The sequence below is a fragment of the Phyllopteryx taeniolatus genome, chromosome 9, assembly GCF_024500385.1.
Source record: "Phyllopteryx taeniolatus isolate TA_2022b chromosome 9, UOR_Ptae_1.2, whole genome shotgun sequence".
In the NCBI taxonomy this organism is placed as follows: Eukaryota; Metazoa; Chordata; class Actinopteri; order Syngnathiformes; family Syngnathidae; genus Phyllopteryx; species Phyllopteryx taeniolatus.
In genome coordinates this window covers 5,133,630-5,271,326 of record NC_084510.1, presented here as the reverse complement: position 1 = coordinate 5,271,326, position 137,697 = coordinate 5,133,630, and the positions used below count along the sequence as shown (strand labels likewise).

The 137,697-nt window shown below is 43.3% G+C and overlaps 5 protein-coding genes across 12 annotated transcripts; 2 read left to right on the top strand and 3 right to left on the bottom strand.

Moving 5' to 3' along the window:
- Window positions 1-3,446: 3,446 nt before the first annotated feature.
- Window positions 3,447-5,952, bottom strand: ppp1r3db (protein phosphatase 1, regulatory subunit 3Db). The gene is made up of 2 exons (XM_061786354.1): window positions 5,585-5,952; window positions 3,447-5,468 (listed from the first exon to the last, which is right to left on the bottom strand). The coding sequence occupies exon 2, from the start codon at window positions 5,448-5,450 to the stop codon at window positions 4,551-4,553; it is 900 nt and encodes a 299-aa protein (XP_061642338.1). The 5' UTR covers window positions 5,451-5,468; window positions 5,585-5,952; the 3' UTR covers window positions 3,447-4,550.
- Window positions 5,953-18,724: 12,772 nt separating this feature from the next.
- On the top strand, window positions 18,725-33,462 carry LOC133483585 (solute carrier family 41 member 1-like). Its single transcript, XM_061784994.1, is given in 11 exon segments — window positions 18,725-19,655; window positions 19,657-19,747; window positions 21,296-21,403; window positions 22,294-22,365; window positions 22,795-22,939; window positions 23,036-23,182; window positions 24,035-24,179; window positions 24,251-24,330; window positions 28,835-28,969; window positions 29,155-29,303; window positions 30,798-33,462. Coding segments are annotated over 11 exon segments (1,338 nt in total). The 5' UTR covers window positions 18,725-19,554; the 3' UTR covers window positions 30,963-33,462.
- Window positions 33,336-81,323, bottom strand: si:ch211-236h17.3 (carbohydrate sulfotransferase 11). 5 transcript variants are annotated; one of them, XM_061784998.1, is made up of 6 exons: window positions 80,867-80,883; window positions 56,241-56,320; window positions 51,289-51,475; window positions 51,064-51,194; window positions 50,815-50,960; window positions 33,336-35,152 (listed from the first exon to the last, which is right to left on the bottom strand). In XM_061784998.1, the coding sequence occupies exons 4-6, from the start codon at window positions 51,104-51,106 to the stop codon at window positions 34,310-34,312; spliced, it is 1,032 nt and encodes a 343-aa protein (XP_061640982.1). In that variant the 5' UTR covers window positions 51,107-51,194; window positions 51,289-51,475; window positions 56,241-56,320; window positions 80,867-80,883; the 3' UTR covers window positions 33,336-34,309. The 5 variants fall into 5 exon arrangements, with proteins under 5 accessions (XP_061640982.1, XP_061640981.1, XP_061640983.1 ...); XM_061784997.1 differs by lacking the exon at window positions 80,867-80,883 and adding an exon at window positions 66,198-66,313 and having other exon boundaries at window positions 51,064-51,213; XM_061784999.1 differs by lacking the exon at window positions 80,867-80,883 and adding an exon at window positions 66,198-66,313 and having other exon boundaries at window positions 51,064-51,210.
- Window positions 81,324-85,402: 4,079 nt separating this feature from the next.
- Window positions 85,403-112,221, bottom strand: txnrd3 (thioredoxin reductase 3). Its single transcript, XM_061783663.1, has 16 exons — window positions 111,926-112,221; window positions 111,703-111,763; window positions 111,027-111,136; window positions 106,120-106,227; window positions 105,908-105,980; window positions 102,192-102,311; window positions 101,906-102,048; window positions 101,412-101,527; window positions 97,838-98,063; window positions 97,614-97,706; window positions 94,009-94,085; window positions 91,939-92,095; window positions 90,931-91,038; window positions 90,730-90,825; window positions 87,066-87,200; window positions 85,403-86,624 (listed from the first exon to the last, which is right to left on the bottom strand). The coding sequence occupies exons 1-16, from the start codon at window positions 112,040-112,042 to the stop codon at window positions 86,562-86,564; spliced, it is 1,803 nt and encodes a 600-aa protein (XP_061639647.1). The 5' UTR covers window positions 112,043-112,221; the 3' UTR covers window positions 85,403-86,561.
- A 1,680-nt stretch (window positions 112,222-113,901) lies between these two features.
- bin2b (bridging integrator 2b) lies at window positions 113,902-127,007 on the top strand. Of its 4 annotated transcripts, none has more exons than XM_061783665.1 (13): window positions 113,902-114,017; window positions 114,273-114,442; window positions 115,340-115,420; window positions 121,519-121,573; window positions 121,974-122,068; window positions 122,493-122,588; window positions 122,754-122,861; window positions 122,929-123,014; window positions 123,825-123,900; window positions 123,994-124,076; window positions 124,154-124,808; window positions 126,258-126,347; window positions 126,575-127,007. In XM_061783665.1, the coding sequence occupies exons 2-13, from the start codon at window positions 114,350-114,352 to the stop codon at window positions 126,683-126,685; spliced, it is 1,629 nt and encodes a 542-aa protein (XP_061639649.1). In that variant the 5' UTR covers window positions 113,902-114,017; window positions 114,273-114,349; the 3' UTR covers window positions 126,686-127,007. The 4 variants fall into 4 exon arrangements, with proteins under 4 accessions (XP_061639649.1, XP_061639652.1, XP_061639648.1 ...); XM_061783668.1 differs by having other exon boundaries at window positions 113,916-114,017; window positions 114,297-114,442; XM_061783664.1 differs by having other exon boundaries at window positions 113,933-114,017; window positions 114,277-114,442.
- The last annotated feature ends 10,690 nt before the right edge of the window (window positions 127,008-137,697 follow it).

The window sequence follows — 137,697 nt, the reverse complement described above, 5'->3', positions numbered from 1 at the left end:
GCACTACTCGTCACTTTGAACTGCATACACTCCTTGAAGTCTCTGCGCCCTTTGCACAATGGTCATTGCATCAGACTATTGCTATATTAGTCATTCAAACTGCTTTAAGTGCTAGAGGACTCTGCATCTTTTTGCACAATTGTCAAAAAAAAATAAAATAAAATAAAAAAAAATTGTACAAGCATTACCAGATAACTAGCAACCCTTTATTGCTGAGTGACTGTCTGTTGTCGTACTAGAGCAGCTCCAACTACAGGAGACAAATTCCTTGCGTGTTTTTTGGACATACTTGGCAAATAAAGATGATTCTGATTCTGATTTCAAAATACAAACGGCTCCTTTTGACGAGACGTGATATGTCAATCATCAGGGGGGCATCTGGGGGTCCAATCAGAAATACAGGGGGGTCCAATGCTACCCCGGCCTCCCCTCTGGCTCCGACCCTGGTTGTGGTGGTTGGCCTGTCGGACCCAGAATGCCATTTTGTGCGGTATCACGCTTCGCACATACCAATTTTTGCCACTGCTCTTGGCTTATTTAAAAACTTCCTAACCGTTTTATAACATATCTTGCAGGATGCTACAAGATCATAATGAATGCTTCAACAAATTAAGTACATGCAGTAAAGCAGCATGAGAGAAGAGGGAAACATTTGGTTGATTCAGTCACGATGACTTCATTGTGCCTGTCAGGCAAAGCCAAGGACAATTCCCTCGAAGGATGTGTTGTCACCTCCTGGTTGTGGAAAGAAGATACACCGGAAAACAAAGGCAACCAGCTGTTAGGAGGGGATAATGTTGGGACTGGCAGGGGTGTAGCCATCATTTCAGAGGAGGGGGTGGGGGACACAATGTTCAGAAGTAAGCCACCTTTTATGTTCAAATTATCATCCTCTTGCATTCAACTGCTCCTCTCTAATATGCAAAACAAAATAACTCAACTGCTCAACCTTTGGTTGCGTTAAAATGCATATAGCCACATAATTAAATGTCAAATGGCAACACTACACCAAAAGGTATGTGTAACATTGTTTATGCCTAAGCATAATGCTTATAATTAGCTTAATGCATAAAAAATGAATGGAAGTAAAAAAGGTTTTGAGCAATTTTTATATTTAAAAGTACAAATCATCCTATTTCAGCCTCTCAATGCAGCCCTATGGGGGGCACAAGCCAGTGCAAACTGTAGGCCGGTCCCAAGCCCGGATAAATGCAGAGGGTTGCGTCAGGAAGGGCATCCGGCTTAAAACTTTGCCAAACAAATATGAGCGTTCCATACCGGATCGGTCGTGGCCCGGGTTAACAATGTCCGCCACCGGCAGCGTCAAGTCGTTGGAATTTCAGCTACTGTGGGTTGAAGTCGAAGAAGAAGAGGTGGAAAGCAGGTTCTTCGGCAGAAAGAGAAGAGGAAAGCACAGAGTCTAGAACTGAATGTGGGGACTTTGAATGTTGGGACTATGACAGGAAAATCTCGGGAGTTGGTTGACATGATGATTAGAAGAAAGGTTAATATATTGTGTGTCCAGGAGACCAGGTGGAAAGGCAGTAAGGCTAGAAGTTTAGGGGCAGGGTTTAAATTATTTTACCATGGTGTAGATGGGAAGAGAAATGGAGTCAGGGTTATTTTAAAAGAAGAGTTGGCTAAGAATGTCTTGGAGGTGAAAAAAATATCAGATCGAGTGATGAGGCTGAAACTTGATGTTATGTATAATGTGATTAGTGGCTAGTAGGATGTGACCTAGAGGTGAAAGAGAAATTCTGGAAGGAGCGAGACGAAGTAGTTCTGAGCATCCCAGACAGAGAGAGAGTCGTGATTGGTGCAGATTGTAATGGACATGTTGGTGAAGGAAAAATGGGTGATGAAGAAGTGATGGGTAAGTAGGGCATCCAGGAAAGGAACTTGTTGGGACAGAGGGTGGTAGACTTTGCAAAAAGGATGCAAATGGCTGAAGTGAACACTTTTTTCCAGAAGAGGCAGCAACATAGGGTGATCAGAGAGGCAGGCAGGAGTACTTGGTGTATCTTCTGGCAGGAAAAGAGACTTGGTGGTGGAACCTCACAGCACAGAAAATCATACAACGAAAAAGGTTAGCTAAGAAGAAGCGGGACACTGAGAGGACCGAGGAGAGGCGAAAGGAATACATTGAGATGCGACAAAGTGCAAAGGTAGAGGTGGGAAAGGCCAAACAAGAGGCATATGATGACATGTATGGCAAGTTGGACACTAAAGAAGGAGAAAAGGATCTATACAGGTTGGCCAGACAGAGGGATAGAGATGGGAAGGATGTGCAGCAGGTTAGGGTTATTAAGGATAGAGATGGAAATAAATTGACTGGTGCCAGTAGTGTGCTAGATAGATGGAAAGAATACTTCGATGAGTTGATGAATGAGGAAAATGAGAGAGAAGGGAGAGTAGAAGAGGCAAGTGTGGTGGACCAGGAAGTGGCAATGATTAGTAAGGGGGAAGTTAGAAAGGCATTAAAGATGAAGTGAGTATTTGCGAGCAACAGTATGGTTTCATGCCTCAAACGAGTACCACAGATGCATTATTTGCCTTGAGGATGTTGATGGAATAGTACAGAGAAGCTCAGAAGGAGCTCCATTGTGTCTTTGTAGATCTAGAGAAAGCCTATGACAGAGTACCCAAAGAGGAACTGTGGTACTGCATGCGGAAGTCTGGAGTGGCAGAGAAGTATGTTAGAATAATACAGCACATGTATGAGGACAGCAGGACAGTGGTGAGGTGTGCTGTAGGTGTGACAGATGAATTTAAGGTGGAGGTGGGACTGCATCAGGGATCAGCCCTGAGCCCCTTCCTGTTTGCAGTGGTGATTGATAGGCTGACAGATGAGGTTTGACTGGGATCCCCGTGGACCATGATGTTTGCAGATGACATTGTGATCTGCAGTGAAAGCAGGGAGAAGGTGGAGGAACAGTTAGAAAGACGGAGGCATGCACTGGAAAACAGAGGAATGAAGAAGTAAGACAGAATATATGTGCATGAATGAGAGGGGTGGTGGGGGAAGACTGATGCTACAGGGAGAAGAGGTAGCAAGGGTGGAGGACTTTAAATACTTGGGGTCAACTGTCCAGAGCAATGGTGAGTGTGGTCAGGAAGTGAAGAAACGGGTCCAAGCAAGTTGGAACGGGTGGAGGAAGGTGTCAGGTTAGAAGTGACAGAAGAGTCTCTGCTCAGATGAAGGGCAAAGTTTATAAGACAGTGGTGAGACCAGCCATGATGTACGGATTAGAGACAGTGGCACTGAAGAGACAACAGGAAGCAGAGCTGGAGGAGGCGGATATGAAGATGTTGAGGTTCGCTCTCGGAGTGACCAGGTTGGATAAAATTAGAAATGAGCTCATCAGAGGGACAGCCAAGGTTCGATGTTTTGGAGACAAAGTTAGAGAGAGCAGACTTCGATGGTTTGGACACGTCCTGAGAAGAAATAGTGAGTATATTGATAGAAGGATGATGAGTAGGAGGAGCCAAGCTTCAGTTATTCAAACTAATTAAACATGTGAAATGCAACTCCACCAGCAAATAACTTGAGTCTGGCAGATTCCTTAAAATCTGTATAGTATTTGAGCTGCATAACACATACTATGGCAAACAACAGGTTTGCTTCAAGTATACTTAGCCCAGGTGTTCCTGGATGCACTCCTTTCCATGTAGTGAAGTAACTAATATTTCGACTCTCTTGTGTAGGCAAACAATCATTAACACTCACATTCACACCTTTGGACAATTAGAGTCTTGAATTAAACAAGCTTGCATGTTCTTGGAATGTATGATGAAGCAGGAGAAATGAGAGAAAATCTACACAAGCACGGAGAGAACATTCACACTCCACGCAGGATTCAGACCCAGAATCTCTTGAGTTTAAGACAAATGTGCTCACCACATACATCCGGATGTCAGCCAAATAGCCATATTCAACAAATATTGACTCCGCATGTCTCAATAAGATCAATCAATGAAGCTCATTATATTGTGTAACTGGACACAAGTTTGATGTGATTTTTAATGCTTTTAATATCATCGTGTCACATTGTCGTACCAATCTAATTTAGTGATGAAGCGATGAGATCTCATGACAAATTTGTCTTGCATTTTCAATATTATATATATATATATATATATTTAAAAAAAAAGAATAAAATAGGCTTACCATCCACATGTAACACATTGTATCTGTTTCCCATCACATACATTATCTTTGTGATTACCTTCGTACTCAAATAGGGCATTTTTTTCCCTTTAGTTTAGAGCCACTAATTTATAGTTAGAATTAGCATTTAACAGTTAGCATTATTAATGATATGTCTGGTATAAAGCATGTCAGTTACAAATTCAGCCAAAGGCTGTAGCATGCCAGGCACTTCAGTGCAGTTAATCTAAGTGCTTTTTTACCACAGACGCTGTGTGTCAATAGTATTTGAGCAAATGCAATTGATTGTATCACAGCAGCGTTTGCAATATTGTCAATGAAAGAGTGGCAATAGCTGCTATACGATAGCTGCGCCAATGCAATAGCGCCTTTATGTGGTCACTTAGGTAAAATGCAGCATACTATCCTCACATTCCCTCGGAACAGTCACCTTGTAGCTGTGACAAGTCAGTTTGTAATTGCACCCACTGTTGTTGTCCCAATAATTAGAACCTTTGGCATGATAGCAGATGGCGAATTCCAATAAAGCTCCTGGCTGCAAAATGAAAGGCGGCACCGGCAGACGAAATCGGAAGACGTCTGTCCCCGGAGCGTCATATTCTCCCTGGGCCCCGCTTGACACCCAGGATGCCGTTGTATCCGTGGATGTTCTCCAGTTGGTAAAAGAGTAGTGCACTGTGACCTTTTTCTCATAGTCTAAATTAAGTACTTGTATGGTGCCTACTATCCCCAGCTCTGAGCACACAACCTGCTCCAGACACACGGCCTGTGCGCGCACACGCTTCAGGAAGTCGGGCTGAGCTCCCATATTCTCAGGGAAACAGGGTTTAAAGTGAGGCAGGGACAGCTCCAAAGATTTCCCGAAGGCTCTCTCAGAGCTCATCAGTAGTCTGAAAATAACATGTTGGGGTATCAGGGGCCGTTCTTTAACTTCAAACACTTTTACTTCCTCTAAATCAAGGCCCAGCGAGTCCACAAAGCGAACCTGCTGGCTCCTGAGCGCTCTCCTCCTCTCCGCAGGTGAAGAAAGCGACTGAGCTCGTCTCCTCATCATTGTTTTGGTTGGAGGATCGCCGGACAAGCTGAGTTTTGAGTCCTGTTTTACCGAGGGAGGTCTCGGGCCTGGAGGACGGATCAGAACCGGGACCTTGGGTGATTGAGGTTTGGGATCGTAAATGTACCGAAGACGAACGCCGGTGGTGGTTTGGGGGATGGCCGTCCGGCTCGGGGCAGCCATCGCAGCGGAGTTTTCACATCTCCATTTCTCACTTGCCTTGTCCATGTTTGTCACATTAATCAACTTTGTAAAATAAAACAAATGTAACATTTTAGTTGATCCTATTGCAAAAAAAGCAACATTCGAATAACATTCAAAACACGGCTGCAGAAAACAAATGTATGAAATAATGCTCGAACCTTTCCAGTTTGATCTCCCTCTGTTCAGAAGTTTTGTTCCTGGATGCAGTTAAACCAGCAATTGCCAGTGAAAATCAGCAGAAAACAAAAATGCAGCTAAATATAGAAAATACAAGTGGCAGTCGACAGATGATGAGCCAGTTCCACTGCAAACACAGGACAAACAACTGCAATATATTGCTACTTTCAGTTTAGCCCTTGACATATAACTTGAAACCTTTACTGGGGATGGGAGGTCTACTTAGAATATTTATAGCAGATAGTGGTGGGCTGTCCCTTCCTTCTCTAATAATACCTGCAGTGATTTCATGTCATTTCACTTAATAAGTAAATATTTTGTTTTCTCCGTATGTTGAGCTATTCTCACGTTTATCGCCAATATATGAGTGCAATACATTTTAAAATTGTAATCAAATCAATTTTTCAAGGTATTTCATTTCTTGTCTGCCAGAAATAAATTTAATTGACAAATTAAAAATATTGTGTTCTGGAAAGTCTAACGTTTAGAATGATTAAAGTAAATAGATTTATTTCACAATTTAAACAGTCCCCAGATGTTTTAATGGCCCCATTGCTTGAAAATGGCAGCTCTTCTGGTCGCCCAACTGCCAGGTCACAGGCCCGAAAAACTCTGTTTTGAGGTAACATTACGTACATTTGCCACAATATGGCAAAACTCAGAACGGCTCATTTCTTGACACATATTCTTAGTCAAGTTCTCATGTTGACTAAGAAAGCCGTCCAATTTATATTGTTGTATTGATTCAGTTTGACTCCATATATGTGAATCTGGTTCATGACTTTACAATTTATTTCTTTGCCAACTGTGCCCAGAATAGATCTTCTGGTTGAACTTTTACCAAGCACATACCTTTCATTAGTGTTGAAAAGACATAACTGTATTTTAAAATAGCAGCATTGCTCGGGTTGTAAGGGCGTGTGTGACAAAGGCAACTGGAGGACAACAAGCTCAACAACACTAATGTGGTACTTTCCCACAGAGAATACCCACATTCACAGATCTTTTTTTTTTCGAAACAGTTCGAAACACCTCAGTTACTTGCGCACAGTAGGCTAAAAAAAGAAATCCCCTTAAAATAGGCCTAATGACACCACTGGTGTAGGCTTGCTTCGTTGGAATCGATCACTGTAATGCCTCCTTGTAGAGAGCAGCCAGATCAGGAAGGTGATTCATTTCTGACGATGTTTAAGAGTTTTGTGAGGTGTTCCTTGGGTTAATTGCATCGCTCACCTTTGAACATTTTTTTGGGGAAGCTGACATAACACAGGCATTAGGATTTATGAAGTTTTTGTATGATTGGTATGTTTTGGCATATGTAACTGCAGACTTTGATGGGCACTTGCTGGCTGTCAACATGGCGAACCCTGGCTATCATGGCAGCGTGTGCCTATTTTATCAGGCTTGGACACTTGAAAAAAGGTTTTTGGACAATGACTTGCGTGAGGGTTTCAATTTTGTGACATATTAAAGGCTTTTTGGGGGGGGCTTGGCAGGTTTGGAACTTTTTTTTTGTCCTGTTCGGCTGTTAGGTCAAGCAGAATGGAAAATCTGTACCCCTTTTATGCCGGAACAGTTTTATTGTGTCACAGTGGAGTTTTTAAGCTTCCGCTGTGGTTTCTTAGTATTATAATTGAGGTTTATTGAGAATCAGAGTCCATCAGTCGAACAGAACAAAGTTTCTAGAGTGGAGAGAGAAACAAAGACATAAGACAAAGCATTAATTGTAAACAGGATGAGAGAAGTAAGTCATTACATTATCTACAACAATGAAACATTAAATATGAGTGTTGCATGGGGCTGTAGTGCTACACCCTGTGAGGGAATGACAGGACAAGATAGAACAGGACAAAGACAGGAGAAGCAGCATGCAGGACAAGGGTGGTGAACCCGGCTGTACAACTGAAGTGTGGTGGGATTAACTATGTAAATTATAAAAATCTACAGGACGAGAGTATAAGTGAGGGGATACACAAGCAATTCGCATATTCATGAGTTATTTGTCGCAATAAGTGAGTGGTCCCACACCCAGTGAACGAGTCCCAGGGGTGTGTCCCTGCGGACACATGCAAGTGAATTGACACCGTTTTACATGCACAAAGACTGACAGAAGTGTCCTGTAATTGCTGTGCCCGCAGCGCGGAGGCTGAGGACCTCGTGTATCAGTGTCCTCAACCCCCCACCCCCGCCACCCCACCCCGAGTGGTGTGGTGCATTAAAATCTGCAGAGATCCCTGAGCCGAGGGGGCGTGTGTGTGTGTGGGGGGGGGGAGGGGGGGGGGGGGAATCAAGGATGCCAGGCGCTGCTGCCTAAAAGCCAAAAACCCACGACCCACCGCCCCCCAGAGATGGGTGTATGTGGTGCATTAAAACATGGGAAGTGTGTGTGATGCATTTAAAATCCAGGGGGCAGGCAGGGCGGAGGGGCAGGGCGCACGGACCGGGAAACAGCACAGACGTGCTGAAACCCGGTCCGACACCCACACACTCCCGACCCCATACCAGTCCCCCAGGAACCCTTTGATATGTATATGTGCCCAGATGTGATTAGTGAAAAAAATATAGACAGTGAGTGGTGTGGGTGTGTGCTGAGTGAGTGATAAAGAGGCATGGCCCCTGCAGGTCGGGCCTATTAGGCCGGACAACCACCGACGAAGAGGGCTCCACAGCAGGCCCAACAACCCGCAGGGGAGTGCCCGGCTCCCCCACGGGAAGAGGAAGAGGCAGCGGGACGCAAGGAACGGAGAGAAGAGGATGTAGCAGGCCCGAGGAGCGATAGGGGGGCCCCACCGCCCCCACCAGTAGCCAGAGTGGGGGACCCAGGCGGGTGCCAGCCGGCACCGCCCCAGCACCTACGGAACATGGGCGAGTCACCATCACACCACCAATACTCCCCAGGAGGTCGCCCCAGTGGTTACCCCCCACCCCGAGATCAGGAAGGAGTGAAAAAAGTCCCGTCCCCACAGACGCCGGACAAGAGGGACAAGAGGAGAAGATCCCTGCTCCATGCATGTGTCCTCTCACCATGCAAACTGATCTAAAATGTGTGAAAAGTAAAATAAAAATAAATAAAAAAACGGAATAATAATAAAACAACAAAAACCTCGACGACAATGAATACAGAATTCCATTGTTTACTTTCACACTTATGAAAAGTCTTGCTATTGTCAAATGGCACCCTACCCAAGCAAAGGAATCAAGAGTCGAGATTAAACATGTTGAGGAAAGGTGACCAGCTCGTGGAAAGTCGAATCGTGCAGTTCAAAATATACAAGAGTTTTTGGATAACCGAAGACCAAAAGCATTGAATTGGTGTGCATTCCCATATAGCATGAAAATAGGTGTCTGGGTTTTTTTTTGGTGCATTGCGCGCATATATTAGATGGAGAGAAGCCCATTTTATGCATAGTGTACTTAGTAAAGTGTGTTCTATGGAGCACTTTATATTGTATAAGCTGTAGATTTGTGTTTTGAGTCATTCTAAACGTATTGTTACAAATCTGTATCCAGTAGCTACGGTCAGCAGATATGGAGAGGTCTTCTTCCCATTTGGTGATTGGTAAGTGCATTGATTTAGTACATGACATTAATTTATAAACTTTTGAGAGCTTTCTTTTACTTTGCGGGAGAAGCTTCATTATTTGCTTGACAAACTCCGAGGGTGCTCTGGAGTGATGCTATTCTTTTTTTTTTTTTTATTGCTGCTTTTAATATTTTGTATTGAAGAACATTTCCGGCTGTTATTTGGAATTCTTGGAACAGTTCATCACGTGTCCTAAAAACATTATTGTAGGTGGTTAATTCCATGTTGTTCCCATGTACTAAAATCAGACTCAGAATCATAATCATCTTTTTTTTGCCAAGTATGTCCAAAAAACACACAAGGAATTTGTCTCCGGTCGTTCGAGCCGCTCTAGTACGACAACAGACAGTCAATTGACAGAGAACACTTTTGAGACCTAAAGACATTTACCAAAAAAAAAAAAAAAAAAAAACAGTCACTCAGTAATAAAGGGTTGCTAGTTATCTGGTAATGCCGTTACAATTTGTTTTTATTTAATTTTTTTTACAATTGTGCAAAAAGATGCAGAGTCCACTAGCACTTAGAGCAGTTTGAATGACTATCCATCCATCCATCCATTTTCTGAGCCGCTTCTCCTCACTAGGGTCGCGGGCGTGCTGGAGCCTATCCCAGCTGTCATCGGGCAGGAGGCGGGGGACACCCTGAACTGGTTGCCAGCCAATTGCAGGGCACATAGGAACAAACAACCATTCGCACTCACAGTCATGCCTACGGGCAATTTAGAGTCTCCAATTCATGCATGTTTTTGGGATGTGGGAGGAAACCGGAGTGCCCGGAGAAAACCCACGCAGGCACGGGGAGGACATGCAAACTCCACACAGGCGGGCCGGGGATTGAACCCGGGTCCTCAGAACTGTGAGGCTGACGCTCTAACCAGTCGGCCACCGTGCCGCGTTAGAATGACTACTATAGCAATAGTCCGGTGCAATGCCATTGTGCAAAGGGCGCCGAGACTTCAAGGAGTGTATGCAGTTTAAAGTGACGAGTAGCGCGATTATCTGGGACAATGTCGATTGTGCAAATATTGCAGATACTCCTCGGTCAGTGTGCAAATGGGGCAGATGCTACTCTGGCATGAGTGGCCAGTATTGGTCAACAACAGTCTTAACTATTTATTGTAAAAAGTAGTCTTTTATGGACTAGTATTGAGACTCCTCTTTGTCTACAGTTATAAAAGGCCGATATAACCTGAGTGAAATTCGAGTCAAAGAGGCATTTTTCTTATGACTAAAGGCCTCTTTATACTCCCGCGGCCGCGTGACCGAGAGATATGCAAACAGTGCAGCATGGCGAGACTACTACATTGAGTGCACGAGTATGTATAATTGGCCCGACAGAAATGTGACAACAAACCCAAGATGAAAAAAATTGCCAGCATGTTGCAATGGAATTGTAGGTTAGCTGTTTAAGAAGTTGATGTCAAGAGGGAAGAAGCTGTTGGAATGCATCACGTAGTAGTTTGATGCGCACACGTCAAAAATTGTTGCTGCGCGTCGAACGCCGCGGAGATCATCTCTTGTGATTGGTCCGTTTTAGTCACATGCTGTGATGATGTAATCAGCGTTCCTCCCGGTTCCACGCAGCAAGTACGCCGAACGATTTTGCAGCATAATTAAACGTATCATCTGGTCATCTAGTTCCATCTAGTTCTAGCAGACACTGTTCCACGTTCGCCATTGTTATTGCTTTGTTCCTTGTTACTGAAAAGAAAGTAAAAAACGGCTACTGGAAAGGGCCAAAACAATGCAGAGGAAACTCCACCCTGTGTGATATCAGCTTGCTCAAAGACAGGAGTATCTCCCAGTGTCTTAAACCCATATCAAAATAAAACTTGATCAAACTAAATAAGCCAGTCATGTTGCTTACTACGGAGTCCGCAAAGAGTCACTTGCAGTTCGCATGTTCTCGCGTGAGTTCCATGTGTCCCGATAACTCAGAAAAAAATAGTCAGAAAAACAAGGGGAGAAATTAGACAGAAAAACTGAGAAAAATAATTTGTCAAAAAACAATACTCAGAAAAACAGAAAAAAATATAAAAAAAACAAAGACTTCAAAATAATTACTCAGAAAAACAGGATTTTTTTTTTAATCCAAGAACGCTTGGATTTAACCATTATATGTAAGTGTGACATATAATGGGTGTGTGTATCATAACTTTAAATAGATTTGGTAGTATGCATTCTTTGTTGTTGTTGTTTTGACAGTTTTCTGGAGATCTTTTGGTATTGTGTTGACGAATGTTATTTAGCGAGTTTTGAGCGATTTGTGTGTTTAGTGTGTGTGGAAACAAGCAGAGCAGGAAAACAGAGAGATAGGAGTGAGGATTCATGCTGGTGGCATGCGTGATTCCATTTTTGTTTATCTAAGCAAAAGTGGAACGAATGATACAAAATACAATACACTTGACAATTCATGTCAACAGATCAAAGGAAGTACTTATCTAGAAGTGCCAGGGCGTGACGTTGGCATCACGAAACAGTTGGCCGTTGACAACTAACCACACTCGTTTGCCTTTGTCGCGGTAATCCTTCATCAATGGGTACAACATTTTACGCCTTTCGTTAATTTCCTTGGGGAACTGGTCGTTCATTCCAAACAAAGTCAGTTTGAGCTCCTGACCTTTGGATTTTACAAATCCTTTTTGCTGAAAGTGTTCAAACTTTGCAATGATGGGACGTGTTCAGTTTCCTGGACGAGGGCCTCCCAATCGGTGGACACGGTGAAAAGTAATCCTGTCGACTGTATCTTGATGTATCATGAGCGCGGACATCATCCATCCATCCATCCATTTTCTGAGCCGCTATTCCTCACTAGGGTCGCGGGTGTGCTGGAGCCTATCCCAGCTGTCATCGGGCAGGAGGCGGGGTACACCCTGAACCGGTTGCCAGCCAATCGCAGGGCACATACAAACAAACAACCATTCGCACTCACATGCACACCTACGGGCAATTTAGAGTCTCCAATTCATGCATGTTTTTGGGAGGTGGGAGGAAACCGGAGTGCCCGGAGAAAACCCACCCAGGCACGGGGAGAACATGCAAACTCCACACAGGCGGGGCCGGGGATTGAACCCGTGTCCTCAGAACTGTGAGGCTGATGCTCTAACCAGTCATCCACCGTGCCCGCGGACATCATAAACTTTTTAATCTGCTCCTCGGGGTCTTCTGGAGCATTTTCTGGAATGCCCGAGAAAATGAGATTGTCGCGCATGCTGCTTGATTGAATGTCTAACGTAGTTTCTTTCATGAGTTTATATTTCAGTCTAAGAGTTTGTAGTTCTGCTGACGTTGACATCATGTTTGATCGAAGCGCAGTATTATCTAATCTTAGCTCGTTCACTTGTTGTTGCGTGAATTCCAAGCTCTTTCTGAGTTTGGCGATCTCCCGGCGAAGCAAATCAAGTGCAATTGACAATTTCTTGTCGATTGAAAGGAGGACACTCGTCTGTATCTCTGTCAAATCAAGCAAATCCTCCGTTGAAGTGGAATCATCAGCTTTTTTCCTCTTCAGCGGCAGCTCGACACGCTGGCTTGGATCCTTCATGACAGACGAGCGGCGTTGCCCTAGCTGCGTGGATAGCAAGTGGTTCTCTACAAGTTATCGCTGCTTGCAGAGCTGGCGACGGAAAAGAGAAAAGAACGAAGCGACCATCCGCCGTTGAAAAAGAAAAAGAGATTTTATCCTGTCGTGGCTGTTTTTTTTTCAAGACTGCGCAAGGGGCGCCGCCATGTTTTTGGTATTTGGAAATCACACAATCACACACAGCATGCTCCCTCCCTGGCCTTTCTTTTGAAGACTTGATGAAAAGACGCTTTTGGTTGGGAACTTTGATGGGCCCGGGTGACTGTCATAACAGCGAACACAAGACAAGGATCTCCCGGCCAAGAGCTTAACGTCGCTTATTGTCCCAAAACTGTAATCGATTGTCATCTAAATTTATACGGAGATCTCTATTTCTGCTCACTTTTACACCTCCGAAAATATCAGAACAATTGGTATTTTTTTATTTTATGGAGGCTAAGCATTTTCAGCTCCATTGACAATCGCTTGAGAAAACGGAACATGCGTAACGTCCATAAAATCCATAATATTTGGGCTATCGTTATGATATTTTCAGAGATGGAAGGGGGCATCAGTAGAGATTTCCATATAAACTTTAGGTGACATTGAGCAACGTTGAGCTTTTTTTGTATCGGGAGCCCATATATGGAGAGAAAAATGCTTAACAATCATAAAATCCCAAATATTGATCCGATCGTTGTAATATTTTCAGAGGTTGAGGCTGCCACGAGTAGATATGTCCACGTACATTTTGGTGATGATTGGTGACCGTTTTGGGACATTGGCACAGCCACATTTACGATTGCTCGGGTTCATGAGGCTTTCAAGGATGTGACCTGCCGTGTTTGTTAATTGATGACACCCTAATAAATTTGTAATTTTTCAGCAAATTAAATTAGCGATTAAACATAATTTTGGGGCGCTACTTGTTGTTGGTGTGAGACAGCTGTTCACATGAGAGTGCAACAATATGCAGTATGAGAGCTAAATAAGATATAATACCAAGTTGAACAAAGCGGTGTTTGGAAACTCAAGTAAGCTGTCATTTTAGAAAATATTCCCTAAAAAGTTGTCATTTTGGCAGTGAGGGCATTCCGTTCGACAGCTACGATATCTGAAATATGAGTTAATATTGCCACTTTACGTATAGTACATTCCTTTGTCCCTTCAGTGTCTTCAGCCATTTAAAAAAAAATCCTACAAATTTGCCATTTTGGAGGTGGGGGGATTCCACCCGACAACGACATTATATAAAATATGAATAAATACTGCCACTTTATAGTATTTTACATTCATTTTCCCACACCGGCTATGCAGTGAATTTGTTCTCTACTTCTGCCTCTGACGTGACAGCAAGACATTGATTGGGGGGACGGAGGTAAGTGTGTGTGTGTGTGTATGGGGGTGGGGGGTTGTCGATTTTGGCGAAGAAAAAGAGGCATTCCAAAGGCAATTACTTATTTATCAATTGTTCCAAAATGGATTGATGTTATTGGAAATGACTGCCAGTTTCATTTTCATGTGCAAAAAAAAATAAAAATACACAAAATCAACTTGTTCGTGAAATATGGACCATTAAGACCCCATACCTCCTTTACGACTTCAATTTATATACTGGGCTATTCACATTTAGCGCCCTTGGACAATGAACAAATGATTGGCTAATCTGCAGTGTCAAGGAAGGCCGGTGATTTCCAACAAACTGTTCATGTGTCTTTTTTTCCATGAAGTGGGAAGATTGCATTTAAAGAAACTTCTTTTAACAATTGAGATACCACATAGGCACAAGAATTTATAATCACACCTGATAAGCGCTAAACTTGTTACGAGATCATATGTCAAATAAAGAATGCTGTCGAAATGAAGTTTGTGCTAAAAGCTCATTTGACAAATTATGAGCCGACATAGTGTAATTGTTATGCTGCCAGAAATCCATTAATCTCTCCATTTTCAATACTACATATCCTGTTCAGGTTTATGGAGAGCTGGAGCCTTTCCCAGTGGACTTTGGGCAAAAGGTGGGCTACACCCAGGACTGGCCACGATAGGTGGAAATTGTCATACAACATCCTGCTCTTCAAACACTATTGGGATTTCAGTTGTTTGCATGTTAAAAGTTAGCGCACCGGTGAATGCCACACTGATGCTGACATAATGGTTGAGGAAAGGTTCCGCATCTCAGCACATAAAGAATCTTCCAGGGTGATCTGCCTCCAGGTGATGCCTTCATATATGCTGGCTGGGCTCGGCATGGTGACGGCCGGCATGCTGCTGGATCAAGTGCAGGTCAGTGACACTAGATATCTATAGCAGCCATTTGTTGGGCAAGGAACTACAATATGTTTCCTTTTGAAGGTCAATTTTACAGATGTACAGATTTGACTGATATGACTATTGGAATTATTGGCAGCTGTATATGCATCAAAAGGTCAAAATTGTTGAAAAAAAAATTCGAAAGTAATATTTTTTCAAACTTTTAATGCCAAAATGCCCTTAGCGTTTGGTGTCCGAAATAAAGTTTCATGATTTGCAACATGTTTTCTGAAGATGCTAATTACACTTTTGGATATGTAGCATTTTTTTCCTTTTGCTTAATATGCCTTTTCCATGAAAACTAACACAAATGCATCTTAGTGTCTTCAGAGTTGATTTTCTTTGAGGGGATTCTTTTACAAATGGTCCTTCTTTGTCACTCATCCTGTCTTGACCACTGGGAGAGAGCCTCATTATGTTGTTACAATACACCAGAGGGATTTGTGATTTTTGCATTCCCACAATAGCAGACAGCAAAATAAATGTTATTTCTGAGATATGAATGAATATTTATGAATTTGTGAAAGTGAAGGAACTATTGCATGTCTTAACCACTGTTAAGATAGTCGAAAGACAAGCGTGTAATTCGTTTAATTGAGTAGTTAGGATCATTTATGCACTTGTATCTGCAGAGTTTGAAGGGCAGCACGTAAATTGTGCAACTCATATGAGTTTTATTAAGCTGCTTGTCTTTACCATTATGCACTTTGTCTTTATCCATCCATCCATCCATCCATTTTCTGAGCCGCTTCTCCTCACTAGGGTCGCGGGCGTGCTGGAGCCTATCCCAGCTGTCATCGGGCAGGAGGCGGGGTACACCCTGAACTGGTTGCCAGCCAATCGCAGGGCACATACAAACAAACAACCATTCGCACTCACAGTCACACCTACGGGAAATTTAGAGTATCCAATTAATGCATGTTTTTGGGATGTGGGAGGAAACCGGAGTGCCCGGAGAAAACCCACGCAGGCACGGGGAGAACATGCAAACTCCACACAGGCGGGGCCGGGGATTGAACCCAGGTCCTCAGAACTGTGAGGCTGACGCTCTAACCAGTCGGCCGCCGTGCCGCCTCCCTTTGTCTTTACCGTTATAAAAAGAAGTATATTTTGGTGCGCCACCACCATTTGCTCTGTCAATAAGGATTGTCTTTCCTATGCGCGCCTAAAATTTTAAATCAACTTAGAAAATAAGACTTTAAACATGGCTGTTTCAGTATGGAAGACGTTTATCCATATAAAACCAAGGCAAAAATGCAAAATTTGATTTGGAAGTGCCTTTACCGTTATTGAACAAATTATATGAAAAGGACCCAGATTCTCACTTCATACTTTACTTTACTTTGTGCAAAACTAATATCTCTCAAGTACAACCCCAATTCCAATGAAGTTGGGACGCTGTGTTAAACATAAATAAAAACAAAATACAATGATTTGCAAATCATGTTCAACCTATATTTAATTGAATACACTACAAAAATATTTAATGTTCAAACTGGTAAACTTTATTGTTTTTAACAAATAATCATTAACTTAGTTCCAAAAAAGGTGGTAAAAAAGACTGAGAAAGTTGAGGAATGCTCATCAAACACCTGTTTGGAACATCCCACAGGTGAACAGCCTAATTGGGAACAGGTGGGTGCCATGATTGGGTATAAAAGGAGCTTCCCTGAATTGTTCAGTCATTCACAAGCAAAGATGGGGCGAGGTTCACCTCTTTGTGAATAAGTGCGTGAGAAAATAGTCAAACAGTTTAAGGACAATGTTCCTCAACGTACAATTGCAAGGAATTTAGGGATTTCATCATCAATGGTCCATAATATCATCAAAAAAATCAGAAAATCTGGAGAAATCACTGCACGTAAGCGACAAGGCCGAAAACCAACATTGAATGCCCGTGACCTTCGATCCCTCAGGTGGCACTGCATCAAAAACCGACATCAATGTGTAAAGGATATCACCACATGGGCTCAGGAACACTTCAGAAAACCAATGTCAGTAAATTCAGTTCGGCGCTACATCCGTAAGTGCAACTTGAAACTCTACTATGCATAGCAAAAGCCATTTATCAACAACACCCAGAAACGCCGCCGGCTTCTCTGGGCCCGAGCTCCTCTAAGATGGACTAATGAAAAGCCATCGGTGTTGGTATAGGGTTGTGTTAGTGCCAATGGCATGGGTAACTTACACATCTGTGAAGGCACCATTAATGCTGAAATGTACATACAGGTTTTGGAGAAACATATGCTGCCATCCAAGCAATGTCTTTTTCATGGACGCCCCTGCTTATTTCAGCAAGACAATGCCAAACCACATTCTGCACGTGTTACAACAGCATGGCTTCGTAGTAAAAGAGTGCGGGTACTAGACTGGCCTGCCTGCAGTCTAGACCTGTCTCCCATTGTGGCGCATTATGAAGCGTACAATACGACAACGGAGGCCCCGGACTGTTGAACAGCTGAAGCTGTACCTCAAGCAAGAATGGGAAAGAATCGCACCTACAAAGTTTCAACAATTAGTGTCCTCAGTTCCCAAACGTTTATTGAATGTTGTTAAAAGAAAAGGTGATGTAACACAGTGGTAAACAGCTTTTTTGGAACGTGTTGTAGCCATAAAATTCTAAGTTAATGATTATTTGCTAAAAACAATAACGTTTATCAGTTTGAACATTAAATATCTTGTCTTTGTAGTGTATATATTTAAATTCTGTTTTATCATCTGAAACAAAGTAAAATAAAAATCTTTGTCATGAAAAATACAAAAGTCATGAACGCTACTCGGGTCCAGCAAGCTGTTAACATCTGTCTATCTGTTCTTGTAGCTGACCGACTTGTCTCTTTGACGTGCCAAGATTTGATTTGTGAGCTTCAGCTGTTTGGCGGTCGCAGTGACCTTGCAGGTGACCATGCTCCATACAAACAGAATAACTACACAGCTACTCAGTCAAATATACACTTTGACACACTGATAGTCTACAATCTTATATAAATAGAGATTGCAACATTGATAAAGATAGACGAGCGAGGCAAATAAATATTTGAGGGATATTATCAACATACTAAATTATGTTTATCGTCTAATTACCAACCATCCATTTTCTATTCTGCTAACTCCTGTACTATAATGCCGTTAACAGTTTATGTAACTGTACTCTTCTTCTGCAGCCTCATTATTCAAAATACAGTCAGAAGTCAGAAGGGGAAGCTGCAGAAAACAAAGAACCACTCAAAGCAATTTCCCATCTCCCAAAGTCACATTTTAGCTGAGTCATTGTGTGTGTGTGTGTGTGTGTGTGTGTGTGAGGTCATTTTTGCAGTGTTTTTTTTTTTTTAAAAAGGCCAATCATTCTCATAAAAGGTCATTACACTTTAAACGGTTTTTAAATGCATATGCAAGATCATGTAGAATATCCACAGTATCCGTTAAGCTCTGCAAGCCAGATGGTTACTTCAACGGAGGGCAGCCTCCAGAACATGTGCTTCCCACGTCAAAGAGGATGCACAGGACCCTTTTCAGGCACCAGCAGCACGTGTCAGTGACAGGTACAGCACCTGATGCGTCACCCACCAAGGGCATCGAAGAGCAGAGGAGGGAGGAGCTATACAAAGAGTCGGGAAAGAACAGTACAGCACCACCTACTAAAAACAATCAAGAGGAAGAAGAATGCTGATGCCGGTCTGGTCATCGTCAGTGTACAATCTCCAGTCTTGCTCCTACTTGCGCTTGCACACACGGATACTGCCTGTATTTTTCCTGCATCACAAAGCACCGTTGTGACTTTCCTCTTCATCTGGAGTTAGACAGAAACTGGGAGACTGACACTGACAAGGCTCTGACTCTCACACCGCTCACCTCTGAGCATCCTTCACAGTGATTTGCTGCCTGGAACAGACATTGCCCTGATGAAACTGAAGAAGGTGCTTCAGCTAACCCAAGAGAGGGAGCTGCGGACAGAGATGGAGGGGAAGGAAGACATGAGGACTGAGAAGAAGCTGCTGGCCTTCTGGATGTTCTTGTCTGACCGGACCTGGACCCTTTTTAGGCCCCGTGAGAGACCTGGCTTCCAGCGCTCGGCCTCAGCCGCCCGCCTACTCAAAAGTGAGGCATAAGGAGTGTGTGTGCGGGTGTGTGTGCTTGTGTGTGTGTGTCAGGTTCAAGTGTTCAAAGAGGCCTCTCAGATCTGCTGTCATGATTTTGTGGACTGGGTGTGCAATTGTGTGCGTGTGTGTGTGAGTTGTTCAAAGCTTTCAGTACCGTTGCTCCACCATTTGACAGGAAGTTACAGGTGGAGCTGATTAGTGGCTATTTGACGAGAACTCTGACATCAACAAAGTTTTACATGGCGTGAAGGAAAAGTTGAGACAGTCCTAAAATTGGTACCTCAAAGTGGAAATGGATATTTGACTACAGCAACCATTTGGAAGCTAATTTTATATACCCCAACAGAAGATTTTCAGCAAAAAAAAAAAAAAAAGGGGTTAACAGGGACCAGGCATGGTGGTGAGCCATCTGGCACTGGAACTGTGTTTCCAGGGGAAGAAGTTGAGGGGCTTCACCTCCAAGCTGACCCGCTCAGCTCAAGGCTTCCTCCCAGACCTCTTGGATCGTCGCAGCCCAGGTGCTGGTGGCTTACGTGGTGTCCGGACGGGGCATGGTGGCGGCCAGGACAGTCATGGAAACAGTGCAAGTATGGAAAAGATGCTACAAGCTTGAGACAGTTTGTGTTAAACAATGTGATCGTCTAATTTTTTCCCACTCAACAACTGTTTTGTCATGTGTTCACTGTCATGTGGAATGTAGACAAAGAATTTTGTTGCAGTACTGAGTAAGTCAGAGAATGGTGACTGCTTTTTATGATTAGTTATTGATTGCAAATAGTTAGCAAACACAGAGAAGTTCTCATCTTCACCCTCCTTTCATCATTTAAATGACTATATCCAATAATAGTAATAGTAAACTTGTCTTGTACCAGCCTCAAAATGATAAGCTTCTGGTGTTAAAAAAACACATACGGGGAAAATAGGTTTTGTTTTGTTTTTCAGTAGTCACAATTAGCTTTAAACTTTATGTTATGCTTGCAAAATTAGCAAAACTATGTTAACACATGGCGGCACGGTGAAAGACTGGTTAGCACATCAGCCTCGCAGTTCTGAGGACCGGGGTTCAAATCCCAGCCCCGCCTGTGTGGAGTTTGCATGCTCCCCCGTGCTTGTGTGGGTTTTCTCCGGGTACTCCGGTTTCCTCCCAAAAACATGCAAGGTAGGTTCATTGAAGACTCTAAATTGCCCGTAGGTGTGAATGTGAGTGCGAATGGTTGTTTGTTTGTATGTGCCCTGCGATTGGCTGGCAACCAGTTCAGGGTGTACCCCGCCTCCTGCCCGATGATAGCTGGGATAGGCTCCAGCACACCCGCGACCCGTGTGAGGAGAAGCAGCTCAGAAAATGGATGGATTGATGTTAACACATAGCATAAAAGCCTAAGCCAACACTACGGAGCTTTTCTTTCTTCTCATTACAACCACTAATTATATAAAAGAGGGGAACTGTTTTGTCTTTTGTTGTTCTACCAAGATACCAAAATGGGTATTATAAATAAATGACAGTTAAACAATAAACATTTTACTTCTGTACTTAAGTATATTTAAGATTGTGCTTTTATACTTTTACTTTTCAACTTTTACAAGTTGAAACAGTATACTTTTACCAGATTTTTTAAAATATACATACTTTATTTTTAATTATTGTAAGTACATCATGTGAGTACTTTTGCTATCTCTTGAATATAATCAGAATTTAATAAATCTCCAAATGTTTTTTTGTTTAGTTTTGTCGCATTGAATGAAAGTAGAAATGTAAAAAAGTAAAAATTTAAAAAGGTTTTTAAAAAAAGGAAAAATCACCATCAAACATGTTTACTTGATGTTGTTTGCTGCCAGACTCTTTCACGAAACAAATTAATTTGCATTGTAATATAAAACTTGAAACAAACATTTTAGCATGCTTTTAAGTTTGTACAAAAAATGCACAGACTTGTCGTTCTGCTAATATTAATGTATAAAGGTTTCCAGGCTGGTCAACCAGTATTACAGATCACTAATGAAGATGATCCAAGGTCACCTTGGTAATGACAAAGTCACTAGTCTCCTTATTACCTGTATAATTTAACCATTACAATTCCAATCCAGTCATTATAAGGTGATGAAACAACACATGATTTAAATTTTTATTTTTCCAGCACTGGGAGGTGTTTCAAGAGATCTCTGAGGTTTTTATCTTGGTTCCAGCCCTGGTGGGACTCAAGGGGAATCTGGAGATGACATTGGCATCCAGACTGTCAACAGCAGTGAGTGGAAACACACTTCCAAACATACAGAGAGAATCCCACACTCAACAAAATACTTGTGACTATTCTTTTTTTGTTGTTGTTTTGTTTGACATTCAAGGTGCCTTGTTTGGTTAAACTGCAATAAAGTAAAATATTGTCTGAAATATTGTGTGAATGCATTCCACCGTGATTGTGTATCTTGGATTGAGGTACTGTACACAGAAATGTCAAAATTAGGATGCATTTCTAAAACATATGCTTATTGGGGGAACATAATTAAAACATTACATATATTAAAACAAAAAATATATACCTTCATATGCCGTACAATCAAGACAACAAAAGCATTCAAACATTCGTTTATACGGCATAAGCAATTGCACACCAGTGGACTGAAGAAGAAAAAAAGTTAAAAAATAGATAAATACATATTGGAACGTGTTGTCCAGTCATGTGAAATGATCAAATTGAAATATTATAGTACAGGAATATAAAAAGTGTCATGATCTCTGCCCTGCCGTGACAAAAAGATAATAATCAAACTGAAAACCTGTCAAATTCTGTATAGGCAAACAGTACTCTCCAGTACAAAGTAAAAGGAGGGCAGATGTCATCAGCAACAAATGAGACAATATTACTCCACAGTTGTTTTGAATGTGAACCAAAGACGAAATACAACAAGACAAAGATAAATAAGTCATAAAGGTTTCTTCATGTAATCCACAAAGTGGACAGCCAAAATTGTCTCTTCAAATAATTGTTATCAATCAAACTTGTGAACCATTTAAAAAGATATCTCTTTGACTTAGTTATGAAACACTTTCATATACAGTGCAGAGAGCAGGTGAAAATTCCAGTATTTCTATAGTGGCACTTTTGATGCGAGCCCCTCCCCCTTCCATCCACAGGCCAACACTGGGCAGCTGGAGGAGCCGCAACGGCAGTGGAGGACAGTTTGCTGTAATTTAGCTCTCATCCAGGTGATACCCACATCTCAGATCATCCATCCATTTTTAGATACCACTTGTCCTCAGTAGCATCGTATGTGATATTAGAGCCTATCACAGCTGACTTTGGGCAAGAGGTGGGGACACCACCCAGTCAATCACGGGTATGAAAGGAATGGGTAGAAAATTGTTCCCTTGCCTTTTTTTTATCGAATTAAAATTAGTACTGCAGTTGGATAGCCACTGTTGGTGTAGTGATACATTCGCCTGACTAGGGTGCGGGCAGCGTGGGTGCGGTTCTCTATCAGTGACGGCGTGAATGTGAGTGCGATGGGTTGTCCGTCTCTACACGTGCCTTGCAGCTGACAGGCGACCAGTCCAGTGTGCCGTCCGCCTTTCACCCAAAAGAATTTATAAGAATACTGATAACATGACATATATGTGAAATGTATTCCCATGAAGGTCCAGGCCACAGTTGTCGGCTTCCTGGCCGCGGTGGCAGCAGTGAGTCTCGGGGGTCTGACCAGAGGTAGAGTGGAACTTCTCCACGCTGCCATCCTGTGTGGCAGCAGTGTCACCACCGCCTTTATTGCTGCGCTGTCTCTAGGTCAGACAAAATACACAACATACAGAGGATGTAGACACATACAATAAGTCAAAATAAATAAATAACAGTGTGGTTATCATCTTGTAACACTGCCAGGCCTTGTGATGGTGGCAGTGATCATTGGCTCCAGGAGAGTGGGCATCAACCCAGATAACATAGCCACGCCCATCGCTGCCAGCCTGGGTGACATCGTCACGCTGTCTTTGCTTGCTGTGGTCAGCACCTTCTTTCTCTGCTACAGAGGTGAGAATCCAATCAGGGTTGCGGGAAATGTGAGGTATTGTTTTCCTAGAAACTTTCCAGGAAACATTTAGGGAAGGGAAAGTTGGGGGTATTTTTCCAAACTACAAAATTAGAACACCGTAATGATGAATACAGTGAACCCCCGCATATTTGTGGTTCGGCTTTCGTAAATTAACTTTTGTAGATTTTTGGGGAGAACCTATCCTCAGTTATTTGCAGAAAAACTCTCCTAGTCACTATTTCTGTGCTCAGGTCCGAGTAGGGCTACGCAATTAATCACATTTTAATCGTGATCGCGGATTTGGCTGCCACGATTAAATGAGCCTGAGAGGGAAGTGTGGGCCTCCCTGCTAAAGCTACTGCCCGCGCAAAGCGACATCGGATAAGCGAAAGTAAATGGATGGATGGATGAACTCTTAGTTTAAAGTCAAAATGTTTCAACTTTAAGAAAAGGAAAATGGGTAAATTCAAATTAATATAAACAATTAATTAAATAAGCCAAGACGATCCATGTGAAATAGTTTGAAATCAGAGTTAATGTCTGGAGCATTAAAGTCACACACCCAGCTACTGATGATAGCAACTCAGATGTAAGCAAACACCGCTAGCAGGTACAGAATGGGGTAAATAAGCTTCGTAAAGATACTTTTCCAAAGAAACACATTGTCCAGGACTGGATCATCCACACGAGCCCAAATGGTAAGGCTTTGTTTTTAGATCAAGAGACTCGTTAAGCTGTGTTCGCTGTGCTGGCTGAGTTGAATTAACTCTCAAGTGTCTGCATTGTTTGTAGTGGATTTCTAAATGTATCGTATTTTTAAAATAGTTATTTTTTGCTATAAACCTGTCCAGACATGTGGTACCTGCCTCTTGCGGTGTGTGCCTTTTTCCTGCTTCTTGTGCCAGTGTGGATTCTCATCGCCTACCAGTCTCCACCAATCAGAGAAGTCCTGAGGTCAGGCTGGCAGCCAGTTATTTTTGCCATGTCCATCAGCAGGTGAGTTGGTAGTTTACATTCTCTCTTCTCAAACAACATCAAGTATTTTGTTTGACCGGTGTTGTTTTCAGTATCGGTGGTCTGATTCTGGATAAGACAGTGAGCAATCCAAACTTTGAGGGTATGGCAGTGTTCACTCCAGTTATCAATGGTGAGTGGAATAAGATCATTACTGTTAACACACTGAACTCCATGGGTGTCTTATGAACCCTTTTCAAAAACATCCTAAAATATTACAATTCATATTGAAATAAGAATGAAAACAAGGAGGCATCACTTACTGTATGTCAAAAGACATACCATCTTTAAGAGAAGTTTGTAGGTACAACAAGAAAATGTTATTAAAATCCATAGGAAAACTTGAATACTGTATCTGTATCTTGTGTGCTTCCTTCTAAAGCCCTTGTCATCAGAACACTCTTCCCTAATAATGGATATAAAACTGCTTTTCTAATTAAATAAATAACAAAGCTGGTAAACTGGAGTCTATCCCAGCTCGGGAAGGGAATCAGAAACTCGTTTCTCTCGGTTTTCAGTAATTCCATTCCTAGGAATAATTTGTTTGCCTGACGATTCCACTTATCAATTACTCTTAAATCGCAAATGAGTGATGACATCACATGTAAGAAGTGTTTGTTGGTTCTGAACTTTTCCAACATGGTTTAAATATCATAGCGTGATATAAAAGATATACGTTAGCTATAAGCCTCTTTAATTTAAAGTGGACCGCTGCATACCTTTTCAATTACTTTTCAAATCTTTTTATTTTTGCTTTTTTCTTTTTATGGGGGAACCAACCCCCGAAAACATTCTTGGCAGTTTGTCCCACCTCATTCAACAATTCTTTGGGGCAAAAAAAAAGAAAAACATTTCAATGCAATTATAATGGCTGTCAATTATCCGTGGATTTTCACTATTCACTGTCCGTGAATATCAGGGGTCCACTGTATATTGTTATGTTGATGTGTGGGGTATTGTGTTAGCTCCATTGTTACATTGTTGTTGTGCCTGAGAGGGTAACAGAACAACAGTCGCTTTTCTATCACACATCACTCTTCAGACATGACCAATCAACCCACGCCTGGAGGTGAGAGATGATTAAACTCATGTAAACTGAGTTTAATAAACGGATTCTGTGCAGTGTGGTGTGTAATGAAGGCCATTTCGTGCTGTGCCAAAGTATGTTAAACCTCACTACTCGAGAGCCTTAAGAGTAGCGTTAGAGAGTGAGTTAGCAGCCCGAGCTTTCAACCTACTGGTTAACAAATTCAACTCTTAACCTGGGTCACTGTGGGTTTAAACCTTGGGCGGGATCATGCTAGAGGACCACCGCCACACATGCACTCCAAGAGAGTATGACCGAGTGAGTCTTTTTTTTTTTGTCTGTGTGACCAGGTTGATTTTAGGCGCCCTAGATCTCAGATGCTGCATAATGTATGAATTAAGTTTAATTTAGCTGCAGCAATGTTAGCACTTTGCGGTAGCATTTTTGCTTGATCAAATACTCATTTACAACACTGCTAGAGGAGCATGGAGATAAACAACATTGTACATTACATGTCATTAGAGTATACACAACAACAGGTACATTCCTTGAAAACTGGTGGTTTTACCAGAAAAATCACTAAATTCTTATGAATTTCCATCATTAATCCCAGTTGACATTAGGCGACGGGTGGGTTACACGCTGGACTGGCTGTCAGTCGCAGGGCAGGTTTAGAGATTATAATTTTATCCTGAGGTGCTAATAATATCAGATTACAGCATGAGATCTGAGACATAGTAGCTTTAGGGCAAAGGCTTTAATTTTGGGAATTCGGATTGCAAGATCATTTGATTGGAATGCCATTAAAATTGTGTCTTAGTGAAGTAACAGAGTAGTCTGACACCTTTGTTTAGATTTTAAGAATTTTAAAAAATATCCACAATTTAGTACTAAGAGACCTGGTTGGTATCAAAAGATCACTGGTTTGTTGTCAGTGGAGATTAATAGTATCTCATTTCCTTACACAACTGACATAATTGGACATTTTTTGGGATGTAATTGTTATAGTGAAAGCAGCTTGTTATACACAGTACATTACTATGTATCCATGCTGTTGCATTAAAGTCGTAAACGGATGATGCACACAAGGTGGACTGAAACAATGTGAATCACCTGAGCTGGCAGGATTATTACACTGAAAGACAAGCCTGACTAAAATGCCAACTGTGCATTGAGTCTTCTGTTTTTGCTGCATCTCTCCCATACAGGCTCAGCACCCACCAGAGGCACCGACTGCATGAATTGGCTTCCCTATACAGGAAGTGCTTTTGCATTCCAGTTAAGGACTTAACCGCAGCATTGACTACAATGCTGCTTCTGTTTGGTCCTACCCATGCATTTGCATGCAAGCTTTGCAAGGAGGGTGATGCCATGTTCAATTGGTTCGTTGTTATTGGTTAAGTCATTAGCATGTCTGCTTTAACAGTCAAAGGGATCACAGGTGTATGAACAGCTCGAGTGTGGAGTTTGGATTTTCTTCGGTGTGTGTTTTTTTCTTTTTGGTGGATACTCTTATCTTCCGCCCACATTCCTAAATTATGTATCATAGGTTAATTGAGGATTCTGTATTCCTCACAGGCGTGAATGTGAGTATGAATGGTTGTTTGCTTATACAGTATGCATCCAAAGTCCTTAACTTTAGTAGTTATCTTGAACTGACATACAATTAAATGAATTTAGTATTCAATGATTACACTACTATTACTACTAATAATAATACTAATAATCCATCCATTTTCCTCCGCTTATCCGAGGTGGGGTCGCGGGGGCAGCAGCCTCAGCAGAGAAGCACAGACTTCACTTCAGCTCACAATGCACCTGACACAATGCACCCGACCCCTATGGCCCCTCCCACAGGTGGTAGGCCCATGGAAAGGGGGACCCACGTTACCCTTTCGGGCTGTGCCCAGCCGGGCCCCATGTGTGCAGGCCACCAGGCACTCGCCTTCGAGTCCCACCTCCAGGCCTGGCTCCAGAAGGGGGACCCGGTGACCTGCATCCGGGCAAGGGAAAACACAATCAATTCATTTTTCTCGTCATAGGGGTCTTTGGAGCCGTGCTTTGAATGGTCCCTCACCTAGGACCTGTTTGTCATGGGTGACCCTGCCAGGGGCATAAAGCCCCAGACAACTTAGCTCCTAGGATCATTGGGACAAACAAACCCCTCCACGGCGATAAGGTGACGGCTCAAGGAGGGGAATACTACTAATACTACTACTACTAATAATAGTAATAGCAATAGCAGTAGTATATATCAATTAGATTGCATAAACAAATTAATTTCACCAAGCAGATGCTGATGTAAATAGTGTGTAAATAGTGAAATGACTAATCTGCATCAGCTCTTTCCATTCTGGGTTGGTTTCACCAAAAATGTTTTTTTTTGTTTTTTTTAGCAAAAAGAGGATAAAATAAAATAGGAACAAAGCTTTTTTTATGAATAGAAACATGTCAAGCAGAGCAATGACTTTGACGTGAATATTTTTTGCTTTTGTGACCCCTCAATCTATAAAACAACAAAAACAGGACTGAGAAAGGGCTTTTGATAGCAAAATAATACTTTATTTACAAATATACAACAAAGAAATGTGCCGTGAGCAAGGCTGACTCCCCCCATGGCTTGGGTTGTACTTCAGTGGCCTTTTTACATTCACTCACTTTCATTCACTTACGTTCATGCCATGAACTGAGTCATCTTTTCTCACGAGCGTGACAAACTTTGTATTGCCAACGCCACATACTGTGTTTGAGTGTCAGTTGCCTAAAATTGTCCCACCTCCAATGACTTGGCTCCCTCATAATTGACAAAACAAGCTTCTTTTTCTGGTGAAAGAAGGGGGTCTTTTCTCTTTCTTTTTGTAGGTTCAGTGTTTAAATTGTCCCAGAAAACAATACAGTACTCTTGGGTCTTGAAAGATCCGTTTAAATGTTCTTAAATTGCTGGCAATATGGGGAATGGCTGTCAGTCAATGAGTTAAGTAGTATCTCCCGAGTCAACAAAGCAACCACAATGCACATGTTGACAGGCCTGTCAACAGACAGACATACAAGTACTAAAGGGCTTTATTCCAAGAATTCCAGTAATACCTATAAAACACAATTTTACTGCAAATACCTTCCCATTCCCTGTCCATTAAGTGTCCATTTGAGTTCTTTGAAGCAGCTTTTCATTGCAAATGGCGTGGGTTTGCTTCCCAGCCAGTGCACCCATACCCAGCCACTGGTAGTCCCAAGCCAGGATAAATGGGATGGTTGCATCAGAAAGGGCATCCGCTGTTAAAAGTGTGCCAAAATAATCATGCAAGTAGTTACACTGTTTTCAAGTTTAAATGATATTCCTCAGATTTAATAATATTAGGGATTATTTCTCTCTGACATATCAAGAACCTTGTGGATTTGTGGTTATATCTGATTCCAATTGGCGTTAGTTAAACGTTAGATTGGTGCAACCATCTTGTCAGCACATTGCTGGTTGTTTTTAACAGAATTTTGTTGTTGTTCTGCACATCGTTGATTGCTTTGTGAAGATTCTGCACCTTTGTCTGCAACTGTGTAAAACAATGCACTAGATGGCTAAGACTGGTATCAGCACTTTTCCTTATCCATGTAGGTGTTGGAGGAAATCTGGTAGCCATCCAGGCCAGCAGGATGTCTACCTACCTTCACTATTGGAGCGTTCCTGGAGCTCTGCCATTCAAAATCACCATGGACTGTCCTGGACCCTATGCTACTTTCTGCTCTTCCGGTCAAAAAGACAAGAATTTTTTTTTTATACTCTTAACTGACAAAATTTTAATATATAACCTAAGAGGGTGGAAAAGTGGTAGAGTGTTGTATTTTTTTTCCATGCTGTATTGTAGAGTTATACACTATTAATCAAAAAGGACTCATCAAATATACTTACTTAATTTTCTTTCTGAATCTGTTCAGACCTGAATTCCAAATCAGCAAGAGTCCTGATCATCCTTGTAGTCCCAGGTCACCTTCTTTTCCTATACATGATCCATCTTCTGCAGGCAGGGCACACAACCATGACATCTGCCTTCATCATTTGTTACCTGTCTTCAGCACTGTTTCAGGTAAGATCATATTTGCTCATTCAACAGGATTCCCCAAGGGGAACCAATTAGCTTTTCTGTTGCTGTTAGCGAATAGGAGTGAAACTTTTACACTGCATTTCCTTATTATAATGTGACTTCTTGATCAGTCTGACACAATCTGGGTCATACCGATTGGGGAAAATTTTGAATAGTTATTTATGGATTTTTAAGCCACAAGTATTGTGGTCCGGCCCTCTTGAGATATAATTGGGGTAAATGTGGCCCGTGAACTAAAATGAGTTTGACACCCCTGGTGTAGAAAATCTTAATTGTAAAGTTTGACAAATACCTAAACTGAAAACATTCAGCCAAAGCCTAAACCTTCTGGAACCCCACATGAAAATAGAGAGCAGGGGAACTATTTGACAAATGGTCAGCAACACATCTATCTAGTTTATGGAATTACAGTATCAGGTATCAGACATCAATTAAAAAGTCATCAGGTGTCAGGAAAAAGGTTGTCATATTTATGGAATTGCACTAGAAGAAGAATCACCTTTATTGTCATGAACATGCATGCATGCACACGAAATTTGTTCTCTGCATTTTACCCATTACAGTGAACAGATACACATACACATGTTAGTGGAACACACTGGAGCAGGGGGCAGCTGAAGCGCCCGGGGAGCATTTCGAGGTATCAGTGTCTTGCTCAAGGACACCACAGCCGTGAGTCCGGGGGATGTTGGTGGATGGTCCAGTCGAGGTCTTGAACCTAGGTCCCCCACGGTGGCAGGCGATGATCTTAACCATTGGGCGGCTATAGATGGAAAAACATCTGTTGTCTATTGAATTACAGTGTCGACCATCAAACAACACGACAGACGAAACACCCTCAGACGAATGGCTTCGGACAAATCAGTGACAGCTGAACGGCTGTGGGCTAGCGGTTTAGCTTCTCAGCTAGTTTATCCTCTTTAACAACTTATGAATGCAAATGCAATGTAACTGTTATTGTTGGTCTCACACACACTGTTAACCATAACCTGATAAATTTATATAATAATTAAATTTGTGTTTAATAGATGTAAGAAACACACCTACAAACCAACACCTACTGTACATTGAGCTAGCCCGTGTCCTCACCGTGGTGTTCACCGAATGACTGAATGTTAGCACAATTGAATGACCTTTCGTCCGTGTAGTTGCCATTTCTTTGTGAGAAAGTTTCATCTGATGCCTTGTTCTCTTAGAACATCTTGCCTGATGAGCTGGTTTGGTTTCCTTAGACTTGACAGATGTTTTCTAGACAATGGTGCAATTCCATAAACATGAACTTTTTTTCCTGCCATCTGATGCCTTTTAAGATCATGTCTGATACCAGATGGCGTAATTCGATAAACCTGACAGATCTGTTGCTGAGACCTAATGCTTTTTTCCTTCACGTCTGACAGCGGACTCTGACGATTGAGGATGTCCTAAAACATACAACGCACTTGAGAGATTTCTCATCCCGCTGCTGTCATTGACCAGGTGGTGATTCTTCTGCATGTAGCCAACCTGATGGTGAAGTGGCTGTGGCAAAGGGGCTTGGACCCAGACAACTTCTCCATCCCCTACCTGACGGCACTGGGTGACCTGCTAGGAACGGGGTTTCTGGCCCTGAGCTTTAGACTGATTCAGAAGATCAGCTTCTGAGGAGTTGGGATTTGATCAACACCATCAAAGTACTGGGACCTGTACACTTATGCAGGACTTTGGAGTTAGTAAGGTACCTTATAGGTGAACACTGTGTCATGAAGTAATCCATCCTTCAAGCAGGATATGTTGCTGCTTGCTGTTCTGGAGCAAATATGAAATACGAAAGAAAAATACAAACTCCTGGGGACGGAAGTTCTATTTAAAAAAAAAAAAAGGGAACGTAAAACACACTAAGCACTTCCTACTGGCCAGTTTATTATCTTAGGCAACATTTTGGTTATCATTTAGGCTTTAGTAAAGAAATGTAATTGTCTGAATACAGACTAGTGACTTAAAGTACTAAAGCTATGTATTTGCTCACCTTAGATATGTAAGCTACCCTGCTTGTGGATAAATAAAATAATACTGTATAAGAGTAGATTAAAGGTCGATAGCAATTTCTGATGCAAACTAGAAACAAATATCCCATTGATAGCATTAATAGTCTACTTCAAAACAAGGTATATGGACAGAATGGATAAGAAAATTAAGCATTTTACAGTTAGGTCCATGTCAGTCAGTAGGTCAATCTCATAGAGTTCGTTTGGTTTTGCTCATCTCTGAGTTACCACGTCAACGTTTTACGAATCCAAATCTGGAAAACACTTGTTCATTGAAAATGCTTGTTGAAGGTGAAGGAGCAGTCACAAAATAAGTCAGTTCACGTTGAGTACTGGATGCATACTACTATTTAGATGATGCAACCTATATCAATGCTGCACTGTAATGGTGGGATTTTACACCTATTGTCAGATCTTGTCTTCAATAGCAAATAATTGTATAGTCGGAGCGTAACTATAATGTACAGTACTATATATGTGTGAGTTGCTGCAATGTCTGAATGAATGTTTGATTTTCTTGCGTTTTCTAAAATTATGCATATCCAGTAACTGGGATGAGTTCTTGGATTTATATGAAGGGTTGAGATGAATGTGCCTGTTGATATGAATCTGCTGTGTGTTAATATGTTGCATTACTTCTGTAGACTAAAAAAAATGGGTTTGACATCAGAAGAATATGAGAAAAGAGATCAACGTTTCTACTTTTAGTTGCAAGGTATTTACATTTGGATCTGATGTACACTTTATTGGATAGCATTATTAGTAACGTAATGCAAAATTATTGGTTGAGCAAAAGTACTGGAAAGATTAAGCCTGTGACAAACTGACATCAGCAAACCTCACCACTGCCCCTCTCAATTGTTCTGTTTTGAATGGTTACTCCCTTCAGTCTCGCGCTATATGATAAAGGTTCTCCCAATCAGTTTGGTTGCATTTTTCTTTAACTAGGCTGACAAAATATTTCTCCTAATTTACCTCCTGTGTCATGTTACATCAATGAAAACAGGTGAGCCCATTTTAAAGGAAGCCATGCAACACTGAGCCATGGCATTACCTCCATTGTGTTTTACAGATGAGCTTGAATATTTGTGATCATGAGTAGATTCGTTTTTTCCTCCTTTAGCCTTTCCATCACTTTGGTAAAGGTCAGAATTTGTCTCATCAATCAATAAGATGTCTTTTTAGCAGATTCCAGGCCGGTCTTCATATTTTCATCGTGAATGAGTGGCTTGCAGCTTCTGGTGTTTCCTCAAGACTTTAGTTCTAGAAGTCTTCTGTGAACAGTACATTTTGATACCTTCACTCCTACCCCCACCGTTATTGTGTGTGTGTGTTTTTTTTAACAGCTCCTCATGTTTTTGTAGTCAACTGCTGTTGTTTCCCTTTATCTATCAGATTGACGTCTGTAATTTAACATAGCAGGGGTTCCTTTCTTCGGGACATTGAAAGTGGTTATGTGGCCAACATTTGTCCAATGACTAACACATTTTCCTTCTTCTCTTGGCATCACAATTGCTTTTTTCACCCCACCCATAGTGTCGTGACCGAAAGAACAAGATCCCGGATTCAAGGGACCGCCGGACTGAGTTTCCTCCGCAGGATGTCCGGGCTCTCCCTTAGAGATGGGGTGAGAAGCTCGATCATCCGGGAGGATCTCAGAGTAGAGCCACTGCTCCTCCACATTGAGAGGAGCCAGATGAGGTGGCTGGAGCATCTGATTCGGATGCCTCCCGGACGCATCCCTGGTGAGGTGTTCCGGGCACGTCCCAACGGGAGGAGACTCCGGGGACGACCCAGGACATGCTGGAGAGACTACGTCTTTCGGCTGGCCTGGGAACACCTCGGGATGCCCCCGGAAGAGCTGGATGAAGTGGCTGGGGAGAGGGAAGTCTGGGCGTCCCTGCGAAAGCACCGCGACCCGACCTCGGATAAGCGGTAGAAAATGGATGGATGGATGTACCCCACCCATAGCTTTCTGAAACTAGACATAGACATTCTGCACTATTTATTTGAAAAATCAGTGTAATAGGCAACAACCCACTCCAGTCAGTCACGTTTCAAAACATTAGCTCACATGACAAAAATGGTGGGTTCAAACAAAAAGTGTTATCTTCTAAATTGTGCATCAGATCCAGTACCTGTAAAAAAAAAAAGCTAAACTGTCGATCTCATGTTCATCTTTTGAGGTCAAGCTCAAATGTTTTCACTGTTCCAGCACTTTTGGAGGAGAGTGTATACACACACACACGTTTCTTTGAACTGTTTGCACAAAGCTGATGTCATGCATCTTGCTGTATGTATGACATGTTGCCACTTCTGTATTATGTACATACCTTTTAGGTACGTGTAGACTGTCTAGAATAGTACCTAAGTGTCAGTTATGATTGTCATGCTTTAGTGTACGTTCATAGTTCCAATATTTAATCCAATACATTTTGTTGCTGGGTAACATTTATTTGAAAATTGTGACAAAAGTTTTTGGCCAGTCTGATGTAATGCAGATCAAAATAACAATAAATAAAAACATTTTTGTCCAACATTACAAAATGAAACGCGCACACATTCAGAAATGATTTTCTCTAGTGTCAAATTAAGGTTGACCATCAAAAGGCACGTATGAAACATTCTCTGTCCAAAAGCAATTTAAAACTTTCATTGTGCTATTATAACTTCGCCCCCAACAAAGAGATCACATTTAATGTGCAAATCCACCAGGAAAAACAAAGAAACATTTCAAGTTTAAAGTGAAATTGTTCACTCAATCACAGACTAGTACTCACTTGATCACTTTTTACAGTAAAATATCCATTATTACCAAGTTTCACCTCCTTTTGAACTACATTGTGTACAACGTGGTGGTTCACCTGTATTGTACTTGGTAATTAATATTCTGGTTTATTAGTGTTGTCAAAAAGGCATCTTCATACACCATCTATGGGTGTACAGTACAACACCTCTGCCTCATCAAAACTTGAGGTATGATGGCACAGAGTAGTTAAATAACAGGAAGTCCATGCGAAACAGGTTATACAGCTTCTTCTGATAGAAAGGACTGATGTTGTGGAAGAACTGTGCTGCCATGTCTCCTGTAGTCCTGGCGCTCTTGGACGAGGCAGGGAAATGGACTTGGTCCTCCACTCCAGCCAGCTGTAGCACATAGTTGGAGTCCTGCTCCAGTGTCTCATATTTACCCACCACGTCGTAGTGAATTAGGCAGGGGTGGCACAGTGAGTGCACCCGTTCCCAGTGCTCATTGAAGGGTTCCTCTATCTGGGTGGCTGGGTCTACAAGGTAATACACAAACTCCTCAAAGGAGACATTGTCGCCTTTCTCCAGAGCTTCTGGCTGTGGGTCGGGCCTGTGCCGGCGCACTATCTTGGTGCCATATCGTTTATGGAAAGCTGTGTTGTAGCTTCGTGTGAATTTGTTGCGGTATGCGGACACGAGCCGCTCAAATGGTTCACGTACAAACACAAACTTCAAGTAGGAGCGTAAGCGTTGGTTGATTTGGGAGGTGGAGTACTCAGACAAGGTGTGCAGGTTTCCTGACACATGGGCCTCATTTGCTGGTATCTCCAACGGGTCTCGGAGGGATCTGGCGGCGCCAGTCAGGACCATGAGTACTCGCTTCCAGTTGGTGCAGGCCACTTTGGGTACATAACAATACAGCAAGCCATGCTGGTCATCCACGATAACATGCTTAAGGTCATCTGGGATAAGGACTCTACGTTTTCGAGTGTAGGAATGGCAGGCTTCTTCTAAAAGCTCTCGTCGGCCTTGATGGATTGCCTGCACTGCTGACTCGACCTACAAAGGAAGAAACAATGGTTAAAAATTGGAAGTCCAAGTGCCTGATTTACTAAAGGTTTGCACATGCAAAAATCGGCACAAACTTGATTGCTCATGCAAACAAATGTGGAATCTGATCTACTAAACGGGTGCACCCAGAATCACAGCCGCCAAAAATGCAATATTGCCATGCATTTCATTTTGCACATTCTGGGAGGTGTACTGTATAGGCAAATAGATTAATTTAGCACACAATGTGATTGATCAAATCTGAGACAAATTGTGGTGGCTGATTTTGCATCTTTAACTACAGTCTGAAAGGCAGCCGCAAACCCTTGCTGCTGTCCAAAATGATGGCTGCAGTTGTGGCAAGGAGGAGGAGGCGCAAATGAGAGGAGATGGGGAGAACGAATATTTTCCGCTCAAATAAACATTTTTGAAATGCCAGAAACAAAAATTATTGCTACGTATTGTCTATTCTGCGATGCAATTTTGGCTCTTCTGAATAAACTAAGGGCTTACTTGGACCCAGTCACAAAAAGGAGTCATACCATATCACCTGCATGACATAACTTCTTTCAACTCTGCATTTCCTTGCGTCTGGGTCATTTCAGCACACTGTGGTTATTGCCTCACCAAGGTTTTCAGGTGTGCTGTTCCAAGTTTTAAACACAATGATACACAGGATGGGCTTATACACCAAATTCCCACAAATTTAAGGCAAGTTAAATCAAACAAAACAAGGAACAAGGTTCCCGAATTCCTTAAAATTATCGAAGCAATAGTTTTCTGTAACTGCATAATGTTGGTTTGCCTCTTCCACTACCTACTTCCAAATGCATAACTTCAAACTTCATTTTGCGCTTGTGGTGCGCTCCCAAATTTTCGACAGTGAAAACCATCAGCGCAACCTAAAGTGCAAAACCTTTTCAATACAGCGGTCTCCACCACTTTCACACCTGTCAACAACATTCACAATCTGTTAGCGCAGCTGTTCCCAACCACCCGTCCACGGACCGCTACCGGACCGTGAGGCATTTGTTACCGGGCCGCAGAGAAAGAATGACGTATTTCTATAATTTCTGTTGTACTACAATGCGTTTTATTTTGAAAATTGACCGGATCTTGTCCGCCACAACAGCGGCGAGTCTCAATTGACACGTCGAGACTGCACAGAATGCTTGCGTTTCTGGTTCCAGCCGGCTCGAATGCTTCTGTTTCCGGTCCGAGCGGGCTGGCTCACGGCGGCAGAGCTCAAAGAACGAAATCATTTTATAAACTAATTCAGCTCATTAAGTTTACTGAGAAGATTTGTTCTTTTGAACGAGATGTTCGCGAATGAAATGCAATGATTTTGCTCTTTGAGCTCTCCTGCCGTTAGCCAGCCCGTGTTTGAGTCTTTACGTGTCAATTGAGACGTGCAGCTGGTGCGGCGGAGAAGATCCGGTCAATTTTCAAAATAAAATGTTCTCTGCGGCCCGGTAACAAATGCCTCACGGTCCCGTACCGGTCCGCGGACCGGTGGTTGGGGATGACTGCTCTACACGGCACAAACACCTGATTTACTTCTTTCATTTGCGTAGCCCGCTGCATCACCACATGTAGTAGTCAGAAATCTGAGCCTCAGTTTGACACTGTGTGTGGCTCTCTGTATTTGCCGGCAGACACTGCAACTTCAAGAACACGTCTACAAACATTTTTGAGCTTAATGGCCAACTCTCATCACACTGAAGAACTCCCCACAAAAGGAAAGAATACATGACCAGGAAACTGACTGACAATGACAAGGAAACTGACTGACAATGACAAACGACATACTGTATAACAATGAACCAACAAGGACTGAAAGAAACCAGGGAAGTAAATACAAGCAAACTGAGGAATGAGGAACTCCTAGATAAAACACGAGTGGCTGGAGGGAGCTGAGGGGTGAGAACAAGTAGAGACAATAACCAAACGAGCCATGAACAACATGGGACACAGGAAAAGATGAAACAAAACTAAATATAATCTAAACTGGCGGCACAGTGGTCGACTGGTTGAGCGTCAGCCTCACAGTTCTGAGGACCCGGGTTCAATCCCCGGCCCCGCCTGTGTGGAGTTTGCATGTTCTCCCCGTGCCTGCGTGGGTTTTCTCCGGGCACTCCGGTTTCCTCCCACATCCCAAAAACATGCATTAATTGGAGACTAAAATTGCCCGTAGGCATGACTGTGAGTGCGAATGGTTGTTTGTTTGTCTGTGGCCTGCGATTGGCTGGCAACCGGTTCAGGGTGTACCCCGCCTCCTACCCGATGACAGCTGGGATAGGCTCCAGCACGCCCGTGACCCTAGTGAGGAGAAGCGGCTCAGAAAATGGATGGATGGATGGTTCATGTTGATCACGTCATTCTGTAACCTGTGTGGCCTTCATGGTGCCTAACCGTGTGGTCGCCTCTCTAGTTCTATGTTTTTGTGTTTTTCGTTCGTCTTTGGAGACATTATGCAACTTATTTACACAAGGGAAGACTTAGTAAACATTCGGGAGTCTACTCCGGACTTTCTTTCACCAACTTTTACAAATTTTCTCCAGCACGCCCACAACCCTAGTGAGGAGAAGCGGCTCAGAAAATGGATGGATGGATAATCTAAACTGAAACACAGATCATGACAGTACCGCCCCTTAAGGGACAGATCCCAGACATCCCCAAAAGTCACAACAGAAATTTTCCAAAACTGGGCGGGTGGAAGGGGCATGGACGAGGGTTCAAGGTACGTCCATCAGGGCCAGTCTGGTGGCCTTTCAGGACGCCATACGTAAGCACCTTGGCTGGGCTATTCGGGAGGTTGGCCAGGATGCCAAGCACAAGGGTTACCACCAGGCTGTTCAGGCAGACGGGCATGAAGCCGGACCCAATGGCAATACAGGGGCCAGACAGGTGGATTGGATGGTGGCCTCATGGCTTGCACCTCATGGGGTGGCGGCTGCTGGATGATCACCGGCGCTGGAGCAGGGTCGGGTGCCGGCTGCTGGACAAGTGCCACGCTGGAGCAGGATCGGGTGGCGGCCGCTGGACGATCACCGCTGGAGCAAGGTCAGGTGACGGCCACAGAGCGTGCAGGAATGGGAGCCTGCTGCATCCGAGGAGCAGGCGCGTGTTCTGCATTGGCTTTTTCAGCCTGCCGTCATAGAGGTTGGGGAGCACAGGAAACAGGGGCAGAGTGTGCAGGAACTAGGGAAGGTGAACTAGAAAACACAGGTACGGTACGGTACAGGTGGTGAAGAATGAGGAAAGGAACGAGTTGACCGCGGCAGGTTTGTAACGAAGACCTGACTTCACAGGCCTGGAATGAGATGTGGAAATAGGTAAAAAAAATGTGGCTTTGAAACAGGCGTGGAATGACGTGACAATGAAACTTGATCTTAACTTGGGTGCCTCCGTTGGCCACCACTCGGCGGTCCCGAATAGACAGTAAAGGTCCGCTGGAAAGGACAGGCATAGACTCAGAGAAACAGGACAAAGGAAATCCTGACAAAAATTGACTGTGACGAGAAAAATTAGGCATACAAATCGGATAGGAAGTTAACTAAATCGGGGTTATCGTCATCATCTGAAAAGTCAGAATCTAAAATAGTAGGTGAAGGGGAAATCTTGGTTGGTTCATTCTGTCATTATGCGTCTTGTGTCTTTTGTGGTATTGGAAGCAAAAAGGTGGAGGACCCAAGTCCAGGGAAGCAGGTGAGTCAGGAGTGCAGAATTCTCAAAAAAAGGCAAACAAGGTGCATTGAATGATTAACAAATAATATATATTAATAAAAAAATAAATAAACCCGATTCCAAGCAACAACAAAAAAAAAACACTGGGAACAACCCACCACAAAGGGAAAAAAGACATGACCAGGAAATTGACTGCCAATAACAAACGACATAGGACAATGAACCAACAAGGACTGAAAGAAACCAGGGAAGTAAACACAAGCATCGGATGACGGACCAGAATTTCCTCAAAGCCGTCCGGAAGTTGTTTTCCATGGCCTCGCCGAACTCCTCGCAAGCCCGGGTTTTTGCCTCAGCAACCACCAAAGCTGCGTTCTACTTGGCCAGCCGGTACACATCAGCTGCCTCCAGAGCCCCACAAGCCAAAAAGGCCCGATAAGACTCTTTCAGTTTGACGGCATCCCTTACCCCTGGTTAGAGTTGGGCATCGTTTGAATTTTAGTGATTCCGGTCCTGATTCAAGTTCCTCATTTCGATTCCGGTTCCAAACGATTCTCGATTCGGATTCTTTTAGGAGGCTGGGTCAAAAACGTTTGTATGATTTAAATAAACGGTGTTTAAATTATGAACATCCATTTTCTTAGCAGCCCACAGCATAGACTTAAATTAACATTTGACGCGGGGTTCTTTATATATATATATATATATATATATATATATATATATATATATACACGTACACACACACACACACAGACACACACACACACACGCCGACTGTTAGGAAATGTGCCTCACAGTTCTGAGGACATGGGTTCAGATCTGGCCTCGCCTGTGTGGCATTTTCATGTTCTCCCTGTGTCTGTGTGGGTTTCCTCCCACATTCCAAAAACATGCATGGTAGGATAATTGAAGACTCTAAATTGCTCCTGAGTGTGAATGTCAGTGTGAATGATTACAAACAAACATGCAAGCTCATTTTGACCCATGTTTTTACATAAAACAATAGAAAACAGATTTTATTGTCATGGGAACATTAAGTTCAAAAAAATTTATCCATATCTATACAGGGCGATCACACAATAGGGTTTCCTTTGTTTGAGACAAGGCATGTGATGTGGTGTTTCAAGTTCAACTGGCAAGCCAGTCTTGGCCCAAATAAAACAAAACGTCTAAAACGAATGTACTAGGGTCATAACATGTTTGGGCACGGAATCGCTCTATTTTTCTTAACTTGCCAAGCCAGGTTAATAGTGTATCCATCCATCCATCCGTCCATTTTCTGTATTACCTTTACTTCTTAGATCTTGTTAATTTGAAAGTAGATTTCCCCCAATTATTTCATTTTGACATTTTTTATGTTTTTTTTTTTTTTTTTTTTTTTACTGTAAAGTGGCATTTTTGTTTTTAGGAACACTAAGTTAAATTCAGCTCGAAAAAAGACTACTCATCCAAAACCTTATTCTCAAAGGGATGTCAAGTATTGCTAGTTTTATCTTGTTCAGTGCTGAACTTTATTATGGGGTGCAGACAGAAGAAAGATCTTAAGAGAAAAAAAGCAACTCTTCAAGTTAATTAAGTTTGCTGAAGATTGATTGTTTTCCAGCTTGCATACATTTTCCTACGCCAAGGATGCTTAACTAGAAACAGCTTGAGCGGACTTTCTTTAAGAGAAAGGCCGTGATGCTCTCACAAACTATAATCTGTGGCAAATTATCTGTGTCTGTAGGATCAAAAACAACGGAATTGAATGATTTTCAAAAACCAACAAAGACTAACAGAGGGGGAAAAAAGCTTAAATATTCAGCGTGGGGAAAGTTTGACTCCTGCATTCTATAGAAGTCACGGCTGGAGGCGTCCATGTTTCTTTTTCTATGCCAAGTTCTGTACACATCTCTTTAGATTTACAGATCTCTCTACAATGGTCAATTTATCACTTCTTTAGTTTGTTTATTACTAATTTAAAAGCTTGGTTTGAAGCATAATTTTTTTTACATTCATTATAAATGTATCAGCCGAGATGACCACAATGTATCCCATTGGGAATCCTTCACTTGTTAATGACACTATGGATGTGCCATACAAGTTGAAAAACAAAGAATTTTGGTTCCAATAAAAAGGTAATTTCAAATGAAATTGCCAATGGTTTTACTACAAAAATTATAAATTTACCCTGCCAGCAAGACCATGCATTCTATACTAAACATCCAAAAATCAAATGCCTCTTGAGTCAGTCTTTTTCTTCTTTTCCAGTTACAGTAAAGCTGCTGAGTTCTTCATTGTCTGCAGCCTGACACTGCCAAGGCAAACACATCAATAAATGTCACTGTGGTAATTCAACCAAGATGTCTGACCTTTTTTTCCGAAACAAAAGTATCAAAGAATCAGTGATTGGCATGAAGAACACTACTACAACAAAGACACCAGGGAGATAACGGGAGATTTGTATATCAGCCAGGATCCTCATTCACCGAGGTGAAACTAAACTGAGCTTGTACAGCCATTTACATATACTGGCTCAGATTCAAACGCATGGGTTCTTATACAACCACACACACAACCACACACACACACACACACACACTCACACTCACACACACACACACACTCTTTTATTTGACCCATATTTAAGAGAAAAACAAAAAAATCAACACTGCAGTTTTATTTTTGCTAAAACAGAACACTAAGCATATAGAAGAGCCTGAAAATATGTTCCAAAACTAAAATCTAAAGTCTAGGACAGTGGTTCTCAAGTGGAGGGTCAGGACCCAAAAGTGGGTCACGGACAAATTTCGTGTGGGTCGCGGACAGCTTGTAAAAACTTACCAAGCTTACCAAGTTCCCACATAAAACATAGGAAAGCAACGAAAAGCATAGCTGTCTTGTGCTTTAGTCACTAGTTTACTCCATAAACAAATAAAGTGCAGGTCAACCTCTGGCTAGCGGATGCAATGGCGAGCAATATGCTTTTGGTGGTACATAAAACTCATTTGAAACGGCTTTTGAAAATATAATATACTATACGTGCGTTGTCAGCAGTGATTCCACCATGTTGAGTAACGAGCAATGTAACGCTTTACTGTATCCAGGAAAGTAATCAGATTACAGTTACTTCATCAAACTAATAATAGTTACTATTGAGTCCACAATTATTCTTAGCAAGCAATCCTTTATAGCTGATGACTTGAAGAAGCAGCAGCCCATCTGTCCAGTAGCATTTTACCAAAGGAGCAGACCGCTTCCTTGCTAACATATTGAGGAAAATGACAGGGAGGGACACTGTTTATCATACAATCCACAGTGAAGATGTAGTAAATATAAAGGTGCAAAGAAATGCACATCTTCACTGTTGCCACACTATTTGTGTTATTTTCCTGAGTAAAAAGTTTATTTTTATTGTTGTTACTTTTTTATTTACACTTTGAGAATAGAGTTTTACTGGCATGTTAAGCACGCAATGCTGTGTGGGTTAATTATTTATACGGAAGTGCGCGGTCAGAAAACGTTATGGAGGTAAGGACTGACTCAATGAACGACTGCTGGTGAGCTGGTTTAACACGCTGCAACGCTAACATTCATGTAAGTAAGTGCTTCTCCCCCCTGTCAATCGCCCACAGCTTTGCTAGTTAAACAGCTGCGTAAACTTGTCACCAGGAACAAAAACATGTGTGCCTGGGCGTGCTCATGTGGGTTGCTGGGGGATGGAATTTCTCAGTTAAGAGTCTTTAGAGAAGTGTACTTGAGAATGGTCTGCTTGTTTACTTGTTTAGGTACTTACTGTATTTGGCTCAGTTAATGAACAACTCAACTTCACTAATATTTAATTTATTGGTTCATGTTGGGTGGCACGGTGGACGACTGGTTAGAGCGTCAGCCTCACAGTTCTGAGGACCCGGGTTCAATCCCCGGCCCCGCCTGTGTGGAGTTTGCATGTTCTCCCCGTGCCTGCGTGGGTTTTCTCCGGGCACTCCGGTTTCCTCCAACATCCCAAAAACATGCATTAATTGGAGACTCTAAATTGCCCGTAGGCATGACTGTGAGTGCGAATGGTTGTTTGTTTGTATGTGGCCTGCGATTGGCTGGCAACCAGTTCAGGGTGTACCCCGCCTCCTGCCCGATGACAGCTGGGATAGGCTCCAGCACGCCCGCGACCCTAGTGAGGAGAAGCGGCTCAGAAAATGGATGGATGGATGGTTCATGTTGATCACGTCATTCTGTAACCTGTGTGGCCTTCATGGTGCCTAACCGTGTGGTCGCCTCTCTAGTTCTATGTTTTTGTGTTTTTCGTTCGTCTTTGGAGACATTATGCAACTTATTTACACAAGGGAAGACTTAGTAAACATTCGGGAGTCTACTCCGGACTTTCTTTCACCAACTTTTACAAAAAAAATTTTCTTGGAGTTACTCATTGTTGGAGTGTCTGTGATCTACAAGGGGGAAACGAGCCAGCGAGCAGGTCAAGCTCCGGAAAAGAGTATTCTGAATGCCGCTCCCATCGATTCAACTCTCAAATCTACGCTCACTCCCCAATAAAATGGACGAGCTTCATCTTCTCATAAAGACTAAAAGACTTTGGACGCTTCGGCGCCCTGCGCTTCACGGAGACATGGCTGTGTGAACGCGTCCCTGATGGGGCCGTAATGCTTCCGGACTTCCAACTACACCGAGCGGACCGCGTCATGGAACTATCAGGGAAAACAAAAGGCGGCTGAATATGCTTCTATATCAATGAAATACAATGTACCGATCTCTCACAGCTCAACACACACTGCAGCCCGGACTTGGAGTCGCTGTTTTTGAGCTGTAAGCAATTCTACTTGCCACGAGAGTTCACCTCTTTCATCCTCGTGGGTGTCTACATTCCTCCCCAGGCTGACACGAATGCTGTACTGCTAACGCTCACTGAACAAGAAAAGAACTTCAAAAAATGCACCCAGATTCACCGCTCATTATTCTTGGGGACTTGAACGAAGCTAAACTCAACTACGAACTCCCTAAATACAAACAGCACATTGACTGTCTTACCGGGGTGGTGAAAACAATGAAGAAATTGACCAATGAAGCAAAGACAGAACTTCAAGGCTGTACAGACTGGAGTGTCTTTGAAACTTCAACTGGCAGCCTAAATGAATATACGGACAGAGTCACATTGTATATCAGTTTCTGTGTGTGTACCAACAAAGACATTTTGAATGTTCTATAACAACAAGCCGTGGTTCACTGCCAAACTTAAGCAACTTCGCCAGGCTAAAGAGGATGCCGATCGAGGTGGGGACAGAGCCATGTACAATCGCGCTAGAAATTAGCTGACAAAAGACATTAACATTGCAAAAGACAAATTATGCAAAAAAGCTGGAAAACAGTTTACTGCCCACGAGTCTAAGTCAGTATGGCGAGGATTAAAATAGTTAACTAACTACAAGTGACCATCCCCCCAAGTCTAGAACAAACGAGGACTAGCTGACGATTTGAACACCTTCTACTGCACATTTGAAAAGGACACTTTCACACCCCAGACCCACCAAGCCGCACCACCACCACATCTCTGACTTCTGCGTTGAACATTCATGAACAGGAGGTGAGACGCATCTTTAAACTACAAACGACCAACAAAGCGTTGGGCCCACACCTTATGACCCCATCCTGCCTAAAGTCTGCGCAGACCAGCTCGCTCCAGTCTTCACAGAGATCTTCAATAGATCTCTGGAACTGTGTGAAGTACCATCCTGTTTGAAATGCTCCACCATCTTCCCAGTCCCCAAGAAACCCGCAATCTCCGTTCTGAACGACTACAGGCCCGTCGTCCTAACATTTACGCGAGGATCCTGTTTGTGGACTTCAGCTCTGCGTTCAACACCATCATCTCCGAACTCCTCTCCGACAAGCTTCTCCAGCTCAGCATCTCACCTGCCATCTGCCAGTGGATTTATAGCTTCCTGAGGGGCAGGACACAGCAGATGTGGCTCAGGGACACCACCTCATCCACACGCACCATCAGCACCCGGTCGCCCCAAGAATGTGTCCTTTCTCCGCTGCTCTTCTCTCTATATACAAACGACTACACCTGAACACACCCGGCTGTCAAACTCCTGAAGTTTGCAGACAATACCATAGGCATCGGCAACATCAAAGACGAGTCTGCGTATTAACAGGAAATGGAGGAGCTGGAGATTTGGTGCGTCCGACACAACCTGGAGCTGTACACGCTCAAGACTGTAGAGATGATTGTGGACTTCAGGAAGCATTGTTTGCCACAGCTTCCCCTCACGCTGTCCAACTGCCCTGTGTCAACCTTCGAAATCTTCAAGTTCCTGGGAATTACAGTCTCTCAGGACCTGAAGTGGGAGACCAACGTCAACTCCATCCTCAAAAAGGCCCAGCAAAGGATGCACTTCCTGCAGCTTCTGAGGAAGCACGGCCTACCACAGGAGCTGTTGAGGCAGTTCTACACAGCACTCATCGAATGAGTCCTGCATTCATCCATCACAGTCTGGTGTGGTGCTGCCAGAAAATAGGACAAACTCTGACTACAACGGACAATCAGGACTGCCAGAAAAATCTTAAAAATTACTTATAACGCAAACATAACTTATAACTTACTTAATAAATAATTAGAACCCCCTACCCACCCTTGAGGACTTGCACACTGCCAGAACTAAGACAGGAGCATGAAAAATCCTCTTGGACCCTCCACATCCTGGTCAACACCTCTTCCAGCTCCTTCCCTTGGGTAGGATCGAATAATGCAAACTAAAACCACCAGACATTCCAACAGCTTCTTCCGTCTTAAATTGCTAGTGGCTAAGTGACTCTCCATAGTGTGTTTTTATGTTTTGTTTTTTTTGTCTGAGTTTGTTTTCACATTTCTGTTGGGCTAATTATATATTACTCGTGCACTCACTGTAGTAGTCTCGCCACGCTGCACTATTTGCATATCTGTTGTTGACCAATACAGGCCACTCATGCCAGAGTAGCATCTGCCCCATTTGCAGACTGACTGAGGCGTATCTGCAACATTTTCACAATCAACATTGTCCCAGATTATCGCACAACTCGTTACTTTAAACTGCATACAGTCCTTGAAGTCTCGGCGCCCTTTGCACAATGGTCATTGCACCGGACTATTGCGAGATTAGTCATTCGAACTGCTCTAAGTGCTAGAAGACTCTGCATCTTTTTGCACAATTGTCCAAAAAAATAAAAAAAAATAAAAAATTGTACCGGCATTATCAGATAACTAGTAACCCTTCATTGCTCAGTGACTGTTTTTGTCAATGTCTTTATTTCTCAAACATGTTCTCTGTCAATTGACTGTCTGTTGTCATACTAAAGCGGCTCCAACGACCGGAGACAAATTCCTTGTGTGTTTTTTGGACATACTTGGCAAATAAAGATGATTCTGATTCTGATTCTGAAAAGCATTTATTGTCAAACTGGCTGTCTATTGTCGCAGTAGAGCGTCTCCAACTACCGCAGATGAATTCCTTGTATGTTTTTGACATACTTGGCAAATAAAGAGGATTCTGATTCTGGTATATTACCAAGTAATGGGTATGGTTAAGCTAATTCTCTTTTTGTACTGTGGATAAGTGATATTCCTGCCACTTTCCAGATGTTGGAAGTCACTAAAAAATGTGTTACTTTTGAAATCAAGTAATAAGTAAAGTAACTAAGTTACTTTTAAGCTCAAGTAATCAGTAAAGTAACTAACTGTAACTGTGGCAACACAGGTTATCAGAGACTATTTTTAAACAAAACGTGGTGTTTGTTCTTGATTTCTAGAAAAGTGGGTCATGACTTTGCAGCTAAAAGAGAATGCGGGTCCCAGGGTGACAACAGTTGAAAATCACTGGTCTAGTAAAATGTAAGGGAAAGGTGTGAACAACAATCTTCTTCTTTTCCTTTCGGCTTGTCCCGTTAGGGGTCGCCACAGCGCGTCATCCTTTTCCATGAGAGCCTATCTCCTGCATCCTCCTCTCGAACACCAACTGCCATCATGTCTTCCCTCACGACATCCATCAACCTTCTCTTTGGTCTTCCTCTAGCTCTCTTGCCTGGCAGCTCCATCCTCATCATCCTTCTACCAATATACTCACTCTCTCTCCTCTGGACGTGTCCAAACCATTGAAGTCTGCTCTCTCTAACTTTGTCTCCAAAACATCGAACCTTGGCTGTCCCTCTGATGAGCTCATTTCTAATTTTATCCAACCTGGTCACTCCGAGAGTGAACCTCAACATCTTCATTTCCGCCACCTCCAGCTCTGCTTCCTGTTTTCTCTTCAGTGCCACTGTCTCTAATCCATACACCATGGCTGGCCTCACCACTGTTTTATAAACTTTGCCCTTCATCCTAGCAGAGACTCTTCTGTCACATAACACACCTGACACCTTCCTCCACCCGTTCCAACCTGCTTGGACCAGTTTCTTCACTTCCTGACCACACTCACCATTGCTCTGGACGGTTGACCCCAAGTATTTAAAGTCCTCTACCCTTGCCATCTCTTCTCCCTGTAGCCTCATTCTTCCCCCACCACCCCTCTCATTCATGCACATATATTCTGTTTTACTTCGGCTAATCTTCATTCCTCTTCTTTCCAGTGCATGCCTCCATCTTTCTAACTGTTCCTCCAGCTGCTCCCTGCTTTCACTGCAGATCACAATGTCATCTGCAAACATCATGGTCCACGGGGATTCCAGTCTAACCTCATCTGTCAGCCTATCCATCACCACTGCAAAAAGGAAGGGGCTCAGGGCTGATCCCTGATGCAGTCCCATGTCCACCTTAAATTCTTCTGTCACACCGACAGCACACCTCACCGCTGTTCTGCTGCCCTCGTACATGTCCTGTATTATTCTAACATACTTCTCTGCCACTCCAGACTTCCGCATGAAGTACCACAGTTCCTCTCTGGGTACTCTGTCATAGGCTTTCTCTAGATCTACAAAGACACAATGTAGCTCCTTCTGACCTTCTCTGTACTTTTCCATCAACATCCTCAAGGCAAATAATGCATCTGTGGTACTCTTTCTAGGCATGAAACCATACTGTTGCTCGCAAATACTCACTTCTGTCCTGAGTCTAGCCTCCACTACTCTTTCCCATAACTTCATTGTGTGGCTCATCAACTTTATTCCTCTATAGTTGCCACAGCTCTGCACATCACCTTTGTTCTTAAAAATGGGCACCAGTACACTTTTCCTCCATTCCTCAGGCATCTTCTCACGCACTAGAATTCTATTGAACAAGCTGGTCAAAAACTCCACAGCCACCTCTCCTAGATGCTTCCATACCTCCACAGGAATGTCATCAGGACCAACTGCCTTTCCATTTTTCATTCTCTTTAATGCCTTTCTAACTTCCCCCTTACTAATCATTGCCACTTCCTGGTTCACCACACTTGCCTCTTCTACTCTCCCTTCTCTATCATTTTCCTCATTCATCAACTCCTCGAAGTATTCTTTCCATCTACCTAGCACACTGCTGGCACCAGTCAACATATTTCCATCTCTATCCTTAATCACCCTAACCTGCTGCACATCCTTCCCATCTCTATCCCTCTGTCTGGCCAGCCTGTATAGATCCTTTTCTCCTTCTTTAGTGTCCAACCTGCCATACATGTCATCATATGCCTCTTGTTTGGCCTTTGCCACCTCTACCTTTGCCCTGTGTCGCATCTCAATGTATTCCTTTCGCCTCTCCTCGGTCCTCTCAGTGTCCCACTTCTTCTTAGCTAACCGTTTTCCTTGTATGATTTCCTGTACTATGAGGTTCCACCACCAAGTCTCCTTCTCTCCTTTCCTGCCAGAAGATACACCAAGTACTCTCCTGCCTGCTTCTCTGATCACCTTGGCTGCAGTGGTCCAGTCTTCTGGAAGCTCTTCCCGTCCACCGAGAGCCTGTATCACCTCTTCCCGAAAAGCTGCACAACACTCGTCCTGTCTCAGCTTCCACCACGTGGTTCTCTTCTCTGCCTTTGTCTTCCTAATTTTCCTCCCCACCACCAGAGTCATCTTACACACCACCATCCTATGCTGTCTAGCCACACTCTCCCCTACCACTACCTTACAGTTGGTAACCTCCTTCAGATTACATCGTCTGCACAAGATGTAATCCACCTGTGTGCTTCTACCTCCGCTCTTGTAGGTCACCCTATGTTCGTGCCTCTTCTGGAAAAAAGTGTTCACTCCAGCCATTTGCATCCTTGTTACCACCATCTGTCCCTCCAAGTTCCTTTCCTGGATACCGTACTTACGCATCACTTCTTCATCACCCTTATTACCTTCACCAACATGTCCATTACAATCTGCACCAATTACGACTCTCTCTCTGTCTGGGATGCTCAGAACTACATCATCTAGCTCCTTCCAGAATTTCTCTTTCACCTCAAGGTCACATCCTACCTGTGGGGCATAGCCACTAATCACATTACACATAACACCCTCAATTTCAAATTTCAGCCTCATCACTCGATCTGATACTCTTTTCACCTCCAAGACATTCTTAGCCAACTCTTCTTTTAAAATAACCCCGACTCCATTTCTCTTCCCATCTACACCATGGTAAAATAATTTAAACCCTGCCCCTAAACTTCTAGCCTTACTGCCTTTCCACCTGGTCTCCTGGACACACAATATATCAACCTTTCTCCTAATCATCATGTCAACCAACTCCCGAGATTTTCCTGTCATAGTCCCAACATTCAAAGTCCCCACATTCAGTTCTAGGCTCTGTGTTTTCCTCTTCTCTTTCTGCCGAAGAACCCGCTTTCCACCTCTTCTTCTTCTTCTTCTTCTTCGACTTCGACTTCGACCCACAGTAGCTGAATTTCCAACAGCGCCCTGCAGGTTGACGGCGCCGGTGGCGGACGTTGTTAACCCGGGTCACGACCGATCCGGTATGGAATTCTTTGGATGAACGCTCATATTTGTTTGGCAAGGTTTTAAGCCGGATGCCCTTCCTGACGCAACCCTCTGCATTTATCCGGGCTTGGGACCGGCCTACAGTTTGCACTGACTTGTGCCCCCCATAGGGCTGCATTGAAAGGTGTGAACAACAATGCTCATTCTAAATGACCAGACGGTATCTAGAAATTAAAAAGCCATTCTTAATTTAGAACACTGCATATAATAAGCTATACCTTGACACAAAGTTTTTGTTCATACACTTTAAATACTGCATGTGTCATGAACGGAACAGAGGATAGGACCCAAAAATGCACGACTCCAAAACAAATGTACAGTTTCAAAAAAGAGAGGTTTAATATACGGGCAGAGGTCGGTACACAGGTAGGCAATCTAAAAAAGGCAACAGTATCCAAAAACGTGAGATTGATAATCGGAACAGGGTCTAGTCTTACTGTGAGTCTGTGACGTGGAATCAAGGAATGCTGGAACGCGGCGACAAGGTACAACGAACTAGGGACTAGAAAGAATGAGACATGAGGTTATATGCAAGGGGTAATAGGGTGAACGAGGCCCAGGTGGTGAAGATGCTCTCAGGGGCAGGTGTGTACGAGACAGGTGTGAAACAACAACCGGAACACACAGCCATGACAGTACCACCACCCACCCCCACCCCTTAACGGCCGGCCCCAGACGGCCCTGAAGCCCCTGGATGCGCAACGTGGAAGTCCCGAATGAGCGAGTCATCCACGATAAAGGCAGACGGCACCCAAGAACGTTCCTCCGGCCCGTAGCCCTGCCAGTCCACCAGATATTGAAACCCCCTCCCCATCCAACGACAACAAGTGAAGACAGGGCCCCTATCCATAAACCGGGGGGGAGGACGGGGCCTGGAAGGTGGGACCAGAGGGCTTGAGCAGACTGACGTGAAAAGCAGGGTGGACCCGCATCGACCTTGGGAGCCTAAGCTTCATGTTGAGGACCTTTGTGATGGGGAGGGGCTCAACGAACCTGGGAGCGAGCTTCCGGAACTCCATCCGGAGTGGAATATGCTTGGCGAAGAGCCAAACTCGCTGACCTACTTTGTAGTTCGGGGCCGGTGTCCTCCTACGGTCAGCTGCGGTTTTGTAGGACCGTCCCTGGCGCAGCAGCATCTGGCGGGCTCGCTCCCACGTCCTCCTGCAGCGTCTCACCAAGGTCAATCCCGCTGGAACTGTGGACTCTGAGGCTATGGCAGGAAATAGAGATGGTTGGTAACCATGCACAACGTGAAAAGGCGATAGACCAGTGGATGCAGAGGGGAGGGAATTGTGAGAGAACTCGATCCAAACCAGTTTCTGAGACCAGGATCGTGGCTCTTATGAAGCGAGACATCGGAGCCCAGTCTCCAAGTCCTGGTTCAGCCTCTCGGTTTGTCCGTTGGTTTCGGGGTGAAACCCAGATGACAGACTGACGGTAGCACCTATGAGATTGCAAAACTCCTTCCATAATTGCGAAATTAATTGGGGATCCCTATCGGATACCACATTCTTGGGGAAACCATGGAACTTGAATACCTGGTGTATCAGTAACTTGGCAGTGTCTTTAGCTGAGGGGAGTTTCGGAAGTGCAATGAAGTGTGCCATCTTCGAGAACCTGTCCACGACTGCGAGAATGGTGGTATTTCCTTTCGATGCCGGTAATCCCGTCACAAAGTCTACGGAGATGTCTGACCAAGGACGAGGCCTTTTTAACACCACATACCTGGCAAGCATTGACATAATTGGTAACATCCCTTCTAACATTGGGCCACCAAAAGCGCTGTTTTTCACAGATTGAGTCTTTGCAATGACTGGGTGACATACAGTCCAGTTAGTGTGAGCCCAGTGAATGACTCTTCCCCTTAAGGTCAGAACCACATAAAGCCTGTTTTCAGGGCAATTTTCAGGGCTAAGAGTGTTCTTCAGAGCCTCAGTGTCAATGTCCCAAACAAAAGCAGAAACGAAACATGACTTGGGCAAAATGGTTTTCGGGTCAGACAAAGAATTATCTGCGCAGAAAATGCACGATAAAGCATCTGGCTTACCATTTTTAGAACCAGGTCGGTAGGATAACGTGAAATTGAATCTAGTGAAGAACAGAGCCCATCTAGCCTGCCTCACATTTAATCTCTTAGCAGATTTAAGATATTCCAGGTTCTTGTGATCTGTCCATACTAAAAATGGAGTATGTGCCCCCTCTAGCCAGTGCCTCCACTCCACCAAAGCCACCTTGACTGCCAGCAGTTCACTGTCCCCAATGTCATAATTTCTCTCGGCTGGGGTCAGTTTTTTGGAGAGATAAACACGAGGATGTAACTTACCATCCTTGAGACATTTCTGGGAGAGCACTGCTCCTATACCGGCATCAGACGCATCAACTTCTACCACAAAATGCTGTTTGAGATCTGGCAAAGTGAGGATGGGAGCGGAGGTAAAGCTCGATTTAAGTTTCTGTAAAGCTGCCTGACACAGTGGGTTCCATACGAAAGGTCTGTGTGGCGAGGTAAGATCATGCAAAGGCGAGGCTGTAGAACTGAAATTCCTAATGAACCTTCTGTAGAAATTAGCGAACCCTACGAACCTTTGTACGTCTTTGTGTGACGTGGGAGTGGGCCAATTAGTCACAGCATCAATTTTGATTTCACCTGGAGCCAGCACAAACCCCAGAAGAGAAACGGACGCCTTGTGGAACTCACATTTCTCAGCCTTGACATAAAGTTCGTTCTGCAGTAACTGCTGCAACACAGAGCGGACATGAATGATGTGAGTCTCCTCATCCAGGGAGAAAATCAAAATATCGTCCAAATATACGAAAACGTACACTTTCAACATGTCACGCAAGACATCATTGACAAAGTTCTGGAACACAGCTGGAGCGTTAGTTAGTCCAAAAGGCATCACCAAATACTCTTAATGTCCCGTTGGTGTGTTGAATGCCGTTTTCCATTCATCCCCCTCCCTTATCCTGACTAGAATATATGTATTTCTTATATCAAGTTTGGTGAAAACCTTGGCTCCCTCCAGGAACTCAAAGGCGGTGGAGATGAGAGGAAGAGGGCACCTGTTTTTCACGGTTATGTCGTTGAGACCCCGGTAATCGATACAGGGTCGCAGTCTTGTCCTTCTTGTCCACAAAGAAAAATCAGGCTCCTGCAGGGGATGAAGATGGGCGAATAATCCCGGCTGCCAGTGATTCATCCACATACTCCTTCATAGCCTTGTGAAAAAGAGAATAGCCTCCCTCGTGGGGGTGTGTTTCCAGGCAGCAAGTCAACTGCACAGTCATAAGGTCTGTGGGGTGGAAGAGATTTGGCCTTGGACTTGGAAAAAACTTCTTTAATGTCCTGGTAACAGGTGGGGACTTGAGATAAGTCAGGATCCCCAGATGGGGTCTGTGGATTGTCATTTGAAACATAGCCCTGAACATCACATGGAGGCTTGAAACAGTTTCAAACTGGGTGCAATTGCTGCCCCATGACATAACCTGCCCAGAGGACCAGTCAATGTGGGGGTTATGTAATTTCAACCATGGGTTCCCTAAAATAAGGTCATGATTCTTGGCGTCAAAAACATGAAAACTAATGCGTTCCGAGTGGGAATCAGGAAATGTCAATATAAGTGTTTGGGTGCGGTGAGTTATCTTGCCCATAAAACTGCCGTCTGCAGCATATGTGTTGCGGTGGCGTTGTATTTGAAAGGTTCTAAGGTGCATCTGTCTAACGAGGAGGGAGTTGAGTAAGTTTGCATCAGAACCAGAGTCAATTAATACAGGTGTTTGAATTTTGTCCTCCAAGTGCGGGGCGACCCACCCTCCACCAAACTCCATCCAGCTGGCGATCCAAAAGCCTCGTTGATCTTTACGGCGAGAGTGATGAGAGTGTCCAAGTCGGTCGGCAGATCTAGCGGGACCAAATGATCCTTGACGGCCGGGGATAGTCCTTGAAAAAATGCATTGAGCAGTGCCCTATTATTCCACTGACTCTTAGCTGCTAGAATGCGAAACTCAATTGCGTAATCTGACACCCCGCGCTTGCCTTGTTGTAAGGTGACAAGGGAGCGAGCTGCCTCATGATCTGGTGTGGAAAACTGAAAAATTTGCTCCATAGTCTTTACGAAAAAATCCCACGAATGACACGCGGCGGAATTGCAGCTCCATTCAGCAGTAGCCCACGCCTCCGCACGACAAGTCAGGTGAAATGACGAAAGCGAGTTTTGCCCACTCGGTGGGGAAGGCAGCTGCCTGCACCTCAAAGTGGAGTTCGCACTGAGTGATGAACGGCTTAATATTCCCAGAATCTCAAGGGAACCTCTTCGGTCGAGAGAGCTGTGGGCAGACAGCAGCGGAGGAAGAAGGTGGTTGCATGGTAACTGCTTCACATGAAAACGTTGGTACCGTGGCGGCATCAGGTGTTGTGCGAACTGGTTCCTTCTACTGAATCAGTTTCATAAGAACTTCAAACTGCGAGGCCACCAGTCTCATCATATTGTCCTGATGCTCTGACAGTCCCTCTAGATGAAGGTGGAGGGCAGCAAGCTGCTCATCCTGCTTTGAGAGGCGTTGACCCTGCGCTTGAAGGGCTTTGCGCACCAGGTCTGAGTCTGCTGGGTCCATGTTATGGTCAGTTCATTCTGTCATGAACGGAACACAGGATAGGACCCAAAAATGCACGACTCCAAAAAAAATGGATAGTTTCAAAAAGAGAGGTTTAATATACGGGCAGAGGTCGGTACACAGGCAGGCAATCCAAAAAAGGTAACAGTATGCAAAAACGTGAGGCAAAAAGGCGAGGTTGATAATCGGAACAGGGTCTTGTCTTACTGTGAGTCTGTGACGTGGAAACAAGGAATGCTGGAATGTGACGACAAGGTACAACGAACTGGCGACTAGAAAGAATGAGACATGAGGTTAAATGCAAGGGGTAATTCGGGTGAATGAGGCACAGGTGGTGAAGATGCTCTCAGGAGCAGGTGTGTACGAGACAGGAGAAAACAACAACCGGAACACACACCCATGACAGCATGGATCTTAACTTCCATCAATTTCCGGTATCCAGTATTCCTAAAACCTCTCCTGCTGAATACAATGAAATTTTACCGCAATTACCACAGGAATACAATATTTTCAATATGAGACCTAATTCTAACTATTTCCACCTAATAGAATAGTGACTACACAACATCTTTTCACTGAAGATCAAGTTAATGAAATGAAAGTATGGCTTACTTATTAATATAAGCAGTGATTTTGTTACGAATGACTTCTGTTGTATTTATTGCATCCAAAAGGACACTTCAGACTTGAGCAACAGGACACAACCCACTGAGTGAGAACTGGATGTTCTGGGAAGAAAATGCTTCCAATTAGAGAAAGAAGCCAAATCCCCCTGGAGAGCTACATGTTCTCGAGCAAACACATTGGGGAAAACAGCAGGACTGATAAGTAAAACACCGGACTCACACTGTGAAATGAAATGATTCCCGGTTGAGTCAAAATAAAAATAAATCAGAAGATAATAACTCAACACCAGGGACATGCACATCTTTGGGGGCAGGTGCTCAAGCCAATAAAAGGGTAGCCATCACCAAAATTATTCATAAAATTAAGAAAAATACTGATATTACAGAATTAATCAAGGTTAAAACAGAGCAGCTTGATGTTGTTTCTTTACTTTCTGCTTTTGTAGCCTTTTTTCTTTGCATTATGCTGCAAATTATTTTTAACGATAATCAATGTTGTGCATTATATTCAAGAGCGACTTACTGAGTCTCAATCAAGCTACGAGCACAGTAACTCATTTTGGGGGCATTGGCCAAGAACATCAACACTAGCTACCTCAACATACAGAAAAAAAAAAAGTAAAAAAAGTAAATAAATACATAACTCAGATGACTTGTATTCTTTGTAAGGCTATAATTTGAAATACATTGTTTTTTCTAATACATTTACCAGACACATTAGATGCACAAAGTATCTGTATCGGATTGGTATTGTCGATATCATCTTGAATTTTATTTAATATCGGATCACATAGGAAAGTGGTGGTCTTGAATATCATTATTGATCAGCGGCGGTTCCTGCTATTGGCGAATTGGGCAGACGCCCAGGGCCGATAATTTAAAGCACCATCTCAACTTAATTAAAACTGTGGCTGTCCTGTTTTTTCAGGTTTTATAGTGCTGCTCATCTTGCAAGCCAAATCCTGAAAGGGATTACTTCGCCCCCCCCAAACAGAACGCAGCCAAAACAAAATTTAATTCCACCAATGCTTGGAAAAAAAGAAAAAACATATTAGGAGGCTTAAACTGCACTTTTCAGCAATATATTAAATTGGAAAATTATTAGGTTTTCGAATGAGTCCAAAGGGATTAAACGCCATGTAAGGCTTGGCGTTGGTGGCAATGGTCCAAAATAAAAAAAATAAAGGCTTTTGGAGATACACTGCAAACAGCTTGCATGGAGTTTGGGAAGCCTGGTAATTGACACTTACCTGGTCACCATCATAAAGGGCCTGCAGAGGACTCCTCCTGGGTTTCTGCCCACTGCTTCTTTCCCCAAGTTCCTCCGAGGCTGAAGAAACAAAGTACCAGTTATCAAAATATGCTGGAAGGAGCTGCGACCCAAGTGCAAAGATGGAAAAAATACATAAATAAACCTTGACTTAAAGCATCAAGTAGGCCCACACGAGGAAAATATGTGCATTTCAATATTTTTGGTATTTGATGTAGTGCTGTTGTAATGGTGCGTACAAAATGTTGGCAGTCAATGGCTTACTGGGGACACACAGTATTACAGTAAACTGACTTTTTAATGTTGTATACAAATAGTTGCGTCTCTGGAGTATCCACCCAAAGTCAAATGTGAAATAAGCAACCTTTATTAGCTGCCTATTTCTGAAAATGTGTCTGTGAGCAAGTTGTTCATGAACTTCCGCCCCGCTGTTACAAAACAGCTTGGCCAATTAAAACAATAACCATTCCTACACAGAGTTTCTCCATCAAAGACAGCTAGGCTCGCCAAAGTTCTAGAGCAGAAAAAACAATAGCAGTAGCCGAAGCGCTATCATGTCAACGGAAAAAGGAAAGCAGTGCTTCTGTATTTGCATATATTAGCATTATCTAACAGTTTTACCAGCCTTAGTTTCCGATAATAATGTTATAATGTTCAGCTAAGTTGTCGACCTGGGGGGGGTGGGTGGCGGGGAGGGGGGGGGGGGGGGTGCTATTTGTGTTTAGCCATGACATGTGCCACACGACTTGACAAGTGTATTTTGGTGGCTTGTTGATGGTTCAGTTAGCCAGTAATGGCTTCACACAAGGTAAACAAAAGTGCATTAAGTGTCATCCGACCCACAAATTAGCGTTAGATAACAGTGTTAGGTTCTGAAATGTGGCAATTACTTAATATCTCAGTGAAGCGGTATTGGGGCCGAAGGGGGTGGGGGTCGGCGGTGGCGGTGATTACGTTAGGAAATGTGCCCATCTGTCACATATACTATATTGCCAAAAGTATGCCCTCAACTGCCTTGAATCAGATATGAATTTAAGTGATTTCCTGTTCTCAATCCATAGAGTTTAACTATGACATCGGTCCCCCCTCTGCAATTCTAACAAATTAAACTCCTCTGGAAAGACTTTCCATAAGGTTAAGGAGTGTGTTTATGGGAATTTGTGACCATTTTTCCCATAAGCGCATTTGTGAAGTTACACACTAGTGCGTTACACCCCTCCATGACCCGTCACATTATTGTGGTGGAGGGGTTTGTGTGTCCCAATGATCTATCCATCCATCCATTTTCTGAGCCGCTTCTCCTCACTAGGGACGCGGGCATGCTGGAGCCTATCCCAGCTATCATCGGGCAGGAGGCGAGGTACACCCTGAACTGGTTGCCAGCCAATTGCAGGGCACATACAAACAAACAACCATTCGCACTCACATTCACACGTACGGGCAATTTAGAGTCTCCAATTCATGCATGTTTTTGGGATGTGGGAGGAGTGCCCGGAAAAAAACCCCGCAGGCACGGGGGAGAACATGCAAACTCCACACAGGCGGGGCCGGGGATTGAACCAGGGTCATCAGAACTGTGAGGCTGACGCTCTAACCAGTCGGCCACCGTGCCGCCTGTCCCAATGATCCTAGGAGTTAAACTGTCTGGGGCTTTATGCCCCTGGCAGGGTCACCCATGGCAAACAGGTCCTAGGTGAGGGACCAGACAAAGCACGGCTCCAAAAACCCCAATGACAAATACAATTAATGTATTTGTCGCTGGTGGTCGCTGAAGCAAAAACTCAGGCATGGGAGGAGTTCGGTGAGGCCAGGGAGAAAGACTTCCGGATGGCTTCGAGGAAATTCTGGTCCATCATCCGGCGTCTCAGTAGGGGGAAGCAGTGCACCATCAACACTGTGTATAGTGGGGATGGGGCTCTGGTGACCTCGACTCGGGACGTTGTGAGCCGGTGGGGAGAATACTTCGAAGACCTCCTCAATTCCACCGACACGCCTTCCCATGAGGGAGCAGAGTCTGGGTTCTCTGAGGCGGGCTCTCCTATCTCTGGGGGTGAGGTCACCGAGGTGGTTAAAAAGCTCCTCGGTGACAGGGCCCGGGGGTGGATGAGATTCGCCCAGAGTTCCTCAGGGCTGTCCTGATTGACACGCCTCTGCAACATCATGTGGACATCGGGGACAGTGCCTCTGGATTGGCAGACTGGGGTGGTGATTTTTAAGAAGGGGGACCGGAGGGTGTGTTCCAACTACAGGGCGATCATACTCCTCAGCCTCCATGGTAAGGTCTATTCAGGGGTGCTGGAGAGGAGGGTCCGTTGGGAAGTTGAATCTCAGATTCAGGAGGAGCAGTGTGGTTTTCATCCTGGCTGTGGAACAGTTTACCAGCTCTACACCCTTGGCAGGGTCCTCGAGGGTTCATCGGAGTTCGCCCCACCAGTCTACCAGTGTTTTGTGGACTTGGACAAGGCGTTCGACCGTGTCCCTCGGGGGTCCTGTGGGGGGTGCTTCGGGAGTATGGGGTACCGAACCCCCTGATACGGGCTGTTCGGTCCCTGCACGACCGGAGTCAGAGTTTGGTCCGCATATCTGGAAGTAAGTCGGACTCGTTTCCGGTGAGGGTTGGACTCCGCCAAGGCTGCCCTTTGTCACCGATTCTGTTCATAACTTTTATGGACAGAATTTCTAGGCGCAGCCGAGGCGTAGATGGGGTCCAGGTGGGTGGCCTCAGTATTGCATCTCTGCTTTTTGCAGATGATGTGGTTCTGTTGGCTTCATCAAGCCGTGACCTCCAACTCTCACTGGAGCAGTTCGCACCAGAGTGTGAAGTGGCTGGGATGAGAATCAGCACCTCCAAATCTGAGACCATGGTCCTCAGTCAGAAAAGGGTGGCGTGCCCTCTCCAGGTCGGGGATGAGATCCTGCCCCAAGTGGAGGAGTTCAAGTATCTTGGGGTCTTGTTCACGAGTGAGGGAAGAATGGAACGGAAGATCAACAGGCGGATCGGTGCAGTGTCTGCAGTGATGCGGACTTTGTATCGATCCATTGTGGTAAAGAAGGAGCTAAGCCGAAAGGCGAAGCTCTCGATTTACCGGTCGATCTACGTTCCTACCCTCACCTATGGTCATGAGTTGTGGGTCGTGACTGAAAGAACAAGATCCCGGATACAAGCGGCCAAAATGAGTTGTCCGCAGGGTGTCCAGGCTCTCCCTTAGAGATAGGGTGAGAAGCTCGGTCATCCGGGAGGATCTCTGAGTAGAGCCGTTGCTCCTTCACATCGAGAGGAGCCAGATGAGGTGGCTGGGGCATCTGATTCGTATGCCTCCTGGATGCCTCCCTGGTGAGGTGTTCCGAGCACGTCCCACCAGGAGGAGACCTCGGGGACGACCCAGGACACGCTGGTACTGGACGAGAAGGCCTGGCTCTCAGTCGTTGCCCTAATTTCATCCAAAAGTGTTCTATAGGGTTGACGTCAGGATTGTGGAGGCCAGTCAAGTTCATCCACATCAAAATCTCTCAGCCATGTCTTTATAAACCCTGATTTGTGCACTGATGCACAGTCATGTTGGAACAGGAAGGGCCATTTCAAAACTGTTCCCACAATGTTGGAAATGTCCAAAATATTGGCCCCTGAGCTCTCGTGAAAGGAACTCTGAATGTTTCACCACCCCAAGATATTTTGGACAGTCAAACAGTTTGGGGATTAACCCTTCCTGTTCCAACATGTATGTGCACCAGTGCACAAAGCAAGGTCCATAAAGACATGGATGAGAGAGTTTGGTGTTGATTGAAGGGAATATAGAATACTTTATATTCTAATATGTAATTCTAACTAGTTTGGAAGAGAATGTGTATTGGAATTTAGGAGTATATTGCAGGAAGGCCCCCATCGGGGGGTATTTGGAGACAGATGTCAAGGAAGAAAGGAACTGCGGGGAGCCACTATAAACATTGAATGCAGGAATGTGAGCCGACATCTGCAGGCGACACCTGGAGCAGAAGTCTGGAGCCAGATCAGATGGTCCGCAGAACAACGATGACGTCAGATTACGGACCAATCAGACGACAGCGATTCCATACTGGCCTGTTTGAAACATTGTATAAAGTCTGGGGTAGAGTCAGATAGTTTTTTGTTCGACTACTTTATCTGCTAAGGATAAGATAGGGTAGTTACGAACCCAGAGCTCTGCAAATGTATAGACTCCTCTGTCAGGAATAAATTGATTGGTTTTGATACATTGTTGTGAACGAAGTTCTTTCACGAAAACGAACATGCTTGGAACCACGGGAGTTAGGAGATTTTAAAACACAGGTTCCTTCATGATAAACTTGGCTGGCCTGCACAGTCCAGGCCTCAACCCGATACAACACCTTTGGGTTGATTTCGAGTGGAGAGTGAGCCAGGCTTTCTCGCCCAACATCAGTGCGTGACCTCACAAACATGCTCCTGGAAGAATGGGCAAAAATTCCTATAAACTCAACCCTAAACCTTGTTGAAAGCCTTCTTACAAGAGTCAAAGCTGTTATAGCTGCAAAGGGTAAACCAGCATCATTAAACCATATGGATTTAGTATGGAATATCACTTAAAATCATATGTGAGTCAAGCCAGGTGAGCGAATAAATAATACATTTATAGATAAATTAAATTTAAAAAACCCAAATTTTAATATTTTGTGTCATAAATTGTTGTGCCGTTCATCCACGACCATCACCTCATGTTGCAGCATGGTAATGCACGGTCCCATGTTGCAAGGATATGTACACAATTCCTGGAAGCTAAAAACATCCCAGTTCTTGCATGTCCAGCATACGCCCGGACATATCACCCATTGAGCATGTTTGGGATGCACTGGATCGGCGGATACGACAGCGTGTTACAGTTCCTGCCAAGATCCAGCAACTTCGCACAGCCATTGAAGAGGAGTGGACCAACACTCCACAGGCCACAATCAACAACCTGATCAACTCTATGCGAAGGAGATGTGTTGCACTGCGTGAGGCAAATGGTGGTCACACCAGATACTGACTGGTTTTCTGACCCCCCCAGACCCCACAATAAAGCAAAACTGCACATTTCAGAGTGGCCTTTTATTGTGGCCAACCTAAGGCACACCTGTGAAAGCATGATTATGCTGTCTAATCAGCATCTTGATATGCCACACCTGTGAGGTGGGATGGATTATCTCGACAAAGAAGAAATGCTCACTAACACAGATTTAGACATATGTGAACAATATTTGAGGGAAATGGCCTTTTGTGTGTGTAGAAAAGGTTTTAGATCTTTGAGTCCAGCTCACGAAAAAAGGGGAACAAAAACAAAAGTGTTGCGTTTATATTTTTGTTCAGTGTAGATAAGCAAGTTAGCTATGCCATTGGCACTAACACACCCCCATACCATCACAGATGCTTTTGAACTTTGCCCTGATAACAATCTGAATGGTCCTTTTCCACTTTAGCCCGGAGGACACGACGCCTACCCCTCCTTGAGCCGTCACCTTGTCGTGGTGGAGGGGTTTGTGTGTCCCAGTGATCCTAGGAGCTAAGTTGTCTGGGGCTTTATGCCCCTGGCAGGGTCACCCATGACAAACAGGTCCTAGGTGAGGGACCAGACAAAGCACGGCTCAAAGACCCCTAATGATGACGACAAACAATGGACTTCGTTTTCCCTTTCCCGGACGCGGGCCAGCGGGGCCCCCCACTGGAGCCAGGCCTGGTGGTGGGGCTCAAAGGCGTGCGCCTGGTGGCCGGGCCTGCACCCATGGGGCCCGGCCGGGCACAGCCCGAAAGGGTAACGTGGGTCCCCCTTCCCATGGGCTCACCACCTGTGGGAGGGGCCATAGGGGTCGGGTGCAGTGTGAGCTGGGCGGTGGCCGAAAGCGGGGACCTTGGCGATCCGATCCCCGGCTACAGAAGCTGGCTCTAGGGACGTGGAATGTCACCTCTCTGGCAGGGAAGGAGCCCGAGCTGGTGTGTGAGGTCGAGAAGTTCCAACTCGATATAGTCGGACTCGCCTCCACACACACCTGGGGCTCTGGTACCAGTCCTCTCGAGAGGGGTTGGACTCTCTTCCACTCTGGAGTTGCCCATGGTGAGAGGCGCCGAGCAGGTGTGGGTATACTTATTGCCCCCCGGCTCGGCGCCTGTACGTTGGGGTTCACCCCGGTGGACGAGAGGGTAGCCTCCCTCCGCCTTCGGGTGGGGGGACGGGTCCTGACTGTTGTTTGTGCCTATGCACCAAACAGCAGTTCAGAGTACCCACCCTTTTTGGAGTCCTTGGAGGGGGTGCTGGAGAGCGCTCCCGCTGGGGACTCCATTGTTCTGTTGGGGGACTTCAATGCTCACGTGGGCAATGACAGTGAGACCTGGAAGGGCGCGATTGGGAGGAACGGCCCCCCCGATCAGAACCCAAGCGGTGTTCTGTTATTGGACTTCTGTGCTCGTCACGGATTGTCCATAACGAACACCATGTTCAAGCATAAGGGTGTCCACACGTGCACTTGGCACCAGGACACCCTAGGTCGCAGTTCGATGATCGACTTTGTGGTCGTGTCATCGGACTTGCGGCCGCATGTCTTGGACACTCGGGTGAAGAGAGGGGCGGAGCTGTCAACTGATCACCACCTGGTGGTGAGTTGGCTCCGATGGTGGGGGAAGATGCCGGTCCGACGTGGCAGGCCCAAACGTATTGTGAGGGTCTGCTGGGAACGTCTGGCAGAATCCCCTGTCAGAAGGAGTTTCAACTCCCACCTCCGACAGAACTTTGCTCATGTTCCGGGGGAGGCGGGGGACATCGAGTCCGAGTGGACCATGTTCCGCGCCTCCATTGCTGAGGCGGCCGACCGGAGCTGTGGCCGTAAGGTGGTCGGTGCCTGTCGTGGCGGCAATCCCCGAACCCGTTGGTGGACACCAACGGTGAGGGATGCCGTCAAGCTGAAGAAGGAGTCCTATCGGGCCTTTTTGGCCTGTGGGACTCCTGAGGCAGCTGATGGGTACCGGCTGGCCAAGCGGAATGCAGCTCTGGTGGTCGCTGAAGCAAAAACCCGGGCATGGGAGGAGTTCGGTGAGGCCATGGAGAAAGACTTCCAGACGGCTTCGAGGAAATTCTGGTCCACCATCCAACGTCTCAGGAGAGGAAAGCAGTGCACCACCAACACTGTGTATAGTGGGGATGGGGCGCTGCTGACCTCGACTCGGGACGTGAGTCGGTGGGGAGAATACTTCGAAGACCTCCTCAATTCCACCGACACGCCTTCCCATGGGGAAGCAGAGTGTGGGTTCTCTGAGGCGGGCTCTCCTATCTCTGGGTTTGAGGTCACCGAGGTAGTTAAAAAGCTCCTCGGTGGCAGGGCCCCGGGGGTGGATGAGATTCGCCCGGAGTTCCTAAAGGCTCTGGATGTTGTGGGGCTGTCCTGGTTGACACGCCTCTGCAACATCGCGTGGACATCGGGGACAGTGCCTCTGGATTGGCAGACTGGGGTGGTGGTCCCCCTTTTTAAGAAGGGGGACCGGAGGGTGTGTTCCAACTACAGGGGGATCACACTGCTCAGCCTCCCTGGTAAGGTCTATTCAGGGGTGCTGGAGAGGAGGGTCCGTCGGGAAGTCGAATCTCAGATTCAGGAGGAGCAGTGTGGTTTTCGTCCTGGCCGTGGAACAGTGGACCAGCTCTACACCCTCGGCAGGGTCCTCGAGGGTGCATGGGAGTTCGCCCAACCAGTCTACATGTGTTTTGTGGACTTGGAGAAGGCGTTCGACCGTGTCCCTCGGGGAGTCCTGTGGAGAGTGCTTCGGGAGTATGGGGTACCGAACCCCCTGATACGGGCTGTTCGGTCCCTGTACGACCGGAGTCAGAGTTTGGTCCGCATATCCGGCAGTAAGTCGGACTCGTTCCCGGTGAGGGTTGGACTCCGCCAAGGCTGCCCTTTGTCGCCGATTCTGTTCATAACTTTTATGGACAGAATTTCTAGGCGCAGCCGAGGCGTAGAGGGGGTCCGGTTTGGTGGCCTCAGTATTGCATCTCTGCTTTTTGCAGATGATGTGGTTCTGTTGGCTTCATCAAGCCGTGACTTCCAACTCTCATTGGAGCAGTTCGCAGCCGAGTGTGAAGCGGCTGGGATGAGAATCAGCACCTCCAAATCTGAGACCATGGTCCTCAGTCGGGAAAGGGTGGCATGCCATCTCCAGGTCGGGGATGAGATCCTGCCCCAAGTGGAGGAATTCAAGTATCTTGGGGTCTTGTTCACGAGTGAGGGAAGAATGGAACGGGAGATCGACAGGCGGATCGGTGCAGCGTCTGCAGTGATCCGGACTTTGTATCGGTCCGTTGTGGTAAAGAAAGAGTTAAGCCGAAAGGCGAAGCTCTCAATTTACCGGTCGATCTTCGTTCCTACCCTCACCTATGGTCATGAGCTGTGGGTCGTGACCGAAAGAACAAGATCCCGGATACAAGCGGCCGAAATGAGTTTCCTCCGCAGGGTGTCCGGGCTCTCCCTTAGAGATAGGGTGAGAAGCTCGGTCATCCGGGAGGATCTCAGAGTAGAGCCGCTACTCCTCCGCATTGAGAGGAGCCAGATGAGGTGGCTGGGGCATCTGATTCGGATGCCTCCCGGACGCCTCCCTGGTGAGGTGTTCCGGGCATGTCCCACCGGGAGGAGACCCCGGGGACGACCCAGGACGCGCTGGAGAGACTACATCCTTCGGCTGGCCTGGGAACGCCTCGGGATCCCCCCGGAAGAGCTGGATGAAGTGGCTGGGGAGAGGGTAGTCTGGGCGTCCCTGCTGAAGCTACTGCCCCCGCGACCCGACCCGGATAAGCGGTAGAGAATGGATGGATGGATGGACACGACGTCTATGATTAAAAATAATAAAAGTAAAAGAAATGTGGACTCATCAGACCACAAGCACACTTTTCCACATTGGTTCAGTCCATCTCAGATGAGCCAGGGCCCAGAGAAGTCGATGGCCTTTCTGGATGTTGTTGATACTGTGTGTAGCCCTCAAAGGCAGTATTCACAAAACCGTTGAACCCTCAGTTCACTGGGGAAAAGAAACCCAAACCGATTGTCGTAGGAACACGCCCTCAAAACGCTTCAGTAGGCACAGCGACTGGATCCGGTAGCGTCGAAGCGGCAGCCCGGTGGCCTTGAGCAGGCAGGACCCGTGGCTTTGAAAGAGTAAATCCATTCGCGTTGAAAACAGTCAAAAATCCATTCGCGTTGAAAACAGGCAAAAATCCGTTCGCATCGAAAAACCAGGTCCAAACCCCCCAAAAAAACTCTTCTTTCCCCGCCGCATCTCCCGCTCTTCCTCTCCACGACCCACCTCCTTCCCCCAATCCCATTGGACGTACCACCCCTTCAATCAATCATTAAAACAAAAAAAAAACCTGAAATGTTCACAGACCCCTCGGAACGCAGGACACCCCAGTATCCATCCACACAAAGAACCAAACAAACTTTTAACTAGTTTTCACAACAGCAATTCAAACAAATACAGTTCAACACATTTTAGTCAGTACACTACATGTGTATGGCTTTCGCATTGCATGGTAAAGTTTTAGCTTTTATTTGTAGATATAGCAACAAACTGTATTAACTGACAAGTGTTCCTGAGCCCACTCGTTCATATCCTCTGGACAATGACGCCGTTTACTAGTGTAGTGACGCCTGAGGGATCAAAGGTCACGGGCATTCAATGTTGGTTTTTGGCCTTGCTGTTTACATGTAGGATTTCTTCAGATTCTCTGAATCTTCTGATGAAATTATGGACCGTAGATGATGAAATCCCTAAATCTGTTGCAGTTGTACGTCAAGAAATGTTGTTCTTCAACTGTTGGATTATTTGCTCACGCAGTTGTTCACAAAGTGGTGAATTTTGCCCAATCCTTGCTTGTGAACAACTGAGCTTTTCAGGGATGCTCTTTTTATACCTAATCATGACACTCACCTGTTTGCAATGAATCTGTTCACCTGTGGAAGTTTCCAAACGTGTTTTTTGAGCATTCCTCAACTTTCCCAGTCTCTTGTTGCTTTTCTGGAACATGTTGCAGGCATCAAATTCAAAATGAGGGAATACTTGCAAAAAAACAACAAAAACAATATTCATCAGTTGCAACATTAAATATCTTGTTTTTGTAGTGTATTAAATTTAATATAGGTTGAAAAGAATTTGCAAATGATTTTATTCTGTTGTTTGATACGTTTTACACCATGTCCCAACTTCATTGGAATTGGGGTTTGTACATACATGCAGTGTTTAATCATATGTTAAGGTAACATGAGACTGAAGGCACCATTGAGGATAAGCGTCATCATGTGTACATTGATATCCACGTAAAATCGATATATGTTGCTGGAACATTTAATTTTAGTAGGTGAATAAAAACTAACATGCATTGTACGTGCACAAATAAAATGACATTTGCCACTGCTCCCTTTCCAGGAAATGTGATATCTGCAAAGACAGCTGCAACATGGAAACAAGCCAAAGCAATTTCCAGCAGTGTATTCCTTAATTTTAATGTTCAACTGAAATTTGAAGATGACTGAACACACAGACACATAATCTGAGGGAAAATGACAGATTTATGACACTTTTAAATGAGGGCAGCTAGTGTTGTTTCATTCATACCTAGCTTCGATCAAAAAGAGATGCATTTTTTCCTGTAGGTAGGACAAGATTCAGTCCAGTCACCACAAGCTCCAAGACGGTGAGTCTGTTCAAATCCAAGAAATCTGTTTCAACTGCACGCTATATTTATGACTGGCAGTTTGCAGAACTGTCAAACTCATGTAAAAGACCCATTCCTATGCCTTATTTCATTATCAATTCCTTGCAGTTGTATTCCAGTTTTGAGAGGGATAGTCTTTGTGTATTCCACAGTATGAGTTTTAGAATATACTGTACATTAAGCACTAATTTGACTTTTGAAGCACTCTGTATGAACCAAAACAAAAACAAGAAACAAAGATTTGTTTTTTGTGTTTTCTATATCAAATATGTTTTATTATTAAATGGAGAAAAGCTAGGAGATAATTGTCATCCGTGTCTAGTAATTTTAATTTTAAATGTTTTACTATTATGAGTTGCTATTTTATAGGTTGTTCATCGGGGTGTTCAGCTAGAACCTACTGAACTTGAGCAGTCGTGTGTGACGTACCGGAGCTGGAGGATGAAGGAACATTTGTCATTTGTTTTCACATTGTAGAAAGATAGTTCTTTTGACTCTGGAACAGGAGTCACACAGCACCAGGTGCCCCTCCCCGCTCCCCCCCACCCCCTCCCAAGGACCACATGACCAGCCCATGACTAGTAATCATTTCAAAATGTCAAATTTAGAAGTGTTGCATATTGATATTTACCAGTAACTGTTTCCTTCCTTGTTAAATAATTGTTTAGAATTACTGTGATGAAATGTTTGTTTCTAGACAGTCTAATTGGTGCTTTTTAATTCTGTATCATACTGTATCATGCTATACATTTCATAGAAAATCTATCCATCCAATTACTATACTGCAAATGCTGCTCAGGGTCATGGAAGGGCCTTGAGCCTATCCCAATTGAATGGGCGCGAGCGGACTACATCCTGGACTGGTCACCAGTCAATCGCGAGGCGATTGTGAAGTGTGTGTACCATTGCTAATTGTGATTCAAAGAAAACCTCCACATTTCCTGAAACTATAGTGTAGACTCTACACTGTAGAGTGAGTGAAATATCAAAATCTAAACAGCTATTTAAACATTTGAGCAACCTGGGCAATCATCTTGCCTATCTTTGCTTTTGTACTAAATTATCACACAATAACATTTGGTCTTAAGCCATTTCAATTTCTTAGTTGGCAGTACTTCACCACAAATCAAAACTGCCTCACCTTTTTTTGCAATGTTGAATCCAAACTTAAGTTGATGGAATTGCCAGTACTGCTGCCTTCTGTTAAATGGAACACCGTTTTCTTTTAGAATTTGCATTTTTCAAACTCTTTCCAATTTTAGGGTGTGGAATGCATTTCCCAAACACTACAGTATATCTGCTGTCCCCCAACCCCATCCCACCCACTGTTCCACTGAGATTCATCCAAAGAGCATTGCAAGGAATGAGTATTCATATTGGTTTAACCCTGTCTAGACCCAAACCTGCAAAGCCTTTTCCTCTGCATTCCTCCAGGCCTGTTCAGAAACAGGAGCTTTGGCAATGCAAAACATATAGAAGCCGATGTGTGTTAGTCCTGTCTCGGTCTAAAACGGACCTCTGTTTTTGGTCCCACTGGGAGAAGCACCCCCCTCCCTAACACTCCTTGGCCTTTCCTGCCAAAAAGCTCTACAGAGAGACACACTGTACAAGGGAAAGCCTGATCCTTTTAGCCCACAAATGTGTGTTTTAAGGGTGTTAGTGCAAAGGCAGGGCATGTGGGTGGTGTCGTTACTGTTTATTGACTCTCGGAAGAATGTATGCAGATGTAAAATTAGAGTCCAATTTGCATATGGCACGTAATCTGTTGCAAACTAGTTGAGTATTTATGAAAATTAAATAACCGATTTTAAAAAATGCCCATGCCAGGGCTCGAGATTGCGACCAAAATGATCATGTGACCTTTTTTCAGCGTGTGCGAGTAAAATTTTATCTAGTCGTGTTTGTTCGAGTGCATATGTTTTCATTCCCCTTCTAAAGCAGTCACTGCATTAGACAAATTGATTTAAAGTCACCCTCTTTTTCACTCTTCCATACTTCCCGCATTGTGGATACACAGACTGCTTTGGACTTGCATGCGAACTGCAGATGAGCACGCAGTTCTATTCATACTACATTTCAGGGATTACATCGGTACATGTTCCACGCATGCACATTTCTAGTCCAAATGGCAACCCAGTGAAAGCGAAACGTAGCAGAGTTCCTGTGTTTGTTGTAATGTTGGACAGGAATATTGGCGCTCCTCGAAGCAAGCATTCATTGTTGTTGTTGTTCAAAGCTATGGCACATCCGTGGTCAGTGTGCTTGTAAGCGTTCAGGTGTTAGCTCCACCCACTACATTTATGATAGATGGAGACACTGACATCTCCACGAAAGAGTTATGCCTGCACTATTGAGAATGGAAGACCCTCCATGATCCTGGTTGGCCACATTCAGGTTGAACGTGCCTATGCAGAAGATACTCTGTGTTTCTGTTTATAATGAGAGTGAATAATGCTCAAAAAATAATTAATATTAGTATATTAAGAATTTGATGGATACATTTTAATAAATGAATCAATAAGTGATATTAATCAATAAATACATACAGTATGTGCCTGTTTCAATCAAGGCATTTATGCTGCAACTAAAAAGCCTTTCCTAACCTTCAGTCAATCAGTGTTGAGGGGCGAGAATTGATGGGTTATGATGCCAGGAAGGATGTTAAAATGTGGTTCTCCCAGGGGAAGATGGTCAGGGGGACCACTATAAGAGCTGGCCCCTCAAAGTTGAATTGCAGGGTCTGAAGCGATGTTCATATTAAGTTAAAGTTATGCTGCTGTTAAGTACAGCATTTATCAAAAGTTAAACAATACATGTAAACACATGCATGCCTGTTGTTTTGCTTTGCCTTTTATTTGAAAACAATTTTGATATGTCTTCTAAAATTATGTAAAAGAAAAAGTTTTGTCAGCCACTGCTTGTTGCACACAAACTTCATTGTCACAGTAAAATATTTTGTAAATATTGACTCACGGTCAATCTTCACTTCGTACGAAACTACTGAATGCCAAATAAGACAACTATACATCAGCATGCGTGGTCATGCTGTACCCCCCAAAAAGGGTGCAACCAAATCATGTGCTGGTGCTACCAATTGAAAAGGTTGGTCGCACCAGTGCTACCAGTGGAAAAGTTAGTGTTGAGCCCTGTATATTGCTAGATAAAGCAAAGCACTGGAAAGCACAATGTGCCATTTAAAATTAAATAAGTGTACTTTTTGGAACATGTCTATGTAGCTTCTCAGTCATTCAGGTCATGGTAATCCGCAAAGGTTGAATCACGACAACTGGACTGTTCTTGTATGTTGATATGTTGAAGTTCAATGAACAAGAACAGTCCAGTTGCCTTGAATCTACCTTTGTGGAACTTTTGGAACAGAAACTGATAATGGTCTGAGTACTGTCACTATTATTCTACTATCATTTCATCACTGAAACAATAAAAACAGACCATACAATGGTGTGATAAGTGGACTACAATCATGCTGAAGTGCCGAGCTGTTAGTTTTTATAACTTCCATGGCCTCCAGTCAAGTCCAGGCAAGGAATGCAATTTAATGCATGAGGTGAATGAGTGAACAGAATCGGTGACAAAGGGCAGCCTTGGCGGAGTCCAACCCTCACCGGAAACGAGTCCAACTTACTGCCGGATATGCGGACCAAACTCTGACTCCGGTCGTACAGGGATCGAACAGCCCGTATCAGGGGGTTCGGTACCCCATACTCCCGAAGCACCCCCCACAGGACCCCCCGAGGGACACGGTCGAACGCCTTCTCCAAGTCCACAAAACACATGTAGACTGGTGGGGCGAACTCCCATGCACCCTCGAGGACCCTGCCAATGTCTGTTCATAACTTTTATGGACAGAATTTCTGGGCGCAGCCGAGGCGAATAGGGGGTCCGGTTTGGTGGCCTCAGTATTGCATCTCTGCTTTTTGCAGATGATGTGGTTCTGTTGGCTTCATCAAGCCGTGACCTCCAACTCTCACTGGAGCAGTTCGCAGCCGAGTGTGAAGCGGCCGGGATGAGAATCAGCACGAGCTGTGGGTCGTGACCGAAAGAACAAGATCCCGGATACAAGCGGCCGAAATGAGTTTCCTCCGCAGGGTGTCCGGGCTCTCCCTTAGAGATAGGGTGAGAAGCTCGGTCATCCGGGAGGATCTCAGAGTAGAGCCGCTGCTCCTTCACATCGAGAGGAGCCAGATGAGTGGCTGGGGCATCTGATTCGGATGCCTCCCGGACGCCTCCCTGGTGAGGTGTTCCGGGCACGTCCCACCGGGAGGATGCCCCGGGGATGACCCAGGACACGCTGGAGAGACTACATCCTTCGGCTGGCCTGGGAACGCCTCGAGATCCCCCCGGAAGAGATGGATGAAGTGGCTGGGGAGAGGGAGGTCTGGGCATCCCTGCTAAAGTTACTGCCCCCGCGACCCGACCTCGGATAAGCGGTAGAAAATGGATGGATGGATGGTGCACCAATAATACACGCCAAACGATCAGGAGAGCCAAACTTTCAGTTACATCTGTGTCTCTAAAGTTTACTGGTGACATATACATTCATTAACTCTATTTTTCACAAGAGGAGGAAGATACTGTACATGGAAAGATCCTGACAATGCCATAAAACATAATAGCATTCCGTACCCTTCTGTATCACACAGACTATTTCCTCTTTAATCGCTGCGAATTTGTAAATTCAGTGGAACATAACACCTAGCCTCCAATTAGAAAGATACATATTTCTAAGTGTCATGTCCCATAAAACCATTCTTTTCAGCATACAACATAGAAGTTAAGGTATATTTACTTGATAGAGCTATCCTAAATTCTGATTTAGTGCTTAAGACATTTACTCAAATCAAAAACAATGACATGCAGTTAATGTTTGTTTTAATATGTGACTGTTCTCTTGCAGCTTAGGTCACCACTAGAGTAAACAAACTTTAACCAATGATGCCACAACAGAGCAAAAATAAAGGTTTTACGAAAGCAAATAAAATGCTTTGGTAGACTACTTTATGTGCATTTAATTATTCGGTATTTTAGTTCACTAATTTCTATTTCCAGAGTAAATGTCAATTTTTGCTTCGTTCTGTATATGCAAAGCAGAAAGAATCAGGCCTCACACATGCAGTGTTCCCCTTTTTACTGGTAACAGTCATATAGTAAACCTTTCATTTTAGCCCGGAAAAGTTTCAGACTCTTATTTTTCAGTCAAACATTAATTAGCTACCTACTCCAAATCAAATGTCCCTCCTCACTGTTCAAGAGCTTCCTCTAGCCTCTGACTTTTTGACTAGATAGATGATGACTTTAATATAAGATATAAATCATAAGCACACTTCGAAGTTCAATGCAAACGTTTCCAATTAGCCACAAAAATGTACTACATAAGCATAACAGTCCATTACTGAATGAGTCTGACAGTATGGTATGCTGTTCCACACCACATGAGGCAGGTCTTTTTGGATCTGTGCACATAACTCTCACACCATGTTACACATTGCACATTTTCAGAACTAACTTGCCTCCCTATACCCTCCCAACAGCACAGATAGCCTATATGTTATTATTGTTATTGTTATTTTTGGGGGGCACATGATATTGCAAGTTATGTCTGAATGAGGCCATTGTGTGTGGCCAAGAGGACCTAGAAATGGTTGGGTACGGGCAAATCCTACAACCTGCCAGCTGGAACTTCTTCTAGCCATTACCAACCCAGCTGAGGAAACAGTCATCATTCATGAACCAGTTTGGTAATGAAATAGTTCCTCGCATCATTTCTGCATGTCCCAGGGTTATTTTGTTTTCTACTCCATACAAATGTTTTCACAGTTCTACATTTTGTCTGTGTTTACTGCCGAAGCAGTAAATGAGTTGTTCGGGAGATTTTAGTTCCTCCTTTGGTGTAGGTAGTGGTCATTATATCCCAAGCAAGGGTGTCCATGAGCCAAACAAGCAGCAGCAATTTCCATTTTTATAACTATCAGAAGCAACAACCATGTACACAAATGCCTTACGTCTGGAAGGGGGTCAAGCTACGGTAACATGGACGCAAACTGTTAAATAGCATCTCTACGTCATTTCTGTTTGTAACAGTTTAGCATCGCAGTGTGAAGCTTCACAAAAGTTTCAGAAACTCTGATAAAGATAAATACTAGAACATATACAAGGTCCAGCCGGCCTGTTGCGCAACACTGACTATTCAGATTAACCTAGTGCAAGTCTAAGCATGGTTTAGAGCAGTGGTCAGCAACTAGTGGACCGTGGGCCATAATTGGCCCGCCGCCAATTATACCTGGCCCGCCAAATGACATTTGTCAAAGCATGATAATGAGCTGGGCTGCCAAAGCACAATGTCAGGGGAAGAAAGGCTGATTGGGATTGCAGGAAGCATCAGCATCACTTCTAACTCCTTCGTGATGAACTATTGTTATTCTTGTTTTCTGTGAAGTTTGATGTCCATCCATCCATTTTCTGAGCCGCTTCTCCTCACTAGGGTCGCGGGCGTGCTGAAGTCTATCCCATCTATCATCGGGCAGGAGGCGGGGTATACCCTGAACTGGTTGCCAGCCAATCACAGGGCACATACAAACAAACAAACAAACAAACAACCATTTGCACTCAGAGTCACACCTACGGGCAATTTAGAGTCTCCAATTAATGCATGTTTTTGGGATGTGGGAGGAAACCGGAGTGACCGGAGAAAACCCACGCAGGCACGGGGAGAACATGCAAACTCCACACAGGCGGGGCCGGCGATTGAACCCCGGTCCTCAGAACTGTGAGGCTGACGCTCTAACCAGTCATCCACCGTGCCGCCTGAAATTTGATGTAAATTTGGCAATTTGTTTGTTATCGGCGTGGTCAGGAATGAGCGAGAGAAGGAGAAAGAAAGACGTTTGATATTCGCCGCACATTCAGTTCACACACGCTCGTACTCTGCCTCATAACTACATTTTTCACTATATCACGTATAGTATGTGGAGGACAATTTCGAAAACTCTAAAAAAATGTAAAGATAAATAAATAAAATAAAAACTTGCGGCTAAATTTGCTGTCACTACAAATGTATATGTAATACCAACAACAACAATTTGGCTTACCGTCTGTGTTAGGGACCGTCTACAAATTACACATCCAAGGAATGAGAACTAATAACAGCCTGTAGCAAATTAATTGATTTTAAATTAATAAGTTCGTGGCGGCACGGTTGCTCATCTGCCTCACAGTTCCGAGGACTGGGGTTCAAATCTGGTCTCGCTGTGTGGTTTTTGCATGATGTCCTCCACGTGCCTGCGGGGCTTTTCTACAGGTACTCCAGTTTCCTCCCACATTCCAAAACCATCCATCCATCAGAATCAGAATCAGAATCAGAATCATCTTTATTTGCCAAGTATGTCCAAAACACACAAGGAATTTGTCTCCGGTAGTTGGAGCCGCTCTAGTACAACAGACAGTCAATTTACAGAACACTTTGGAGACATAAAGACATTGACAAAAAACAACAACAAACAACAATTGTGCAAAAAGATGCAGAGTCCTCAGTTCGAATGGCTAATATCGCAATAGTCCGGTGCAATGACCATTGTGCAAAGGGCACTGAGACTTCAAGGAGTGTATGCGGTTTAAAGTGACGAGTACTGCGATAATCTGGGACAATGGTTGTGCAAATGTTACAGATACTCCTCAATCAGTGTGCAAATGGAGCAGATGCTACTCTGGCATGAGTGGCCACTATATGCAAATAGTGCAGCACGGCGAGACAACTACAGTGAGTGCACGAGTAATACATAATACAGAAATGTGACAACGAACTCAAGTCAAAAAATTGCCAGCTTGTTGTAATGGAATTGTAAGTTAGCTGTTCAAGAAGTTGATTGCAAGAGGGAAGAAGCTGTTGGAATGTCTACTAGTTCTAGTTTGCATTGATCGGTAGCGCCTACCTGAGGGAAGGAGCTGGAAGAGCTGGTGACCAGGGTGGGGAGGGTCCGAGAGGATTTTGCACGCCCTTGTCTTAGTTCTGGCAGCGTGCAAGTCCTCAAGGGTGGGTAGGGGGGTACCGACAATCCTTTCAGCAGTTTTGATTGTCCGTTGCAGTCGGAGTTTGTCCTTTTTTGTAGCAGCACCAAACCAGACTGTGATGGAAGAACACAGGACTGATTCGATGACCGCTGTGTAGAACTGTCTCAGCAGCTCCGGTGGCAGGCCATGCTTTCTCAGAAGCCGCAGGAAGTACATCCTCTGCTGGGCCTTTTTGAGGACGGAGTTGATGTTGGTCGCCCACTTCAGGTCCTGGGAGATTGTAATTCCCAGGAACTTGAAGGTCTCGACGGTTGACACAAGGCAGCTGGACAGCGTGAGGGGCAGCTGTGGCGAAGGATGCCTCCTGAAGTCCACGATCATCTCTACAGTCTTGAGCGTGTTCAGCTCCAGGTTGTGTCGGCCGCACCACAGCTCCAGCCACTCCGCTTCCTGTCGATATGCAGACTCGTCACCGTCCTTGATGAGGCTGATGACAGTGGTGTCATCTGCAAACTTCAGGAGTTTGACAGTCGGGTTCGCTGAGGTGCAGTCGTTCGTGTAGAGAGAGAAGAGCAGCGGAGAGAGGACACAACCTTGGGGCGCCCCAGTGGTGATGCTGCGTGTGGATGAGGTGGCCTCCCCCAGCCTGACCTGCTGTGTCCTGCCCGTCAGAAAGCTGTAAATCCACTGGCAGATGGCAGGTGAGACGCTGAGCTGGAGAAGCTTGGATGAAAGGAGTTCAGGGATGATGGTGTTGAACGCTGAGCTGAAGTCCACGAACAGGATCCTCGCGTAGGTCCCTGCACTGTCGAGGTGTTCTAGGATGAAGTGCAGTCCCATGTTGACTGCATCATCCGCAGATCTGTTCGCTTGGTAGGCAAACTGCAGGGGGTCCAGCAGGGGACCTGTGACACTCTTGAGGTGGTCCAGCACAAGACGTTCAAAGGACTTCATGACCACAGATGTCAAAGCGACAGGCCTGTAGTCATTGCTGTATAGATCCTCTTTGCAATGTTAATTTCTTTGGTCAGCTGGTTTCTAGCTCGATTATACAGGGCCCTGTCCCCGCTCTGATATGCGTCCTCCTTAGCTTGGCGAAGCTGCTTAAGTGTAGCAGTGAACCACGGCTTATTGTTGTTGAATGTGCGAAATGATTTTGTTGGAACACAGACCTCTTCACAGAAACTGATATAGGATGTGACAGTGTCCGTATATTCATCCAGGCTGCCAGCTGAATTTTCAAAGACACTCCAGTCTGTGCAGTCTAAGCAGCTTTGAAGTTCCATCTTGGCTTCATTTGTCCACTTTTTGACTGTTTTCACTGTAGGCTTCGCACATTTAAGTTCTTGCCTGTACGTCGGTATTAAGTGAATTAAGCAGTGATCAGACGAGCCCAAGGCTGCACGAGGTATAGCACGGTATGCGTTTTTTACCGTGGTGTAGCAGTGGTCTAAAGTATTATTTTCCCTGGTAGGACAGTCGATGTGCTGCTTGTATTTAGGGAGTTCGTGGTTGAGTTTAGCTTTGTTAAAGTCCCCGAGAATAATGAGGGGTGAGTCGGGGTGTTTTTTTTCAATTTCGTTGACTTGATTGGCGAGCGTTAGCAATGCGGCGTTCGTGTTAGCTTGAGGCGGAATATAGACGCCAGCGAGAATGAATGATGCGAACTCACGTGGGGAGTAGAATGGTTTACAGTTTACGAATAGCGACTCCAAATGCGGGCTGCAGTGTGTGCTGAGCACCGTGACGTCCGTACACCATTTTTCGTTGATATAGAGGCATATCCCGCCGCCCTTTGTTTTCCCCGATGATTCCATGTCGCGGTCCGCTCGATGAATATGGAAACCGGGAAGCATAACAGCGCCATCGGGTACAGCGTTGCAAAGCCAGGTCTCCGTGAAGCACATGGCCGCGGAACGTCCGAAGTCTTTACTGGTCTTTAACAGAAGATGAAGCTCGTCCATTTTGTTGGGTAGGGAGCGTACATTCGCGAGGTGGATCGACGGGAACGCCAATCTGTGTCCTCTCTTGCGGAGTTTCACCTGAATGCCTGCTCGCTTCCCTCTGTGGCGACGCTTCCGTCTCCATGCGCCGAAAACCGCGGACGCCGCTCCGGTGAGTAACTCGGGGAAAAAACTGAGCGGATATTCGAAAGTTGGTGACAGAAAGTCCGGAGTAGACTCCTTGATGGTTAGCAGGTCTCCCCTTGTGTAAGTGAGTCGTGTAAGGTCTCCAAAGACGGACGAAAAACACAAAAAACTCAAAAACAAAGACAATACTAGAGAGCGCGTTACCGAGGCGACCACACTGGTAGGCGCCATCTTAGAATCCATCCATTTACTACCGCTTATCCGAGGTCGGGTCACGGGGCAGTAGCTTTAGCAGGGACCCTCAGACTTCCCTCTCCCCCGCCACTTCATCCAGCTCTTTTGGGGGGATCCTGAGGCTTTCCCAGGCCAACCGAAAGACGTAGTCTCTCCAGCGTGTCCTGGGTCGTCCCCGGGGTCTCCTCCCGGTGGGATGTGCTTGCAACACAGTGAGGTGTTCGAGAGGCATCCGAATCAGATGCACCAGCCACCTCATCTGGCTCCTCTCGATGTGGAGAGGTGAGGGTAGGAACGTAGATCAACCGGTAAATCGAGAGCTTCGCCTTTCGGCTTAGCTCCTTCTTTACCACAACGAACCGATACAAAGTCCGCATCACTGCAGACGTTGCACCGATCAGCCTGTCGATCTCCCGTTCCATTCTTCCATCACTCGTGTACAAGACCCTAAAATACTTGGAGAGGGCACGCTACCCTTTTCCAACTGAGTACCATGGTCTCAGATTTGGAGGTGCTGATTCTCATCCCAGCCGCTTCACACTCGGCTGCGAACCGCTCCAGTGAGAGTTGGTGATCACCGCTTGATGAAGCAAACAGAATCACATCATCTGCAAAAAGCATAGATGCAATACTGAAGCCACCAAACCGTACCCACTCTACGCTTCGGGTGCGCCGAGAAATTCTGTCCATAAAAGTTATGAACAGAATCGGTGACAAAGGGCAGCCTTGGTGGAGTCCAACCCTCACCGGGAACGAGTCCGACTTACTGTCGGATATGTGGACCAAACTCTGACTCCGGTATGTACAAGGACCAAACAGCCCGTATCAGGGGGTTCGCTACCCCATACTCCCGAAGCACCCCCCACAGAAGTCCCCGAGGGACACAGTCAAACGCCTTCTTCAAGTCCACAAAACACATGTAGACTGGTTGGGCGAACTCCCATGCACCCTCGAGGACCCTGCCGAGGGTGTAGAGCTGGTCCACTCTTCCACGGCCAGGACGAAAACCACACTGCTCCTCCTGGATCTGAGATTCGACTTCCCAATGAACCTTCCTCTCCAGCACCCCTGAATAGATCTTACCAGGGAGGCTGAGGAGTGTGATCCCCCTGTCGTTGGAACACACCCTCCGGTACCCCTTCTTAAAAAGGGGGACCACCACCCCAGTCTGCCAATCCAAAGGCACCGTCCCCGATGTCCACGCGATGTTGCAGAGGCGTGTCAACCAGGACAGCCCCACAACATCCAGAGCCTTTAGGAACTCCGGGCGAATCTCATCCACCCCTGGGGCCTTGCCACCGAGGAGCTTTTTAACCACCTCGGTGACCTCAACCCCAGAGATAGGAGAGCCCGCCTCAGAGAACCCAGACTCTGCTTCCTCATGGGAAGGCGTGTCGGTGGAATTGTGGTCTTCGAAGTATTCTCCCCGCCGACTCATCATGTCCCGAGTCGAGGTCAGCAGCGCCCCATCCCCACTATACACAGTGTTGATGGTGCATTGTTTCCCCCTCCTGAGACACCGGATGGTGGACCAGAATTTCCTCGAAGCCATCCTTAGGTCTTTCTCCATGGCCTCACCAAACTCCTCCCATACCAGAGTTTTTGCTTCAGCGACCAGCAAAGCTGCATTCCACTTATGTGTGTGTGTGTGTATATATATATATATATATATATATATATATATATATATATATATACATACATACATACATACACACACACACACACACACACACACACCTAAATGCCCAACGCGTTGTCATCGCTTTGGGGCTTAACTGTAGGTAAAACTACGGGACTAAATGTGGGAAATCTGCTATTGGGCCAGCGTGGCAGATTAGGGCCTATTCCTTCTTCATAGCAGTACAACAAAAAACACAGACCTCATTCCCCGGAGGCCAAAGAGCCTCTGCTTACGGCAGCGGGCAGACAAGCTTGGCGGCAGAGGGTGCTAAGAATCATCGGGTTAATTATGGCTGCTTATGGACAACGGACTTGGCGATGCTAGACCAGAATACGGTTACTCCTACAAACATCTTTAGAAGTAGCAAGAAAGAAGCAAAAAAGATAGAACGCACGAAATCCTATTTTTGGGAAGCTCAACCTGCGAACGCTAAAGGACGATTCTTGATTAGAAGAACTACAACATGAGCTAGAAGCCATCAAATGGGATATAATTGGACTTGGTGAAATACGTCGGAAAGATGAAGCTATGTTGACTCTCGATAATGGCCATCTATTTTATCACAGAGGATCAGAAAGCGGACACAATGGTGGAGTTGGTTTCATTATTAATAAAAGTATTGCCAATTAGGTTACCAGCATCAAAAGTGTGGAAGCATTTTGCGAGGATTTATCCCGTCTTTATCTGAGCTCCATCTGAGCACACGTTTCGAATAGTCATGGGTGACTTTAACGCCAGGATTGGCCTTAACTCTGGCGAGAAATCAATTGGATCCTGCGGAATGGGATCAAGAGACGAAAGAGGAGAATGACATCATTTTATTCTCCTACGATGCTGAACAACTACAGCATCGTATTCAGGAATTAGAGTTAGAAAGCCGTCGCCCAGGTCTGAAAATGAACAAAAGCAAAACGAAGGTCATGTTCAATCATTACTGTCCATAAAAAGATATCAAAATGGAGGACTATGTCCGAGACGCCGTCGACAACTACATCTATTTAGGCCAACTTAACAATGGATGGAAATACAAGCACTGAAGTTGAACGCCGCATAAAGCTTGCCCGGCAGGCTTATGGAAGGCTTAGTGTTATATTCAAGAACAATCTTCCCATTTGCTTGAAAAGAAAAGTTTTCGATCAATGTATTTTACCAGTCCCCACTTACGGTAGTGAAACTTGGACTACAAATGCCAAAGTTACACAAAGACTATGTGTAACCCAAAGGAACATGGAACGCCACATGTTGAAAATAAGCATTCGCGACAAGAAAAGATGCAGTTGGATAAGACGGCAGACGCGAGTTACCGATGTCATTAAAAAAAATAAAAAGCCCTAAATGCAAATGGGTTGGCCACGTTGCCCGAAGAGCTGACAAAAGGTGGACCACAGAAACTATCAATTGGATACCACTGGACACAAAGCGACCACGGCGAAGACCTAAAAGTAGATGGATAGATGAAATTATTAAACAATACACTGGCAACAAATTGCAAAATGTCGTAGTAGTTGGAAACGTGAAGAGGCCATCCTGTAGTGGATAGATAATGGCTGATGATGATGATGATTATATATATATATATATATATATATATATATATATATATATATATATATATATAAACTGAAAATTATTACCTTACCAAAATCTTTTCTGTGGTCCTTGTATTTCATATACATCTCTACATACAATATGTATATGAATGCCAATATTTTATTAAAATTTTGCCAGGGTATATCCTATATATCTAAAACGCATGAGCACAACTGTACGTAGGCGATTAGATAGATAGATAGATAGATAGATAGATAGATAGATAGATAGATAGATAGATATTCGGCTGTTTTCTCCTCACCTGGTTTCAGATTGCTGTTGAAATAAAAAATGACCATAAGGAAGCATCCTAGACTTAGAGCGAAAAGCATTCGAATGATTTTAGGCTTCCTCATCCTGAGTCCTCGGGAGGAGACCAAGTTGCCGACCGATTCCTGCCGGGGCTCATGCGAAGAGGAGATGTGGGTTTTTTTTTTTTTTTGGGTTCAGACTGGGTGTTCACTTAAGCACGGGTATCCGTCTTTCCGACCTTTGCTGCTCTTTAGCTTCCAGTACATCCTCGCCCTGTCCAATTGTGACGACGCGGGGTCAGCAGCGCAGGTTGCTCCGGTACCGAAGCCCGTGCGAGGAAAAAAGGCTCCCCGACTCGAGTGTCACAGCATTGGAGGCATTTTATTAAAGGGACTTTAGACGCCCGTGTGGCTTCTTTCCAAAGGGTCCGTGCCCAGTTAACCCTTCCCTCGCCGCGTGGCCGGCTTGAGCGGTGTTGAACCTTTCGAAGTAAAAGGCGCACATGAGCGTCGATGCCACCAAATGGTGACGTCATTTGTAAATGAATGATCATTTATGATTTGGAGGGGCCGGAGTCGATCCTCATAAACACTGGTTGGATTCTAAAGATTATATTTCATCGCTCGTCTGGGACTGTACTAAATTAAAATAAAACTGTGAGATTTTTCCGCCTTGTGTAAGCACACATTATCGTATACCTTGCCAATAATTGTGTGGTAGTGACAATGTTTTTCTCGGAATTAAAATAGTTTTCTTTTTCTACAAGACGCCATTGTGCGCTTTTATTTCGAAACTGAGGTTGAACATATTCGTTTTCCGGTGACAGAGTTTTAACCGTAGACAAAAGATTATTGGACTATTCAGCGTTACTTAGCGTGTGACTGCTCAATTCATTTGAATGACGTATTTTTCATTCATTTTTGGATGATTCATTTTAATGTATCATTCAAATTAGAGGGGAAAGAAAATAGACGGTACGAAAAAGAAACGTCCCTCTAAACTTTTGACTGAACCACAAGGACTGAAAATCATAAATAGTAATATTTTTCCTTTTTGCTGTTTTTTATTTTATTTTATTTTATTTTTTGATAACATGGGCATCTCTGGCGATTTGGTAAAAGTACTTGAACCTGTAGAAGCATATCCCATCTGACAATTTTCCTCTCATACAATCATACAAGAAGTAATTAAAGTTGTTTGTAATCTCACATGGCAAGCTGTGTGTACTTTGTGTATGTTCTTATGATATTTTATATTTTAATATATATATATATATATATATATATATATATATATATATATATATATATATATATATATATATATATTTAATTGCTTTTAACGTGGGCGGCACAGTGATAAAGTGGTTCATACACCTGCTTCACAGCTCAGAATCATCTTTATTTCACTAAATATTTATTATTTTAGTTGGAGCCGCTCCAGTACGACAACAGACAGTCAATTGAATACTTTTGAGACACGTGACGTAGTCAGCGTCTCACCAATCATGAACCTCACCGCACGTCACTGGCACCAGCTCATTCTAATAATCATCTGGCACTGGACCACTGAGAAGAGAGATGTCAAGTTGAATCAATAGATGCTCAAAGGTTTACAAGGTTACCCTTTTTGCACAGTTTGACTTCACTTTGAAAAGATGAACAGAAAATGACTCCAAAGCTTCTCTTGAGCAAGACATAATCATGTTGAATAATTATTTACTGTGCTCAAGCAGGACACTACATTTATTTTATTTTGACCTGCCACTTGTCATTTACATATTTGAATAGTAACTTTAATCGCCAAATGTGTGCTTATCAAGTATTTTGACTGGAGGTTTTACAGATTGGTGGCCCAGATGGATGACGAGTAATATTTACATTTAAATGTACATTTAACATTTACATTTAAGATTTAAAAAGATTTAAAAGTTGACAAACATTGTTCTGTGCAGAAAAGTGACTGTCGGAAATTCACACCAGTTTTTTTAAACACAGTTTGATGTTAAATGTGACAAAATGTTGCTGTACTTTTCAGCGTGAGCCGCTTTACAAACGACACCCCGGGGTACAGTTCACAGGCCTACCAAACCCCGCATGAAACACATTGTATTTGGTGACAGGAAATCGAGTCACTAGTTTACTTTTTTTAGAGACTCATTGCAATTCACTGGTCGAGAAACAAATTCATCGTCGTAGTCCGTGGACCCCCTGGCCACCACAAGGATTAAAGTCTAGCTCCGCCACTGACTACTATCTCTTCTCATCTGCGGATCCAGATCGGTGACTTCTTCAAACTGCCACATTAAAAAACAGTGTTTAACATATCAACAAATGTTGTGTTTAAAACACGACATTATGTCTGACACGGAAGAGTTGCTTTCACTGTTCCAGCACGTGAGGTAGAAACTCGTATATAATTCACCATGTACAGGTTAAAGGTTAAAACAAAACAGGATTTGGGAAATTAGGTAACAAATGTTTCTCACATGGTCAGTGATGGTGAAGAGGTACCTGACTTTGGTGCAGGCAGCGTGGGTTCTAAGCGGTGTGAAAATGGATGGATGGATGATCTCACATAGTTTTTATTTTTGGTTAGTACTGTACGTGTATGTGAAGGGCAACTGAAATGTTATTGTCGTCCTCTTGGAGTCGCCACGGTGTACCTATTGAAAGTGTCAATCAAATTCCCTCTAATTCATAAAAATTAATGAATAAATGTCGTTTATTCCTCCGTCAGTATATTAACGTTGAATGATCCTGATCCTATTTCATTGTTTGTGATTGGTGCATCATATGAAGTCCTTTGGTCTAGTATTGAATAAAAGTAAACCAATTCACTATAAATGCAGACTGCGCTCTGTTTAGTGTAGTTCAAGTAGTGAGACTGCAGTTTTTAAAATGTTTCGATAATATTGCGTAATAGAAAGTATAATGATGCAGACAAACCCATGCAGCAAAGTTTCAAGTCCAAAGTTGATAAATGGAGATCCAGACATTTTTGAGCCACTGCTGCCCTCTGGAGGCCATGTCAGAAACACCATTGTTCAGCCATGTTGCACCAAATAAAACATGAATTTTTAATATTCATTTGTAAAGGTTCATTTACTTCAAGAGGCTAAGGAAATATTCAAAGTACTGTGAAGCAAACCGTTTCCTAAAACAGGTAACAGGACAACAATAAAATCAACATTCTATGAATCACTTTCCCCACATGGTAAGTAAGAGAACAGCTGAGTCACGTCTATATCATATTTGAAATATCAGATAAGGTTCCACAAGTGTGGCACTCCTCAGTGACTCATTGTGACTACTTATAAGGAGTATGTTGTAAATTGCAAGTCAAGAGTGAAACAGGGATCGCTTGCTCTTAACCGCAGTCTTGAGAACACACTCAAGTGTCAGCAAACTTACTAGTTCTCAATGTGCAGGATATGCTCACAAGATCTGCTCAGAATCTTAGTGGGGTGGGACCAAGGCACAACTAGCATACCATTTGGAAGCTGGAGATTGTATGACCTGTTATGATTAAAGCTTAATGCTATAATTTTTTTGACCCCTTTTGAAAAGGCAGAGGAAACGTAATATAAATTATACAAATATGTATATTTTCTGCCAAAATATATTTAAAAAAAATAATAATCATGCCTGCGTGGGTTTTCTAGGGGTACTCTGGTTTCCACCCACATCCCAAAAACATGCATGAAAGGTTAAGTGATAACTATAAATTGCCCATAGGTTTGAATGTGAGTATGAATGATTGTTTGTATCCATGTGCCTTGCGATTGGGTGGCAACCAGTTCAGGGTGTACCCGCCTCTCGCCCAGTCAGCTGGGATAGGCTCCAGCACGCCCGCGACTCTTGTGAGGATGAGTTACAGAAAGTGGATGGTTTAACAAACACAACAAAAAAGTGATTTCCAGGAATTATTTTTTTTTTTACATTTTCATCTCACAGTTGAAGTTTACCAAAGATAAAAATTGTATTTCTCTCATCTTTTTTTAAGTGGGATAACTTGCACAATGGGTGGCTGACCCATACCTTGTGTGTGTGTGTGCACACACATATAAATACACACATACAGCTTGCCGTGTTAAATTATTTTTTTTGGGTGGGCCATTGGAATAACAAACATCACTGAATCAGCACATACAGGATAATGCCCACACTAAACTGGGCAACAGGCTAAATAAAAGAATCCCATCAAAGTGGAGGTGGTCATGGTAACACATGCAGGTGAGACTATTGTCAGATGTGAGCATTGAATGAGGGCTTCACCAGTCCAGATGCTACAGATCACTTGTGAAGGTTGTATAGAGCCACAGGATCACATGTGCCCCAGGGTGAGCTGCAATTATTTCTGCACAGCTCTCTGATCTGGTGGACATGAATAGCAAGCTCACGTCATCAGATTATTTTTGATCCACTGTACCTGCTGTGTGTTGGAAGACATTCAAAATACCCTACACTCATATCCCACATAAAGCATAACTAGGTAACTGTGCAGACATAAAACATGATTTAAGAAAAAAAAAAAAACAACCACACACTGGCAAAGATTCTTTATTATTTTTTTGTTCTGCAAAGGTACGCTTGAGCGTCCCGATATAAAAAAAAACAAAAACAAGCCAAGAGATATAGAGACTCATCACCTAATAATGGATACATATACTTTTCAATTGGGCCCTTCACGATAAAACAGCCTTCGGTGAATTGTTCCTAATTATGTGTAATTTGTATTGGATCATTTCATGATGTGTAATTTATATTTTATTAGACAGGAAATTAGGGTAAGGCAAAAGTGTTACATACACCATCACATTGGAGGAACACCTGGACACGCAGTTGTATACAAATATAATGTAGCAAGATGAAACAAGCATTAAATTAACCAAGTATAAACTACAGAAAACATTCAGCACATTTGTATACGTATAGGTTATATTTTTCCATTCAACTGAATGGATGCATTGACTAAATCTCGATGTCGGGGTGGGAATTGATTCTGGTGCAGCCTTTACCAATTCTAACATGCTTCGTTTTAGGTGGGGACCCTGGTTCATCAACAGTAAAGTTCAACCCTAATGTAGCTCGACTAGATGGAGGAATTCATGGGGCTCAACGGGGAAACTTTGATGAAACTAAAGCTATAAAACACCAAGTAGTTCTAGCTGCATCCATTAAAAAATGTGCTGCTTGCCTATTTGATGGCACATTGCCATCAAATTACCATTCTGGGGGTGAAAAAGGTTTTGGACGAAGGGGTTGGGACACCATCAGGTACTTTTGCAGAGGGGTATCAATCCCTGCCCACCAATGCATTTTGGGTTCCAGGCAAGGACATCAATAACAGCTTAGGCACACACAAACGCATCACAAGAAGTGATGTGCATACCTTTGCTCCTCACAGAAGGACACAAATAGAGCCCAGTATTTTTTCAGCAGAGTAACCCCGCTGTTCAGCAAAATGACCTCATTAAATTAGCTCAGCAAGGGTGCGCTTCCACCCTCACCTTAGCTCCCACTGAACCAAAAATGAGCATCTGCACTTTTTCAGATGCTAGCCACATTGTAGAATTTTTCCTGAGAAACAACTGCCCAGTAAAGTGAACAGCTGGAGTTGAAGGTTGAGGTTCTTTGGGAGCTAAGAGACGATAGCTTGGTGGACTAGATGAGATCATTCTGCTAAACGAGCAGGGTTTAACCTCAGCAGCCAGCTTGAGCGATGTCTCCTCCTGAACTTTTGGTCACGTCCAAAGTGGTGAAGACCTGAAGGGTGGGTAGTGCGGGAATCAAGATAAAATTACTCACGACAATGTAGGTCCTGCTATTATTACATATACGCAATATCTACCGTCTTTCACAACACACTCAAAACTTGGATGACTACAAAGACCGCTGCAAATTAATACTGTATATACAAAATTACCCTTTTATTGTAGTTGCTAACTAAAATTTAAAAACATTTTGAAACTGTCACATATTGATCACGGCATTTTTTTGTGTACTTTACTTGATGGATTTGGCTAAGATGTGATAGTTATACTGTTATTTACTTTCCGGTAAATCAACAGAATACATGGTATTTAAGGACCTAAAAGAGTTTGGTTCAAATCCTAACAAAAGATACTGGCAAGTCAAGATCTACAAGTGAGATAAAGAAGTTGAGATGAATAGCTTTAAAATTTAAAGGGTGAGCATTGTCTTTACCTCAGCACAAGTTGGATGGATGCCAATGGTGCCGTCCAGCTGCTCTTTGGTAGCACCACATTTCATGGCTGCACCAAAACCTTGGGTTACCTCTCCTGCATTGGGACCCAGGTAGTGGAAGCCAATCACTCTGTCCTATAGTAAGAAAAACAACTCAGGGAAACGGGTTTTGTTGAAAGCTTTAAGTTGGCTTTCTATGTACCTTCTAGAAATAAAAGGTTCTTCAATTTTGAACTTAGTCCACCAACTGAGGCAACCTAACATTCGAGATTGCACTTTTCTGACTTTGCTTGCTGTCACCTTTTTCTTCATTTGTAAAATAGGTGGATTCTGCTTCTAGCTGGCATCTGCTTGTTTGTGTTGCTAGCTAGTTCCCCTAGAAAGACTTTCGCCAGGTCACATCTCTTAGATCCCCAAATTCTGTCTGCTGCTACTCCGCAAAGTCAGAAGGTATCTGCATCACATACAATGCATAAAAGAGGTCAAGCAGAAGAATGACGAATAATCAAGGATATCAGGAGGACACGAAAACCCCCAAAAATATACATCTGTTATAAATCTGTGAAGTACCAATACAAGCCGTTTACTATCTTATCCCAAGTTGACAGCAGGTACTGTAATTTCTCGTGTATAATGCGCATCCCCGCCAAAAAGGTCAAAAATCAAATGGTGCGCATTATACATGGGTATAGGGGAAAATAGGGGGGGGGGGGGAATTCCCATTTTATAAATGTATGCCGCTAGGTTACGAAAAAGGTGTTCACTTTCATTCTAATATGCCAGCGCCACCTAGAGGCTATGAAAAAGGTGTAGCCTACAGTTTCATTCCAATATGACAGGGGTACGTATGACTGCATATATGTACAGTTGTGCTCATAAGTTTACATACCCTGGCAGAATTTGCATAATGTTTGTTTGTTTTAAATATGATTAATGACTGAACAACAACCATCATTCATTTCTTTATGGTTATGTTTTGTTTGATAATGCTTTTCAAATGCTTGACAGTTTAATTTCAATCCTATTAAAATAAAACTAAATGCGTTTCGCCTGGCCCTTCATGTTTTCTTTCAACAATTCTACCCATCTTACAAATTCTGCCCGGGTAATCAAACATGAGCACAAATGTGTTTTCTCATTTACTAAATAAAAGTAGGGCTGTAAATTTCAACATAAGAGCACGTAAATAAAAAAAGCATTACGTTAAAATAAAGTGCTTAACTTCAGAATAATTATTTAAACAGAATAATTATTTGAAAAAAACAAAATACAGATAATACTTCATGTTTTGATCATATGGGTAGAAGCAAAATCATGCATTGTAAAAATGTATTACACATAGATGGAACGGGCGGCACGGTGGCCGACTGGTTAGAGCGTCAGCCTCACAGTTCTGAGGACCCGGGTTCAATCCCCGGCCCCGCCTGTGTGGAGTTTGCATGTTCTCCCCGTGCCTGCGTGGGTTTTCTCCGGGCACTCCGGTTTCCTCCCACATCCCAAAAACATGCATGAATTGGAGACTCTAAATTGCCCGTAGGCATGACTGTGAGTGCGAATGGTTGTTTGTTCCTATGTGCCCTGCAATTGGCTGGCAACCAGTTCAGAGTGTACCCCGCCTCCTGCCCGATGACAGCTGGGATAGGCTCCAGCACGCCCGCGACTCTAGTGAGGAGAAGCGGCTCAGAAAATGGATGGATGGATGGATGGATGGATAGATGGAACGGTTTTCAAGAATTTTGAGGTCAACTTTGGGGGTGCGTATTATACATGGGAAATTACGGTAATTGGAATTAATGATTCCATTAGGGGCTTTGAATTTAATGTAGTAATTTCAACTGAGTAATTACAGAGAAAAAAATAAAAAAAATAAAATACTTTGCAAAGCAGATAAGTGATTCTGAATCGACGACATTTCACTGATCGATTATGAAGTTACAAGTAAAAAGTGTATAGGCCTCTTTATACTCCCGTGGTCGCGCGGCCGACAACGCCCGCATTGCATCACCTGACCGATGAATTGTCCGGCATGGCCTCTCTGCGTAGCCTGACGCGCACACGGCAAAAATTGCTACTGCGCGTCTAACGCCGCAGAGATCATCTCTCGTGATTAGTCACATGCTGTGATGAAGTACTCAGCGTGCCGCCTGGTTTTACATACCATCTACGCCGCCGCCTTCTCAATCTAGGTCATCTAGGTCCATTTGTTCTAGCAGACAGTGTTCCACGGTCGCCATTGTTGTTGCTTTGTTCATTGTTACTGAAAGTAAAGTAAAAACGGCTACGGGAATTGGCCAAAAAAATGCAGCGGAAACTCCACCCTGTCGTGTCCTACCCAATACCAGCCGTAGCGACACCCCCGACGTGGAGGTGAACTGCAGTACATTTTCAAAACTGCACACGTGGGCTGCGCTCGAGTATAAAGGCAAAGTACGCGCGGGATAGCCGCAGTGACGACAGCGCGGTCACCGTTCGCGCGAGTATAAAGAAGCCTCAACTGAAGTGCAGTGCCCATTGGCCAGTCAATGTGCTGCACACAGAGTACTACTACCCGTATTTTTCATTTACAGTATTTTACACCATACAAAAATGTAATCTCATATTTACTAATGAGAGTGAGAGCAGAGCAGCAGAATTTGTACAGGGGGCGCAACTGTGGTATCTCTGAAAAAATGTGCGCGTCTCTACAAAAAAGTGCATAACCATGCATGGGAACCACTGGAACAACAAAAGCCAGCTGAGTAACTGACTTCTGTTGCCTCTGCAAATTAAGACTGTGAATTGATGTATAACCAATTTTAAAATCACAAGGATATAGGTTGTTCAGTTACTGTAAAAAAAGGGCATTGGTAACAAAAAAAATGCTTGCAATATGTTGTTATTGATTACATATGATAATTAGAAATTTTGGTACCGATTTTAGCTAGGATCATGGAAGTTGATGCGCATGATTTGCTTTTACAGGCCACATAAAATGTGGTGGGCAGAATTTGGCCCTGAGGCCTTGAGTTTGACACCTGTGTACTAGTGCATCCACAACATACCTCACTAATAGTGCAGGGAAGAAGAAAAAAAAGTCACTATCCAAACAACCTTCCCGCAACACGCTAATGTTAAATAACTACAAAGGTGTCTACATTAAACACAGCTTAAAATCCAATACTTGACAATATAAAAATAAAGATGGAGAAGAAATAAGATTTCAAACATGTTATATGTAATGGTGCATAGATGCATACTGTAAAATCACATACGAAAATCCATTTTAGCTACGCTACTTTAAAATGAAGCTTAGAAAGCAATATAAACAGATAGAAATAATACATTTTTGAGTAGTCATATGAAAAATGAAGGGATTGGAGTCACTTTCTGTCATACCGTATTTAAAATCAAATTTTAAGTAATTAATATTTGTATTTCACTCCCTTTTTGACCCTGTTCAAATCTAGTTCATTGATCTCCGGATCACAAATAATGCAGCCACTTGCACACCTTAAAAGGCAGCCTTAACTGTCTGGGTGTCCCCAAATACTGTATAATTATTAAGAGGCCTCCTCTTTAATGATTGGCCATTTAAGGGAGTCTACAGACTAAAAGCATTCTGGCACTGAAGACATCAGTTATTATTATTAAGAGAACATTTTCTTTTTTGCCCCTAAAGTCTTACATTGTCCAATTTATTGCAGATGATCTTGGCATAGCATCTGTTGTTGTCCCTGCCAGGCACAGTGAACTCCAAAGGCCAAAACAGACTGTGGTATACCTGAATAGAAAAAGACCAAGTAAAGTACATTAACAAGCAAACAAATACTAATGTACAAAGCAGTACCAGTTTAACTGATACTGATGTGAATGTGCCATATGTTACCTCAATGTTGCTCTGCCCGTACAACTCTGTGGCTGTCTCCTCAGACAGACCGCAGCAGCCGTACTCCAGTGGAGTGAAGACAGTGGTCGGAACATTGACGTAGTCACACTACAGCGACAGTTTAAGTCAAATTGTTACTATTTTTACGTTTTTAAACAGTGTATTTTAAGAGAGCAAGCCATTTTCAAGATTATATTGGTTAATTTGTAAAAATTAATAAATGGCAGCCCCCACGTGGGGACTGACTAACAGATTTGTGAAAATGTGAAATTGACCAAATTTGGACATAAGCTTCCACCCAATAGCTATGATATGTATAATGTATTACAAGACGGAGCAGGTTTATTAATGTCCTGATGAAGCGGTTTAATTGAAATTCAATTTCAATTGTTTTGCGGAGCAAAACGGCAACTGCCAACTACAGCTCAAAAACTTTTAATATGGTAGAAAAGTCAATTCATTTCAGTATTCATATTATATAGATTCATTAAACACCTGGGCTTAATAAATGCCTACTTTCTACATTAAAAAATATTTTCATTGTTTTCTTCATTGTTTGTTAAATAATATTCTAGCTGCTAGAGATGGTGAATTTTGGGTTTTTGCTTGCGGTTAGCTATAATCAAAATTCCACACACAAAATGAATATGCTTCATGCATCCCTGCTAATTTTTGTGCATCTTAGATGCGGGCCGCACATAAAAAAAGATCCCTGAACCATAATGCATATATTCATCAATAGAAAAACCAAAGCGTTCACCATTTGTGTGTGCAACTAATTTTTTTAATGGTCTTTGTGAATATGCATTGTTTTGTCTTTTGTTAAAAACATCAGTTTACCCTTCAGAGGTCAATTAAGTGAGCATCCAAGGGCAAACTGTGCATGTGTTTCGCTTTTTAGCAATTGTTCTCTATTTTAACAAATCAAAGATTGTTCTATTTCCTCTCTCGAGGTCCTTAATATGTTGTTCAATCAAAACAAACAACCAATTTCTGATGGCTATGTACCTTGAGTGTAGCACCCCCATAAAGACGTCGTGCCAGCAACTTTCCAGCCTGGATAGCAACAGGTGTTAGCTCCCACTTGCCCTCTAAGATGTCTCCAATGGCATAGATGTGGGGGACGTTAGTTTGTTCTTCATCATTGACAGGAATTTTCCCATTCCTTGAAGTTGGCAAGGAGACAGAAGGAAGAAAACAAATTTAAATGTAATAAAAAACAGTACAAGTGACAATTGGTAAAGCAGATTCAGTAATCCCTCGTTTATCGCGGGGGTTCGGTACCGGACCAGACCCACAATAATTGAAATCTGAAGTAAGTCGTTTTTATACATATTTTAAAACTGTATGAACCTTGTCAGACTCTTATTAATCTTCCCCACACTCCTATTAACCTGTACTATAATCTTATAAACACTTTCTTTACTCTTTAACACCTTTTAAACTCCTAAACACACAGTAGTACTGTACACTATGTGGATTTTATTCCTTGTAATATGGGTTTTAATGAATTTTTGTTTTTTACAGTTTTAATGTTTTAGGTTAGGAAGCATTCATTTTACCACAAAATTACAGTATACTCTCAAAATCCCGCAATGTCAAATTATGTGCAACATAAATATGAAAAAAACAAATCTGCAATGCAATGAATCCACAAAAGGTGAACTGTGACATAGCAAGGTGACACTATATTCACAGTATTTAACCTCTAATCTAAACTGTGTTGAAAGACCAACTACAACATGATCACAATATACATTCCAAAATATTACATTAAGAGCCAAACTGAGGCTGTGGTAGATTTCACTCTTTTTGCTTAGGAACTAGTGTAATAGACTGTACATGAAATAAATGGAGGGCAAAACAGTCGAGCAGTTTCATTTCTGGGACCATGGTAACTCACCAAGTTTAGTAGTAATACATCAATTACTTTTGTGAGTAGATGCAGAGCAACAAGCTGATTTAGGAGAGTGGCAATGTTAACTCACAACTTGAGCAATATTGCATAATGAATAAATTTAAATTCATAGGCAAAATGTACATTTCAGATTTTTTGGTTACATTTCTTTTAGCAATATCATGATAATCGTTTCATCAACTAATAAAAACAGGAAGAAGTCATAATCATGCAGCTCTGATTTAGTGTTATTTACCCAAAGCTACAAATAAAACACACTTAACCACCAAGGTCATGTTAGGGAGACTACATACAGCAGATTAAACAGAGTAGATTCAACAATGTACAGCAGAAGATCGACCTTGAGAAGAACTCTGCAAGCATTCTGATTGTTTCACAGCTTTATCTAAATGTAGTATTACTACCGTCACAAGACTAAAGCATGACTCAAAGCTCTTTTAGGCTTTCCACATGCAATCTTAATCCCTGCTGACCGCCTTGCCTGAATCAGCCAGGCATTAAAAAATGTATGCAAACAAGAGATTGTCAAAAATTATACATTTCAATAATTAAATAAATAATGTATACTGCAGACGCATAGCTTCCAATAAACAACTAAAATTGTTTCCTGAAGACTTAGACTCTGCTGTAGATGGAACAATGAGAAACAAATGTGACAAGTCACTTAAGGATAAACCAAGAACAATCACATATGCAACAATACATGACCACACCTGTTAACCAGAGGGTGTTTGGACATTTATTTTTTTATATAATTCCGCAAACATTTTCAGATTGTGACTACAATTTGATTCATGACATTGTGCAAATATAGTGAAGTGCAATAACAATGGCATTTCAGTGAAATTTTGTATTTACTTTAATATTTACAGACCAAGATAACTTTTTGTTTTTGTTTTTTTTAATGATTGGCCAGGAGTTACCAAATTCAGACAAAAATCCAACTTGTCAGTGACTGTCTTCAAAATAAAAGGCCTAGCATGACCTTTGCTATTCCAACATAATGTAGTCTTATTACTCGAAAAAAGAACGCACCCACCTCCCATCACAATACACAGTCATGTGACAGTGGTAACTGCTGACTCACCATGACAGTCACTCATCTTAAAGGCACAGGTCACAAAATTGTTAATGCCTACAAAAAAAGTAGTAAAACTTACTTTGGGTTAACTTTGACCCCTATCTTGTCCAAGCCAATCTTGTCAGTACACGCGTCTCGACCCACCGCAATTAATACCTGAGGACCAAAGAATTATTGTTCAGGTTGATAGAAAGCTACAAGCTAGTTTACACAATCAACTGTGATGTAATTATGAAAAAAAGAAACATACCTGTAGGCTTAGTAAACCATTAAAGCAGGGACACAAAAATTCCCCCCCCCCCTCATTAGTGTACACACAAGGGGGGGGGGGGCTCGTTATGTACACAGCACCCCCATATTGACAGAAAAAAACAATTGTTGAAATTTTTCCAGATTTATTAAATAAGAAAAACTGAAATATCACACAGCCATAAATATTCAGACCCTTTGCTCAGTATTTAGTGGAAGCACCCTTTTGAGCTAATACAGAATGTTTTTCACACCTGGATTTGGGGATCCTCTGCCATTCCTCCTTGCAGATCTTCTCCAGTTCTGTCAGGTTGGATGGTGGTGAACGTTGGTGGACAGCCATTTTCAGGTCTCTCCAGAGATGCTCAATTGGGTTTAAGTCAGTGGCATTCAAGAACAGTCACTGAGTTGTTCTGAAGCCACTCCAATATTTTAGCTGTGTGCTTAGGGTCATTGTCTTGTTGGAAGGTGAACCTTCCAGGAGTCTGAGGTCCTGAGCACTCTGGAGAAGGTTTTCAGCCAGGATATCCCTGTAATTGGCCGCATTCACCTTTCCTTCAATTCCAACCGGTCGTCCTGTCCCTGCAGCTGAGACCCCCCCACACAGCATGATGCTGCCACCACCATGCTTCACTGTTGGGACTGTATTGGACAAGTGATGAGCAGTACCTGGTTTTCTCCACACATTCCACTTAGAATTAAGGCCAAAAGGTTCTATCTTGGTCTCATCAGACCAGAGAATCATATTTCTCGCCATCTTGGAGTCCTTTAGGTTTTTTGGTTTTTTTTAAGCAAAATCCATGCAGGATTTCATGTGTCTTGCACTGAGGAGAGGCTTCCGTCGGGCCACTCTCCCATAAAGCCCCGACTGGTGGAAGGCCAGATGGTTGACTTTGTAGAACTTTTTCCCCATCTCCTGACTGCATCTCTGGAGCTTAGCCACAGTGATCTTTGGGTTCTTCTTTACCTCTCTCACCAAGTCTCTTCTCCCCGATTGCTCAGTTTGGCCAGACGGCCAGCTGTAGGAAGGGTTCCGGTTGTCCCAAGGGTCTACCATTTAAGGATTGTGGAGGCCAATGTGTTCTTAGGAACCTTAAGTGCAGCAGATATTTTTTTGTAAGCTTGGCCAGATCTGTGCCTTGCCACAGTTCTGTCTGAGCTCTTCAGGCAGTTCCTTTGACCTCATGATTCTCATTTGCTCTGACATGCAGTGTGAGCTGTAAGGTCTTATATAAACAGGGGTGTGGCTTTCCGAATCAAGTCCAATCAGTATAATCAAACACAGCTGGACTCCAATGAAGATGTAGAACCATCTCAAAGGTGATCAGAAGAAATGGACAGCACCAGAGTTAAATACATGAGTGTCACAGCAAAGGGTCTGAATACTTATGGCTGTGTGATATTTCAGTTTTTCTTTTTTAATAAATCAGCAAAAATTTCAACAATTCTGTTTTTTTCCATCAATATGGGGTTGCTGTGTGTACATAATGAAGAACAACTGCTATGTTGGCGAGATCAACATTCCCAGAGAAGGGGAATGCATGAACACTGATAATTAAGTCGTAACTTTCTTATTCCTCTATCAATTTTCATGAGGGTGACTATTTATAGCATACACTTTGGCGTTGACAAAACAAACAACATAAAAAACACAAAATAAGAATATATTTAAATATATTTTTCATGTGAAAGGAACTCCAAGTTCCCTTGTCGTAATTGTACGCCGTTTTACGCAACCGTATGCCCCACAATGTACCGGCATCATTGGTCTTTTGGTTTTCCTCCTGTGTACACACATGGAATGCACTGACGACGTTGACACCCCCAGCTTAGTGTCACAGTCGGAGCTCAAAATGGCGTGGCTTATCTAACAATACATAACTTTGCTCACGATTTGTTGGCACGTTTGTTTTAAAGGCGGCATCAAGGCACCTTTCCTAAGCATTTTGTAGAATAGAACGACCTATCCTCCAAGTACTTCCGGTTCTTGTCGTTCGGAATCCGAAGAGGGCAGAAGTGTCAAAACCCCTTTTCAAAAAACTAGAAATTGTATTTTATATTAACGACAAATTTAATTACATATCAATGCATCTATCTGTAATTTATCAATCATAAATTCAATAATTAATGCATTTATTTGTTTTAACAGAGCGTCAGATTGAATTTTCGAACGCCCCCTATGTCGGAACTTTTGGTCCTCTGTAGTTTTCCCCTTAAGCGTAAGCAATTACTTTTTGGACTTGTAAATGTAGTTTAATTGTGGGTTGCCAAAACAAGCAGAACATTAACAGCAATAACCTTGACTACATTTCCCACAATTCGTGGTGCTCTCCATCTTATTTAGCGCATCCACACACATCGTAGTCCACTCCACGTCCGCTCTCAGAACAGACAGGCGTCGACATTTTCAGTTGATTGACTGTTGGCTGGTGAATGAGGGGGGGTAAAAATGAACTTAAATTATTTTAGCAAATGGCTCAAATATAACAGAGTGAAAAATTTAAAGGGGGTCTGAATACTTTCCGTACCCACTGTAATATAAATAATCATCTCAATAAACCAATTTTAATCGTATAACAATATTTGTCCTTAAGAGTAACATGGTTGAATTTTAATGGATTTTAGTGGACGACTGAATCACACAACTGACACAAACAGGAATATTGTTCACTCTGGATAAATGCATTTAATTGCATTTCAATATAAAACAATTAGAAAAACTAACTGAATATATCCCTGGCCAAAATTAACAGACCTCAAGTTTAAGTGTTCTTTTAGGACAGATTGTCCAGAACAGTATTGCATTTAAATAGTTTCTGTGTGGCAGTTGAAGTGCTTCAATGGTATGAAGGTTGCAATATTAGTCATTCGAACTGCTAGAGGACTCTGCATCTTTTTGCACAATTGTCCAAAAAATTTTTTTTTACCGGCATTACCAGATAACTAGCAACCCTTTACTGCTCAGTGACTGTTTTTTTTTTTGTCAATGTCTTTCTGTCTCCAAAGTGTTCTGTAAATTGACTGTCTATTGTCGTACTAGAGCTGCGCCAACTACCGGGGACAAATTCTTTGTGTTTTTGGACATACTTGGCAAATAAAGATGATTCTGAAAACTGCTTTTTCCATCGGTTGAGGGTTTTTTTTGTTTTGTTTTGTTTTTTATAAATGAAATTTGCCTCCCAACAGTTCAAGCAACGCCGTTTCATCCAATTCCTCCATTTTGGTAGCTGAGCTCTGATGTTTGCGCCGGTGTACCAGGAAATCGTGACAAAGGTTCCGCATTGTTTGGAACACAAAATGTGATTAAAATTAAAAAAATTTAACTAAATTTGTTTGTCGCCAATTAATCACAATTAATGCGTTAATCAGAGCCCTCGATTTTTCACATAAATGCTATGTGAAAGCTGAAGACTAGAACAGGACTGACTGACTTACAGTGTTGTACTCTCCCTCAATGACCTCATCACTCTCTGTAGACTTAGAAGTCACCTTCAGCCTGCCAGGAGTGCCTGCTTCCAACTCCTCTATCTGACAGACATGAAACAGAGCCAAAGGAGGAATATAAACTTAATTTGCAGTTCTACATTTGGTTCCATTTAATTGACAGAATTACGAATGTTAATAATAATTAAAAAAAAAAAGAAAATCCCCTTACTTACATTTACAGGGACATATTTACGGATGAACTTGATGCCATGTTCCTCCATGTGTTCACCAGCACGGTCTGCCATTTCCTGGTCAAAGCCCCTCAGCAGAATAGAACGCACCATGATGGTGACATCAAGACCTAGGCCAGCAAGGAAGCCACCACATTCCAATGCTACATAAGATGCGCCGATCACCAGGGTCTTCCCAGGGCAGTATGGCAAGGAGAAGAGATCATCACTGGTGGAAAAAAGATAAGGTTCATCAGTAAAATCAGCAGTGAATTGCTCTGCTGCTTGAACACAAGAGGGTTGTCAAACTGCCCATACAGGTCAGACTGGCTGGCTACATTTTTATATAAATCAGTCTTTGCAGTTACTTTTTATTTTAACATCAGTCCTTGCATTCTGAGACTTTTATCATGCTGAGGGGACCATTCAAGCAGCTCAAGCTCACATCTTACCCATTACAGTATCTTCCAATTCTGAGACATGGTTTTTGACCAACTTTTTCCACAGGTAACACTTTGTATTTGGTTAGCTCCTTTTAGTTTCTGTTTAATTTGGATTACAAGAGACAATTTGTTCTGCGACTATTGTCCGATACTGCTTGAAAACACACCCAAAGTGAGAGGAAGATGGGCAAAAGAATGTTTGCACTCCACCTGTTGCAACATGTCTTTTGTTGGGAAATGAAGATTACTCAATGCAGAGACGTGGCAGTTTGTTAACAGTTGCGCTGTAATAGGAAAGTACAGCGGCTGAAATAGGTATTTAACACGTGACCATTTTTCTCATTAAATGCATTTCCAAAGGTGCAATTGACATGAAAATTTCACCAGATGGTGGGACGACCCAAGTAATCCATTCATACAAAGAAAGTAGAACAAATAAGATCAGAAATTAAATTGTGTGAAATGTCACAGGGAAAAAAAGTATTGAACACACCAACTGGTATTTATTTCATACTTTGTACAAAAGCCTTTGTTTGCAATGACAGCTTCAAGACACCTCCTGTATGGAGAAACTAGTCGCGTGCATTGCTCTGGTATGATTTTGGCCCATTCCTCCACATAAGCAGTCTTGAAGGCTCAGTGGGCTTCTTTTATAGACCTTGAGTTTCAGTTCTTTCCATATATTTTCGATTGGATTCAAGTCAGGTGACAGGCTGGGCCATTCTAGCAGTTTTTTGTCACAGTTTGAAACTACTTGAGTTTCCTTGCCAGTATGTTTTGGATCATTATCCTGCTGAAATGTGCACCCTCGTTTCATTTTCATCATCCTCGTAGATTGCAGCAGACTTGTGTCAAGAATGTCTTGGTACATTTGCCCATTCATCCTTCCTTGAATAATTTGAAGTTTTACCATTTGCTGAAAAACAGCCCCACAACATCATGTGGTCCCACCTCTGAACTTCAGTGTTGGTGTGGTGTTTTTAGGGAGATTTCTCCTCCAAATGGAGTGACTCACTCACTGCTTTATTTGTGACAACAGTACCTGCTAATTCCAGGTCTTTTTGAAGCTCTCCACAGATGGCCCTTGGCTCTTGGACAACTCTTCTGAATATTATTTGTACTCCTCTGTCACAAATCTTGCGAGGAGCACCTGATCGAGGCAAATTTATGGTGGTATATATGGGCTATATATGGGTTTATATGGGCTTTCCACTTATGTATTATGGCCCCAACCGTGCTCACTGGAACTTTCAGAAGCTTAGCTATGGGCCTGGAACCAATGCTATCGTTATGTTTTGCAACAATTACTTTGCGGTGGTCTTGAGACAGCTCTTTGCTCTTACCCATCATGAGATGAGTCTTGAATCACACCTTGGCAATCAGACCTTTTTGTAGGCCATCAATTAGGATCGAACCAGCTGATATTCATTTGCACTGACAAGGGGCTGGATTGCTCTTTGATTATTGATAGATTTTAGGTGTTGTCTTGGCTTTCCATGCCTTTTTGCACCTCCTTTTCTTCATGTGTTCAATACTTTTTCCCTGTGTCATTTCACATTTTTACACAACTTACTGGTTATTTCTGATCTTATTTCTTCCATTTTCTTTGTATGTATGGATTACTTTGGTTGTTCCCAACATCTGGTGAAATTTTCAGGTCAATAGCACCTTTGGAAGTATATTCAGTGAGAAAAATGCTGACGTGTTAAATACTTATTTCAGCTGCTGTATATATTGAATTTGGCACAACCATTTCTGTAAGAGCAACTACTGCTACTATTGTTTTAAGTACAACTTAATCTTTACACTTGCTCTATTCCTGTCTAGTTTGTGGCTATTCATCAGTGGTGTCTGGAATATGCATCATCAAGTGCCAGCCACAAGTTTTGTTCTAGACCAGAGGTGCCAAACTCAAATTCACGGTGGGTCAAAATTTAAAATTGGGACAACGTCGCAGGCCAAACTCACTGCAATGTGCATGTTTCCCTTCTCTGCAGAAATGTAGCGTTAAAGTTTATCATATGACAACAAACTTAAATTTTGCTTAAACACTGAATCTGGAATAAACAAACTAACATTGTAAACACATGAGAAATCAAATTTGCGATAAAGGCATCAGTGGTATTTGTTTGTTGTTTTGTATTTAAATGGATAACATGAATTCTTCTGTCTCTCTTCTATTTAGCTCTCTCCAACTACCTTTCTTTTTGATATAAATCTTTTTTCAAAAGATCAACAACAAAACAACCCAAAAATATAAGAATGTTCTTAAATAAAAATTCAACCTCAAACTATTAACAGTCCTTGCCTCGGAGTTTATAAAGGGAATTAAAAAACAATTCAATTATGTTATATTCTTTGTTACAGCCACGTTGATCCGCACACGACAAACAGGTCTGTCTTTTACTTTCGTGAACAGATAATCTGCCTCCCACCTGTCTTGGAAGTTAACTGTTTTCAATCTTTCGTTTGGCCATTTTTGGGAAGGGGAAGAGTAAATTTGCTCGAGGAGACTGGTATCATAGTTGCTAACGACTGCAACAGAAAGGGAAGGGGCGCTCGCCGGTCTAGACTGATGGGTTAACACACTATCAAAGCATACTGGGATTTGTAATATCAGTGGCGCACGTGCTATATACTGGCCAGCTCTAATACACATTTGATATGGTCTTGCGGGCCAAATATAATTACATCGTGGGCCAAATTTGGCCCCCGGGCCTGAGTTTGACATATATGCTAGACACTGGACCATTTCAATCTCCACAATCAGTATTTTAACAACAGAATAACTCTTCAATATTTGTTACGGCTTGTGTGAACAACAAATTGAATAAAGTGTCTCAAGATTTGTGAAAGTCAATCACCTTTGGTATGAGGAACTGTTTGGACTAAATAAACAGCTAGACATTATCTGCCAGAATAGCAACAGCATAATAGATAATTATAATGTTTGATAACATTTATACAGTTGGTAAGTATGTCCTGAGGTAAAGCCAACTAGCCCCATGTGGAGCAAATAGACAATTTCATATCACTTAGCACACAATGCTGAACTAACTGGATGGGGTATTTTGCGACAATATATGGTCTATTGAAATATGTTGTATAACAAACATCTAAAATTGAACTCTCACCTTGTGATACAGTACTCTTTGTCTCCAGGAATACCCAGGTAACGTGGTCGCTCGCCTGTAGCCAAGACAAACTTCGCTGCTGTGTAAAATGTCTCCTTCCCGCGTTTGTTTAATGTCTGCATTAAAAATACAAAACAAATACATGCTACAGCGCTGTCAATGGAACTATTGCACAACGTGCAGTTTTGACGTAATCATAGATGATGAATGGCATGTAAAATAAGTTTTTAAACACCTTTTTCTTAGACTTAAATGATCTCCAGAAAACCAGATATAAAATGACCACGTTAAGCACCCAAGAGTTTTGAGAAATAAAATTGGGGTGATGTCCAGCCCAAGCAAGGTAAAAGGGACTTATTTCAGATTCAAACGAGCTAGTTTACATTTAGATGTGAACATTTGTTGGTCCAGGTTATCAATTGAGAGAGAGAAAAAGTTCCAGTACCATGTTAACATGAAATGTTTCATACTCGATGCATTATGAAATGCATTACCTTGATCTTGTGAGGTTCTGCAAATTCTGCGAAGGCATTGACATAGTTGACATTCTTGTCCCTCAGTGACACCCTGTAGCCCCAGTTTAGCGAGCCAATGTAGTCATTAATTGCCGTCTTCATCGTCTCCCAGTTGTGCTTGACTGGCAACAGACAAAACAAGACACTAATAAGAAGTACTAATAGTAGCACGACAAGAGCGCTAACACTAAACCAAGATTTACTACTGCAGTCTAGTTGGATCTCAGGCCCTTCATCACTTATGTCAATGAAATTTACTGCTTACCAGTTTCATCAAATTCCCAGCCAAACTTGCGTGCATCCTGCATGGTGGTGCCAAGCAAGGCAGTTTGATGCATCAATTTCTTCGGAATACAGCCGACATTCACGCACGTTCCACCTAGACCTGATTACCACAGTAAGATTTCACATTATTGTTGCGTGCCAGAGCCTGGAGGTCTCAACTTGACGTTCTCGATAAAAGAATGGGGGCAATTTAAATTATTCAACATCAAAATGCATTTTGGACAATTCTATGGGTACGTTTACATGAAAACCATTAAAAGAAATGCAAAGAAATACTGATTTATTACAAGTTCAACGTACAAAATCAGACTCAAATATTGTGCCTATTTTCAGTTTCTGTAGGTGTATTTGCTATGATATTACCAGTTGTGTCGGATATTCGAGGCACGTGTCGGGTAATGGAAGGGGCGTTTCTGTAACCCGTGGATCAGGGCTTGCTTCATTTGGGGGAGAAGCCGGTAGTCCGAAGCCTTGCTGCCTGGCTGTACCACGTGACCGATTCGGGAAGCGCTTCAGAGTTTGCCGAGAAGTTTGACTAATGTGATATGGTTTTGCCGTCTAGTTGGTCTGTGCTTGAACAGTGGTGCTTTGTTGCAGGGAAGACAAGGGTGTGCTGCTTAAAATCTCCCAGTAGGGTGCATGTGGAGGCCACAGGAAACATTTGTCGGAGATAACAGTGGCTACCAAAGCTGTAAACTTTATGCGAAGCGAGAATAATTGAGACAGCGTCTGACCAGCGGCAAACGGCCATCATTCTGCATAGCAACGATGACGTCAATGGACCTAGGACCAATCAGACGAAGACAATTCCACACTTCCTCTTTGAAAGGTCTTGTATAAGTTTGGGGCAGGAACTAACTTTGTTCGGACTACACTACCTCTGCTAAGGCTAAGATGGGTAGCTGCGGACCCAGAGCTCTGAAAAATGTATAGACTCCTCTGTCAGGAATAAATTGGTTGGCTTTTAACATGTCGTTATAATTGTAGTTCTTTCACGAAAACGAACAGGCTTGGAACCTTGAAAGTTAATAGGTGATTTTAAAACAGGTTCCTTTAAAAGCAATGTAAACCCTTCATGCAGGATCCATTATTATATATATATATATTTTTTTTTTTTTTATTTATTTATTTTTTTTTTTTAATAAATAGAGTCACTGTCACCTCAGAGTTTGGATAAAGATTGTGTGGTTTGTATAGGGTACTAGAGTTTGGAGAGTGTATACAGCATAGAGGTTGGACAGAGCTTGGAGCTAGAGATAGCGAGCAATTACAGTTTACGTCACTCCTCGGAATCCTTGGAAACAGGCTGCTAACCCAGCACCCTGGTCTAATAGCCCAGCGGTTGGTACACTCTACTCTCAAGCTGGGGTATGGTGGTGGCGTGAGTTCGAACCACAAGCAGGACCATGCTGCATAAATACAGTGGGGCAAAAAAAAAGTAGTCAGCCACCAAACCAAGTTCTCCCACTTAAGATGAGAGAGGCCTGTCATTTCCATCATAGGTATACCTCACCTATGAGACGGAAAAAAAAAAAACGAAAAAAAAAATAAAAATAAATTTTAAAAAAACAACACAAAACAACAAAAAATCCAGAAAAATCACATTGCCTGATTTTTAAAGAATTTATTAGCAAATTATGGTGGAAAATAAGTATTTGGTCAATAACAAAAGTTCATTTCAATACTTTGTTAGATACCCTTTGTTGGCAATGACAGGAGTCAAAACGTTTTCTGCAAGTCTTCACAAGGTTTTCACACACTGTTGCTGGTGTTTTGGTCCATTCCTCCATGCAGATCTCCTCTAGAGCAGTGATGTTTTGGGGCTGTCGCTGGGCAACACAGACTTTCAACTCCCTCCAAAGGTTTTCTATGGGCTTGAGATCTGGAGACTGGCGAGGCCACTCCAGGACCTTGAAATGCTTCTTACAAAGCCACTCCTTCGTTGCCCAGGTGGTGTGTTTGGGATCATTGTCATGCTGAAAGACCCAGCCACGTTTCAGCTTCAATGCCCTTGCTGATGGAAGGATGTTTTCACACAATATCTCACGATACATGGCCCCCTTCATTCTTTCCTTTATCGGATCAATCGTCCTGGGCCCTTTGTAGAAAAAAAAAAAAAAGCCCCAAAGCATGATGTTTCCACCCCATGCTTTACAGTAGCTATGGTGTTCTTTGGATGCAACTCAGCATTCTCTCTTTCAAACATGACAAGTTGAGTTTTTACCAAAAAGTTCTATTTTGGTTTCATCTGACCATATGACATTCTCCCAACCCTCTTCTGGATCATCCAAATGCTCGCTCGCTAACTTCAGACAGGCCTGGACATGCACTGGCTTAAGCAGGGGGACAAGTCTGGCACTGCAGGATTTGAGTCGCTGGCGGCGTAGTGTGTTACTGATGGTAGCCTTTTGTTACTTTGGTCCCAGCTCTCTGCCAGTCATTCACTAGGTCCACCCATGTGGTTCTGTGATTTTTGCTCACCGTTCTTGTGATAATTTTGACCCCATGGGGTGAGATCTTGCATGGAGCCACAGATCGAGGGAGATTATCAGTGGTCTTGTACGTCTTCCATTTTCTAATAATTGCTCCCACAGTTGATTTCTTCACACCAAGCTGCTTACCTATTGCAGATTCAGTCTTCCCAGCCTGGTGCAGGTCTACAATTTTGTTTCTGGTGTCCTTTGACAGGTCTTTGGTATTGCCATTGCACAGTTTGGAGTGTGACTGTTTGAGCTTGTGGACAGGTGTCGCTTATACTGATGAGTTCAAACAGGTGCCATTAATACAGGTAACGAGGGGAGGACAGAGGAGCCTCTTAAAGAAGTTGTTACAGGTCTGTGAGAGCCAGAAATCTCATTTGTTAGTCGGTGACCAAAGACTTATTTTCCACCATAATTTGCTAATAAATTCTTTAAAAATCAGACTGTGATTTTCTGGATTTGTTCCCCCTCATTTTGTCTTTCCTCGGTGAGGTATACCTATGATGAAAATTACAGGCCTCTCTCATCTTTTTAAGTGGGAGAGCTTGCACAAATGGAGGATGACTAAATACTTTTTTGCCCCAATGTAACAATCACTGAAGATTATCAATTACATTTATCAAAAACTGCACTTTTCACCATTTCTTATTTTATTCAAGGGGAAAGTATTTATTGTGTTCCAAGAAAGTAAGGTACAATAAAACCTCACTGGGAGAGGAAATATTACTGTACACAATGTACTGTATATAATCTTGCTCTTGAATGAATCATTTAAAACCAAAAATGTATATAAATAACCACTTTCAAAGTCCTCTGCACCCGACTAAGCCCCTGCCATTTTCCGAAAGTGACAGAAAAACATTATACAACTTGCCATATCAATGATGAACATTTTACACACACATAGTACATTAAAAAAAATATATTTTTTACACTTTGTCTGGAAATTACTTGGTCAAACATTGTTTTGTGTTAGTATGTCAGTCATTCACAAGAGTCAAAAAGACGGAAAAAATTATTATTATTATACAGCTCCCTCTGATTATCCACATCATGTGCACATGAAGCATCAAGAAATAAACCATTACTCGAACCAATGACTTAAGTGTTATGTACGATGCTTCATGAAGCTTCATCTTGTCATCACTAATATTTCCACTCAATACTTTGGTCCACATAGTAGAGCCAACCACATATTTTAGTAGAAATATCATACCCCAAGTGGTTCCTTTTGGTGTGGGAACAACAAAGTCCAAAACCATGACTTTTTTCCCCAAAGTGGCAGCTTCCTTAAAAAGACAAAATGAAATAAATGTTTAAGAATTACATTGGAAGCTGTAGTTCCACTCTGAGCCAATCATAAATGTGAACAATAAACTGACACTGAAATGTTACAACCGGTCACTGTGTTGTAATTAAACTTATCACCTTTGAACAGGAGAGTCCTCCAGATCCTCCGCCAATGACAATAAGATCATAGTCAAAGGTTTCAAACGCTCCATTCAGTAGTTGATGCAGACTGCCATCTTTATGGGCCTAACGGACACATAAGCACAGTTAATACATATACATATTATGGGCAGTTTGCACAACCACTTTTCCAATTTATTAATTATAATCCCAGTTAGGGACACAGTATATTTTCTGATTAGCCTTGTGCTTTTTGTACAGGATTTTATTTTGTCAGTTATTCGCAGCCCTTCTCAATGCCTTGACTCTGGTTGGTTTGTTGTTCGTAACAGTCATCATAATCATGTTTATTAAAAACGTGTTTTCTCATGACAAATTGATCAAAACCCCTTACATTGAGAATTAAGATTTGCACCTTTAAATGTAAACTCTGAGAACACCTCAAGTGCCTGTTCTGTCCAGTCATTGCTAAAGGCAGTCCAGTGAGATTTTTTCTTTTTTTTTTTTCTTCAATAAATTAAACTAAGATGAATTAAGAAGAACACACTGCTTTGTCATAATACAAGACAACAGCGCCATGTGTTCTAGAGAAAAATGAATCCTGCAATTAATGGCGGTGACGACTACTTGTAATCCAGTTGAGCAAGAGCTCTCTTTTGTGGACCATAAAGTGCTTGTCAATATAGCCATGGGTAATGCCTCGTAAAGAAAACAGATCCATTCAACCATTTTAGATGAATACTATATTGTGGAGACTCTAAATTGCCCATAGGTTTGAATGCGAGTGCGAATGGTTGTTTGTTTGTATGTGCCCTGCGATTGGCTGGCAACCAGTTCAGGGTCTACCCCGCCTCCTGCCCGATGATAGCTGGGATAGGCTCCAGCACGCCCGCGACCCTAGTGAGGAGAAGTGGCTCAGAAAATGGATGGATGGACTATATTGTGGAGGAAGAAGAAAGCCTCAATGCAACCATTAAAAATATGTTACATTTAAATTAAAAATATGTATTAAGGATGCAACAATACATAGGACGAATCTGATATTGAACCATTCGATACAGTGGTCTCTGTCTGGTATGCACTATGTTGAACAATATGCAATTTTACATTTACTTTAAAAAACCTTTGATGGTGAGAATCTGTGCCAGACTACTTATTCTGGATTGCAGACCCACCAAATTGCCCTTTCCACATTCATTCAGACCAAGCTGCTGAGACAGAACATGGCTAATGCCTTTAAATGTACCTGTAAACAAAGCTCCTCCACCACCTTTCAGATCTGGCATTTGGAACTACTTTAGTTTCCTTTTAAGCATGACCCTGATGGCAAGCACGTTGTGGACAAAAGTACAACGGTATGTTGCAAGTCTTACACAATGCTAAACGACAGTGGAAATACAACAATCACGATAACACACTTACGCCAATGCGAAAACAGGTGGAACCGGACAAAAACAAAAAGCAGGCGTGCTACAAACTTTACAGTGCAAACACAAAAACAGCATACTTCACACTCACAGTTCAAACTACACAGCAGAAAATGCATCAAGAGTAGCAAGATCAGAAATGTTTCTTTTTTTCTGCATTCTTACAGAATCGTACACCATAAAACAGTGGTTCTAAAATTACTTTCATGTCAAGGCTTGGGTGCGTAGGTTTAATATTCTGCCAATAATAGAAAACAGACCAGTGACCCCCAAATGATACAGTATTTTATTTGATTTGATTATATAATGTTTCAAAACATAGTTAGGTAGCCATTTCTTTTTAAAACACACTACTGCTAGCCCTGTCACGATAACGATAATGTACACGATTTTTAAAGACGATATACTGTCCCAAAAGCTATCACGATCAATGTGCTTTTTTAATGCCTCTGAAATCATGAAAAATAAGGCCAGTCCTTATTTTTTATTTTATTTTGTTGCTTTTAAGTCATTATTGTTGTTATTAAAATGTGCTCTTGTTTCTATATTAAATTGTTTTTCTTCATTTAGATATAGATCCCCTGGGTCTGAAAAAAAAAAAAAGGAGCTGCAAGACCAGCCTGGTTCACATGGAGCCTTCTATTCCAATTACAACCCCAATTCCAATGAAGTTGGGATGTTGATAAACATTAATAAAAACAGAATACGATGATTTGCAAATCATGTTCAACCTCCATTTAATTGAATACACTACCAAGACAAGATATTTAATGTTCAAACTGATACATTATTGTTTTTAGCAAATAATCATTAACTTAGAATTTTATGGCTACAACACTTTCCACAAAGGCTGGGATAGGGTCATGATTACCACTGCGTTACATCACCTTTTCTTTTAACGACATTCAATAAATGTTTGGGAACCGAGGACACTAATTGTTGAAGCTTTGTAGGTGGAATTCTTTCCCATTCTTGCTTGATGTACAGCTTCAGCTGTTCAACAGTCCGGGGTCCCCGTTGTCGTATTTTACGTTTCATAATGCGCCATACATTTTCAATGGGAGACAGGTCTGGACTGCAGACAGGCCAGTCTAGTACCTGCAATCTTTTACTACGAAGCCATGCTGTTGTAACACGTGCAGAATGTGGTTTGGCATTGTCTTGCTGAAATAAGCAGGGGTGTCCATGAAAAAGACGTTGCTTGGATGGCAGCATATGTTTCTCCAAAACCTGTATGTACCTTTCAGCATTAATGGTGCCTTCATAAATGTGTAAGTTACCCATCCCATTGGCACTAACACAGCCCCATACCATCACAGATACTGGCTTTTAAACTTTGCATCAATAACAGTCCAGATGGTTCTTTTCCTCTTTGGCCCGGAGGACATGACGTCCACAATTTCCAAAATCAATTTGAAATGTGGACTCGTCAGACGACAGAACACTTTTCCACTTTGCATCAGTCCATCTTAGATGAGCTCAGGCCCAGAGAAGCCGGTGGCGTTTATGGGTGTTGTTGATAAATGGCTTTTGCTTTCCATAGTAGAGTTTCAATTTGCACTTATGGATGTAGCGCCGAACGGTATTTACTGACATTGGTTTTCTGAAGTGTTCCTGATCTCATGTGGCGATATCCTTTAAACGTTGACGTCGGTTTTTGATGCAGTGCCACCTGAGGGATCGAAGGTCACGGGTATTCAACGTTGGTTTTCGGCCTTGCCACTTACATGCAGTGGTTTCTCCAGATTCTTTGAACCATTTGATGATATTATGGACCGTAGATGATGAAATCCCTAAATTCCTTCCAATTGTACGTTGAGGAACATTGTCCTTAAACTGTTCGACTATTTTCTCACGCACTTGTACACAAAGCAGTGAACCTCGCCCCATCTTTGCTTTTGAATGACTGAGCAATTCAGCGAAGCTCCTTTTCTACCCAATCATGGCACCCACCTGTTCCCCATGAGGCTGTTCACCTGTGGGATGTTCCAAACAGGTGTTTGATGAGTATTCCTCAACTTTCTCAGTCTTTTTTGCTCCCGTCCCAGCTTTTTTAGAACGCGTTACAGCCATAAAATTCTAAATTAATCATTATTTGCTAAAAACAAAGTTTATCAGTTTGAACCTTAAATATATTGTCTTTGTAGTGTATTCAATTAAATATAGGTTGAACATGATTTGCAAATCATTGTATTCTGTTTTTATTTATGTTTAACACAACGTCCCAACTTCATTGGAATTGGGGTTGTATAATCGCTTTAGAAGCCCAAACCGAATGCAAATGCTCCATATAAACACCTCAATTGGAATAAGCAGGCCAAATCCAAATGGAATTTCATTCGGTTTCACAGGGGTGGAATATTCCTTTTGCCAAACCGATCAGAAGTAAATTTTCTCAATGTATCCCCATGCTTTGTCTCGACGTAAATGCGCAGTGACATCGTTTACGTACAGCGTAAATATGGTGGCTCCCGACGAAGCTCGTACGTGACGGAGATCTTGTTTTTAACTGCTTATCAGTTTTTAAATCAAGCACACTCCCAACTACTGTGCTGAACAGACGAAGGACCGTCATCTTGATGAATGAAGTGATGTTCACAACGAAGTGCGCATGTCTCAAGGCTGTTCCGATTAAATGTAGTGCACATCATGTATACACCCCGATCAGAATAGATCAGCTCACATGTAAACAGTTGACCAGAGATCTCCTATCGGAATGATTTCAATTGCAATGACAAAAAAAAAGGCTCCATGTATACACGGCTACTGTGTGGTTGGTCCGCTGAAGATAAGCCCTTCACCTGTTAATCAAATGTACGTTGACGATCGCTGTATTGGGTGAATAACGTGTGCCACTGAGGTTATGCTTAAAAAAAAGTTAGCGTTTCTGTGTGTTTTATTTGGGGACTAACACACAGAACAACTCGGAACGAAGCGCTAATGTTTTAAAACAACATCGCCGCTGTGGAGCGAGCCGTTTAGCTCATTAACTAGTTAGCTAGTCGTTAGCTCGCGAACACAAAAAACAGTTCACATTCCCCCAAGTGTCTCAGTTGTGTGAATCTTCACGCTACACATGGAGCAGGGCTGTAGAGTATTGGACGGAGTTTATTGAGTCCGGAAAAACTAAATTTTAGTTGTTAAGCGATAAGTTGATATAGTAATTGTCATGACAGGCCTATCTACAACTAAAAATGCAGTTATGTATCAGATGAATTTAATTATTTTCACAGGGTGCTGTTTTTTCTTTCATATAATTCAAACTTCCAAGTATGCACAGCAAAAAAATGGCAGGTATAGCTGAACCAGATACATTTAATTTGTTTAAAAATTCAATAAACTTCTGGTTAAAAAAGGTGTATTATAAATACAACATTTCTTTTTTTGTATTGAGAAAATATGGAACCGTGACACTTAAGTATCAAATTGAATTGTGAAATGTATCTTTGCAACCATAATATGTATATAAAATATATTTGCATCATTGCAGATGCTTACCTGCATTGTCTTGTCACAGCCACCAACATGTGTTTTGTTGATAAAGACATTAGGAACAGTCTTCTGTCCAGTCATCTCATGTAACATCTCCAGATAATTAGTTCCATCCTCTGGATACAGTGTATAAACAAAATATGTTTCTTGCATATCAATTCATTTTCACATCAACTTCTGGCCATATAAAAAACAAAAGCTTACACTAAATAAAATTGATGTTACCAATGGAGCAATATCAATTTTCCAAAGCCATTAAGTGTTTCGTTTAAAAATAAATTAATTTTAAAAAAAAAGTGTGTGGGAGGGGGGGGGGGGGCTTGTAATTGTCCAATTATCTGCCGATGTTGATCAAAACGATCTTTCACCTAAAAATTTCATGTAAAAATAAAAACATTGTGCCAGGTGATAGTGGAACTTAGTCTAATGACGTCTAAATGAATCAACATCCAAGAATGCTACAACGACATCGAGAAAACAACAGCAGGTGAAAAAAAGATTGTGAGGCTAAGCATCACCATTTATCACGTTTCTATTGTTAGACGGCTTCAAATATAAAATTCCCTTAAATATAAAATGCCCTTGAAGACAATATGCTCGCCCCTTATATTGTACGGCTCGCAGCAGCAGTGCTAAAGATGCCGAGTCATTGTAGGGCTCTGTAAGAGGAAATAGATCTTACCGATGAGATCCAGCTCCACCACATTGCACTCCACTTTGAGCTCCTTGAACAAGTCTTTGACCTGGAGACACAAACACACTCAGTATACAGTAACAATACAATAAATATAAATAAATAAAGTTGCACTGGACATTAACAAATCGTGTAGCCAGAAATTAGACGAAGCCTGTTTACCTCGCGGGATACACGACATAATTAAGTTTTGAGCCGATAAATACCATACCGTCACACAATATGGACAATAACTTTTGCTGAAGACCACCACTTGGTTGGAATCAATCAGCGACTGTATCCGAGTTTTAAGTTCATTCTTCCCGGTTTGATTTTCGATGGGAGGCATTTTCAAGGTATTTCCGTCCAAGCCTTCAGTGGACGGCAGGTGTGCACGGAGGAAAAAAATCAGAGACAACTGTAACTGTTTCTTTGGCTTTTCTTCAAAAGACAAACGACAGGACCTCAGGCTGTCCTTCCAGTCGTGCTATCAGCCCCAAACCTCGCCTGAATGCGCTAACGTTACTCCCAATGGTTTATAACCATATTTTCGGTGCGCTCGATTTGTGGCACTTGGTTCACCGTCTACTATGACTTCATTTTGTCAATAACCACTCCGCCCACACGGTCTATCCCTAATTAAAAACCAACGTACTTAACAAAAAAAACAAAACGTCACGGAGTCGCATAGTAAAATGCCATAAAAGCGCGACGACGTTAAATTCCCTCTAGAAGTTCGCATAAATAAATGTGGAGTATTGTTTACCTACATATACGTCATAAAAACAATTACAGGAAAGGGTCATAAAGATAATAGGACGGACAACAAAAGCACCCGTGAAAGGCAACTCGTGAATACAGTAGTTGGTATCTAGCGCCGTTTGTTGGTCAAAATACGCAACGACAAATGGCAGGTTCTGACATTTCCACTATGGAAAAATAAATACGGTATGTGAACATACATTTCTGACCTAAGTTTTAAAGGAAAAGAGACGACTGTAATTTTACCTAATTTTGGAACTATATATACATGGATGGATGGATGGACGGACGGATGGACGGATGGACGAATCCTGCAGCAAAACAACCCCACAACATGATGTTGCTACCCCGTATTTCAAAGTTGGGATGGTGTTCTCAGGCTTACAATTTTCCCCTTTTTTCTATATGTTCATTATGGCCAAACAGTTAAATTTTAGTTTTGTCAGACCACTTGTGGATGTGTCTCTGAAAATTAAGGTCTTTGTCTCTGTGCATTTGTAAACTGTAATGTCTTTTTTATGTTTTTTTATGAAGTAATGGATTCGTCCTGGCAGAGTGGCCTTGCAGCCCATGTCAGTACAGTACTCGTTTCACCGTGGAAAATAACACAACTCTTACCAGCTTCAGCCAGCATCTTCATGAGGTCTTTTGCTTTTCTTCTTGGGCTGATATCCACAATGGGACCAAAGCATGTTCATCTGTGGGGCACAACCCGTCTCCTTCCTGAGCAGTATGATGGATGAACATTCCCATGGTGTTTATACTTGCATATAAAAGTTGATGAATATGGCACCTTCAGTTCATCTGAAAATTGCACCCAAGGATGAACTAGACTTGTGCAAGTCCACATTTATTTTTCTTAATATCTTGGCTAATATCTTTAGACTTCACCATTATGTTAAACACAGAAGCAGTGTGTTTCAGGTGTGCCTATCATTCAAACACATCCGCAGGTCTGTTTCTAACTCAAATGTTGTCCACGAGCCTAGCAGACAAGAACATACAAACTCCACACAGGCGAGACCGGATTTGAACCCGGGTCCTCAGTACTGTGAGGCAGATGTGCTAACCTGGTGTTCATCGTGCTGCCTGGCCCAAAAGATGGAAAGGTTAAATTTGATTTCATGTCAGACAGTGAGGAAACTCGTTTATATAGTGTAGATAAACATCTGGTTTCAACTATAGATGGATAGATAATTTATTCATCCACAAGGCAAACTCCCAGTATTTCCCTTTCCTTTGATATCATCGTGGAGATCTCCACGGTGAAAACAACACAACAACGCAAAGAAACGCAGACATGAGATAAAATAAAAAATATGGGGGGGGGGGGACGACATTTGCCTAGAATGCCTATTTTAAACATGTTTTATAGAAATATTAAAAGCAATATCCATACAAGTCATATATTCAATCGTGTATCCATTGTGCTTTTTATCTCGACAGCTTTTTTCGGGGTTGTTTTGTGACCACCTCTTCTTCCGTTCACCGGTCTGCGTCACTTGTGCTGAGTCAGGACGCCTCCTCATCCGACGGACGCAATCGACTCACATGGTTTTCAGGTGAGTGTGAAAAGTGACGGAAGAATGAATGAATGTCTGGATGCCTTATGCTTCACTACTGCAAGAATGTAAACGTGCACCGTTGTTTCAACACATTGGGACATGCAGAGACACTCCGTAATAAAATTCACGTAATCAAGACGAGACACGTGGTTGGTGATGTCAAGGACTTTACGTTGAATTCAAGTTGCGTCCCCGCGTGTGCGCGCGCACCACGTAATTTGCCCTTTGTTGCTCCACCTCTATCGCCTCAAGGCAGACGTACGTTTGTCTTTCAAGAGGAAGCGGACGAGAGGCGGATTGCATACCGTTGTAAAGCAAACCACAGGACCATGGCCGAGAATAAGATGGGTCCGAACTTGCAGGCCGGTGCTGGATTCCTCGCGAAAAGGGTCCAGAAGTCATTGAATCGCGCACAAGAGAAGGTGAGCTGAGTTACTGGTCGACAAATGTGTCAGTTAAGTACTTGTGTCGACGAGAAGCATCCAGGAGAGAGTAAACTGTACCCTCTTTTTCACAAAAACAAACGTAGCAACTGGAATACTAGCTCTTGTGTCTGGAATGTGCGATGTGATCTTTTTTTTTTTTTTTTTTTTTTTTTTTTAATATAAATGCTGTCGCTTGTGGCACCAAGCGATGTGTCCTGTTAATTCTAATGACAAAACTCAAAAAAGGTTGCTGTTGCTGACCGCTGTCAGAACATCATGGTGTTGTTAAGTACCACACAGCTGTGTTCCAAAACACCAGCCACCGCTTCCTGATCGCGAACTTCCGATGCTTTCTGAGCCCTACAACACTTGAGTTTGAGGGTGATTTGTTTCATAGAAAACACTTCCAAAGTTTTGGTGGATTAGTGTGTCGCTGCTCTGGGCAGACCAAATGCTATTTTAGTGATTCAGATAAAGAGATGTCAGATGCTTTGTTTCGGGTTGAAAAGTGAAAGCCATGGGTAATGTGGGGAAACACACACCTGGCCGTTAAGGACATTGAGTTGAGATGATGCAATGAAGTGTTGGGGTATTACAAGTCATGTGACAGATCAGCTCTTTAAACCTCCTAAATTAAATAAAATAAAAAAATTTAAAGATTCACATAGTAATTGTTTTATATCTGTGAAAAGACTGTGTGCTACGTCACTGTCAGAATCAATAGTGACTTAACCGGACAAATTTGATTCTGTGTGGACAGAAAATACTGCTTTTCTTGCTGAACACACCAGAGTCAATTAAAATAATACAGTGGACTGGTACATTTTACAATTGGGTAATGATAAATGGAGAGTACAAGGTAAAATCTGCTAAAATCTAAATGTTATCACACAGGTCCTTCAAAAACTGGGAAAAACCATGGAGACCAAGGATGAACATTTTGAGGTTTGCTCGCAGAACCTCAACAAACAACAGGTACATACAGTAAGGGTGCATGGTTTGAATGTAGTCTATTGTTACTTACTGTGAAACTTTGATTAAAGGCAATTTAGTATTTGTTCTTTCAACTTTTTAAAGTAACAGGTTACGCACCATACCAGTGTCATAAGTACTGTACATTCTTTCTCCTCTGAATGCACATCTACAAAGTAATTACGCTGAACAACAAAGTAACTATTCGAGGGTATACATTTTTGTTAATTTGGATACCCTGGTGACAAAGTCATTAGTATGAAGAGAATGTAGTTCCTTAAAGTCTAGTGCATTTTGGAGTCACTACTTTCCATTGCGCAATGGGAAGGATGTTGAATGCTAACACGGGACAACTATTTTCACTTCACGGTGTTATATTTTAGTTCACCACATTGAAGAAATAACAGTTTAAGACTTCTATGTATTATTATCCTGTAGATGCGCAAATTTAAAGTTTAGAAGGTGTAGTAATTGGTCATCATGGCAAAAGTGGAGTGGGAATCTAAGCTGCTTTTCACAACACTGCTAACTGGTTAGGTGTTTGACCATCCTCCTTAGGTCCAGCACAACAAATCATGGTTGACATCATAGCTAATTTCACACTCCATTTGAAGGTGCCTTTACACCAAAATTACCAGGAACCATGTACAGCGGCTGAAATAAATATTTAACATGTCACCATTTTTCTCACTGAATATATTGTGCGAGGTGCTATTGACATGAAATTTTCACCAGATGTTGGGAACAACCCAAGTAATCCATACATACATACATACAAAGGAAGTAGAACAAATAAGATCAGAAATTAAGTTGTGTGTAATGTGAAATGACAGGGAAAAAGTATTGAACACATGAAGAAAGGGCGGTGCAAAAAGGCATGGAAAGTCAAGACAACACCTAAAATCAAACAGCAATCCAGCCCCTTGTCAGTGCAAATGAATATCAGCTGGTTCAGTCCTAATTGATGGCCTCCAAAAGGTTCTCATTGCCAAGGTGTAATTCAAGACGCATCTCATGATGGGTAAGCGCAGAGAGCTGTCTCAAGACCATATTGTTGCAAAACATTACGATGGCATTGGTTACAGGTGGATATCTAAGCTTCTGAATGTTCAAGTAAGCATGGTTGGGGCCATAATACGCAAGTGGAAAGCCAATCATGCCACCATAAATTTGCCTCGTTCAGGTGTTAGATTTCTGACAGAGGAGTGCAAAGAACAATCAGAAGAGTTGTCCAAGAGCCAAGGACCACCTGTGGAGAGCTTCAAAAAGACCTGGAATTAGCAGGTACTGTTGTCACAAGGAAAACGGTGAGTAATGCCACTCCGCCGCCATGGCCTGTATGCACACTCACCACGCAAGAAGACTCCAATGCTGGAAAAAAAAAAGCATGTCAAAGCTCGTTTGACGTTTGCTGAACAACATTTGGACAAGCCAGTTAAATACTGGGAGACTATGGTCTGATGAGAGTGAAATTGAACTGTTTGGATGCCATAATGCACACCACGTTTGGAGGAGAAATGGCACTGCACATCACCCTAAAAACACCATACCAACAGTTAAGTTCGGAGGTAGGAACATGATTGTGTGGGGCTGCTTTTTAGCAAATGGTACTGGTAAACTTCACATAATTGAAGGAAGAATGAATGGGCAAACGTACCGAGACATTCTTGACCAAAATCTGCGGCCATCTACGAGGATGATGAAAATGAAATGAGGGTGGACATTTCAGCAGGATAATGATCCAAAACATACTGCCAAGGAAACTCAATTGGTTTCAAAGAAAACAAAAATAAAGCTGGTAGAATGGCTTAGCTAATCACCTGACTTTAATCCAATCGGAAATCTATGGAAAGGACTGAAACTCAAGGTCCATAAAAGAAGCCCATGGAACCTTCAATATTTGAAGACTGCTTGTGTAGAGGAATGGGTCAATATCACGCCATAGCAATGCATGTTTCTCTATACAAGAGGCGTTTTGAAGCTGTCATTCCAAACCGACTTTTGTAAAAAGTATTAAATACCAGTTGGCGTATTCAATACTTTTTCCCTGTGCCATTTCACATTACACACGCCTTAATTTCTGAGTTTATTTGTTCTACCTTCCTTGTATGTATTGGTTAGTTGGGTTGTTCTCAACATCTGGTGAAATTTTCAATAGCGCCTTTGGAAATATATGTAGTGCGTAAAATGGTGACGTGTTAAATAGTTATTTATATATCACTCAATTTTATTTAAAAAATATTTCATTCCCAAGTGCAAGGCTCCCCCCACCAAAGTCCATGACTACTCCCAATACATATTTTTGAAATTGTTATTTAAGATTCTTTTGTTCTTCTTTTTAGAATGTGCCTGCATAAAGTGTATTTTATTTGTAAAAAATGGTTCCATTTCTTTTTACATACTGTTCCAGTTGTGGTTCAGTCAATACTTTTAAATATTTATATTCTAAATGCATTATCAAAGTGGAGCCCTCCTTGAGCCGTCACCTTGTCGTGGTGGAGGGGTTTGTGTGTCCCAGTGATCCTAGGAGCTAAGTTGTCTGGGGCTTTATGCCCCTGGCAGGGTCACCCATGACAAACAGGTCCTAGGTGAGGGACCAGACAAAGCACAGCTCAAAGACCCCTAATGATGACGACAAACAATGGACTTCGTTTTCCCTTGCCCGGACGCGGGCCACCGGGGCCCCCCACTGGAGCAAGGCCTGGTGGAGGGGCTCGAAGGCGAGCGCCTGGTGGCCGGGCCTGCACCCATGGGGCCCGGCCGGGCACAGCCCGAAAGGGTAACGTGGGTCCCCCTTCCCATGGGCTTCACCACCTGTGGGAGGGGCCATAGGGGTCGGGTGCAGTGTGAGCTGGGCGGTGGCCGAAGGCGGGGACCTTGGCGATCCGATCCCCGGCTACAGAAGCTGGCTCTAGGGATGTGGAATGTCACCTCTCTGGCAGGGAAGGAGCCCGAGCTGGTGTGTGAGGTCGAGACGTTCCGACTCGATATAGTCGGACTCGCCTCCACACACACCTTGGGCTCTGGTACCAGTCCTCTCGAGAGGGGTTGGACTCTCTTCCACTCTGGAGTTGCCCATGGTGAGAGGCGCCGAGCAGGTGTGGGTATACTTATTGCCCCCCGGCTCGGCGCCTGTACGTTTGGGTTCACCCCGGTGGACGAGAGGGTAGCCTCCCTCCGCCTTCGGGTGGGGGGACGGGTCCTGACTGTTGTTTGTGCCTATGCACCAAACAGCAGTTCAGAGTACCCACCCTTTTTGGAGTCCTTGGAGGGGGTGCTGGAGAGCGCTCCCGCTGGGGACTCCATTGTTCTGTTGGGGGACTTCAATGCTCACGTGGGCAATGACAGTGAGACCTGGAAGGGCGCGATTGGGAGGAACGGCCCCCCCGATCAGAACCCGAGCGGTGTTCTGTTATTGGACTTCTGTGCTCGTCACGGATTGTCCATAACGAACACCATGTTCAAGCATAAGGGTGTCCACACGTGCACTTGGCACCAGGACACCCTAGGTCGCAGTTCGATGATCGACTTTGTGGTCGTGTCATCGGACTTGCGGCCGCATGTCTTGGACACTCGGGTGAAGAGAGGGGCGGAGCTGTCAACTGATCACCACCTGGTGGTGAGTTGGTTACGATGGTGGGGGAAGATGCCGGTCTGACGTGGGAGGCCCAAACGTATTGTGAGGGTCTGCTGGGAATGTCTGGCAGAATCCCCTGTCAGAAGGAGTTTCAACTCCCACCTCCGACAGAACTTTGCTCATGTTCCGGGGGAGGCGGGGGACATCGAGTCCGAGTGGACCATGTTCCGCGCCTCCATTGCTGAGGCGGCCGACCGGAGCTGTGGCCGTAAGGTGGTCGGTGCCTGTCGTGGCGGCAATCCCCGAACCCGTTGGTGGACACCAACGGTGAGGGATGCCGTCAAGCTGAAGGAGTCCTATCGGGCCTTTTTGGCCTGTGGGACTCCTGAGGCAGCTGATGGGTACCGGCTGGCCAAGCGGAATGCAGCGCTGGTGGTCGCTGAAGCAAAAACCCGGGCATGGGAGGAGTTCGGTGAGGCCATGGAGAAAGACTTCCGGATGGCTTCGAGGAAATTCTGGTCCACCATCCGACGTCTCAGGAGAGGAAAGCAGTGCACCACCAACACTGTATATAGAGGGGATGGGGCGCTGCTGACCTCGACTCGGGACGTTGTGAGTCGGTGGGGAGAATTCCACCGACACGCCTTCCCATGGGGAAGCAGAGTGTGGGTTCTCTGAGGCGGGCTCTCCTATCTCTGGGTTTGAGGTCACCGAGGTAGTTAAAAAGCTCCTCGGTGGCAGGGCCCCGGGGGTGGATGAGATTCGCCCGGAGTTCCTAAAGGCTCTGGATGTTGTGGGGCTGTCCTGGTTGACACGCCTCTGCAACATCGCGTGGACATCGGGGACAGTGCCTCTGGATTGGCAGACTGGGGTGGTGGTCCCCCTTTTTAAGAAGGGGGACCGGAGGGTGTGTTCCAACTACAGGGGGATCACACTGCTCAGCCTCCCTGGTAAGGTCTATTCAGGGGTGCTGGAGAGGAGGGTCCGTCGGGAAGTCGAATCTCAGATTCAGGAGGAGCAGTGTGGTTTTCGTCCTGGCCGTGGAACAGTGGACCAGCTCTACACCCTCGGCAGGGTCCTCGAGGGTGCATGGGAGTTCGCCCAACCAGTCTACATGTGTTTTGTGGACTTGGAGAAGGCGTTTGACCGTGTCCCTCGGGGAGTCCTGTGGAGAGTGCTTCGGGAGTATGGGGTACCGAACCCCCTGATACGGGCTGTTCAGTCCCTGTACGACCGGAGTCAGAGTTTGGTCCGCATATCCGGCAGTAAGTCGGACTCGTTCCCGGTGAGGGTTGGACTCCGCCAAGGCTGCCCTTTGTCGCCGATTCTGTTCATAACTTTTATGGACAGAATTTCTAGGCGCAGCCGAGGCGTAGAGGGGGTCCGGTTTGGTGGCCTCAGTATTGCATCTCTGCTTTTTGCAGATGATGTGGTTCTGTTGGCTTCATCAAGCCGTGACCTCCAACTCTCATTGGAGCAGTTCGCAGCCGAGTGTGAAGCGGCTGGGATGAGAATCAGCACCTCCAAATCTGAGACCATGGTCCTCAGTCGGGAACGGGTGGCATGCCATCTCCAGGTCGGGGATGAGATCCTGCCCCAAGTGGAGGAATTCAAGTATCTTGGGGTCTTGTTCACGAGTGAGGGAAGAATGGAACGGGAGATCGACAGGCGGATCGGTGCAGGGTCTGCACTGATGCGGACTTTGTATCGGTCCGTTGTGGTAAAGAAAGAGCTAAGCCGAAAGGCGAAGCTCTCAATTTACCGGTCGATCTTCGTTCCTACCCTCACCTATGGTCATGAGCTGTGGGTCGTGACCGAAAGAACAAGATCCCGGATACAAGCGGCCGAAATGAGTTTCCTCCGCAGGGTGTCCGGGCTCTCCCTTAGAGATAGGGTGAGAAGCTCAGTCATCCGGGAGGATCTCAGAGTAGAGCCGTTGCTCCTCCGCATTGAGAGGAGCCAGATGAGGTGGCTGGGGCATCTGATTCGGATGCCTCCCGGACGCCTCCCTGGTGAGGTGTTCCGGGCATGTCCCACCGGGAGGAGACCCCGGGGACGACCCAGGACACGCTGGAGAGACTACATCCTTCGGCAGGCCTGGGAACGCCTCGGGATCCCCCCGGAAGAGCTGGATGAAGTGGCTGGGGAGAGGGAAGTCTGGGCGTCCCTGCTGAAGCTACTGCCCCCGCGACCCGACCCGGATAAGCGGTAGAGAATGGACGGATGGATGGATGGAGCTGTGCGATGTTATTCTGCTTGTTTTTTTCTTGTGATGGGGGAGAGGCTGATATACATAGTCTCACTGCAATGTGAGGTTAAATTACACAGACACTACTGTTATTTTGTGACGTGCAGACTTATTGACCTTGAATTTCTGAGCTCCAATAGAGCAGAGGGCCAGAAGTTTTGTCATGCAGTATGTTCTCCCTAAAAAGAAAAAAACAATCATCTTAAGGAAGTGGTGTCTCAGCCACATATTCCGGAAGTCATGGAGTTTACTTTTTGTTTTTGTCTCTGCACACAGATTGATGGGAGTAGGCTGGTTAAAGATGTAAAGGCCTACTATGGTGCAGTGAAAGGCAAGTTTTTAAAGAATTAAATATTTGCAGACACAATTCTTTCAACAACTGCCACTTTCAGTTGAGGGGTTAGTGAGTAAATGGGAAGTGAGCTTTTACTATTCTTGGAGCTTGCAATCTATTTTGCATTGTCTGTGTTGCTTTAAAGAAAAGTGAAAACAGACTGTTTTTGTGAGCATGTTTAAGAAACCATTGCTTTTCTAGTGTTGTCAGCTATTACTTTTTGCATTGCAGTCAGGAAGCAACTGTTGTTTTGACCTTCTCTGTGTGGGGGTAACAGTATTGCCTCAAAGCTTGAAAACAATGCTACATTATGCACCAAGTGCTGCTGATGCAAAAAGTTGACTTTTGGAGTGCGATCTGTTTATTCATTCCCACCCTATAATTCTCATTTCCACAGCTGTGCATGAGACGTCTAAGCGGCTGTCTCAGACGTTGCGAGATGTCTACGAGTCTGACTGGGATGGAGTGGAGGACCTTGCAATCATTATAGAAGTATTTTCATTAATATTTCTTTTACTATCTGAAGGCAAGCCAAAATAGACATTAGGAAAAGATGGCTTCATAAATTACTTTGCCTTCAATATGTCAGCAAGTTGTTGCAATTGGAGATCCAGCCAACAATATATTGTTATATTCATGGGTCTTATCAGCAAATTTGTATCATTTGTACTTTCATCTGTTTTGTGCTCAGTGCTTGAGCACTGAGATTGAATGCAATTGCATTAAATCATGCAGCTGTGAAACAAATACAGCATTGAATGTTTACAGTTACCCGTTTTGGAACTCATTTAGCAGCATCCTTATTTATCTTTGACCAACATTTTTTCTCTGAAATAATTAGTGTGTTTAAACCAGTTTATAGTAGCACTTCCAGTGTGGTCGAAATTAATTCCATAATTGATCTATAATGTTTTAGAGTGAAGATTTACTGTGGAACGACTTTGAGGAGAAAATGAATGATCAGATTGTGCGCACCATGGAAAACTATACGAGCCAATTTCCAGAGGTCAAGGTATTTTTTTTTGTCTGTGCCTGGAAAACTGTATTCAGATACATAATTGCTTTGTGTACAAAATTGCTTTGTGTAATCTGCCATGACAGATGGAGGAGAGGACTGGAGCGTGAATGTCTAGAGTTAGTGAGTCCAACTGAGTGTTTACCTGACCGTGTGTTTCAGGAAAGAGTCGCTAAACGTGGTAGAAAGCTGGTGGACTATGATTCATCACGTCACCACCTGGAAGCGCTGCAGAGTGCCAAGAAAAAGGATGATGCTAAAATTGCTAAGGTAGTGTATTTTAGACACATTTTGATCACAGTAGCACATTCGCTATGGAATCTATCCTGTTTAATAGGCTGAGGAGGAGTTCAACAAAGCCCAGAATGTCTTTGAAGAGATAAATCATGAGCTGAGGGAGGAGTTGCCTGTTCTCTATCAGAGGTATGATTGACCAGCCGGGTTTCATGGTCTCTGGAAAAATATGGTGGAAACAAACTTTTTTGGGGCTATTTTCTATTCAGGCAGCTCTTCTACTGTCTGTCCGAAAAATCCAAGATAAAGATGGCATTTCATTGAAATGTTTTATGGGGAAGTGAATCTTTTACTATGTCTCCCTGTACATAGTCCAGTATTGTGAAAAAGGCCAGCACTAGCTTTGCTGTTTTGGTGACCCTTGTCACAGCAGTCATTTCGGTTTAGAAAAAACATAAATAGCAGGAAAGCTACAGTTAGCAGATTACAAAATAAATCTTTGCAGAAAGGTTGTGAATCTAAATAATTCAGTCCTTAGAATCATAGACGGGTGATGGTGTTCTTATATCTTCATACTGTGAGTACTGTTATGTTGAGTGTTCAGGAGGTTGGTGCCATTAAAATACCGTAGTTACTGGCAATCTATTCTTGTTGTGCACTCTTCCTCCTGTGATTGTCAATATTGGAACCAGTCCATTAGACGTGAAATAATTATTTGATCATTAACCTACTTCTTGGAAACGCATTTAAAAAAAAAAAAAAAAAAAAAAAGAAAAAGCATTTCATAGACACCTAGGAACTATTTTTATATTGTAAAATGTAGAATGTCTCTTAATGTTACTTATTCTTTAAGAAATTTGGAAAGTGTTCATATGATATTGCCTTTCATTCACCCCCAAAAAAGGCATATAAATGCGTACAGGTGAAGTTTTCAGAATGTGTTTTGTAACTGATGTCATGAGGATAAGCTGACTGATAGATGTATTTGTTTGTTTGTAGCCGCATTGGTTGCTATGTGACAGTGTTCCAAAACCTATCAAATCTGAGAGATGTTTTCTATAAAGAAATGAGTGTGGTAAGATCAGACACTTTTTCTCACTCTTGTTCTGAAGCAGGTAAATAAACATGTATTGATGGGAAAGATAGATAATTTTTTGTTCATATGCAGCTTAACAGGGATTTGTACAATGTGATGAAGAAACTAGAAAATCAACACTCTGGAAACGATTTCATCATAAAGGGTCTGAGCAGGTGATATATTGATGATATATAAAAAAAACTATCAGTACCCAAAGTCCAAAAAATAATTGTTCTTTATCTTTACATAGCACCACAGGGAAGTCAAAGAAGAGAAAGTCTTTGGTCATCTCAAATCCAATCCCATGCAACACAGCTTTCCCAACTGATCACGTCTCCATCCATTCCTCAACCCAAAATGGGAAAAATGCTTCACCCTCCTCTCCTGATCCACAAAATCCCAGCAACTCAGGCGAAATCAGTATAGTAGAGGATAGTGGCATCCATACCAAAACTGGGCTCTCTTCAGACTCTGACCTTAGCTCATGTGGTACCAATACACCCAGTAGGCAGTCGGTGTGTGTGAGCGAGCCCGGCGACAGGAGCACAAGTGAAAGTCTAGATGAGGTGGAGGTGGAAGCCGAACTATCAACAAATCAGTGTGATGACTTTGGTAGTCCTAAATCTGAGGTTGCAAGTCAAGAAACATCCGGCCCCTCTGATTGTGCAGGTGATGCACCAGATATTCCTGAGCAGGATGACAATGAAAGTGAAACGCCATCAGAGGAAGCCAAGACCAAAAGTGCACCAGTTCCTGCCCCTCGTGTATCATTCCGCTCTGAGAAATGTCCTCTTCTGCCCGCTAAGGAAGAACAGGAGGAGGTAGAAGGAGCATCTGACATCAAGGAGACAGCTTGGTCAGGAGATGACTGTGATAGCCACTATCCACCTGGCTTTCTCTACAAGGTAGACAAACATACACCTGGTGTTTAATGTAATACTCACCTCCACAGCATGTTGTCAAGATACACTATATTGCCAAAAGTATTCGCTCACCTGCTATGACTCGCATACGGATTTAAGTGACATCCCATTCCTAATTTATAGGGTTCAATCAGAATCAGAATCATCTTTATTTGCAAAGTATGTCCAAAAAACACAAGGAATTTGTCTCCGGTAATTGGAGGCGCTCTACGACAACAGTCAATTGACAGAGAACACTTTTGACACATTGACAAAAAAAAGTCACTGAGCAATAAAGGTTTGCTAGTTATCTGGCAATGCCGGTACTTTAAAAAATTATTTTTTTTGGGATAATTGTGCAAAAAGATGCAGAGTCCTCTAGCACTTAAAGCAGTTTGAATTACTAATATTGCAATAGTCCAGTGCAATGACCATTGTGCAAAGGGCGCAGAGACTTCAAGCGAGTAGTATGATAATCTATGATGTCGGTCCACCCTGTGTAGCTATAAAAGCTTCAACTCTACTGGGAAGGCTGTCCACAAGGTTTTAGGAGTGTGTTTATGGGAATTTTTGACCATTCTTCCAGAAGCGCATATATGAGGTCACACACTGATGTTGGCCGAGAGGGCCTGGCTCTGAGTCTCCGCTCTAATTAATCCCAAAGGTGTTCTCTCAGCTTGAGGTCAGGACTCTGCAGGCCAGTCAAGTTCATCCACATCAAACTCGCATCCATGTCTTTATGGACATTGCTTTGTGCACTGGTGCACAGTCATGTTAGAAATTAAACTGTTCCTACAAAGCTGGCAGCATGGAATTATCCAAAATATTGACTCCTTAGTTCCAGTGAAAGGAACTCTGAAGGATTCAGCATACCAAGAGCTTTTGGACAATTCATTGCTCCCAACTTTGTGGCAACAGTTTGGTTGTGGCCCCTTCCTCTTCCAACATGACCGTGCACCAATGCACAAAGCAAGGGCCATAAAGACATGGATGACAGGAGTCTGGTGTGGATGAACTTGATTGGCCTGCACAGAGTCCTGACACCAACCTGATGGAACACCTTTGGGATGAATTAGGGAGATTGTGAGAGCCAGGCCTTTTCGTCCAACATCAATGTGTGACCTCACAAATGTGATTCTGGAAGATTGATCAAAACTTCCATTACACACCATTTTTTTATTTTGCATTTATTTATTTTTCTCTTAGGAGTGTTAAAGCTGTTATAGCTGTAAAAGGTGGACTGATGTCATATTAAACCCTTTTAATTAAGTAGGCGATAGTGTTCTTTAACCAGAAGAGATGTTTCAGATACAGAAAATTGAATACAGGTTAAATAAGTACTGTAAATAACAGATTTTTTTTTAAGTTATATTTTTGACATTTCATCAAGTTATTTTGGTATGGCGACAGCAATCTTGATTGTTGACTGACGTGACCTATGTTTAACACCAGGGGGTGGCGCTAAAGAACCATGCAGCATCTGAAGGTGGCCAACTCCAATTTGAAGAAGGAGATATAATCCTGGTGTTGGCTGACACCCAGGTCTGTTTCTAGGTCAATGTAAAATATTTTCACAAAATTTAAGAAGAAAATATACTGCAAAGCTTTTTATGGTATGATTTATTTTTGTTTATAATTTATTTTGGCGTGCTGGCCATTTTTGTTTTTTTATAATTTATTTTGGCGTGCTGGCCAAATTCAAATGGATGACCAGCACAAGAGTCACTAACATATCTGATAAGTGTCTGTTGATTTTTGTCTGGCAACAGGAAGGTCTGTTGAAAGGGGTCAGGGAGGAGAACTGGCAACTGCACAGAGATCTAGAAAATCATGCTGGGACTTTCTCAGAAGACTTCATTGGGCCTGTACAGGCAGAGTGAGGCAACATTCACTCCTTCCTCCCATGAGGAATTGCTGACTCACACAAACACAGACATGCACATGTTCCAGTTCACATCCAAATGGTCCAAATTGTTTTGGGTGTGGAACCTGCACAAACAAATCTAAGTCCTTTGTGGATACTCACATGTTTTGATGTTGCAACTTGTGGAACAAGATGAACTGAGCGGTTGAACTGAATTTTATAGAATTTGGATAACTAAAGCTAACCTTTTAATAGTATTTTCAGTATTTTTTTTAATGAAAGTTTTTTTTTTTGTAATGCAGTTTGTATGTGTCAATAAAGTTGAAGAAAAAAGGTTATCGAGTTTGATAGTCCAACATCTTAATGCTGGTTTGTGGATGCCTATTTGGAAGCATACATGACCTGAACAATCAAATGAGATCCAATAGAAAGTCTGGAATTAAAATTGTCCTTACAAAGATAAACCAATAAGATGCAAATCGATACTTGTATGACAAAAGTCTGCCTTTATAAAAATGACAATGACCGGGTTACATTCACATTGTCAGAAAGGTATTTATTTTACAAAATTGTTTTTGTGTGTAATTACCAGTGGTGCATGACTACACTGCAACTAACTACAGTGTTATAAAAATTAAATCTACAATAAACAAAATTTATTACATTACCTCCCTAACAATGTCAGTCCAAATAGCATTTTTGTGAATTTAAAACTAACCACAGCTCTTGATATGGATTCGATTGTGCAGAGAGTCAAGTTTTTGCCAATCTGTGTTTGAGATAGGAAGTCGTCATGCCATTATTATTAAATCATTGAGTACTATATTGTTGATTTTGCATATGCTTCAGCAGAATGTTCATAATGACACAAATCTCAAAGTGAATAGAAAAAAAATAGTTTTTGCCCGTGTTATGCTGATAATTTACATTGACAAATTTTGAGACAGACATTCATTAAAAAAAATTGATATTTTTTTCTGAAAAAACACTACATTCATTTATAGTTTCAGCTCCCCCAACTTTTTACAATAAGGGCCACATACAGAAAAAATAGAAGCCTGCAGGAGCCACTTTGACATAACTTTATTCAAACAGTTAAACTGATCCATCAGTGTTGCTTAGCAATTATGTATTTATATATTGGGGTGGCAGTAGCTCATATGTTGGGAAACAAAATTGATGGCCAGAGTTCGCTTGCAGGATTTTTTGGTAGACAGCAGAATTCATTGTTTCATTAATCACACAGGAAGTTGTCCCATGTCCTGAAGAAGCAAAGCAGTCCCAGACCATCACCCTCCGAGCACCATGTTTGATTGCTGGCATGATGATGGTTTCACGCCACCTCTTATCGAGCTACATACCTTCCAAAAATGAATCTTGTCAGTCCACAGAATCCATCCATTTTCTACCGCCTATACGAGGTCGGGTCGCGGGGGCAGCAGCTTTAGCAGGGACGCCCAGACTTCCCTCTCCCCAGCCACTTCATCCAGCTCTTCCGGGGGGATCCCGAGGCGTTCCCAGGCCAACCGAAGAATGTAGTCTCTCCAGCGTGTCCTGGGTCGTCCCCGTGGTCTCCTCCCGGTGGGACGTGCCCGGAACACCTCACCAGGGAGGCGTCCAAATCAGATACCCCAGCCACCACATCTGGCTCCTCTCGATGTGAAGGAGTAGCGGCTCTACTCTGAGATCCTCTCGGATGACCAAGCTTCTCACCCTATCTCTAAGGGAGAGCCCGGACACCCTGCGGAGGAAACTCATTTCGGCCGCTTGTATCCTGGATCTTGTACTTGCGGTCACGACCCACAGCTCGTGACTATAGGTGAGGGTGGGAACGTAGATCGACCGGTAAATCAAGAGCTTCGCCTTTCGGCTTAGCTCCTCCTTCACCACAACGGATCGATACAAAGTCCGCATCACTGCAGACGCTGCACCGATCCGCCTGTCGATCTCCCGTTCCATTCTTCCCTCACTCATGTACAAGACCCTAAAATACTTGAACTCCTCCACTTGGGGCAGGATCTCATCCCCGACCTGGAGAGTGCATGCCACCCTTTTCCGACTGAGGACCATGGTCTCAGATTTGGAGGTGCTGATTCTCATCCCAGCCGCTTCACACTCGGCTGCGAACTGCTCCAGTGAGAGTTGGAGGTCACGGCTTGATGAAGCCAATAGAACCACATCATCTGCAAAAAGCAGAGATTGAATACTGAGGCCACCAAACTGGACCCCCTCTACGCCTCGGCTGCGCCAAGAAATTCTGCCCATAAAAGTTATGAACAGAATCGGTGACAAAGGGCAGCCTTGGCGGAGTCCAACCCTCACCGGAAACAAGTCCCACTTACTGCCGGATATGCGGACCAAACTCTGACTCCGATCGTACAGGGACTGAACAGCCCGTATCAGGGGGTTCGGTACCCCATACTCCCGAAGCACCCCCCCACAGGACCCCCCGAGGGACACGGTCGAACGCCTTCTCCAAGTCCACAAAACACATGTAGACTGGTTGGGCGAACGCCCATGCACCCTCGAGGACCCTGCCAAGGGTGTAGAGCTGGTCCACTGTTCCACGGCCAGGACGAAAACCACACTGCTCCTCCTGAATCTGAGATTCGACTTCCCTACGGACCCTCCTCTCCAGCACCCCTGAATAGACCTTACCAGGGAGGCTGAGGAGTGTGAACCCCTGTAGTTGGAACACATCCACCGGTCCCCTTTCTTAAAAAGGGGGACCACCACCCCAGTCTGCCAAGTCCACAGAATATTTCTCCAAAAATCATGGGGATCATTAAGATGTTTCTTAGCAAATGTACGAGCCTCTTTTTTTTTTTTCAGCAGTGATTTTCACGCTGGAACTGTCCCAGAGATGGGATTTTTGCCTAATATCTTTGTCCGAAAGGTATTCTTTTAAGGGATTTCTTGATTTAACAACTCTGCAATAATCAGGCTAGTGAAAGTGAACTCTGCTTTATAGAAAGTGGTTAATCAAATCCTTGCGCCTGAGTGGTTTGGATTATTTCCCTTACAAGATAAAATTGTTTAGAAACTGCATTTTGTATATATCTGGGTTGTCTTTGTGACATTTTAAAATTAGCTTGATAAACTTTTTGTCATATACTGCCTGCAGTTCCATTATTGTAGCCGGGAGGTAAACTTTTTGTCATATACTGCCTGCAGTTCCATTATTGTAGCCGGCAGGGCGCTTTGCATTCTCTCTCCTCTCCCTCCTCTGTTTTCAGCACCTGTCTCCAATCAGCCATATCACCGTCGGTATATAAACCTGCCTGTTCCAGGAAATCCTCGTCGAAGTATTGCAGTTACTTTCAGAGATACCACGGCCCATTTACTCCCATAAATCACCCAATTCCTCATTCCCTTTTTGAATCCTGTGACTCCTTGTTCCAGTGTGTATTCCCCCCTGTGTTCCTGATCCACGTAATTCCTGCTGCCAAGCCAGCCGCCTGTCCTCACCACTTCCTGCCACCTGTCCACACCGCCGCCTGCCAACCCACCTAGGACCACCGCCATTACCTTTCATCAATAAACTATTCCTCCTTTCACATCCGCCTCCGACTGCTCTTGGATCCAGCCACACACTATTCGTGTCATAATACAGCAACTCCAGAGGCACTGATGAACGCACTCACTCTCCAAGGAGCCCACATAGGAAAACAAGAAAAGACTCCCAAGAACTCACGGAATCCCTACACTCCCTCACACAACAGGTATCCCTCCTTTAATTGACGATGCCAGCTAACCCTCTACCTGTAAGTACGCCTTCCGAGCCCGCAGCCTCAGCGCCACCATGCCTCCTGTATAAAGAACTTAATGTTCCGCTGCCCGAGCCCTACTTCGGGGACCTAGGTGCATGTAGCCAGTTTCTACTCAATTGATTACTCGTTTTCAACCTTCAACCATACAGTTATCCCACCGAACAATCCAAAGCAACGTATATCACTAACCACCTCTGCGGCAAAGCAGCTAAATGGTCCACTTCCTTATGGTTAAACTCCTCCCAGGTACTCCACTCATTCAATTCCTTTTCCGATGAACTTTGTAAAGTGTTCGATCCCCCCGTTCAGGACAACGAAGCCACCCGTCGTCTCCGCACACTCACGCAAGGCGCTAATTCTGCAGCGGAATATTCCGTAGCGTTACGGATATTGGCGGGTGAATGTGGGTGGGGTGACGTGGCACTTCTGGGGATTTTTTTCCAATGGCCTTTCCCAGCAGTCAAGGATGAGCTAGCAGTCCGGGACGAACACTCCTCTCTCGAGAATCTTTATCGGCCTTTCCAGCTGTCTGGATAATAGAAACCTCCCACACAGTCTTCCGCCTTTCCGTCACTCCACGTAGCCACGTAGCCACTGAAGAGCCCATGCAAGTTGCTAAGAGACGGTTAGATCCACAAGAGCGTCAGCGTCGTATCGCCCAGCGGCTGTGTATCTACTGCGGACACTTCATTTCCTCATGTCCCCTCCGGCCAAAAGACCAGGCTCACCGCAACCTGAAGGCGTCGTCGTGAGCCAAACCTCCATCCCCTCAAGCTCTCCTTCTCGCATGACCGTTCCCGCTTGCATTATAGTTTCGGCTCTTAACACCCCCATCACTACCCGTATTGATTACGGTGCCGATGACAATTTCATTCATGAAGCCATAATTCACCAGCTCCAAACTGCTTCCGTGTCTCAGATGAAGGTCACAGCCCTTGATGGCCGTATCATCTCCGCTGTTACCCACCAAACTGTGCCATTCACCTTGCTTATTTCAGGAAATCATCACGAAAACATTTCCCTTTTTGTTATCCCTTCTCCTGATACCCCATTAGTCCTTGAAATTCCCTGGCTTAAAAGACATAACCCAACCATAGACTGGACACACTTAGCCATCATCGGATGAAGCCTTCACTGCCACTCACACTGCCTGCTCTCAGCTATACCTCCTTCTGGTACACCACCACAATCTTCCATGCTCGTTGACCTCTCTCGAGTCCCTGGAGAATATCATGATCTCTCTCCGGTATTTCGTAAAGACCTGGCCATTTCTCAACCCCCCCCCTCCATCCGTATGACTGTGCTATTAATCTGCTGCCGGGGGCCCATCTTCCCTCCAGCCGTCTCTACAACGTTTCCCGACCTGTGAAGACTGCTATGGAGGACTATATGCATGACTCTCTGGCTTCCGGACTTATTCGACCTTCCTCTTCTCCAGTTGGGGACGGCTGCTTTTTAGTTCCAAAGAAAGACACCACTCTCCGCCCATGTATTGACTTCCGTGGTCTCAATGATATCACCGTGAAGAATAAATCTCTGCTTCCCCTCATCGACCCCTCATTTGAAGCCCTCTGTAACGCCCAGGTATTCACCAAATTGGATCTACGGAACGCCTACCACCTCAGCCGTAACCGAGAGGGGACAAATGGAAGACCGCCTTCAATACCCCCTCTCAGACACAGAGTATCAGCATGTCTTTAGACTCCATGGTATTCCCACCGATATTGTCTCTGACAGAGGTCCTCAGTTCTCATCCCTGGTGTGGAAGGAATTCTGTAAAGCGGTGGGCGCAGCAGCCAGCTTGTCATCGGGATATCATCCGGAGACCAACGGCCAGACGGAGCGGGCAAACCAATCCCTGGAATCAGCCCTCTGTTGTGTTGCCGCACGCAACCTCTCCTCCTGGAGCTCATTCCTCCCGTGGATTGAGTACGCCCACAACTCCCTCACCAGTTCCGCTACCAGTATGTCCCCATTCATGGCTTGCTATGGTTACCAACCGCCATTGTTCAAGGAGCGGGCAGTGGCAGTCCCCGCAGTCAAGGATCATCACCAGCGGATCCAGGCTGTATGGAATGACGTCCGTGCGGCATTGACCCAGTCCGCCGCATGCAACAAACTGCTCGCAGACCGTCATCGCTCCCCGACGCGCAAATACAAGGTGGGACAATCTGTCTGGCTTTCTTCTCACGACCTCCCACTTCAGACTGAATCCCGTAAGCTCACTCCCCGTTTCATTGGTCCTTTCCCGATTACCAAAACCATCAATCCCACTTCCGTCCGGTTGAAGCTTCCACTGTCCTTGAAAATTCACCTAACCTTCCAAGTCTCGTTGCTTAAGCCTATCTCCCTGAGCCCTCCGGCCGAACCCCCTCCACCCACCCAGATTATTGACGACCATCCGGCGTTCACGGTGTCGAGCATCCTTGACGTGAGGCCTAGGGGGAGGGGGTTCCAGTACCTAGTCAACTGGGAAGGATGTGGGCCGGAGGAGCGGTCGTGGATTTCCGGGAAACTAATACTCGATCATACCCTTTTGGACGACTTCTACGCGGCTCACCCAGAGAAGCCTGGCAGAACGCTTGGAGGCGTCCGTTGAGAGGGGGGTACTGTCATATACTGCCTGCAGTTCCATTATTGTAGCCGGGAGGGCACTTTGCGTTCTCTCTCTCACTCCCCTCCCTTCTCCGTTTTCAGCACCTGTCTCCAATCAGCCTTATCACCACGGGTATATAAACCTACCTGTTCCAGAAAATCCTCGCCGAAGTATTGCAGTTACTTTCAGTGGTACCACGGCCCATTTAACTCCCGTAAGTCACCTTATTCCTCGTTCCCTTTTTGACTCCTGTGTCTCCTTGTTCCAGTGTGTTTCCCGTGTTCCTGATCCATGTAATTCCTGCCACAATGCCAGCCGCCTGTCCTCACCACTGCCTTCCACCTGTCCACACCGCCGCCTGGCAACCCACCTATGACCACCGCCATTACCTTTTGTCAATAAACTATTCATCCCTTTCACATCTGCCTCTGACTGCTCTTGGATCTAGCCATTCTCTATTTGTGTCACTTTTGCAATAAATATACAAACTGAAATCAAGTCTTACGGTACCCCACCTCTTGCCCCAAATCAGACTGCAGCTCACCCGCAAACCTAATAAGATTAAGCAATACAGAAATACACACACACACACACACACACATTGCTAACATTATTGAATTACTACTAAAACATTTTGTTATAGAGGGCATCTCACACAGCTGTTACATCAGTGCTATGGATGAATGACAGCCACACAATGTTTATTTGTAGCCATGTATCCCTATACCAACTGGAGGTCTTTTGGTCAAATCCAGCTGGTAAGAGACCCTCGGGTGAATCCACGACACTGCAGGGATTAAATTACTGTCCCACAGGAGAACTTTGTATTGCCAGAGAGTGACATCTGTGTTGCGTTATTTTTACTGCTGCAACCACAACCCGATTCTGGAAGTAACAGCTAAATCATGTTAAAATTTGAAAAAGTTCTTACTAGATTATGTGAATACACTCACCAACATATATACAATTTGGATCATATTTAAATACATTTACAAAGCAACATGATGTCAGACAACACTGGAAGATCTTCAAATGCAGTCTGGGCTTAACAGCAGAACTGCACTAATGTACTGTTGCTATGCTGTAGTTTATTTGGACCGGCACAGCTGGGATTTTGACCTTGGAGAGGGTCTTGTTACTGTAATAGTGCTCATACGATGACAGTATTCACGTAATCGAAAAAGAAACATGATCTGTCATTTTAAAGGTTTTGGTTTAGTTTCTCGTAAAAACTCGATAACAGGCTATGCAATTATGCCCAGTGTTGGTCGTGCTTCATGAACTATTGTAACACCACTGTTTTTAGTTTGTCATTAGCCAGTATTTCTTAAATTGTGATCTTCAGTATATTTTTGGACATGTTTTGTGGCCCAGCCATTTTTGCTGTTTTGTACCTCTGCCAGATCTTGAGTATTAGACATGTCTTCAGTCATTCAGTTAGCAACCTTGGATTCTATTCCTTTTACGTTTCATTCATGCATTTGAGACTTCACAGTGCCTGCAACCACCTCATTTGTAACTTAAAAAAAAAAAAATTCAAATAAATCACAACAATTTGTCTATCTCTGACTTGGGATTTTCTTCCCAGAAACACAACCCAAGCCAAGTTGACACCTTGTCCAAAATTCACCCAAGTCTCATTTTGACAAATTGATTCGTCTTAGCTGTGATTTTTGTACTCTGTTCCCAGCACTTCTGGCTGTTCTTCTGGCTCAGTTCTGCTCTTGGTACCTGAGAACAGAGTTGGCAATTATTTTTGCTGAGCCCAAATGTTTCTACAAACCACTTATCAATTGTTGCCTTTTGTAGCTGCCTTGTCAATATTTTTTTTTTCACTTGATCTGGGAATCCAGTCAGAGATCTTGACAGGAAATGACTCAAAATAAATTCCCTTTAAACCACAAAATCAGGCTTGACTCCCAGGTTCTTGAGGATGATGGCAGTGATGAAAGTTAACCTAAATCCTAAAATAAACACAGTGAGAAACAGATATTGAAACTCTTAACTTTTCACAGACACATCACATTGACCTGTTTATCATTTAGCTGATGCACAATATAAATATATAAAATCGTGACAACTCCAACATAGGTTATTCTGTTGTGGTTTACAGTATTGCAAATTGCATATGTAGCAAATGCAAGAATATGAGAGTTTAAGAACATGATATAAACCATTGTAAATAACTGCACTGCACCTGGTTTTTGGTTTCAGTCTTAAATTGGGTCGTTGTCATGGGCTTCATGAATGATCGTTACTGTAAATGCTAATTCGTATCGCAGTTTACAATTGTGCCAGTAGATGTCAACAGAGATTGATGGGCCTAGCAGCCTAAAGTAGTTCTGACATGCAGTATTGGTATCACAGTGTGTCAGGAATTGCATGATCAGTCCCTCTTTAGAATATAATGTGATCATTGCTTACATTTCATGCAGCTCGATGTGTAATAAGGTTGATTTTAAAAGTAATGTACTGAAGTGGTTAGCACATCCACTTCACAGGACTGTGGTTAGTGCTTCTCATCACAGCTCTGGCCTTCCTGTGTGGAATTTGTATCTTCTCCTCGTTCTTGTGTGGGTTTTCTCCAGGGTAACCCGCCTTCGTCGCATATTTAAAAAACTTAGGTTAATTGAAGACTATATTGTCCTTAAGTGTGAATGGTTGTTTGCCTGTATGTACCCTGTGATTGGTTTGCAACCAGTCCAGGGTGTACCCCAACTCTGGGATAGGCTCCAGCCCACCTGTGACTCTAGTGAGGGTAAGTGGCATACAAAAATTTGAATTAGCCTTGTTTTCTGATGAAATATTTTATTTTCAGCCAGATTTTGGCCCACCCACATTTTGTTCATGTCAGCCTGACAGGTCAGTAGCAAGAGGCGATGACATGTTCTCATTGTACTACTGTTCTGTGTAAATATCGCCTAAATTGAAAGCTCAATATTGTATTGATTGCTACAGTAATGCCTCTAAGATCTTTGAAAAGAGTTCTGATGGACAATGGCATGCAAATGGGATGTGGGGGGTTAGCTGGGATAGGCTCCAGCTCACCTGTGACTCTAAAAGAGGTAGGAAATGGATATATGGATGAATCCTGAGCACCCTTAAAAGTAATATCAACCCACTATGCAGTATATATTTTATTGAAGCCCTGAAAGTGTGTTTAAAAACAATTCCACTATTATTTAAGAATGTTGTATTTACATCTTTATCAAACTATCAGCTAGATCCAGTAACACCTAGCTTCAGACGTACAAATTTATGAGGGAAAGTAATGATCATAAAGTCAGAAACCTTTTCTTTGAGGTTCTCCTGCCTTGCAGGCAATACATGATGCACAGCTCTTCAATTCTACAGCCCTCCTTCCACACACTCACATAACCAGACGTGCCAATCGCAGCCTGTCAGTCTGCAAGATTGCAGCTTCAGCTCCAGCAGGATGACACAAACCTGCTGATAGATAGATGCCGCTGGGTTTTCCAGGTTTAGTCACCATCCTTTCTGCCAGGACATGTGAAGTATGTTGTTGCTTTTCTCTTCCATTCCTTTACTCTCCATCTGTTAGAAGCTGAACAAAAACAAGTCAGCAGGCTTTCATAAGAAGCTGAACAAGAAAATACTTTTCATACTCACCCTTGTATTAATGACCCATTTTTTTGTATGTCATGATTTTCCGGAGAGCAAATTGGGGATGAAAATAAAGCATCCAATAAAATGGAACTGAACTCAACCTTTGGATTATGCTCTTTCTGCAAAAATTCTTAGACCAATTATTATTATTATCCCTCTTTAGCACTTGTCCTGAACAGGTTTTGAGTATAACAGAGGCGTCATTCATTTATTAAAAAAAAAAAGAAATTAAAATTGTTGAAAAATATCAGTTTGCTCGTTTCATGTGATATACATCTATTTTCTTTATTTTACTGTAATTTCAATTTACATTGAGTACCGAACTGAAATGTTTTATTTTGACTAAAGGATTTTCTTTAACTGAATGTGATTTGCGCATGCATTATATGGACAGGACTTGGATGGAAGGTGCGACGTTTACATTAATAAGACAAATTAATAACATTTGCATTTTGGTAATATTTTGAAACATATATCTGTCCTTGACTGGATGTAATATTCAGCCCACTATTTTCCGGAGCGTGAAGGCCAGGTAGACGGTAACGTGTCACCAGTAGGCTAGGAGGAGCTGCTGCTTAAAGGTACTTCATATATATATAAACCAGAAAGACACCATAAAATGCTGTGAAATAACAACGGTAAAAGACTGTTGCCTTGTCTGTGTGAAGCTTATATGAATTTGTGCATTTGTGTTTCTAAACTAAACTAAACTAAACAGCTCAGTTAGCAAGAGCTAACGTTTTGGCTAACACCGATAAAGTTTGTTCCAACAATCAAACATGGTTTACATGAAATAGAAACGTTCAGGTTAAGCTATCAGAATGCACAAAATGAATCCTTTTTATTGAATCAAAGCTAAAATATTAACTGTGATGGATTTTTTTTTCACCTATGGACAAGTTTGTTGTTCATCTGTGGGTGTTTGAGGTAAGAGCTTTCAAGTTCCTCCATAACAAACTCACCCAAAGCATGCCTTTATGCACAGAACGGGAACAGAAAAGGCCCTTCCCCAAAATGTTGTGAAAAAGTTGGAGG

What these genes read in the sequence shown, in the direction of transcription:
- txnrd3 (XM_061783663.1), bottom strand. Translation starts at nt 112,042, where the DNA reads ATGCCTCCCATCGAAAATCAAACCGGGAAGAATGAACTTAAAACTCGG. An exon ending in CTGGGAATTTGATGAAACTG is followed by an intron (nt 102,049 to 102,191) that starts GTAAGCAGTAAA and finishes GTCTGTTGCCAG; the next exon opens with TCAAGCACAACTGGGAGACG. An exon ending in TCTGCAATAAATTGGACAAT is followed by an intron (nt 87,201 to 90,729) that starts GTAAGACTTTAG and finishes TTCTTACTATAG; the next exon opens with GACAGAGTGATTGGCTTCCA.
- ppp1r3db (XM_061786354.1), bottom strand. Translation starts at nt 5,450, where the DNA reads ATGGACAAGGCAAGTGAGAAATGGAGATGTGAAAACTCCGCTGCGATG.
- si:ch211-236h17.3 (XM_061784998.1), bottom strand. Translation starts at nt 51,106, where the DNA reads ATGTCTCGCTTCATAAGAGCCACGATCCTGGTCTCAGAAACTG. An exon ending in GATCCTGGTCTCAGAAACTG is followed by an intron (nt 50,961 to 51,063) that starts GTTTGGATCGAG and finishes TTCCTGCCATAG; the next exon opens with CCTCAGAGTCCACAGTTCCA. An exon ending in CACCGGCCCCGAACTACAAA is followed by an intron (nt 35,153 to 50,814) that starts GTAGGTCAGCGA and finishes CTTCCTTTGTAG; the next exon opens with GTCGAGTCAGCAGTGCAGGC.
- bin2b (XM_061783664.1), top strand. An exon ending in CTACTATGGTGCAGTGAAAG is followed by an intron (nt 121,574 to 121,973) that starts GCAAGTTTTTAA and finishes TCATTTCCACAG; the next exon opens with CTGTGCATGAGACGTCTAAG. An exon ending in ACCTTGCAATCATTATAGAA is followed by an intron (nt 122,069 to 122,492) that starts GTATTTTCATTA and finishes ATAATGTTTTAG; the next exon opens with AGTGAAGATTTACTGTGGAA.